The sequence below is a fragment of the Podarcis raffonei genome, chromosome 3 (genome assembly GCF_027172205.1).
Source record: "Podarcis raffonei isolate rPodRaf1 chromosome 3, rPodRaf1.pri, whole genome shotgun sequence".
NCBI lineage: Eukaryota > Metazoa > Chordata > Lepidosauria > Squamata > Lacertidae > Podarcis > Podarcis raffonei.
The window spans coordinates 41982619-42104514 of NC_070604.1; the positions used below are offsets into that span (position 1 = coordinate 41982619).

Here is a 121896-nt window from a genome sequence, read left to right on the forward strand (position 1 = left end):
ATACTTTACCACACGTTTCTGTGCTGTGTTACTGCTTCGTGCCACAACTGACACACCAAGAGATTTGGTGTGGGATTTCAAAAGAGTTGTTGAATTGGTGTACTGTAATTAATCTGTTGCCTCGTTAATAAGAAACAATGCTTTGCCACTAGCCATTAGCCACTGTGATGCACAGTGAACAGGAAAAAGACATGACAGGACAATTAAGTAGAAAAGGAGGAAGAGTACGAAAGTGAGGGTGATAGAGAGCAAGAGGGTTGGACTGAATGCAGAATGAGGGAGAGGCTGCCTTCATCCTGACCACAAATCCTAGACTACTAAGTACAGAATCAGGTTTTTCAAGAGGACTTATGAACAGGGTTGGAAAATAAATGGGTGACCCGGAAACTACAACTAATCCAGAATGCGGCAGCTAGACTGGTGACTGGGAGTGGCCGCCGAGACCATATAGCACCGGTCTTGAAAGACCTACATTGGCTCCCAGTACGTTTCCGAGCACAATTCAAAGTGTTGGTGCTGACCTTTAAAGCCCTAAACGGCCTCAGTCCAGTATACCTGAAGGAGCGTCTCCACCCCCATCGTTCTACCCGGACACTGAAGTCCAGCGCCGAGGGCCTTCTGGCGGTTCCCTCGCTGCGAGAAGCCAAGTTACAGGGAACCAGGCAGAGGGCCTTCTCGGTAGTGGCACCCGCCCTGTGAAACGCCCTCTCACCAGATGTCAAAGAGAAAAATAACTACCTAACTTTTAGAAGACATCTAAAGGCAGCCCTGTTTAGGAAAGCTTTTAATGTTTAATAGGTTACTGTATTTTAGTGTTTTGTTGGAAGCCGCCCAGAGTGGCTGGGGAAACCCAGCCAGATGGGCGGGGTATAAATAATAAATTATTATTATTATTATTATTATTATTATTATTATTATTATTATGTGAAGGAAGGAAGCACTTTGTGGGATACTGGTTAACTAGAATATGAGGAACCTGTGGTCCCTTCTAACCATGGTTCAGAAGTGGTTTGCCTGGTGGGACAGAATTGCAATGTTAGTTGGTCTCTCTGCCCCATCTTCCAAGCCTTTCCTCTCTTCACGGCTTAAGTTGGAGCAACAGGATACGTCTTTCAAACTCCACACCGAATGATTTGGCCCATTCGGCAGCATGATGCTGGACGGCCTGTTCGCTTCCTGCCTTGTTCCCTGCTGTTGCCCACAGCTGCCCAGTTGGCATTGCCTGGAAAACAACTCATTTTGTGGGAAAGCCTCACATTTTGTGGGAAAGCACATATTTCGCTTTTTTATTTTCTATGTGGAAAAACTAATGTGTAAAGCAGCTCTGGGCTGTACTGGCAAGTTATTCTTTGGCAACTGATGACTGCTGCACACATTACACTTTTTAGGTGTGCACCTAAGTATGCAAAGCACAAATTAAGAATAAATGTGCTTGGAAACACAGATGTCATATACACAAGAGGTTCATGAACCAGAACCAGAACTGGCTACTGCACCCTGTCAAATGTGCAGTGGCCAGGAAAGCTGGATTTGCTGCTTTATAATGTGTGGCTGCAGCTCTTGGCAAGAAACAGGGCTTCCTCAGACCCAGGTTAATGTTTGTTTTTGTAAAAGTAGCACTGTATTGTTGTTCTGTCCAATGACTATTGTTCCACACCACTTTTCCTGGGTGAGAAGCTGGCAGGGAGCTCTTTCTCGAGAGATTGGAATAGTTCAATGGCAGAGAATACACACTCCCATAGAGTGTATCTATCCCATTCTGGATAGCTCAGTTGGTTAGAGCATGGTGCTGCTAATGGCAAGGTTGCAGGTTCGATCCCCGTAAGAGACAGGCTGCATATTCCTGCATTGTAGGGGGTTGCTCCAGATGATCACCTATGATTCTAGGAGATATGTGGTGGCCATTTGTTGCTTATATGCTTGGCCAATTACAAGGAAGGCAAGTCCTAATGAAATATGGCTTCATTTGGTATTCAAAGCCCCACATTCAGATGCAGGCCATTTCCATTAAATGTTGCAAGACAGTAGCTACGTACACACCATACTTGTAAAGTGCATGACTAAAGAACCCTAATAACTGTAGTTTGTGAGGTATGTTGGGTACTGTAGCTCTGTAAAGGGTAAACTTCAGCTCCCAGTATTCTCTGGGGAATCCATGTGCTTTGAATGTGCCCTGAATACAGTGGTTTTTTCCAGGGGGCATGGGGGGTGCATTTGTTGTTGTTTAGTCGTTTAGTCGTGTCCCACTCTTCGTGACCCCGTGGACCAGAGCACGCCAGGCACTTCTGTCTTCCGCTGCCTCCCGCAGTTTGGTCAAACTCATGCTGGTAGCTTCGAGAACACTGTCCAACCATCTCGTCCTCTGTCGTCCCCTTCTCCTTGTGCCCTCCATCTTTCCCAACATCAGGGTCTTTTCCAGGGAGTCTTCTCTTCTCATGAGGTGGCCAAAGTATTGGATACTCAGCTTCACAATCTGTCCTTCCAGTGAGCACTCCTAAACATTTTGTGAATCTAAGTTTGGCCTCACTGAGGGGCGATATTTCCATATCAGTAAGAAAATAAGAGTACCCCTAAACATTTATAATTTTTTTAGAAAAAAAGCACTGCCTGAATATATGGTATGTACACAGCCAAGATTTCTGAAGAAATCATCTCCTAGCAGTGTGCTAGATGAACCAGTAGCCTGACTAAAATATACATCATGCTTTCATGTCTAGAACCATAAATTGTGGGTATGTACTATATCAAACCTGGAGAAGGAACTGGCAAACCACTCCAGTATTTTGTCAAGAAAACTCCATGGACATAAAGAAAAGGAGAAGCTTTGAGAAGAAAGTGTTTCCAAGGCATGCTCTGGTTCATGGGGTCACGGAGAGTCGAACACAACTAAGACGACTAAACAACAACAACACTATATCAAATGTTCAAGGTTTTGTCCACAGTGAGGTCTAGCCACATCTGTTAAAACTGAATTTTAATGCAAGTCTTTAAGAGATCCTTTTTGATCAGATGAGATTTTTAGTCTCTTTGAGAGGGATTATTTGTTACAGATATTAAACATGTTTAATATATACACCAGTATTCATAAAGCCTCTTTTCTTCTGTTGCCTCACTGTTTAACCAAAGCCAATAAAAACTCAATATGTTTGCGAGTTCCTACAAATTGTTCTTTTGAAATACATTTTTTCCATAACATGCCATCCAATGAGCTTTATTTATTCAACCTTATTCATTACTTGTTTAGCACCAGCAAATTACATTGCATACAAATGGCTATCAGATGCTATGTTCTTTTTTAAAAGAAAAAATAGTTTCATTTGAAGTTAACATCTTGCCTTAATGAGAAAGGGAAAACAGCTAGTTAATATTACATTGCTGTGATTCATTTATTCTGGTCATTCAAAGCTGCTATTTAAACACAGCTTTTTCTTTTTTTTCTTTTTTGGTCTTGTCTTGCCTTTCTTCCTTTCCACTAATCATAGCTGATATGCTTTTAGATGCCCTGGCTTCTGAGCTGCATGCTGCTGAAACCAAGGGTATTTCAGAAGCTTCCCAGAGGTTCCTCCACAAATAGACCATAAACAATGGACAAGCTTCCCTGACAGGCATATCATTCTCCAATCCGCACCTTCCCAAAGCCACTATATGGCACATGCTCAGATCACTTGAGGCAGTTGCCCAGGACCAGCAAACCTGGCAAGCGCCACATCCCTTGGAGTGTCATGTTTAGGAATGTTCTCTGCAATTTGCACATGAAGCGTTGGACATGCAACATACTCTCAGTAGATAGCACAGGGTCTTTCGAAACCTTCTCAGCCACACTAAAAAAAAGGGGAAAAAGTTTAAAACTGAAGTAAAGAGAAAACTGCCTGTGTTTAGGCTGAACTCTCATATTTTATCTCTGATCTAAAGTCCGGTGCCAGGGTAACTCTTGCTAAATACCAATAGACCCAAAAAGTTCTGTTGGGTGGAAGCTGCAACTGAGGGTCTCCAACCCTACTTGTTTTGCAGTACAGTGGTACCTCGGGTTAAGAACTTAATTCGTTCCGGAGGTCCGTTCTTAACCTGAAACCGTTCTTAACTTGAGGTACCACTTTAGCTAAAGGGGCCTCCTGCTGCCACTGCGCCGCAGGAGCACGATTTCTGTTCTCATCCTGAAGCAAAGTTCTTAACCCGAGGTACTATTTCTGGGTTAGCAGAGTCTGTAACCTGAAGCTTCTGTACCCAGAGGTACCACTGTATCAGCATTCCTCTGTGCTGAGAGGAAAACAAGCTGGAGGAACACAGCGGACAGATTTTTTTAAAAAAATAGCTGACTGTAGTTAGGTTGCCATCTGCTGGAGAATATGCCACCTGTCTTTCCCCCGTAGGGTGATGCACACAAACAGAAAGCAAGAAGCCATTTGTGTCCTCCCAGTACTGTATTCAGTTTCAAGTGACAACTTTCCTAGGTTCTGTTTTTCCTTTCATTTAATCTTGTGTCTGGCTTCAATTTACTTGTTTGTTAATTGTTTCAATCGTGGCGCTTTGTTCAGGTGATGTCTCCTTTGTGGTCGTACAAATTAGATAATTGCAGCAATTGGCAGCATTTTCCCTGGCACAGGATTTCAGCTCATGGGTAAAATATGAAGTTGCAACAGTTTAGGTCTATAATGCTGGCACATTGAGCTTTCAGTAAGACCCACAAGCTAGTTCCGTAGGACTGCTTGGATGGTTAATTGATTCAGTCCCAGAGACTTCAGGGGCTATCCAGACAGGAAATGTGACAGTCCTGGTTTCCATTTTTGCATTTATTCAGCCCAAATGAGAAGAAAATGTTCTTCCTAAGTTTTTTAAAAATGCATGGTGAGTGAGAATAGTATATCAATGTGATTTGCTCTTTGAAAGTAGGGAGTACTTACTGATTTCTCATATACCTATCAAATGCCTTTTTTAAAAAAAAATGTATACTGAAATAATTGCTTGCTGATTGTCTCACAAAATGGTGTTATATTCTTTCCTGACAAAAGAATTTAGGGCGGTGTGCTATGTCCTGGCTCCTTTTCAAAGGGAACTTGATCTTCTGGTTTTGATTGTGCTAATATAAAATACAGGGTAAATCGTTTTTGAAAAGCAAATTATCTCCAGAGCAACCATCGGTACAAACTGCTCCTTTGAAATATCTCAGAAAATTTAAAGTATTACTCAAAGCTCGGGACTCTAACATGCTTCCGGGATTTACTGTCAACTGGAAGAAACCAGTATACCAAAATGCACGAGAGTACTGCCTACTTCAGGTTTACAAGAACTAGTCCCTGGTTATAGCCACATCCACACCATATATTTAAAGCACATTTAAAGCACATGGCTTCCTCCAAAGAATCCTGGGAACCGTAGTTTGCCCCTCACAGAGCTGCAAAGCCTGGTACCCTTTAACTACAGTTCCCAAGATTCTTTAAATGTGGGTTGTGGGTGTTACCTGTGGCCACAACTCATCTCCAGCTCCTTCCTTCTGCTCCCTTTCTCCTCTCCACCTCATCTCCCAAAGTGCCCTGATTCTTCTTCTTCCTGTTGCATTACACCATCTCCAGGCACTCAGGGGGAAGGGGTGAGATGAGAAGCACACAAAAAATGGAAACCCAAACAGGCTGATCACTGCATCCTAATGGGCAACAGAGCCAGGCTGGTGAACAACTGAAGCCCAGCTTGCATTTGAATGACCAAAAGCAGTAAATCTGGGGTCAGCACTGTGTAGGAAAAGAGGTTTCAGAATGTGCACCTCCATACATTATAGTGCAGTGCAACCAGTGACAGAACTCAGCCACCAAAACTTTGCCTCCTGCGCAGGGATTAAAAATTACAAGACACCCCGTTGTATCTAATACAATCTAATCTCTCTTTCTCTCATGTGTGTGGAAAAAGAAAGGTGAAAGGGAGAACGTTATACAAAGCAAGGTGAACGTTTTTCTTTATATCAGCATGCACAAAGCATAGCCAATGACCTGCACATCTAATCTTCTTAGAACCACACAATACTATACACTCACCAAAGAAAAGTGGTTCTTTTAAAAGGGGCAGCACAGATGAGCAATGCTTGGTGTACTGGTGAAACAAATCACCTGTCCAAGGTGGCTTCTAGAAAGACAAGTCTGGTCTTGTGTCTGGATGGTTCAGCAATAAGTTCTAGCATTGCCCCTAATAGGAAAGGCTCTATTTCAGGCAGAAAAATGCCTTGGGCTGCCCCTGGTTGAGTCTGGCTATACTATGGGAATAGAGGGTGCTGCCTTATGAGTAAGTTAGACCCATGGTCCATCCAAAAAAGGTAAAGGGACCCCTGACCATTAGGTCAAGTTGTGGCCGACTCTGGGGTTGTGGCGGTCATCTCGCTTTATTGGCTGAGGGAGCCAGCGTACAGCTTCCGGGTCATGTGGCCAGCATGACTAAGCCACTTCTGGCAAACCAGAGCAGCGCACGGAAACGCTGTTTACCTTCCCGCCGGAGCGGTACCTATTTATCTACTTGCACTTTGAGGTGCTTTCGAACTGCTAGGTTGGCAGGAGCAGGGACCGAGCAACAACCGCCGACCTTCTGATTGGCAAGTCCTAGGCTCTGTGGTTTAACCCACAGCGCCACCCGCGTCCCTATGGTCCATCTAGTTCAGTACTATTGAGTGGCAGTGGCTCTCCAGGGTTTTAGAGAGGGGACAATCCCAGCCCTACCTAGGGATACCAGGGATTGAACCTGAGGCTTTCTGTGTGGAAAGCACCAGTTCTACCATTGAGCTACAGCCCTTCCTAATCCGCATTGAGTGAAGCTGCCCTGATGTGCAAAAGCTTTGAAAAGAGACTGGAAGCAGATGCTGTCCTTGGGAAAGAGCTGGAGACTGGAGTGCAGGTGCTTTTGCGTTTCCAGCCATCAAGCTAAATTGTCCCTCTCTATGTGGCTCAATAAGCAGAGCAAATAATGCATGTCTTAAAAAAAGAAATACACTGAGACCGTAGGAAGGAAAATACTAAATCTTTCATTTTGCTCAGTTGGTTAAAATGTTTGCTTGGCAGCAAGGAGAGAATGCAAGAGAGAACAGGGAGAGGAGTGGGGGGGGGAGGGATAGGATCTTGGCATGTTTCCTTTTGCCTCCAGATGCCATCCGCCTAAGATGATCCACCTGGTCGGATGCAGGGAGGGAGGAGTGAATGAAAGAAAGAGCCGAGTAGTCAGCTTCAAGGCAGAGGCAGGGGCTCTGGCGATGGGATTGCAGCTCAGAGACGGAGAAGATAGATGAAGAAAGGATGATGAATGCTCCTTTATTAGGAGCCTCTTGAAAAATCATTTTCCTATTCTTCATGAGTGATTCATTGTTTTCCTTCTTGATTCCCGGGCCATCTTAATAAGCTTTTGCTGTGTAATAAAAGGAAATAATGCTTGAAAATGCTTTTAATAAATCATAGCTGACACAGAATCCATGGGAAAGTGGCTTGTTTTCCCCCTACTGCTCCAAAAAGAGTGAGCAAGAGAGCGATTATAAGTTTGATGGGATCCTTGCAGCAACTACTTGTATCTTCCTCTGGGAATAAGTTGGCTGCTCTGCCTGAGGCTTCTTGATGAAACACATCTAGAGTTTGGATCTTCTTGAACTTAACAGCCATCCTCCATTTTTGTGATGGCCTTACATTTTTCCTCCAATGCTGGCCTGAAAAGCAGCTTGTAGTTGTGGCAAGCAGAGTAACAAAGCCAATTCCTTTGCCCCATATCATGACCATAGCTGTCAACTTTTCCCTTTTCTTGCAAGGAATCCTATTCAGAATAAGGGAATTTCCCTTTAAAAAAGGGGAAGGTTGACAGCTATGATCATGACCAGTGTGCCAAACATACAACAAGATAAGCTGAAGACCTCTGTTTCATTCCTACTTATTTCATCCGAAGTCATATTGCTTATCATCAGGTAGGGATGGACAAATCACAATATTCTACTTTCTGTCCATTTTGAATGTGCTTATTTAGAAAGGGCTGTAGCTCAGTGGCAAAGCACTTGTTTTGTGTGCAGAAGGTCTTTGGTTCAATCCCTGACATCTCCAGGTACAGAAGGGAAGTCCCCTGTCTGAAACCCTGGAGAGCAGATGCCAGTTTGCATAGATAATACTGAAAAAGACGGACTAATGGTCAGACTCAACACAAGGTGCCCACCATTTGTAATTTCAAGTCGTTTTCACTCCCACAAGTTTTCCCAGCTGGATGAATAGGTCTCTGCGATGTGTTGTATGCATGCGCATCTATAGTGAGGGATGAGAAAGCAGACAGACAGGCACCCACTCAGCAGTGGTTTTGCTCTCTAGGGCAATGCTGGCATAGCAGAGTCTGCCCTAGCCCCTGTTGTTCTAAGAATGGTGCCCTGTTAGAGAGAGAAGCAGCCTCTTTCTCCATCTATCAGATAAATAAAAATCTCTTCACGGTGGTTTGGGTGAAACAGCACAACCTGTTGTTACAAAACAATGTTTTTAAAAATAAAAACTTGTTTAGGAGTGCAAGCCAAATTATTTAGCGGCTTTGCAGGCCATCCAAAATCACTGGGGGGGGGGAGAGAGAGACAGGGGAGCAAACAGGCACAGTCCATGGCTTGTTCCTCCTTATTTTATGTTGTGAAGGTTACAATCCTATGCAGGTTTTCATGGATGCAAGCCGCAACTAAATGTTACTCAGGGTGGACTCATTGAAATTAACAAGCATGACTGAATTAGGTCCATTCCTTTTTAAGACTGAATAAAACTTGGTAGAACCTCACTAATGGAAAGCTGAACTGGGATATTATGCACTTTGACTTCAGGGGTTGGGGGGCATTTGGGTTGACCCTGCCTCCTCATTAACTGAAGGGTAACTTGACACATACACTGTACATATGGGGTGTCTCTCAACAGTGAACAAAAGCCCTTGCTGTGTGTGCACTGGAAAGGGTGTAACTCCATATACGCTAATGCTTGCCTTGACATTCCTGCACCTAAAATGCGATATCAGAATGGCTCCCACCCTGCTTATGTGTTAACAGACACACATAGATGATGGCTAGAGGTTAAAAAAAAAAAAAGATAGTGCCCACTCTCAAGCAATTGCCTATTTTGTTCTTTTTACCGGAATATATATACTTGCATAAGCTGGTGCCATTTAATTTGTCATTTGTGAATGATGGTACATACATAGGGTACCTAAGGTGCTAACTACAATTCTGCTTGCTGTAGCACTAAAATGTAACTGAGCGATGGTATCCTTTCCATCCATTGAGAGATGAATGAATAGGATTGTGTGGTTAGTTATCAGACACTGCCATCTTTTGAATTGCTTCAACCTTGCTAAACTAAAAGGATGAGCAAAATACAGAAGGTAAATTACTCCCCACTCCTGACATTCATTTTACCACTCAGATTCTCAGGGCTATCTGCTTGCCCAAACAAGGCATCATTTAGCTTAGGGAGCAGATGTACTATGCTAGAGGAGTATGAATGGAGCGGAGAAAGAGAAAATAAAATTACAAATTGAAAGTCATTAAAAAGTGCAAAGGGAGATGCATATACAGGATAGGTGACACCAGCTTGACAGAAGTATATGTTCTTCAGAAGATCAAGGTGTTTTAGCAGACCATTAACTAGGCACAATTCAGCAGTGCAATGCAGCAGTGAATGTGATTGGCTGCATCAACAGGAATCCAGTTTTCAGATTGAAAGAAGTAGAGCACCAAATCTGTTGTTTGGGCAGGCATCACCAGTAGTCCAGTTCTGGGGGCCTTAGATATTGACAAACTGGACCTTGACATGTCCAGACAAGGAAAAGAAGAAGAAGAAGAAGAAGAAGAAGAAGAAGAAGAAGAAGAAGAAGAAGAAGAATATCTTTATTGTCATTGCCCCCTCTCGGGGACAACGAAATTACTTGACTGCTCCATAAAAACACTAATTAAACAATACAGTATAGTACAGCAAGGAAGATTAGATGACTTTCAAAGTCCAGGCTTCCCATTCAGGGCCGAGATCGCTCTGGAGAAGAAGCTGTTCTTAAGACAGTTCGTTCTTGTCTTCATCGTCCTGTATCTCCGTCCCGACGGCAGGAGCTCGAAGAGACAGTGACCAGGATGCGATGGATCTTTTACTATGTCCAGTGCCTTCCTATGGCACCTTGTGGCATAAATCTGCTCTAAGGTGGAGAGTGGGCAGCCAACAATGCTCTCTGCTGCCTTGACAACTCTGCCCACCCCCATCCTGTCCTGGGTAGTACAGCTTCCGTACCACACACATAAGCCATAAGTGAACACGCTCTCAATGGCACAGTGATAGAAGGCAAGCAAAGATGGTGAAGAACCTGGAGATCAAGTCTTACAAGAAAGGGTTGAGAAAATAGGTAATTGAGAGGTCTGATTGCTATGCGACAAATATTTGTCACATTGATGATAGACCAAGTTTATTTTCTGTTGCAAGGAGTTAGAAGCTGAATTAATTGGTTCAAATTTCAAGAAAAAAATATTTAGGCCAGTGGTTCCTAAACTCCACCCTCCTCCAGAACACCTGAAAATTGCTGGCAGTCTTCATGAATCACTTAATAATGTTTCTGCCTGTTGTAGCAACTGTGCTGTGCTGTGCTAGATGCAGTATGATTCACGGTGTTTTTATTGCTTCTTTTATTTCTTATATTGAATTTAATTGCATTACACTGTGCTTTCCACAGAATTCAAATTGAAACACAATGAAATACAACCTTTAAAAAAGCAATAAAATTAAAAAATCAATATGCATGTTTAATAGAGATATGCCACAGGTCACCTGAATAAATTTTGCAAGCTACTGGTAGTCCACAAACCACAATTTGGGAACCCTTGATTTAGACTAAACATTAAAAGAACTTTCTGATGGTTTGAGCTCTTTGACAGTGGAACACTCTGCCTTAAAAAATGGTAGACTCTATGCGTCTGCACTGACCACAAGATTTGGGTTTGACCCCAATTTGGTACTTTAGCCTGATTCAATCTGAGCCAGCTTCAGAACTGCCCTATGTGGTCAGAAAAATGGTCCAGTGAGTTTTGTTTTGGGTACCTTTATAATTTTAACTAAAGAGAGAAGAAAAGAAACTGCTTATGGCTTTATTTTTTGGCAGAATTGGATAAAATTTGTTGACATGTAGCTCCTGCAGGGGGATGAGTCCTACCAAATTTCAGAAAGCTAACTACAGCGGTGTTCCTGGAAGGGAAGCTTTTACCATTTGGGGATGGTTAGAAGGGATTCATTTAATCTCCATTATTTTGTGAGCCGGGTGCTTCAGAGAAGTCCTGCTTTGACTCTGAGAAGCCTCAAATCTGTCCCAAATTGCCCTCGTCAGTTCAGGATCTGTCCAAATATGCTGTACACCCTTTCATGACTCCTTTGCTAGAGGTTTTTAAGTACAGCATTTTAATAGAGATCCCGTAATAGTAGATTTCCTGCACTGGCTGTGGCTGATCTCAATGTTCTTTGAGATGCCTTCCAACTAAGTCTGTGATTCTAATGGCCCTCCACTTATAGATCCCAACAATCAACTGCTGAGGCTCACACACCTCACCACGTTTTAAGTTCCAGAAAATCTCCCTGCTTTGTACCTTCAGTCATGCTAGCATTGGCCTTTGTTATACAGTGGTACCTCGGGTTAAGAACTTAATTCGTTCTGGAGGTCCATTCTTAACCTGAAACTGTTCTTAACCTGAAGCACCACTTTAGCTAATGGGGCCTCCTGCTGCCGCTATGCGATTTCTGTTCTCATCCTGAGGTAAAGTTCTTAACCCGAGGTAATATTTCTGGGTTAGCGGAGTCTATAACCTGAAGCGTATGTAACCCAAGGTACCACTGTACTTGAACCCTGCTCATGCCTCCAGGATAGTTGCCTAGTGACACCCACAGAACAGTCTGCTTCTAAGCCCTCAATCCCTGCAAACTTTGGATTTTCTTTGTGGCGTGATTGACATTTTCATCTTCATACATGGGTACCAGCACTTCGATTAATGTCTATGATCTAAAAATGCTTCTCATTCTGACATTATGCACTGTTTACACATGGGATGACTACAGTACTCAGCTTAAAATAGCAGTAATTACACCAGCTAGGTGGAAGGTAATGGAGGAGCCTAAGATAAGCAATGGGAAAGGCACATGTAATGGAAACATCCACTTAAGTGCTGTTTGACAACTTTATTGTATAAATTGCATGTTACACCGAAATGTTTCCTGTTTTAATACTAACATAGATCTAAGATATTGTTCCGCAGGGCCAAAGCCTCCATCAGAACCTAGTTTTCTGTTTTCACTTTTGCCGCAAGCCAAAAGTGATACATGTGATTTTAATTTTGCTGCATCAAAAACCGTGCCAGGATCTAGCACCTGCTTAGCTGAATGCAGTTTTTTACAATACACGCACTAGACACAGACACTAAAGTCAAAATCAGGATGTCATTTTTTTCAGAGGCTGTGCTCTGTCAAAATATAATGGCCGTGTCGGAAAAGAAATAATTCATGGAGGAAAAAACCATGAAAAATCCTGCCAAAATGTTTAATCACATTTTGTGAATTAATCACGTTTGGCAGCACTGCCGCACGGACAGCAGCAAGCTGTAATTCTACCTATAGCTGTGAGCTTAAAAGTTGACTTGGATCTCTCAGACAAACATCCCCCTGGAAGTTAATGAAGCCCAATGATGTCAGTCAGAAATTGTCAGTGTGTCATAAACCACTGCTTTAAATCCCAGCCTGTGTATATGGTACCTTAGCGGCTGCTACAAATCAATCCTTGGAGCTTAGTTAACCATTTAACTAAGAGGTTTGCTGTTGGCAGAGTGGGTATTAGAAGGGCAGTTACATGGGTTTTTGTTTCAGGAGGTTGAGAGGGGAGAGAACCTGTGTTCAGGGCCAAGACATTTTGCTGCCTGAGGTGGCTGGTAAATGACACATACCCCCACAGTACCCAAAGCCAGCCAATATATTTTGTCACCTGAGGCAGAAAAATCTCCCTAGGAATGAACAATGCAGTAATTATGTTAATTAACTAACAATTAGCTGCTCTTTCACAGGCCCAAAATCAGTTGTTTGAGGCAGATGTCTTGCTCTGCTTAGTGGGAGGACCAGGCCTATGCTTTACTGGCTATAACCTGAGTAAGAGTTTCCATTGGGCATGTTGCTGCTTTTTAAAGATGTTTGGTAATGGGAAGTATATAGTTTGTGTGAATTAATGTGACTCTCAGGCAAGCTGATATGAGACTACCAAAGGATCCATTCTCTAATATGTTCCTTTTCAAAAGGGGCTCAACTATCATGCCTCACTGTACTCCCTGCTAGAAGTACCTTCACTTGAAAGAGCCTCATAAAGAGGCTTTATGATTTCAAAGCGGGTGCATTTCAAACCTGGTGCATTTTTGTTTACTAAACAGTTATTATATTATTGCTATTATTGCAACCTAGCCTCCTAAGAATGAATGGACTTTTGTTCCTCCTCATGACCTAGTTGACAAGAAAGTCAGGCACAGAGACCATAAGATACAAGAATGCACATAAGGTCAAGGTGTTTGGAGGCGATCAGTTCCTAGTATCACCCACTTTAGATAAATTCATCTTTGGTTCACTTCTGAACACAAAATGGAGGCCGCCAGCAAAAGCCATATAACATGGACTCCAATAGCTCAGTTGGTAGAGCATGAGACTATTAATCTCAGGGTCGTGGGTTTGAGCCCCATGTGGGGCAAAAGATTCCTGCATTGCAAGGGGTTGGAGTAGAGGACCCTTGTGTACCCTTCCAAGTCTACAATTCCATGGTTCTAAGACTCCCACCAGCCCCAGCCAGCATGGCCAATGGTCAGAAAAATTGGGAGTTGCTGTTCAGCAACATCTGGAGGGCCACAGGTTGCCCCCACCTGCTCTAAACTCTAGAAATCAGGAGTGTTAAAACAAACATAATTCCTTGAGCACAAGCTATCTCTACGGGCAAAACAAGAGGTGAAGAAAGTCCTCTTTCTTTGGCTCCTCCCTCTTCAGTTCCTTCACCTCCTGTGAGTGGCTTCTTATTCTAGGGTGTCTCACACATGAAGAATACTTCTGCACTTCTCTGTCCCCAGGAGTATATATTGTGTGTGGGCATGGCAGCTACAGGCCCCGTGTACTGCATTCTGTACATCTGTCAGATTGTCAGGCAGGTATATTACTAATTCAAGCAAGACAATAGCCTGTCCATGTCATCATGGAAATGGTGCAAAATGGAGTGTGAGGGGGGATAATTAGTATTGCTTTGACAAGAGTCCTTTGGGCAATGTTGTATTTCCACTCACTTGGTGGTGTCAACCTGTCACATTAAACCCCCAAATACATCCAATATAGAAATGTCCCTGTCCTCTGGGAAGCTGAGAGAAATGTTTCTCCACAAGCATGTTGACAGTTGGCAGTAACTACTACATTTTCTTTTACCACATTCTTGTTTCCCCTCTTCCCATCCTTTGTGCTTTCTCATAGGAACAGTGCTTTTTTTCTTAAAAAATGTTTAGGGGGACTCTCATATTCCTACTCATATTGAAATACTGCCCCTCAATGAGGCCAAACTTGATTCACAAAATGTTTAAGGGTATGCGTACCCCTGCATACCCCCAGAAAAAAGCACTGCATAGTAACAATGAGATCCTCTTGGGAAACCTCATATTACTACAAATGTACATCATGGTGTGTGTTTTCCCAATAACACCATAAACAAAAACAGTAATAACTTGGATCTAGTCTTGCTCTACCACTCACAGAAAGGTCTTGGGCCCACTCTAGGCTCCCACTGGGGTAGAGGACATAGTGATTTTCCCTGGTTCCCATTCCCCCCTCCCACTATTTTGGAGGGACCCCTCAACCCTTCCAAGCAAAGCTGCAGGTGGGCATAGAGGAAGGGGGAAAGCAGCCAAAATCACCTTCTTTCCCCTTTGGCCAGCAATGAAATATTGCACAAGCGGAATTCCACTCATGGGATCTCTGAAACCAAGTCATTCATAATACATTCATATTTATAGCCCAAGGCATCCTGAGTTCCTGGACAGATAATAAAAATGATCATTAAGGAATCTGTTCTGAAGAAAGGAAACAGGCTAAAATGTCACTCAAACCAGAATAGTTTTTAAATGCCCATCCTTCTACTATCATAATTCTGACCTCCCAAGATGTCTTCTTTCTGTACTTTCCCACATCTTTTTTAGACAACAGTGTCAGTGTGGGAACTTGTAGTCCTCTAGATTTTGCTGTACTTCACCTCCCATTACCCCTAACCATTAGCTATCCTGGGTAGGACTGATGGGAGTTGGAGTCCAGCAACGCCTGGAGGGCCATCCCTACTCTATTTCATCAGTGCCTAGTCCTGGCTTTGGGGGACAAACAACAGGTAGGGAAAGGGTGAAGCATCATCTCCCTGATGCTTCTCCACTGTGAATTCTCATCTCCCCAAGCAGCTTTGCTTTCTTACATAGAAAGGTATTGGAGCCTCCTTTACTTGTGTTAGTCAGTGATGTGAAGTTTCTCCTAATCATCTACCTCAACAGCTGCTTCCTCCAGGCTTCCCTGCTCTTCAGGCTAGTTTTAAGCCTTCTCATATTTCCTTCGCTTTTGACTGTTCTCCAGGGATTTCCATGCTCCAAGGAAACACTGAGGAACAGAGTATGAACCTCAACTATGACCTGATGCTACATTGCCTGGTTACAAGTACTCATCAGGGGGTGGCTAGGAGACCTGAGCAATACTTAAGTCTTTTACAGTAGGTCCCAAATCTCCTGCCTCTCATCTCCACCCATTAAAAAAAACGTTGCCTATATGGCAGCTAGGCAGACTACAATGCACAGTGTTGGTGGGACGCCAGTCAGCCACCATCTTAATTTCCCAAAGGCATGCATGCATATAAATTAGCATATGCATTTATTTATTTTTTGCAAATCTTTGTCACAGTCCTGTGCCCTGCATGCTTTTAAATACCTAGCAACACCCCTGCCGTCTTTTTAAGATATTCTTTTCTTGTCTATAGTATTTCTTTGTCAGACGTTAAAGGGTTTTTCTAGTATTTATTCTGCCCTTTTAAAACGTTAATTTTGAGTGGGCTGTGTTATGAGATATCTTAAAGGAATTAAAGGTTAATGTCCAAGTTGCTGCCGATTGTCACAGGATGCAACCAAACAGTGGACATTTTAACCATGCGAACCTCTTCACTTGGGTGCCATTCACGCTGTTTTTAATACTCTCACAATCGGGATGGATTTCACAATGCAGTTTGCCGTTTCCTTTCCACCACACTGGAGACCTGCTGTGATGATGACAACAGCAGTAAAATGTAAAGGGCAGAAAGGGTCTCACACAGACAGAAGCTATTTTCCCAAATGATAGTAAGAATCGGCCTGTAAATGTTTTCTGTATGAATATGTTTAATGAGGCATGTAATGTGGAAAATAACCCTTTCTAATTCAAACCACAGTCCAAAGAAATGTGTCTATTTCATTCAAACAACCTGGCAGAAGGTACCTATTACCCTGTTCCTGTAACTAGACACAATCATAAAGGTGTATGTCATTATAAGAGCCTTTATCACTGCCTTTTGTTGTTGTTGTTGTTTAGTCATTTAGTCGTGTCCGACTCTTCGTGACCCCATGGACCAGAGCACACCAGACACTCCTATCTTCCACTGCCTCCCGCAGTTTGGTCAAACTCATGTTGGTAGCTTCGAGAACACTGTCCAACCATCTCGTCCTCTGCTGTACCTTTCTCCTTGTGCCCTTCATCTTTCCCAACATCAGGGTCTTTTCCAGGGAGTCTTCTCTTCTCATGAGGTGGCCAAAGTATTGGAGCCTCAGCTTCAGGATCTGTCCTTCCAGTGAGCACTCAGGGCTGATTTCCTTCAGAATGGATAGGTTTGATCTTCTTGCAGTCCGTGGGACTCTCAAGAGTCTCCTCCAGCACCATAATTCAAAGGCATCAATTCTTCGGCGATCAGCCTTCTTGATGGTCCAGCTCTCACTTCCATACATCACTACTGGGAAAACCATAGCTTTAACTATACGGACCTTTTTTGGCAAGGTGATGTCTCTGCTTTTTAAGATGCTGTCAGGTAGCTGGGAATCTTTCTGCATGCCGTGTGGCTTCTTCCCCCTCTGTGGTGATCTCCACTATCCACATTTTCAGGATAGAGGGGAAAACATTCCTACAACTTTGGGCTGGAATGTTGTGGAGGAGAGTTCCTTAAAAAGAAAACAGCTGTGTTTGTACATTACTGGGCAGGTGGGGGAGGGAAACTATCAAACCAAAAGGTGCATCTTAAAATTTCTCATGTAGAACTGCCCTGAAAATGCAAAAGGTTGAAGATGTGAACATTTGTTTATAATCTACTCTTTTTAGAAAAGGATAAATGCTCACAGTTTTCTCTCTCTTACACATGCACACACTTTTTAACCACAACAACAACACCATAAGGTATGACAAAGTGTGGGACGGTGAGCCCAAGGTCACCCAGGGAACTTCATGGTTGAGTGGGGATTTGAGCCTCAGACTGCGCGAGTCCTAGCCTGACAGTCTAGCCCAGAGCTTTCCAAACATTAAGTTTGTTACATACTTTTTGGACATGCATCATTTCATGACACAGTAATTCAGTTTCACATCATTCCATGATGCAGTAATTCAGTTTTACTAGCAAACCGAAGGTTAAACTAACCGTTTCCAGCCCCAGGAGGAGCACAGGGAGCGTTTGTGCAACACACCTACAGACTGCAGCCGACACACTAGCGTGTCACGACACACAGTTTGGAAAGTTCAGTCTAACCATTATCATGCACTGGCTGCCAGCTAAATTCTGAAAGCAGTTTAAACGAGCCTTGTGGGGGGAAGCCAGATATTGTTCTGTGCTCTGCCTCATCTGCAGTCCTATCTTCCACTCACAAATGATAAAGCTAGGGTTCACATAGGGCTGCATTCGCACCACACATTGAAAGCACATAGCACAAAGAATTCTGGGAAATGTAGTTTTCATACCCCAGAGCTACAACTTCCAGCAACCTTAACAAACAGCAGTTCCCAGGCTTCTTTGGCAGAAGCCATGCGCTTTAACTGGACAGTGTGGCCATAAGCCATATAAATTTGCTGAGTTGGTCTCCTCCACGTCAACTAGGCCAGATTTGAAATGCATAGGCACCCTCCTTTTCCCACTGCTAAAACTGCACGATAAAGCTAATAATCAAATTAAAACTGAATTAAAACCCTATTGGCATCCTTATTACCGTTACCGCTACCAGCTCCCAAACTGCTAAATGAAGTTAATGATGAATTTGTGTAAATAAAGTCCCTGTTCATAACACAGTACATTGTGTTTGATTAGGCTGTGGCTTACTTTATGCTGTTGCCAGATGATAGTGGATTTGATTTTCCACTTCCCAGGATGACAAGTGATGAAACAGTCACTAGAGTGTTGGGATTAGACCAGAGAAGTCAAGGTTCAGATCCCCACTTGGGCATAATACTCACTGCGTGATTCTGGGCCACTGTCTCTCAGCCTAACCTACATCACAGGTTTGTTAAGAGAGTAAAATAGGCAGGTACCATGTATATCAGGTGTGGGGAACCTCCAGTTGTTGCTGAACTGCAACTCCCATCAACCCCGGGAATTAAGCAACATGCGGAGGGTCAAAGTTTCACCACACCTGATGTGCACTATGCCAGGTTCCTTAGAGAAATTCTGAGATAAAAACATAAATTAAAATGAAATAAATCCAGGCTAAATATTGTAATTTATATGTTGATGCATATTTATCCATTGGGGGGGATGGAAAGCAGAGACCTCTTATCCAACAATCCATCAGCTGTCTCCAAGGTGCAGGTGTACCATCCTCTCCTAGGAGGAGCTGACTGGAACTTTCACAGGCAAAAGCCCCCAACTCTGTGGATGACTTTTTAGGGGGCAACATCAAAGGCTTCAGGTTCTACCTTGGCCAGCATTGTAAGAGTCAGCCTTGTGGTTCTATGGACCAAGACAAAATACTTCAGTTAGACCAAATCTGCATAACCCACATCCCTCAGAATTAACTGCACTGCAGATTGGCCTACTCATTCCTTTGAAAAGGAACGTTAAGTATACCAGATATCAAGCACTGATGTTGGGAACAGTTGTCCTTATTCTTTAACTTTACAAGAAGAAATATGCAAATACAAACTTTTTTCCCTACTCTGCAGTTAGCTTTGTATGCAAATATACCAATTATTATTCATAAATAGCATTTTAGCGACTTCATTTAGAGAGGGAAAATGTTAATGTATTTTCTCCCTGTAAGTCTAAGCTTGCCAGAATGAGGAAAGCAATTTGTTGATTTCTCTTTAATTTCATGCCATTTTTACTATCAGAGGATGCTTTTGCATGCAAGATGATATATTTTAGAACCCTTATGCCCAACAACACTGTTTAATTCTTGGTATCGGTTATAGCTTTTTCGTGTGTGTTTTTTTTATGTCTTATAAAACCTGATGGGGAATGGCTCGGTATCTAGTGATTAAAAATATGATAATCACAGCAATCATCATTTGGCATATGGATAGTGCGAAAAGAATGTTTCTGTATAAGTACATTACATGTTCCACATGTTGTATAAGAAGCTAGCAGAGTGAATTAAAATATATAGAAACAGTTTTGGTTTAAAGGTAATCATAACAAAGCGCAATAAACATTGTGAACACATGCATATTTAAAACAGATTTGTAACATAAAGGTTTCAACCATGAAGCTCCCTACATCTCAGACCCCACCGTGTTCATGGAGACAGGGGTCCCTCTGGCTCTGGTGATGGGTCCTGCTGCTCTGGTTCCTGTGCATTGACCCCCATCTTCTTGCCATCTTCCATCACCCTGTGAGTACTTCCTTCCCCAGCCCATTTGCCCCGGGGTGTCCCAGTCTTGGCTACACCCTTCACCTGGATCCTCTTCCTCCTCCCCATCATCCTGCCAGTCCATGACACCCACCTACTCGTTCGCTCATTCAAAGGGTTTCAGTCGTCAACCACACCAGCCCTCCGCACTGGAATATGCTGACTTTATAGGTTTGCGATAACTAAGTTAGAAATGCAAGCTGGAAATGCAAGAGTTAAAAGTGGTAAACATTTTATCAAGTTTCAGGACGCTGCTCTCCTAAGAATATAACTTTAAAACAAACAAAGCTACATGGAGCACTTGACATTTTAAAATACTCTGAGGATTCTATCATCTGACTAGCAAGATTATAAAAAGAAAAGTGGAACATATCCTTTCAGCAGGAGCAGGAGAGGACAAAGAGGAGACACCAGCTAAACTCTAGACAATATTTATCCTATAATTGCTGCCCTGGGCTCCTTTGGGAGGAAAGGCAGGATAGACATTTTAAAATTATGTCTATATTCTACCATAGATTTTAGCCATGTGTGTGGTGGTGGGCAGCAATGAACTAAAATCAGGTGTTAAAATAAGCATTTTTGTTGTTACAGAAGTGATAGAAGGGATGGCGAACCTAGCGCTATGCAAAAACAAGGTAGGGAGCAGGAAACAGAACAAGATGAATCTCCTGTGCCTGACGCTGGGCATGAAGGTTAGATGTGTCTACTCAGGATTCGCCAAGGTATTATTTGGATGATATTCGAACATATGGCCCATCTTCCCATGGGACTGTGGTACCACACAATCCATTGGGTTTGATGCAGGTTGCTGATTGATTAAAAAAACATCAAAGGTTCTCCATGTGTGAAGCTAAACACCAGGGGCAAGTTTTTAAGGGACACAGACATGCTGTTTCAGGTGTCTAGGCCTAGATGTGTATGCTGCCAAGGGCAAGAAAGCAATACCCTTTTGCTACCTGAGGTGCCAAACACACAGACATTGCACATAAAAATGCCACCTGGACTGACAGGTGAATGTTACTTCAACACTGGTGATGGGATAACACCCTATTCCATACCTAAGGGTAGCAGGTTAGCTTAGGGCTGCAGGGTAGACCAGAAGGCCCACACAGCTCTGTCCAACCAACACCTTGCTACTTTTCCCTTCTCCCCACTCTGCAACCTAAGAAACCTGCCCCACTTTGTCAAATAATAGGGCTGGTCCTGATGTTGCCTAATAGGGTCAAGGCGCCTACAACATGAAATGAAAGTGTAACATTTTGGAGGAGGGGGAATAGCCACCAAAGACATCTGTCCCCAAAGGCAATAATTTTCAAAGATGGCTGCTCATGCAGTCAGCTTTTACCCGCAAAGAAGAACAAGCAAGACTCTAGCCCCCCAAACCACAGGCAGGTCCCAAAGTTTACTCACTGTTTTGGAAAATGTAACTAAAATTAAATATCATAAGGACTCTGAAGAGATTTGTTATAAAGGGATAATTAGAGTTTCAAAGATATCAGAAGCCTGGGTGCAAAATCCTCACCTCAGAGTATTTTAGGAAGAGTACATCCATTTACCTTGCCAGCCTGGTGCCCCAGTTAGAAATATGGAACCTGGGGCATCATGGGAACATAGAAAGCTGCCTTATGCTGAGCCAGACCATTGGCCCACCTAGCTTGGCCAACGTGGTGCTCTCCAGATATTGCTGGACTAGGACTCCAATCATCTCTGACCAGCAGCCATCTTGGCTGGGCCTGGTGAGAGTTGGAATCCAACAGCATCTGTAGGAAACCACCTTGGCTATCCCTGGCCTAAGTAACTGGCAGCAGCAGATTTCTCCAGGGTTTCAGACCAAGATCTTCCCAGCCCTACTTGGAGATGCCAGGGATTGAACCAGGGACTTGCCACATGCAAAGCAGATGTTCTACCCCTGTGCTTTGGCCCTTCCCACATAGCTGCTCCACCTGAGAAACGTGGGGAGAGGGTAGCTGCTGAGCTGTTGATGGCATGTCTGTGCATGGCTGAGTTTAATTCAGACTGACTGCAGCATCAAAATGCAAACCATGCTAAGTGCTAATCACAGGCCGCTGTGATTCAATGCTTTTCAGCTGCAATTTATTACATTTGGCAGAGGCAAGAATGAGATAAAGCGTTTTTATTCATGGAAATGCATCTCCATAATCCATAAAGGCCATCAACGTGTTAACTGTGCCGTGCTTGTGATCCATCTGTGGGGCTTTCGCAGATTTAAGTTAATTCTCTAGTTAAGCAGGTGAAAAGTTGGAGGTTTTGTTCCTCAAGGTTTTCTTCATTAGCGGCAACAGTGAGGCGATTTCATCACTAGAAATGGCCTCAAAGCTCTGGGAAATATGTGGCATTTAAAAAGAAAACACAGCACCGAAAGGCTCCTGTTTAGTAGGATGCTAACCCTCCTGTGATGTCATTTCCTGTATGGATTGACGTCTGACAATGTGCTTCAACTTTGGGCATCATCCACCCTCTTCCCTCATTGTTAGAAGTTTCTCTTCCTTTTCTTCCTTCCTTTCTGTAAGATGAAAGTGTGCATGTCTAAAAGTTAACATACTACTTCTTCATTATTGGGGCCCAGTGTTGTTGTTGTTTTTTTCCAGGGGATACTCGAGGGTACGCAGTACCAGCACCTCTTTTTCTGTTATTAAAATGTCTGACACTTACTGTAACAACTTCATTGTGAGTAGCAGCACCTATTTTTCTAGAGCATGGGTAGGCAAACTAAGGCCCGGGGGCTGGATCCAGCCCAATCGCCTTCTAAATCCGGCCCGCAGACGGTCCAGGAATCAGCGTGTTTTTACATGAGTAGAATGTGTCCTTTTATTTAAAATTCATCTCTGGGTTATTTGGTGGGGCATAGAAATTCGTTCATATTTTTTTCCAAAATATAGTCCAGCCCCCCACCAAGGTCTGAGGGACAGTGGACCGGTCCCCTGCTGAAAAAGTTTGCTGACCCCTGTTCTAGGGGGGAAAGCACTGTTGGGGCCCATTCATGAAAGATTTCTTTAGAGCTACATTATCACAGACATGTCCATTTGCAACAGCTGTTCTCCCAGTTTATTTTTTTTATGCAAGCTGCTAAGCATATGTAGTGTCTTGAAGGAGAGAGGGGTATTCCTCAGGTACACACCTCTCACCGCTTCATTATCCTATGGAGATGTCTCCACATGGCATTTTGTATCACATCATAATAATTTGCGGTGTGACTCAAGTGCAGAGATGCATGTTGGAATTGGGCATATTTGGGGTGGGGGTTAATAAGAGCCCACAATCATAACTGGTGAATGCATAAGTAACACATGGGGGGAAATTACATGTGACTCACACACCCTCATGCTTCACCCAAAGCATGAGGGGGTTGAGGGGCCGCAGAGGCTCGTCTCATCCACTGCCCTCCCCCTACATATTGGCCCTGTCCTCTGCTGGCCATGCACATAGGGGCCTGATGAGCATACAACAATGCAGTACGTATGGGGAAATGGCTAGCAAAAATGCGCATAGTAATAAAAACTGCATACAAAAAATGCGTATTTGGGGAAATCTGCCACAAAATGCTGTTGAAATTTCATGCGCAAAAATCAAAACGGCAAAAATTGCTCCAGAAATGTGGAGAACAGAATTTCAGCCTGGAAAAAATGAGAAATCCAAACTGACAGATTGATCGATTCCTGCTTCCATGTACAATGGTACCTCTGGTTACAAACTTAATTTGTTCCAGAGGTCCGTTCTTAACCTGAAACTGTTCTTAACCTGAGGTGTCACTTTAGCTAATGGGGCCTACCGCTGCCACCGCGCGATTTCTGTTCTCATCCTGAGGTAAAGTTCTTAACCTGAGGTATTACTTCCAGATTAGCAAAGTGTAACCCGAGGTGCCACTGTATTTACCGTATTTGCAAATGACTGTCAGACCTTAGCTTGATCAGTTAGCTAGGTGCTCTGAACCAGCTGTTCTGGAGAAAGTGTGAGGATCTGGATTTATTTGCTTCCCACCAAAGGCTGATTAACTGATACTGTTCAGAGTATCTAGCTCAAGTTAGACCTGTGTAGCCCCAAATGCAGCTGTAGATTAGGTTAAAAACATGCACACCGAGTTCAGAAAGAAAGGCTGCTCCTGAGTAGCACCCACAGCTCGTCTCATTTGTGCTTGTGAACTCAGCCTATGAATTAAGAATGAAGCGTAACAGAGACAGAGAGCATGCTCTGTGTGTATTTTGTGTGCGTTCATGATTATGGCAAAGGGTTGGAGTGCTGTGTTATTGCCATGAGAACAGTACTTTTTGTCCTTTGCTATCTCTTTTTGTAAGCATTAATACTATTCAGGGAGGGGGGAGGGGTGTAATGGCAGTAAACCAAGTACAGGGAGGGGACAAATATCATCTTGATACCAGAAGGGTAACCTCTTTGGCGCAGACAGGAAGAGCAGCTGCTTCGTCATCTGTAAGAACAGCAAAGTGTCACTATCCATAAAAATAAAAAAGTTGGTTTGAATTCTTCTAAGAGCATAAAAACATTTTTTTCTTTTATTCTTCTTTAAAGGCTTCTTTAATGCTTCCCACTTTTTATTTAAAGGCTGCCACCTCATCATTTTATCTCCTTCCTCATCTTTAGTTCTCAGCTTTTAGCAAGCCAACATGCTAATTCCCCCCTTTATAATTTGAATTATTTTGTTGTTGTGGCATCAAACCCCTGTTCTTTCAATTGAGCTTAAAAAAAATTGTCTTGAAAAGCAATAAAAATTCTCAGCTTCTGCACTAATTAAGCAGTCTCCTCTTTGTATTTATTTGTTTAAAGCCTTCTGCTTCATTTGCTCATTTATTAGGGGATGACATTATTTATGGCTACATATATCTACTATATATTAAAATAAATCTAACATGCTCCCCACCACCACCCGGCATGTAGCCAAAAGATTAAAAATAAATACACAGTCTGTTCTTACAATCTGGCTGCCTTAGAAGCTGTTCAGGTAAAAGTATACAAGACTCTTAAGGCTGATTACCTTCATGGGCGGGGTACAAATAATAAATAATAAATTATCGTTGTTGTTTGAAAGGAACATGAATTATTTACCCTTATTCTGCCCCCCCCCCCCGCTAAGGGCAACTGGTGCAGTTGAAGTCCCAAACGTTGGCCTTGGGATTTCATTTCATGTATGGGTAGAACTTTTGTTTCTAAAGGAGCCCATCACACCCTGCGAGCAGTGGTTGGGCCCTGTACTACAGGCTGGCGTAAGAAAATTCAGATTACAATGGGAAAGTATAGCTTCATGAGATGTCCATGGGGAAATATGCCATCTAAAGGGGTCATCTGAGATCTACTGAAAGGTGATGTTTGCTTATATTAGAAGAAGACGAAGAGACAGAAATGAGGCATCGCCTTGAACATCAAGTCCTTTGCAAAAGGCCATAAACAAACACCGGCGCCATTGACTTCAGAAATTGCCAGAACAGTTAGGGTGCTCTAACCTAAAGCAGAACAAGAAAATGCAATCAGTGTCATTTCTGCCCACTGCTCTTTAGCTGAGGAACACAGGCTCTGTCTCAAGAGAAACCCTCCCTCACACTCTGCCGCTACTTAGATAAAGCATTTTACACTAGAGGGTGCGAAAAGAAATGTGAGGGATTCCCGTTTCATAACAGGGAAAGTCATTTGTGCCATGTTCTGCAGATGAACAGGCTGTGTGAGTCGACCCCCCTCTAAGAGTCTTGTTCTCTTTCTTAAAGCCCTCTCTTGGGGCCAAGCTAAAAGGGACCTGTGGGCAGTTTCCTCCTCTTTCTCTAAAGGTGTGATGCATCTGACCATCACGGCATGCAAGAAGGTCTCTAGAGAGTTGTTGTACAAGAATTCCAGAGATTTTTTATTTGCTGTGGCCTTTACTGTGCTGTTGGGTGTCCCCTTCTAGTTGTCTCTTAGAAAGAAAGTGGGAAACCCTACAGATACTTAAAGCAATGATCACAGGTCCATCCAGGTCACAGCCACACCATTTATTTAAAGCACCATGCATTTAAAGCGCATTTAAAGCACATTGCTTCCCTCAAAGGATCCCGGGAACAGTTTACCCCTGGCAGAGCTTTTGCTTTGTTTCTTGCTTTGTTTTCTTATCCTGCCTGTAAATAAAATCCTTATCAAGCAACAGACCCAGTATGCCCCTTGCCTTGTCTGAATCCCAAAACATCCTCTGGTTTAAGTGGAGGTTTTCCAGGTTTTTAAACTGCCTCTTGTCTTAATTACCACTGATCTTTCAGACTAGTTTTCTTATTCTATATTGTATTATTTTGATCCTGTGTAAGCTATCTTGTATTAAAAAAATACAAGATAATAGTGTATGATGTGAAACCTGGAATGATTTTACAATTCTTGCTGTAGTTTATGGGATTAAGAAGAGGACTTGAATGATATGAGTCTCATATATTTATCACATGTGTATCCCTCCGTTCTCCTAGGGTTACGGGGGGGGATTTAAATGCTGGTGTCCAGGGCAAAGAAGGGAGTTGGGATGGAGTAAGGGGGCAGAACCTTGAAGTCTGAGACAGGTATGGTATAGAAGGTAAAAGGTAAGGGACCCCTGGACAGTTAAGTCCAGTCAAAGACAACTATGGGGTTGTGGCACTCATCTCGCTTTCAGGCTGAGGGAGACAGCGCTTGTCCGCAGACAGCTTTCTGGGTCATGTGGTCAGCATGACTAAACCGTTTCTGGTGCAACGGGACACCATGATGGAAACCAGAGCGCACGGAAATGCCATTTACCTTCCCGCCACAGCAGTACCTATTTCTCTACTTGCACTGGCATGCTTTCGAACTGCTAGGTTGGCAGGAGCTGGGACAGAGCAACAGGAGCTCACTCCGTTGCAGGGATTTGAACCACCAACCTTCTGATCGGCAAGCCCAAGAGGCTCAATTGTTTAGACTACAGTGCCACCCGCATCCTTATAGAACTACCTATTTGTTTAAGGTGCGCAGTCAAAAATAGAAGAAGGAGCCTTGTGACACCTTGACACATTTCCTATGGCATAATCTCACTTCACCAGACGCATGAAAGGTAATCTTCAGCTGTAAGTAGGCATTTGAGGGAGTGTCAGGCGGCAGGCCTACCAGTTATTCAGTAGGGAGAGGAAAGGGCTTTGATGCTGTGTAACCTGCATTCCTGCATCCATAAGAATATGGAGGAACGAAGATTAAAGCATGAAGTGCGGATCTTCAGCAGGCCTGTGTTCCTTGCAAATACGCAAAAAGCAGCCCACACATTTTGTAACTCTGTGCATGCAGTTTTCAGGATCATCTGCACATTTTGAAGGTTGAGGCTTTAAATAGCTGTAAAGCAGGGCTTGTTGCTTAGCTGTGTATTGACCTTACTTGCATACTTCTGTTGGGATTACGGAGTTCCTTTTGCCTTTTGCACATTCAGGACAAATAAAGGCTGTTTGAGAGGTTTGTTTGTTTGTTTGGCAAGCTTTGTAAAAGAAAAAGTCTATGAAGAAAATAAAAGTTACTGTGAATCTACAGGACCTTTGTATGTCCATGTGATTGTATGTGTGCTAAGGGTTTATGGCTGCGCTTGTGTGTGTATGGCCCCCACCTGCTTTCTACACGTTAATATATCCCTCAGCATGAGAAATGTTCCCCAAAGCTGGTTTGTAGAGTTTACCCAGAGTGTTGAACAGAAATGATAAAAATGTGACCCTGTATCAGCAGTCGAAATATCCATGCCCCAAACCATTTGTCTATAGACATGTTTTCTGATTTGAACAACAAAAGGGTTAAAGGATGCAGCATTTCATTTTAAAGGATCGACCACTCTCTGTAAATGTGTATATGAACAGAAGGAAATTTTGGAGAAGACCATCTGAGAGGATCTGCTTAGAAAAGGGCAGATCTCCAAGGCTTAGGACCCTGGTTGCTAACTTGCTAAGCAGCACCATACATTTCAAACATCTGCTGAGTCAGTTCCCTAACTTTCCAAAATGGTATTTAAACAGAAGAAAGACATCTCTCCTAAAATATTTAAAGTCATATGAGCATAAATAAATTAGTCTGCGGCTTGGAAAGATCCTGACATGGTAGACATTAAACTCTAATTAGTTATACTAAAGTCTGCAATCCTTTTGATTAAAAGGTTAGGCCAGCGAGGAAGAGACAGCTGTTTCAGTGCAATTTTGGCATAGCACAGCAGAACAGATATTATTCTTCCTAAGCACAAGAAGAAAAGTGCATTAAAGAAAGCACATCAATTCATAGCTTAGCTATGACAGAGAGAGATAGGGCAGGCCTTACCTTGCAATACAATCCATTGTTTTCAGGACCATCAAAAGCACCAAGATTTCAGTGTGAAGTATCATGAAAGAGTACATCTCCTGACCTAACTGATATTAAACGTCAATGCTTTCAAAAAATCTCTCTGTTGGCATCTTGCCAGGATATTCCAGGATACAAAAGTGTGAGTTTTAAGTTGCAGTCCTAGACCCACTTATCTGGGAGTAAATCCCATTGAACTCAATGTGGTTTATTCCTGAATAGACACATTTAAGATAGCACCTCACATCTGTCAAATCAGGGATTGGGATGCTGTGGCTTTCCAGATTTTGCTGGACTGTGGCGACCATACCTGGCCATAGGCCATATTGGCTGGGGCAGATGGGCACTGAAGTTCCAGCAACATTTAGATGGCCATAGGTCCCCAGCCCTGTTTTTAAATAGCACTTTAAAATAAACAAAGAGAGGTTGCTTAAAGTATTTGATAGAGGTCGCTTAAAGTCATTGTGCCCTGCTCAGTGCGATAGCATGTTCAGTTTTAACTCTCTCAAAAATCTAGGTTCAACGAGCCTCTTGAGAGGTTCTTGAGTCACAGATGTGGTGCCCCCCAGCTGGTACTCACCATGAAGTTGTTACAGTAACCTGCCACACATTTTAACAACAGCAAAAGAGGTGCCGGTGCTGAATACCCTGAAAAAAAGCACTGAGTGCCCCTTTATCAAACCATGAGAATGTATCTTTTTTATCTAAGTACAGTGGTACCTCGGGTTACAGACGCTTCAGGTTACATACGCTTCAGGTTACAGACTCCGCTAACCCAGAAATAGTACCTCGGGTTAAGAACTTTGCTTCAGGATGAGAACAGAAATTGTGTGGCGGCGGCACGGCGGCAGCAGGAGGCCCCATTAGCTAAAGTGGTGCTTCAGGTTAAGAACAGTTTCAGGTTAAGAACAGACCTCCAGAACAAATTTAGTTCATAATCCGAGGTACCACTGTATAGAAATTACAGCTCCAGTCATGTTCCCCAATTTGAGATTGACCCTTGCAACTAGATCTTTTCATGAATTCTGGCCTAGCTCGGATGCTGAGGTTGCAGAACAGCCTTTTATCCTGTCACTAAAGTTGCTCCTGACCACCTGATCCTGGTAATAATAATAATAATAATAATAATAATAATAATAATAATCTTTTATTTATATCCTGCCCTCCCTGGCTGATGTCGGGCTCTGGGCGGCTAACATCAGATATATAACATTGGTATGAAATCAAACAATAATTAAATTACCTCCTAAAAACAGGTCAAAATCAAGTTGTTTGCTTCTTGAATGTTTGCATGCTTTAAACAGAAATACAAGAAGATCCTTGCTGGATCAGGTTACAGGCCTATCCAGTCCCTTATCCACTATCCTGTTCACAACAAACCTGCAAGCAGGACACTAGACTGGCAGCATGTCAGCACCACCTCTGTCACCAAGGACATGGGGCCAACTGTGATGGCATGAGCAGACCCATCAGACTCAGCCTATTCGGAGAAGGCCTTCTTGCTTGCCCAGTCCCACAGCTTGGGAAGACAACTTGGGAAAGCAAAAGGGAAGCTCAGGGAGCAGGTCAAGTATTGGGACAATGTCTTAGCTTATGCCTCGCCTTGTATCCTACAGCTCTGCTGTGACTTCTGAACTGTGTAACCCATAACCTGATCAACACTGGGGTGCTATAGGGAATTCTGGAATGAAGACTTAATAGTTGAGCTGATTCTACAAGTGAAAGCCAGGACGGGGGGGGGGGGTGTCATTTGATTTGGCAAGCCAAAATGCTTGCCCTAACAGAGCTATCAACATAGCATGACACCAAATTCCATCCAAAGGGTGGTATTCAACTAAGTTTTATATTGTTTCACAACTCCTTTATGGGATTCCCTTGTGGATAACTGACTTTAACAACAAAGTCAAGGGTTTACAGGCATCCTTCTTCCAACAAATTCTAGGAGCTCCAAAATGTGTCTTCTATGTGTGCAGAGTTAGGCCAGCATCTCTTAGAATCTAGGGGCTGGATTATGACTTTCAAATACTGGCCAGAAATTCACTTGAATGCAGACCCGAAAAGTTTACTAACTTATTTATTGAGAGATACACATAATTTTACATAGTTTTCTGATATTATCCTCAGGCAAATAGGGATTGCAATAGATTCCCTTCTTCTATCAGATGAGTCACAAATCTTCTCATCAAGCAGAGACTGTTAGACCATGAAATCCAAAAACTCTACCTTTTGTACGGTCATCTACTTACTTAGGATTGGAGCGCCACCATGGTGCAATGCCTAATTTCTTTTATGATTTAGATACTCCATCGCATTGCAGAGCTTTTATGCTAGCTCATCTAAATGCATCCCCCTCATCTGTTTTGTTCGGAAGGTTTCAAAAAATCCCCTTCCAGAACAGATTCTGCTCCTGTTATAAGAAAACGCCAGATACAATACATCGCATAATTTTGGACTGCCCTCTTCTCAACACCCTTCACAGAGATCTCCTAGTGACTCCCTTACAGCTTAAAATATCAGTTTACGAAGAATCTGTAATCCAATATTTGTTGAGGAATGATACTCCCGAAACTACCAAGATTGTTTTGGAGTATTTAGCCGAGATCTTTAAAGCTAAAGTTGCCTGGTTTATTCAATGGTGGCTATCTAGTCTTTTATATACTGTATGTGTTTGGATTATCAACATATTTGGATGATTTTGTGATTTTATTGTTTAAACTTATGCCAGTAAAGTCTAATAATAATAAAATAACTTCTATGCAAAGCAACCCACTGAAATTAATGGACCTAACTTAGTCATGTTTGTTACGGTAATTTCAGTGAGTCTTCTCCTAGTGAAACGTAATTGAATACCACTCAAAAAATGTTAATGTAGATCCCACACTGATAGATGCCCTTCAAGTATAAATGAATTGCCATGACCTTCTGTTGAGGAATCTTTATATCTCACAGATCAATCTAGATCCAAAATTAATACCCTGCACTAAGTGTTAGGTATTATGGAAAGCTCTGACAGGAATTATTTTTTCTTTTGGTAGCAATTTTATAACGATGAAATGTTTCACTTTGAGTGCTTTCTTTTTTTCAAATAATCCAGGTTGAAATATCACCTCTGGTACTCACTGTTCCTATTTCACACTTCTCAAATTTTCTTGATGAATTTCTTTTAAGTGCTTGTGAATGAATTAATTAGTTAATGCCATGCAGTGCTTTGAAGACATCAGCAGCCATAAAATGCTAAGTATTAACTTCTGGGTATTGAGGAAAGTTGTCTTAAACCTGATTTGCCATGACTAATATGCAGATTATTTTCAACAAAACTTAACTTTGCATAAAAGTACAGGCTGGAAGGCTTCAGTGTCAATCTAATCCACCCACTGAGGCAAGATTCTCTGTACTCCCAAAATTCCTGCATTTAACCTAAATTACAGAATAATGCAGGCGTTGATCATTTTAATTACAGTATGACACAGTTAGAGAACAAGAAAAAAGTATCCATTTCAGCACCAGCCATTTTGCTGGTTTCTTTGTTTCCTTAGGAAACAAATGGACATAAGAACAACCAAATGAAATGGACATAAGAACCTGAGATATATAGATTTGAAAACTTATTTGAAACCCCCTTCTCCATAGCGTCCTCTCCCTTACCATCTGTTCTTTGTTAAAGTTTGCAAATTGGTTATAATGATCACAGATATTGTCTATTTTTATGTTAATGATTCTGTTATTCTGAGAAATTTGCATTTTGCAAAATTACGTGTGAACATTGGGAGAGACGATTAGTATATATTTTCTAGATTCTAGAGAATGGCTATTCCTTGTTTACAAATGCTATTCGTTTTCAAAAGTTTGAGCACCCATAGTCTGCCTGTTCTCCTAAGCCATTGACCATACCCACTGGTGGAGGCGGGACAAAATATCAGAAAGCACTGATGAGTGATGGTTTCCCACACAAGTCACAGCAAGAATCCAAGAATCCATTCTTCCCTTAACAGTTTTTCTCTGTCTCTGTCTGTCTGTCTGTCTGTCTGTCTGTCTGTCTGTCTCTGTCTCTCTCTCTCTCTCTCTCTCTCTCTCACACACACACACACAGAGAGAGAGAGAGAGAGATTCCAGTGACAGGGCACTTTGATCCTGCTCATGGAAAGCCCATGTTCCACAGGAGCATATTTTGGGAGCCACTAGTGTAAGGTTCTGATACCCTTGCACCCAACCCTGAGTGCAGCATCTCTTAGGACTGAGCAGCAAATGGCATTTTCATGCTAGATATCCCATAAGTTCCCTGTGTATTTTTACATTTTTAAATGCCAAGAATACACTTGAAGCGTAACACACACACACCCCTTTCAGGCATGAAATGCATTACCCACCATAAGCTCAACAGAAAAAAAAACGCTTTACAATATTCATCTCAGGTGGCACAGAAAGTTAGCTGGCGAATTTTGAACAGCTGAGTCAAGCCAATGTTGATTTATTTATAAACAGAATTTTTTTAAGTGGGGTTGGGGGGGAAGAGAACAGGTGCAAGGGATTCAAAATATCTTCTAGAGAGAAGGCGATGATAGCTACATAAAGAAAACTTGCACTTAAAGCTCCTGCCATCTGTCCTCTTTCCTGTACATACTAGTCTTGCATAATCGGCCGATCTTCACTTCCAAGGACCACAGTGCCATTCAGTGAAATCTAAGCGTGCACCCAAGTTTATTAGCATTATCTGTTTAAAATCATATCTATTTGCATATCTGTCATATCATTGCGCTTATTGAATGATCACTTCTTTTCCTTTTTTTTTCCAATGTGTCCCCAAACAAGATTGTCTTCACAATTTCCCCCCCTGCAAATCTGAAAACCAGAAAATTAAATGGTTTAAAACACACACAAAAACAATATAACTGTAATTTAGGAATCTTGAAACAACTATGTAGGACCATGTTGTGCTAGATAAGTGGTGCAAGCATACCCCTGAAAACACCCCTTTTATTAGATTAAATCCTGGGTGCACATGATAGTAAGTCCTTGGATTTACCAATGCTCACATCATATTTTGATAACAACTTTCTACCTACAACTGCCTGGAGCTGGGTGTTCCTCACTGCTTGGCTCTGACGGACCATAATAGATGAGTGGAGAAGAGAAAGCTTGGTCTTTAATGCACCTTAAGATGGAATCTGCAGAGTAAAGATCTTGCTGGGAACTTCGGAACTACTCTTGCAAATCACATTAAAATGTCATGCAACATGAGGTACATGGCAGCATATCTGAGGCCACGTATGTCCACTTTGTTTCTGCTTCTCATTTTTCCAATCTTAAATTCAGTTCCCTACATTTCTGCAGCAATTTGCGATTATTTTTAAATCCTCACAAACACGCACCAGCATTTTTGTGTGAATTTCCCATGTCACATTTTTGTATGCAGTGTTCACATTCTTGCAAAAAAATGAAATGCATTTTTCTATGGTTGTTTTTTTTTTGCCCAGTTAATCTGTATGTACACTTTCCTCTAATATATGCATTTTTGCAAACATGGGTTGGAGAACTGCTTTGCATAATTCGGATAAGTGTGAATTTCCGAGGCTAGCTGGGTTTCCATTCTCATATCGTTTTGGGGAAAGCAATTTTTATAGATCTGCCTTTATGTACGAACTGAATTGAATTTCACTCCATCCCTGTTGCACACACACCTCTTTCCACCCCGGCAAGCAAAAGGTATTATCAGAACTCAATGACACATTCCAGTCGGGCAAAAGCTCATGAGAGCTAATGAGGGATGTGGCCCAAGGACTGGACAGAGAGATCTGGAGGGCCTCATGCAATTCCCTACCCCTATTCTAGACCAGGGGTCAGCAAACCTTTTCAGCAGGGGGCCAGCCAATTTTCCCACAGACCTTGTGGGGGGTCAGACTATATTTTGGAAAGAAAAAAAAATGAACCAATTCCTATGCCCCACAAATAACCCAGAGATGCATTTTAAATGAAAGCACACATTCTATTCATGTAAAAACACGCTGATTCCCGGACCATCCGCGGGCCAGATGGAGAAGGCAATTGGGCCGGATCTGGCCCCCGGGCCTTAGGTTTCCTACCCCTGATCTAGACAGTTTACCAACTACTCTTGTGGCCTGTCACAGGGCTGCAGGTAAAACACAGCATATACCCCCCCCAAAAAAAACCCCACATATTTCCCTAGAAAACTAGTGGTGTCAGGGCGAAAGCACATCATTTGATTTTCTCCCTAACATGGCTAATTTTCTGTGTGTAGCGTGATAGTTTCTTCATTCAGGAGGCATCTGCATTCCTTTACATGTAGTTCAAAATGGTGCAGCATGAGAACAATTTTACTATTTGATGAACTTTTTGTCTCCTTGAGGCCTTACCACTCTACCAAGTCTATTTTGCCACTCAACAAAAATTCAACTGCACAAATCTTTTATAAAGAGGACCAGATGGAAACTTCAGCTCAATTATTTTAACTGACGTTTGCATAAGCAAGTATCAGATAGCCGAGACCAATTACATTATTTTAAAAGGCTTATAAAGGCAAAGGCAGGGAAGAAAGGGATTTAATATTATTCAGTGTCACATTACATTTCTGGGAGAGAAATTTGGTTTTTAGGCATTAAGCAGTTTTACTCTGATAGAACTTTATTTGCATAAAAACGTAAGTGTAAAACGGCTTGTCAGCACTTTACAGCAGGGGCGGGAACTTTTGGCCCTCTATGTGTTGTTGAACTGCAACTCCCATCAGCTCCAGCAAGCATGACCCATGACTAGGGATGGTAGGAGTTGTAGTTCAGCGACATCTGGAAGGCCAAAGGCTCTCCATACCTGAACTCAGGAGAAAAGAAAGAAAATCTAAGAAAGTCAAAGTTAAATGAGCACAGCCAAAATAAAATTAAAGTTAAGTGCTTAACTTTGTTTGGATCAGGTTCTAAATATTTACTAATTAATTTGTGACAGTCTGGTATCCCATTATTTCCTTTGCCAATGATGATAGCTCAGTTGGAAGACTGTCCCTGACCGTTCTCTGTTTTTGGTCTGATGCTTTGCCTTGTATTTCTCCGCACCGTGGCAGTCTAAACGTAGCCAAGGCAGCTTAAAACCCTGTTCCTTTTCCTACTGTAAAATAAGCAGATGTGGATGTCTGTTATTCATATAGACATACACAGGTTTTTATATAATAATCAATTGTTTTTATCCATGAGTTACTCTGGAGTTTCACACTGGCAGTGTCCCAATGTCCCACCAAAGGGAGGCAATGGTTTGAGCAAGGGGAGGAGTCAGTACTTTCTGGTTCCTTAGACAGACAGGGCAACACAAAAGTCAGAACCATGGATAGAGATTGTCGGAGCCTGCCGTCATAAGTGGCGCACAGCATAGAAAAATGACACAGAAAGCCAGCAATATTTTCATGATGGATAAGAGCAGCTCCCTTCTCTGCCCTCCTCCGATTTATTCCCCCTTTGTTCTCCCCAGCCGCATGGCCGTTTGCCAATGTCTCACGTTACCTACATCCGGTTCTGGCTTTTTACCCACCCATCGCCATATAGGGTCATTGCCCAGAGGAAGCACAACTCCAGTTAAAGTCAATACATTCCAATACATTGTAAAGCTTGGAGTGCTGGTCACGAGGTCAGGGGGCCCCTGCAATTTTACAAGACTCTGGTATGGCTCTGCATGACTCCCACAAGAGATCAAGGTGTGACTCCAGCACCATGGACAGTGTTCCTGAAGCTGAAGTGAAACATCCCATTGTCTCAGATCCTGGAGCAACTGGCTGAGTTTCATAGCAGGCATAGCCAGTCATTCACTGCCTCCTAACCATTTCTGGTGCCTTCTTCTGCAACTGTTGACTCCTTTGAGGTAATGGGGTTTTCAGGGCTTGGGATCTCTCCTCAGGGAGTCTGTGGACTGGCCTTCAATATAACCTTAGGGCTCAGCGGAGGAGAATAAAGCTCCAATGTCCAGAGATACGTATGGAATAGACCAGGGCATGGAACCATCACCTTCAATTAAAAAGTTTTCATTTCAGTTGCTATTATGGATATGAATGGATAGCCAGGTTCTCTTACCTTCTTGGTAGCTCTGTACATAGCAAAAGACTCCACATCTATGCACAATAGAGAATGGGTTTATCTCTCGCGAACATTTTAAAAAAACATTTCTATTGAGTCTCTGCATACTAAAAATACACCCTTTGGTTTTTGGCTTTTATGCATGAATTGGCCCTCTCAATGGACTTGATTCTCATACAGGGCTCAGAACCTAGATTCAGTTTGCAGTGCCCTCCAATGTGTAAAAAGAATGCCTTGAAACTTGTACATTTCTTCACATTCAAGCTTTAACCCAGAATGTGTTGATTTGGGAGCTCTAGCATTTTCCAGAAATGAATTGTTAGGGTTTTTGGCCTGCAGTGCGGCTCTGACCATTTTACACACTATCATGGTCACACTTTTTCAAATATCACTTTCTTGAGTTTAGTTTTCTCATATTGCGACTTAATTGTTACACAGGCATAAGCCTTTCTCACATGGCCATGATCAATATCCCTGTGTAAAAGTAGTTTGCACAGAACTCAGGGATATTGTGCTGTAATTTTCACCTGTTGGGAAGAATCCATATCCTGGAAAAGCGACATCTATGCCCTGAGATTTAAAGAAATCACTATGAGGCCTCTTACTGCAATCTCTCTTTGACATATTTCATACAGAGTTTTTCCTGTCGTGCTAGGTGGCAGGTTCAGTCTTGTTAAAAAGCGGCATGAGATAAGCTCTTGGAAATCAATTAAATTGTGATTTTCTATGGAGCAATGTAGACCTCTCCTGCTCGATTGCTTGTTCTGCTCTGTCCCTATCAGATCAGCTTGAAGTGGTTTCCAGTGACTTTGCACGAGAGGCTAGAATAAAATGTCTGCATATATAAATAACTGATTTGCCTCCTTGCTGAGCTGTTATCAGGTATGTAAATGTATGTCATATTCAGCTATTTGAGCAAACAGGTCTCATCATTTCTATCTCACTGAATTACAGGTAAATAATGTCTGGACAGCATACTAAACCAAACCATGCCTTAGTGCAAACAAGCAGGTTCTCAAACTGCCAATCATGGCCATAGCACTTTCCCCATAATCTTGCTGCTGCCTTAACCCAGGGCTAAGCCGTGGTTTGGTTCAGCATCGCATCTGAATGGGGGCTTGCAGTTTGTTTGGGGGAGACGAGCCTGGGTTCAGGTGTATTATTATTGCTATTATTCATTTCATTTCTAGACCACTTAATATTTTAGAGGGGAAAATCACGAAGCAGTTTAAGGTAAAGGTAAACGGACCCCTGACCATTAGGTCTGGTCGTGACCGACTCTGGGGTTGCGGCGCTCATCTTGCTTTATTGGCCAAGGGAGCCGGCGTACATGTGGCTAGCATGACTAAGCCGCTTCTGGCGAACCAGAGCAGCACACGGAAACGCCGTTTACCTTCCCGCCGGAGCAGTACCTATTTGTCTACTTGCACTTTGACGTGCTTTCGAACTGCTAGGTTGGCAGGAGCAGGGACCAAGCAACGGGAGCTCACTCCGTCGTGGGGATTCAAACGGCCGACCTTCTGATCAGCAAGTCCTAGGCTCTGTGGTTTAACCCAACACATTAAAACATTGAATACAGCAATCCAGAATAAAACATTACTGAAGAAAATCAGATATAAAGTATACCCTCAAAGCGACATAATTTACAGGAAACTAAAATATTATCTTAAAGATTTCAAAATGAAACTTTACAAAGGAGGTAAACTACTGAATGCACACTTAAGTTAAGAAAAGTTAAGAAAAAATATCTTTAAAACATTTAAAAGGATCCTGGGAACGTTAGTTTGAGGGGGCTGGGAATTGTAGCTCTGAGGGGGAAAGTACACTTCCCATTACTCTTTGGGAGAAGTCATGTCCTTTAAATGTGTGTTGTATATGCTTTCAGTGTTTGGTATGGCTCTGCCCTTAGTTGCTTTCGGTGAATAATGAATTACTGAAATATGTCACTCTGAAAGACTGAATATTTCGTAGTCTCTTACTGCCACCTTATGTGATTTCTTGCCATTGCATATAATGAACTTTATTTCCCCATCCTAGTCAGTTGTTTTTAGGGTGACCAGATAAGTGACAGGACAGGTCTTCTGTACTGTGGCACAAATGGTCAGTGTCTGGTTGTTAGCCAGAAGGTTGGTGGTTTGAGCCCACCCAGGGAAGGACGTGGGCTGGACTCCTGCACTGCAGGCAATTGGAGTAGATGACCCTTGGGGTCCCTTTCCATTCTACAATTTAAGAGGGAATTACAGCAGCTGCATCTTTTCTCAAAACGTATGGCAGTATGACACAATAGCCTGTTTCTTCTCCATAGCTATTAAAGATACAAGAGCTTTCCTGTTGCATGCAGTGACACTAGCTACCTTCTCAAACAAGGTGAGTTGAAGGTATATATGATACTGGAAGATTCTTGTCTTCCAAATTTACAGTGCCCAACTTCTGTCCTCTCTATTCTTCTGGGTACAAGCGCCAGAAGTATACTTTGTCCTTTGTGGACAGTCAGACTCAAAAGTAAATTCAAAGCACATAGGCACAATAAAATCACAGTTGTGGAGCACATTATGCACAAGATTCAAAATAAAATGCATCAATATCTGACTATCATGCCACTTCTGAAATCATTTTCACTGTATAAGGGAAACTGTAAGTGATATTTTTACAGAAATTTAAAAGTTTAGTAGACCATAGAAGACTAAGTTTCTATTTGCTCCTAATTCACAAGTTAGCAGGTATGGCATTTGATAAAATCAGTGTTCTTGAGGGGAATACCTTTGAAAATAATAAAATTCATTTCAGACTTCAATAATTGACTTAATGCTTTTGTTAAGAAATTGCTAGCATAGCTAACTGGCCTGGCTAAATAAGTAAACTTGCATATGCAATATTAACTGTTGCTTCAGCATATGCAATCGGTATGTAGGGTTCATCCAGACTGTGATTCCCCCCCCCCCCCCGGTATATTCTACAAGTTGTTATTGATACAATAATAGTGCATTAGTGGTGGATTTAGTTGGGACTGCCAGCACTTAATTCCACTTCATTAGTTCCGATATGCTCTTCCAATGCACAATAGCACAAAAAGTGGGACAAAACAAACACCCTGGAATGTTTTTTTTTGGGGGGGGGGAGGGACGAGTTTTAGCAGGAAGATAAAGGACACACTAATTAGAATGAAGCAGTATGTTTATCTCAAAACTTTTGCATGTGCAAACAGTACTGAAAGCCGGATTGTGTGTAACCACCCCAATAACATCGTGAACACAATGCACAATAAAATGATTTATTTGAAAATTATTTATTGAACAATGCACAATAACATAATTTATTTTAATGCACTAACATAAATAAAAAAAATTAAATTACTGAAACCTTTGGGTACAACCACTTTTTAAATTATATATTTTAAAAAGATTTTTATACTTTGAATTTGTATTTACTAAACTATATAACAATCTGATACATGCCCTTAGCCTGGGATCTAATGTGTGCAGTGGTAAAAATCACAAATTATTCCCTCTATCTGCAACAACCCTTTCTGGTAAGTATGCCAAGAAGCAAATTTTCAGCCAAAGGTCTTTTGATAAGAATAAAGTGAAAATAAAATCAATTTTGCTGTTGGCTGTGGTGATTCATAGTAATTAAAGCTGAAAGCACAACAAAGCTTAGGTCATCAGTATAACAAAGTCAACAAAGCTTCACATTCAGGGCATCTCTGCAATTGCAATCTTGTTATTATTTCCAAACAATCACAAACTAGCTCATTTTTTCTTTAATATGCTGGTCGCAAACATTCTCAGGCATTTTCTTATCCCCAAAGCAAAATGCAGGTCAGATTTGTATTGATTTTACTGAAATGAACTGAAATCTCTTCTTCTTAAACACACTTCAGTGATCACTCTAAATGACAGTGCAATCAAATGAGCACTGCGTATTGGATAAGCATTCTTCTTGTCTGCCTGTAGCATGTGAGTGACTGTTGAATCTGCTACTGGAAGCACCAGAGTCAGGTGTTTCAAATTTGCCCTCAACAGCAAAATCTGGTCATTAATTGAGATGTATATATGTATTTCTAAATCACCAGACAGCCCAGCTGAATGGAGGTGTTGAAGAAATGGGAGAGATTACTTTCCTTTAGTAAAAGCTTCCCAATGCACATGCCCAACAAAATCATCCTACAGGTCCTACATTCAACTGATGCATAATGCAAGACTGACGTGAGGCCCTCTCTTCCACCACAAGCTGATTTGAGGAGAAACTGCGCAAACCAGGTTTCTGTGGGTTTAACTAGCAAGGAGAGCTTTATTAGACTGCACTTGTGCTCATTTGTTATTATTATTAATAATAATTGCATCTTATATCCATTCTTCCTCCTGCTGGAGCCGATGCTTACGTTTAGGATCTGCTTGTAAAACCAACTTGAAAATATGCTTTTTCAAATTGTGTAAAAAAAAGATTCTAACAGAAGAGTCCTAAACACATCTTTGTAGAAGTCCTCTTGAAGTCAGTGGGATTCACTCTCAGATAAGTGGGGTTAGGACTAGAGCCTAATTCAGTTCTTTAAGATAGGGGTTATGGAATCAAAGAAATGTACACCCAGTGATGGTGATGATGATGATGATGATTTATTTATACCCCGCCCATCTGGCTGGATTTCCCCAGGCACTCTGGGCGGCTACCAGCAGAATATTTAAAATACGATAAAAAAATCAAACATTAAAAACTTCCCTAAACAGGGCTGCCTTCAGATGTCTTTTAAAAGTCAGATAGCTGTTTATTTCCTTGACATCTGATGGGAGGGCATTCCACAGGGCAGGCACCACTACCGAGAAGGACCTCTGCCTGGATCCCTGTAACCTCACTTCTCGTAGGGAGGGAATCACCAGAAGGTCCTCGGAGCTGCACCTAAATGAAGTGACTGAGTTTTTACAGTGGTACCTCGGGTTAAGTACTTAATTCGTTCTGGAGGTCTGTTCTTAACCTGAAACTGTTCTTAACCTGAAGCACTTTAGCTAATGGGGCCTCCTGCTGCTGCAGTGCCGCTGGAGCCCAATTTCTGTTCTCATCCTGAAGCAAAGTTCTTAACCCGAGGTACTATTTCTGGGTTAGCGGAGTGTGTAACCTGAAGCATATGTAACCCGAGGTACCACTGTATTTCAGTTCACTCCATGTGAAAATACAGAGATGGTTTAATCTTATGCGTAACAAGCCTCATACAGTTAGACGGGCTTTTCCAGCACGTAAGTATGCAAACATGCCTTGCTTTTGCTTGGTATTTTCATTTCTAAAACGTCGCCAAAGAAGTTCAAGATGTGAAAGGGTGCATGTGCAGGTGAGTTTTCTCCCGTGTTGTTTTCTTGGAATCGAGCTAACGCTGCTTGGAGAGAAAACTACCAACTTATTCTCTAAGGACACTTCACGTAGAGAGAGAGAGAGAGAATTAAAAAACTCGATTTAGCTGCTTAAGGGAACTCGCAGCTTCGAAGCGCCCAAGCTCCGAGCGCTCAAACTGAACAGGGTAGCGGGTTCCCTCGGCAAAACAAAGCAGCGCACCTCGGCGGGCGTCACGTGAACGGGAAGACGGCGCTACGAACCCTGGGACGCCGCGCTCCCAAGCGCCGAGGTGCGCCTCTCCCGGCAGGGGGACGCCGGATAGGCCACGTGACGCGGCCGCTTCCAGAACTACATCCCCCGTGATGCTTTGGGCGCTCAGGGCTCCGTTGCCATGGCGCCTTAGCGGTCTCCTTTCTCCAACTCCCTCGGGATGCCGTTACCGCCGCTTTCTCCAGCTCGGGTGTTTGCCGAGCTGGTCCCTCCGCCCGCCGGGGGGGACAACAGCCGGGAGAATGAAGTCCCGAGGCCGCCGGGGAGGGAAGTTCACGTCAGCGGCACCTCGGAGCTCAGCGCTAGGCCGGACCGGGCGAAAGTCACCGTTTACCTGAAGAGCAAGAAAGGAGAGGCCGGAGCGGCGCGGAGCAGCGTCACTCGGAGGCTGGATTATGTCGTCCAGAGCGCCCGGCAGCGCGGAGGAATCTTGGTGGGTTGGAGGGCGAGAAGTAGAGCCGACCCACCTCGCGCATGCGCGCAGCTCAACGGCTTTCTCTGTGGCTACACCACATCACCACCAGCTTCTGCACCGGAAAAGCTTTCGCTCTTTCTTATAGTTTGGTGGGAGGGGTGGGCCGCTTGGACCCCTAGAGATATCCTCAACACCACTGACCTGATGGGAGCCGAGCTGCAACACATGGAGGGGCAGTGGTTCCACACCATAGAAGCATTCAAACGGATCAAAACCAGTGCAGTTGGATGATTAGGCTAGAGAGGAAACCCTTGTCTACAAGCCCAAGTTTATTGTGTATTTCCTGATTGTGTATTTGCTGCATTTCCATCCTGCCCTACTGTCAGTGAACTCAAGGCTGCACACAGGTTGCTTAGATGACAAACAGGTTTAAAAATTGCTCTATGTATTTAATACAATGAGATATATTTACGGAGTAACAGGCTGGATGATAAATAATTTCATGCTCTACTTAGGATGGGTTAACAGTTGTGGGTGAAGACAAGATTTACTCATCTATGCTAAGCTGGATTTATTTTTTATTTTTACCTTGAAATAGTGTACCTTGAACTCTGCTGCATTGCTTAGTACTAGTTAAGCAACCATAATGTCACCGAAAAGCATTCTCTTCCATAGTTTTGTACTTAAAGCTATTGTGTTTTTTTTCTAGGAGAACGACATGACTGTGACAAAGAACTTTAGTAGAATAGACAATTTGTATAAGATGGAAGCAGAGGCAAGTGTCTTAAGTATGAGTATTGGTCATGTGTCTCAAATACCATTTATATATATATATCTTGAGCATTAAACAAGAAATGTGAAACTATGTCCTAATATGCTTTTCTGCTCAAGGGTGAAAATGGTTCCACACTCATACATTACAGTATTACTGCTTGTGGTTATTTATATATTATCTTTTTTGCCATCCTACTCCTGAAGTATTTTCCTGCAATACCATCTTAATAGCCTTACAAAACTATGTCAGCATCACAACATGCTTGATAACTACTGGTGTAGTTATTTATGGAAGCAGAAATTGAAACATCTACCAAATTTACAATCCAATCCTCAAAACATTCATATTGAAACTAAGAAAAGCTTTATTTATGTGAATTGTGTTTAGAATTGCAGCCTTGGATCTAGGCATCAATCCCATACATGCTTATCTGGAAGTCTTATTGAACACAGTGTAGGGTAGTAAAAACCTGGACACCCCAAAAGTTGTTGAGCTTTTTTTTTAGGAAGGTCCAAAAGTTTGCTTTTTTAAAGGAAGATACTGAAATTGTTGAGCTTTTTACATAAACGCCAAGATGTCAATTCCAGACGTTTGACATCCCTAAGACAACGGGACTTCTCATCCAGGATTGAATTGTCTTAAAATATTAGGAGCATGTTGATGTGCGGTTATAAACCAGGGGTTAATATTAATTTCCTGAATGTCTTTCCAATTCTGCAAATTCATTGCTTCTCCGTAGTTGGTTCTACAAAATGATTGTCATTCTAAAAACTTGAATATGACAAAAATTGCCTGCTTTAATTCCATATAATAATGAGCATACAGATATGAGTATTTTTCATGTATTGCTGAAAGCTATGTAAGCCACATTGAGCAAAACTTCCTCTGTACAGAGGTAGCATATAAATGAAAGTATAATCTAATTTAGCTTTGTACAAAATGCATATTATAATTGATTTTGTATTATTCATCTTTAGCCAATTTTTAGCTAAGGCACTAAAAAGGCTTGCAAATTTTTACATTCCCATATAGGTCTGCATTATATTCAGTGATTTCGGCAAAATGCAAGACGTTTGTAACTTCCTTGTTGAAAAGCTAGGTAGCTCTGTTATCATCAGCCCACCTCACTTTTACCATACAGTGGAGGCAGTAGATGCCCTTCGGTAAGTTATGTCTTCCTCCTTTTACCAGAAAGTTAGGTCTCGCTAGCTTGATTTACCAGTTCCATGCCTCTGGAAATCTGTTCTCTAATAAGTAGCCAAAGCTTCTATTTTGTTGACCAGTCCAAGAAAACAGCTGGTGGAATACACATGTTCATATAGATATGGCTTGTGCATAATAGTAAACCATTTATAAAATAAATGATGGTTTAAAGTGAATGTGCTAGTGCACACAGTTGGAAACTGCAGGTGTTTTACTTTTGTCCCGTTGCTGGAAAACAAGCTGTATTATGTAAGAATCCAAGCTCATCTTTTGTTTCCCCCAAATAAACCATGAACAGTAAACCAAGAACAAACATTGATTGCTATTCATGACTTGGAGAGAAGCAGACCAGAAGCACTAAGCCAAGCCATGGCAGGAGCAAATCCCCCATGAAAGAGGTTGATATAATATTAAAGTAGACAAAAAAACGAAACAAGGCTCCATATTCTTCTGAAGGTTCTAAATTGGAATGTATCATTAAGATGACAAATCATTCAGTCAAGCACCCCAATGCTGGTACATGAATAATCGTGAAATCCTGTACAGTGATCCCTCGGGTTGCGAACACTGTGGGTTGCATGTTTTCGAGTTACGGACCACGGTGAACCCGGAAGTACCGGAACGGGTTACTTCCGGGTTTCAGCGCATGCAGATGCGCAGAAGCGCCAAATCACGTCATGCGCGACACTGCGGGTTGCGAACGTGCCTCCCGCACAGATCACGTTCACAACCCAAGGTTCCACTGTACTCTCAGTAAAGTGGGAACAGGATTGCAGCCTATGAGGAGGAGAAAGCCAGCCTAAGAAGAGATGAATTAAAATAAATGCAATCACATATATTTTGGCTTAGTTTCAGAGTTTTGCCTGTCTGGTATGGAAAGGTTGAAATGACAGTGCATGTATATAATAACCACTGGAAGACAGGAGTGCCTGGCGTGCTCTGGTCCATGGGGTCACGAAGAGTCGGACACGACTGAATGACTAAACAACAATAAGTATATAATAACACCACTGAAGTGTATAAAGGCCTTGATTCAGATCTGAAGCATAAAGAACTATTAAACTGTTGAACGGCAGCAGCACGGTCTGTGAAAGCATGCAGTTGGTAAAACTTTCAAAGAGTGAATATAGATCAATGGTATCAAAGGGTAGGGCAGCTAACACTTCATGCAAAACTACACAAAAGTTAAACGTTGCCTGTGGGAGAAAATTAAATACTTTTCCATTAGTTTGTTACATGTTTATTAACTGTTAACATATCAGAGCAGGGGAGATTCCACCACCAGCATACACCTCACTCTGGGCACAATGAGCTGGTTTTTGCTTTTTGCTCTGGAAAGAAAAGACAAATTAACTCTGTTCTGTGTGAGATCGGAACTTTATTTGCCTTTCTCAGCCTTTGACAAACTTACATTGGATTTCCAATCTGACATGGAACATGTGTGTTGTTATTTTTCACAACAATGTAAACTGGTGGAGTGGGGGAAGGGGGTTAATTTAGTTGTTTAAGTTGCATAAATTTTAAATGTCGTAAAATGGGGGAGGGGATAACATCACTGAATATATAGAGGCTGAAATCCTACACTTATACCTGGAATTAATCTCAATGAACTCAAAGTAACATACTTTTGGATAGATCTGTATAGGATTGTACTGTTAGTTGCTTTGTGAAGGTCTTTCTCATTGAAAAGCAGAGTATACAGTGCTCAAAAGTAGGTACTACGTTGGTTAACGGTTTTAATTGACACACTCCCTTTTTGTTGCTTTAATTAGCTAAATCTTCTCATTTGTCTTTGGTTTTTTTTGCAGACGTCAGGTTTGTCTTGCTGCTGTTGGGAGTGCCCGGCAAAAAGCTCAAGAAGTTTGCCAGTTGCTTGGCCAGCCCCTTGGGAAGCCTTTGCTAATAAGGGAAGAGGAAGTGAAAGAGTGGGAGGGCCACCTCGAAAATCACTTGGCCAATGCCCCAGACTCACTGGGTTTGCAGCAGAGACTCCAGAGTGCCACCATCTATGTTTCCTCAAGGGTATATGCTGTTTTTGAAATAAAGGGGGAAAGGAAGAGAAAACAAGCAGCTCACATAAATGTAAACTGATTTATTACTGAAGTCCTGAATCATTGTGTTTTCCTTTGGGAAGAACATTATTCTTGGGAAGCTTAACTAGCTTTTCCTTAATCAAAATGTTAAAGTGACTCTGATGTTTGTTCACTTTTTAAACGATTCCATGAAATTGTAGCACGGGTTGTAATTCTCCGCACTTGGACGCAAGCTGTGGCTTGGATCCCAATTTACGTTTCATTTCTTGGAAGAAAACTTCTTGCCATGAAGAAGCCCTCGTGTTCATAGAAGACACTTTCCATTATCAGCAGCTCCTTCCATGAATAAAACAAACTTTGGAATCAACCTAGTGAATGCTTGTGGTAGCCATAGATACAAGTACATTTTTAATATACTGTTTAGAATAATTCTTAATGGCTGGTGACAGAAACCAGTTTTTTTCCCAGAGTTTTACACTGGACAAATTGCATTTGGTGAAATGCCACATTGTCAGTGTAGTTCAAGAAATCTCTGCTGAGAGTAGTTTTATCAGGGGAGAAATTCCCTGGATGCCAGAAGCTCCTAGCCTTCAAAAATAAGGATGTGCATTTACTGTCTGACATGAGAAATTTCTCAAATATAACCAGTCTGAGTTAAGAAATTATGAATAAGAGACGGAAATACTGTAAAACTGCAGTGTTGCTGAAAAACTTGCTAATTTTTGGGTGTTGGTGGTGAGACTAGGCAAGGTGTCGAGTGATTTCTGCTTGAATAGTTTCACAGATTAAGGAATGCAGTTTAAACAAAAAGGATGGAACTTACAACTCTGCCTAGTTTCTTAATCTCCAATTTAATAAAATTCTAACTTTCCAACCTGTATGAACTATTCACTCTTTGTATTTCATCTGCAGTTTGCTATTTTTGTGGAATTTATTCTGGCTTTGCTAATGTAAGGAAGCAAGGTTATGGGGGCGGGGCAGCTTTTCCTAACAAGGAAATAATGCAGATGTTTTTCATTCTCCTAGCCCAACACAATGTCCATTTTATATTATAGTATATTATCATACCTGCCTATGCACCTGTTAAGAATAAGTGCCTTCAGAAAGAAAGTTGATCACACATCTCTGGATAATAGAATTTGTAAGGCTGTCTCACACATGTAGTGATGGTAGTAAAATTTACCAGTTCCATTAGAGCATTTGTGTTAAGAAACTAAGTTACTCTTGTTGCCAATCAATATCCTTTATATTTAAGTCATTAAGGTTGCAGTCCTGTAGAAACTTACCTGGGACTAAGACTCATTGAACTTGATGGGGCTTATTTTTGGGTCAACGTAGGATTGCAGTATGGTGAGGTGAAAGTTTTTAGACACAACTTGTGTACTTCACACATTTATATTAGTTTAATAACAAAAGCAAAGCAGCTTAGAAAAACGAGTTTTCTATTTATTTAAAAATAGGTTTGTAGTTACTACATTGCAGTGACAGTAATTCATACACATACATTCTAGTTTGTATAAAAGGATTCCAAGTATTATTCATCAAAACCAACGTAAGTGTTTCACATAACAATAAAAGTTTCGATCAATATGTACAAAAAGAAAGGGCACTGTTCATCCAGGTGTGAGACTGCACTTTATAACTTGATAAAGCAGAAGAGAAAGAAAATAACCTTGATAAAACCTAAACTTGTAAAACTGTAGGTTGGTTACATGAATATTTTTGGGATTTACACCATACTGTACAAAGTAAGCAAAGCTTTAAAATGTGTCAGTTTCAAAATTAGATGTTCCAGACAATTTCCTTAAGTTACACTACATTATATGTTTCAACATTAAGTGGCAAGATTTAAGGTATTCACTCAATAACTTTCTTTTCAATTTTTGCAGTGTAATGGTCCAAAAATGTAACTTCAAAATGTGTGTCAATAGCGTATCCTTTTAAAAACATGCATCTGAGATAAATATACCATGTTAAATGTCTTATGTGAAAGTGTAGAAATTTGGTGCTGTATCTTTAAAGGTGTAGTAATTTCCAGCACTAATTATATCATGAACAAAAATTTATACCATATCCTGAAGCAATTATCTGCATTTATTTAAAATTCAAATATTCAACATTTGGCTCCCTTTTTGGTATCAAAAGAAAAATGATTTTTCATATAAATAGCTCCTTAAATTATTTACCCTTTAAAAAAGGGAGATTTGGGGTTTGGTCTTTAACAGCAAATATTATGCTATTTCCATCTTCAAAATGCCATCTCACATCTACGGTACTTTTAACAAAAAATATCCTGAAATAAATGTAACCTTCCTGAAACAGAGGGTACCTTTTATTCCAAAATGTTGTGAACTAAATGGGAAAATGAGAGCAACAAAATAATTCTTTGCTTCACCATTATTCCAAGAGTAATTATGTAAAGTTAGCACATTTAAAAAAAAACCACAATACCAGATTTTGTTATATTAGAAATAATTTTCAGACTTGGCCACTATATATGAAATGTACACCTTTTTTGAATTATAAACATATGTACATTATTTACAGCAGAAACTGAACAGCCCTTTTATCAGATGAATGCTTAGGTCCAAGAACATGAAATGCAAGATTGATACATCAAAATTTACAACAAGGCTCAATCCAGTCGGTCCCTTACACACACTAGGACACAGCTGTCCCACAAGTGCACCTCTCCAGTTGTGGGAAGTCTGATGGCCGGTGTGGGTGAGATGGATGGCAGGAAACTCCTGCATGCCCTGAGGATGCAAGGCACGACTGGATTGTGGCCTTAAGCTTTCATTAAATAGACCACCAGGAGCTCTTGCTTCAAAGCAAAGGATCCACATTCTTCAGCACAGTAGGATCAGCTCTTTGCAGAAATCAACACACTTAAGAGCTGTGTGTATGGAGTTCTGGTTGGGGTCTTAATATCACTTTAGATGTACTAAAGCTCATGAAACTGAAAGCTCAAATTGGTATTTCACAAAGAGTCGTAACACAGCACATGACTTATGTACTGAAACTATGTCCCCATTCATTTTTAAACGTTGAGAAGTACTACATGCTTTTGAATCGGTATTTTACAAAGATCAATCCAAACTAAGATAAAGTATTAAACAACACATGGAAAAATTGACAGTATGGTACGAATAATTTTGTGCAAGTTTACATCACAGCAGTACTATAGGAAGACGGGTTTTGTAAAGCTGCATCGCTACTCATACCACAATGATAAAGATCATTTCTTCAGTACCCAGTATTATACCAAGCTTAATCCCTGGGAAACAATTAAATTTCAAACCCGTTTAGCCAAACACGGGATTGATTACTGGAGTGAAAATGAACTTATTTCCCAATCAAAGAAAATGGAATGTGCTGCTATCAGACATCGCTGTATAGTAACCACTGGTTAATATTGAAGTAATTTAATGTTCAGCATTATGGAACTAATGGACCGCTCTGTATCAGAAGCTGTATCAGTAGACTGCATTTTACATTTGTTTTCATTACTGCCAAGTTTGTAAGATAATTGCTTGTGTGAATATCTGTAATATCTGTAATTACCAACAGAAAGAGTGTCTACATAGTATTTTCCATGTAAATGTGCCATAAAATAAATATTACTTTGCTCTCAATAGTTTTATCCATAACACATTTCATTACGGTTTCCCCCTCCAAAAGTTAGTGAACCAGTATTTATTGCTTATATTAAAATGTGCTAAATCAAAAGCTCTTCTGTGTTGGTACAATAAATTTTTTTGCAAATCAGTCAAATCTAACCAATGACAGTAATTTAAGTCAAACCAATGCAATTTAAAGCACTTATATAGTATATCTAGCACAATTACAGTTTTAAGTGTTTCTACACAAATGTATTACCAAAATAATGTTAGAAAAAAATAAGCTTGTGAATTCTTAGTACAAAATTATTCATGAATGGGGAACAATACATTTGTGTACTGCAAACAAGACTTCGATTCTTTTGTTCTGAAATGTGTAATTTTCAGACACTATGATGGTGATGTGTACTATTCCATTCTCCAACGTTACATACACATACTTGATGTATACAAGTATATACATAAATATATGCCAAGTGGGACATAGTTATAAATGGAGTAACTTACAGTAATGGGGTTTCATGTTTGCTTTGCCAATTTCTTTTATATAACAATGCAGATAACAAAAGGAAATCACACATTTGAAATTCATCAACAGTGAAATTCTTAAATGGACAAGATAAATCTACTGTAATGCTTCCATTGTGAAATGAACTATCACTGTACATAGGCTGCTGAAATATTTTCATGTTTAATGTCTGCAATATTAGTAAGAATGCATGTTTAAAAACATAAGTCAGTGTCCCAAATCCCATAATTATAATATGCTAATGAAAATAGGTATCCAAGAAGGACTAGTGCCAGTAGAATTTATTATTCTACTGTAAATCATGATTTGGCAAATACTCTTAGTTGAAGATATTTTCTTAAAAGCCAAACCAATATGGGTTATTTAGAGGAGATGGTGATGGCAACCAACCAAAACAGAATCTTCCCTGCCTCCAAACATTCTAAACTGGCCTGATCATAACGTCAATTAGTCTACTTCAAATAAAAGTGAATTATCTTGATGTTTATGAGTATTTGTGATAAAATCAGAAATGCATTTTAAGAACCAATTGCCATGGACACAAATGGATGAAAGATGCATATTAATCTTGAACCTCAGATGCCATCCACTGCGAGCAACATATGTGCACTAATGAATTGAGTATCAAGTTGCATACAAAGCTTGTGTTGCATACATAGTTCCTGAAGTTGCTTCCACCTGCAGTCCTCAAACCCGGACTGGAAACTACATATTAACACAGACTGTCAATGCTGCCAAAATGGTAGACACACACAAAACATAAGATAACTGGTGCCGTTAACCTAGCTGTTTGGAGGGTAAGGATCTGAATATAACCTCCCAGGCTTCCCCTGATGGGGGAAAAATGTTAAAGGGGCTGCTTTATCACCTCTCCAAACAGATTATTGGCTCTACCATGTTGGCAAAACACAGCTAAACTTTAGGTTACGTGAATATAATAAGTTCTTTTTCAAAAACAATTCAACATGTAATATACAATATCACAAGGTGTAATTCCATAAATCAACAGAACATATTCTGATAAATTAAAGTCCAATGGATGGTCAGGAGAGACAGTCCATTCAGTTATTAATTTGGCAAACAGGCAATAACCACAATATGGTAAGCTCATCCTGTGGTGTTCCACATCTCGCTGCTTTGAGGATTCTAGCGTTCTAGTGTTCCTTACATGTAGGTATCAGATGGAAAGCTAGAAAGTATGGCATGACAAGGATTCCGGGATAATACCTTGTTTCGCCCAATCTGGCTTCGTCAGCCGTGCATACTCATATTCTTGTGTGCCGAAAACATAGAACATAATAGGTAGAGTTATGAGTATGTATGGCTGACAAAGCCTGATGGGGCGAAACAAGGTATTATCCCAGAATCCTTGTTGTGCCATGCTTTCAAGTTTTCCATCTGCTATCTGCATGTAAGGAACACTAGAACGCTAGAATCCTGAAAGCGGTGAGATGTGGAACACCAAAGGATAAGCATACCATATCGTGGTTATTGCCTGTTTGCCAAATTTAGACTGAATGGACTGTCTCTCCTGACCATCCATTGGACTTTAATTTATCAGAATATGTTCTGTTGATTTATGGAATTACACCTTGTGATATTGTCTATTACATGTTGAGTTGTTTTTGAAAAAGAAGTTACATAGTCACAAACAGCCTGATGTTTTGTGTGTGTTGTTACCAGTATTATATTCACGTAAGCGAAGGTTTAGCTGTGTTTTCTCAACATGGTAGAGCCAATAATCTATTTGGAGAGGTGGAAAAGCAGTCCCTTTAACATTCCCCCCCCCACCAGTGGAAGCATGGGAGGTTATATTCAGATCCTTACCCTCCAAACAGCTAGGCTGTCGGCACCAATTATCTTTTGAACAGGTATGTATACATCTGCATCTCTAGATTGAGGCTTACTTCTCCCAAAGGGTGTTAAATGAAAAGTGTGGTTACATTTTTGTACCATGCAACTGTTTAAAGATGTTTTCTTTTAAATTGGACTATACTTTCAAACAATAGAAATTGTATTAAAGTTTGTTTTAATACAAACTTTGTTTTAAAGGTATAAAATAAGTAAATGTACCATAAACAAATAAATAACTGTTTCTTTTTCCATAGCAGTACATACAGCAATACATTCCCCTAAGTCATATAGTCATTTACAATAGACAACTTAAGTTTACTAAAGATGCACAAAATAATAGACTACAAGGCACAATCATTAAGTGGGATTTTCCTTTAGGGTGTATATATTGACTTATGTCAGCTTGATAAGTACACTGTAAAAAGTGCAGAAAAACAATGTGCAATGAGAACACTGTATAAAACATGATTGCATAAAAAGTGATTTGGCCTTTTTATCTTTAATAATTGAAAATAACCAATCTTCCCCTTAAAATAAAAGTATGACATTTTAAAATTTTATCTAGTATTATCTAAAAAGTCCTGAAAAAAATTATTCCTGGGTAATATTGTATATATTTATGTGCTTGTGTACATAATATATACATACACAGACACTTTTAAAAATTTTAGTCAGTTTTAACACAATTTGTATAAACAATCAATCTGATCGCATCGTAAACATAAGAATCTCACACTTTTCCTGCAGTTTCCTTGAATCCTTTAACCCAATTATACATTTTGCCTAAGGATCCCACCAGTGCATTAATTGTTTTTACTACAAAGTACCAGTAGAGATAATTTTTCAGAACAGTGTATATTTAGAACATAGATTCATAAGCATAATTGAAAAATGTATGCTGCACTGACACTAAAAACTTTTCTACTGCACCGGTTTTCAGTCTTTGGCACAATAAACAGAGATTTGATTGATACGAGAATGAAGGTCTGAAAAATTAGACATATTAGTCAAACTTTTTCCAATGTGGATATATATATCTACATAGTGTGATTTTTCTCTCTGGCTGAACCTAGATAAACCAACAAGCTGCACTAGGTTTGTTTGTACAAAGCTGTGTGCCCAATTACTACTGAAATTAAACATCTTATTAGCAATGTTTGGAATTTTGCATTTGTTCTCAATGGCATTTACTGCCACACTCTGCTAATATCCTGCAAAACACAGATACTACACTCTATACAAATGTACTGTACCTTGCTCATTCAAAAATAGGAGTTCTGTTCTCAGTCTGTTACATTAAAAATTCTATCAATTTTAATCAAATAGAGGTTACTGACTGTCCAAAATTACAGTAACATTTCTGCAAATCAAGAATTTCCATTTATACAATCTTCAATACCAACTGAACAAAGTGAATTGAAATGTATAACCTACTTGGAGGGCAATAAATAGCAAAAGTTTAAAATACATACTTCTTTCAAAGAAATGTTCAGTTTGTTTTTGCTATACTTTTTCCAAATCAGAACGTATTCTCATTTGTAAATAGCAGCAGAAAGCAATATCCTTAGTTCTACCACTTCCTCAGCTGTACCTGTTTATTAGCATTTTTAAATGCTGGTTACCAACCAATGAGATTAGCCTTTGCTTTTTCAGTCAACTTGCGGACTCTGCCTCTGCTAGATGTCCCAAAAGTCAAAGAGGTGTCTTCAAACAATAGTTGTCTTTGCTCCTCCTCCGAGTCATCTTCATTGTAAAAAGCTGTCCTCCTACCCTGATTTCTAGTTCTCATGTGGGGTTCAGAATCTTTAAGTTCTTCATGCTCTTCTTCAATAGGTTCATCTGTCTTTTTTCTCTTGCTTCTCGTCTGAATCTTAGGATCTGCAGAAAACGTAAGTTCTAATCCTGGCTCTTGTGCCTCTGGCTTTCTTTTAGGCTTTCTGCCTCCACGCCCTTTTCTTTGCAACAAGTCTTCCTTCACATTATTTTCAGAGAGAGAATTGCATGCAGTGGAAACAGATGCTTCCTCTGTTGTTGTTGTTGTTGTTGTTAAGTCTTTAGTAGTCTGGATTGTGTTCTGCCCTAAATTCTTTTGCTGAGCAAGTAATAGGTTTTTTGGTTTCCTCCCTCTTTTCTTGTGCACCACTTCACAACTATTGTTGTTTGTTTCAATCTTGGGTTTCCGTCCAGGACCCCTCTTAAACATAGGCTTTGAAGACTGTCCCCCATGTCCATTTACCTGGATGCTTCCTGATGCCAAAGCCATGACATTATTCTTGCAATCTGCTATAAAGACAGAGTAACATGTCAGTGACTTGCATTACCCATCTCCTTTGCAAACAAATAAAAAATTAAGTGCAGAGCAATCCTAAGTATAGGACCAATCAGGCCTCAATTTAGTTGCATACAAATTAGACTCATCTGAATGATTAAACACACCAAAAACACCACAAAATTTTCTAGTATTAATCAGGGCTGTAAACTGATAAACTAAAAACTTGCCTTATAAATTACTTAGTGATTATTTGGTGGGAATTACTTTTAATCAGTCTAAAACTGCAGCCCCAGTTATTATATATTCCATAATAACTAACATTTAAAAATACAAGAAGCTTACCTTGTGGGCTGAGAGTGGAAGATTTTGGTTTACGTTTAATTTGTTTATCCTTCTCCACATTTTCTCTTGCAGTATTATTCCTAGTGTTATGAGTAGAATTGGTTTGATTATGGACTGATAAAATATTCTGGTTCTTGGAATGTTTGGTGGAATCCTCTAGTACTGGGAGACAACAGAGAGAGCAAAAGGTAAGTTTTAAACAAGATTTTCAATTACTATATATTTGTTGGTCAAATAAATACATACCTTATTTCTTCTGAAATATATTTTCAACAAAACATTGTTGAGGGGTTCTATTTAAGATTATTTCACTCATTTATCCTCACTCTATGGTTTTCTATACTTCCATGATTTACACAACCCCCAAATCTGCTGACTGTATGGGGTCTGGAAGGAGACGTGGCTCTCTGCTACTGAAGAACATTGGGACATGTCCGCAATGGTCCTTTGACCAGAAGTAGCTGGCATCAGGCCCCAAAATAGTGTATTTGGGGGGAAGGTAGTATCCAAAGCCCCTACATTCATTAGAGAAGTGCTGGAATCAGGCCCTCTCTCTACAACAAGCCTGCAGCTGACTTAACTAAATTTGCCTCCATTGGAATGTGCAATGGGAAAGGGGACAGAAATGAAAATTTTACATTGTGAAGGAAAAAAGGCAAGTCTGCCCATCCCCCGCTGGCAGGCCTTTGGAAGTGGCAGTAAAATTGCCCCTTTGCATCCCCAACCTCACTCCATTTAGGATTGCGTTCCTAGTCTTCCTAATCTGAATATGAATATATAAATGTGATGTTGCATCTGCAGTGGAAGCCATTATATTTTAGGTTCCAGATCTGTACCACTTATTAATAAGTTTACCCACCTGATTTACCTGATGTAACAGTAGCACTAGGTTTCACAGTTGTAGGCTTTCCTCCTGAAGAAGTAGATGGTTGTTCATTAACTGCCATTTCTGCTACTGCCCTTGTACTCCTTGTTCGGACCAAAGTCACATCTGCTTTTCCATTCATCTGAGCAGCAGTGTTTCTCAGGGATGTTGAACGTGATGGTGCAGAGGGCAAAGGTATAGCAGGGGGTTCAGCTTTCAGCTGTGGTTTTATTATTTTTCGTTTCCTGTCCGGACTACAAACAGATGACAAGTCTGTCAACTCATGCTATTTTATAGCGTAAAGCAATAGCAATAGGCCCTGGTTATCAACTAATTTCATCCATGAGCCATTTTGTCTTTATGTGGTCCAATTCACCCACACACATCTCCCTCAATGCCTCTTCAGCAATTCAAATGCTGATTGTAACCTTTAAAGGCCTAAATGGCTTGGGCCACAGATATCCAAGGAACTGCCTAATCTCACATGAACCTGCCCAGGTCTTAGAATTCTCAGTAGAAATTGATTGCTTCTGCTGCTGAATATTAGGTGGGTGACAAACTGGGAAAAGGCGTTGTATGTTGTGGTTCTATGACTCTAGAATGTTCTCCATTAGCCAATGAGTCTGATGTCTAAAGCTTATCAAGCTAAGACCTTCTTAATGTCTAGGTTTTTAAGTATCTTTTTAGTTGGCTTTAAGTTTTAACCACAGATTAAGTACTGGTCTGCAAGTACCCCTTTATGGTTAGTAAGTTTACTGAATTAACTGTACAGTGGTACCTCGGGTTACATACGCTTCAGGTTACAGACTCTGCTAACCCAGAAATAGTACCTCGGGTTAAGAACTTTGCTTCAGGATGAGAACAGAAATCGTGCTCTGGCAGCATGGCAGCAGCAGGAGGCCCCATTAGCTAAAGTGATGCTTCAGGCTAAGAACAGTTTCAGGTTAAGAACGGACCTCCAGAACGAATTAAGTACGTAACCAGAGGTACCACTGTATTCTCTCAGATGCTGGGGTGTGGGTGGGACGCAGGGAGAAAACTCCTACACCAAGGGGTCAGGTGGCCTCATGTATGATAGTGGCAGCTTGGACAACTGGACTGGAAGAATCAAAGCTAGCCCTGGGCCTGTTCATGGGAGTAAGCTAGGAACTATCTTTTTATGCAGTGTAAAATATTAATAAAAGGAAGCCACAAGTGCTGCCACACCAATGTAAAACATTCAAATATTGCACTTGGAAGAACGAAGAACTCTATCATACCTTGATGCAACACTACTAGAAAGGGAACTGCTTCTACTTCTTTTCTTCCTTATCTTTTTAATTGTGCTTCTTTTATGAAAACGCAAGGCTGATTTGTAATCTGATAAGATGGAACTAATGTGTTCTTCAAAGAAGGCAGACAGGCGCAGGCTCATGCTGTAAATCTATTAAAAATATTAAAGTGTATTAATATGACAAAAAATTGAACAGTTTGTCTCACATTTTAATTTCTGCCCGCAATAGTTTACACAAATCAGTAGACACATGAAGCAAGATCAACTGCACAGAAGATCCCCATAAGGCTCCACAGCATCACATTCTCTGTTTCCCATGCACCTCAATGGGAACATTAGAAGGAATGTTCACAGTTCTTCACCCAGCCTTGTACTCTCCACAGGTGCTTTTGGTCAGAATGTAAGCAGCCAACACGGATAGAGGGAACACTGGATGAGGACAGGAGAGGGGCCACAGACATCACATCTACACTATTGTTCCTTCCTATCATGTTGCTTGTCTGCATGCCCAAGTGCAGGAAAAATAGGTAGACGGGGGCAATAAGGATCTGTTGAATTGTATCAGGATTCTCCAGGAACACAAGACCCAAAAAAGGTATTATTTCAAGTAACACCAACTATATCTTTAAATATGCTTTAAATTTAACATCTGATATGTGTTTTGTTGTCCATATTAAAATCAATTACACATTCCACTTCTCTAGCAACAAACACAACATTTAAAGAACATCAGTACATATCAAGAAATAAATTGCGAAGCCATACTCTTGATCTTTTGCACGGTGTATACACTTTGGAGTTGCTGAAGATTAGCCTCACATCTTTACACAATTCCATTGGCGATTCATAGTTCCCTGCTTCTAGTGTTTCCCGAACTGTGGCAAAATCCATTGGCGTATCAATGATGTCTCTGTAATCCTTTAGAAATGTTTAGAAACATTAATGAACTGATTTCAACAATCTAATATTACTAATTACTGAAAAAGCAGAAAATAACTGCACAAGCCTGTATGAAAAAACATAAATCTTATACTCTTTTAAGCAAAATCCCCCAATGGAAAAAGGCCTAAAATTTCTGAATGTACTACAAATCAGATGTATGGCAGATGAACAGCCTCAAAAACAGAATGCATGAAATACCAAATACAACCACACCTGTAAGAGAGACAGAGAATAATATTTTGCTGAGAACTCAACAAAATTGTCTTTTACTTAATAAAATGTTTATCATTATTCTTCCACTTCACTTTTCTAAGGTGAATGTTTCAGAAGAACATCATAATATTTTCAAAATACTCACTGGATATTCAAGAAGATCCACTGGTTGGCGAAAAGGTTCAGAATCCTCACACTGAAAAATTAGATTCAGCAGTTCCTGGCACTGCCTCTTCCATGCCTGAATATCGTATGATTGAGCTCTATTACGTAACCTCCGCTTGGGCTGATGATCCTGGAACAGCAATATTGAATACGGCTTATCAAATAAGTAGCTGTTCTTGCAAATTAAAGAGAAAACTGATTATCCCCTTGTGGAAAAATGCTGAAGGAAAAAATATTCTGTGACCTCTCTCAAACTTTGAGGCCTTGCACTGTTGTTTGAATTGAACCCAGTCAATTTTTAATATCTATCTGGTAAAAATCAGGAGAATGAAGCCATGGGCTGCTGGTGGTACCCACCATTTGGAAAATCAATAGTTTTAACATTTATTGAAATAATCAATAATATTAAACATGAAGATACACATAATCAAAGAGGCCTTATTTAAATTTGTTTGTTCCCACTTCACACATAACCAAAGCAGAAATCACTGATGTAAAACAAATATTACCTTCCTCTTTCTAGTAGAAGTGCCTGGCATGTTAATGTCTTTCTCTTCTTCCTTTGGGCAATAAAATATTCATCACATGATGCAGAAATACTAAGCATTTGAAATATACTTAACTTTGGTACTACTTCATATTTATTTATTTACTTCTACTTCCTTTCTATTATGAACCTGTAAGTCTGAAAATATTTTTACACTTTAAGAAGCCAGCATTTGTAAACAGCAGCCACAGGCACTGCCTACGCTTGTTACTGCTGCTACTAGTTCCAGTCGTTTCCTTGCCTGCATGAAGTTCAGTGGGTGATACAAGGCCCACAAATACCTGTAAAGTTATTACTAGAGCCGCTTTGGGGGGAGGGGGTAATAAGCACAAACTTCATTATATACAAGGAGTACCCTATGACGCTCGTATTGAGATAGGGATGCATTTTCCAGAATCTCAAATTTTAAAATGGTGACTGTTTAACACACACACACACACACACACACACACACGGACAGTTTTAAATTACATTATATCAGACTTCATGGATCTGATTAACATTTTCTTATACTAACATATAAGAACATTAACCAGGCAATAATTTATCTTCCTAGCTTGAGCTACACATGTATTCTTTGTAAACTAGAATCCAAATTCTGCACTTTTATCCAAAGATGCACTCTATGGACCCAGTCGACTGGGTTTTATGTTGCACACTATGCTCTGGATGTGAGAGAGCTGGCAAAAGTATATAGCTTTGTACCAGCATATCATCAAAACAACAGCAGTGGCTCTAAGGACAGGGATTCTGAGGAAGCTACACACCTGCAATGAAATTTTCTGCATACAGAATGCTTAAGGCTTAAATACTTGATTTTACTAGAATTGCATTATATTTGGGGACAGAGGTGTGTGTGATTTCATGGAGCTTGTATGTAGAAATAATGTTCACTCATAATTCACATAACAAGTAAATTGTTGTTGCAATGAATAAAGCACACAAATATTACTTCAAATAAATTAGGAACTAAAAACCATCCTTCCTGTAAAGAACATGAGGAGCTTGAACTAGAAGGAATTTGATTCTCATTGCAGAACCCCTCTCTGAAAGCTAAATTTGGGCAGAAAAATACTTTAAATAATATATATAACTACTTTCTAAAGAAATGCATGACATATTGAGTTAGCTTACCTCCTCCGAATCAGACAGGACTTTTTTCTTCATGGCATTATACAGTGGGATTATGTCATAGCAAGCCTGATCTCTGTTCAATAAAACACTTTGCATTAATGAGCTTATTTGCAGCCACAGATGCACAGAGTAACTTGGATCCTGAGCAGAAATCCAGTAACAGGATACTCGCTGGTGGGAGGAAGCAATTTTGGCTGATTCTTTTTTCCACTACAGCTCCTTGCTCACTGGGTGACCCACTAGAGTAGCCTGGGAGACGGCACTGGGGGAACTGAAGATAGTCTTCCCTCTCCCTTCCACCAGTGGGAGCCTCCAGTGGATTAGAGTCCCTTCTATTAATGGAAGGCACCCTTACGCTCATGGAAAACCAAAGCAGGATCTAAATGTTTATACAATACAGAATTGTATTGTTTCATGTTATTGGATTATAGCCAAAGTAATGCCAGAAGAGTTCCCTGGTGCAATGCTTCCATTCCCTCTCCTCTCCAATCTTCTGAAGAAGTTTCCTCAACTTTCCAGAGCTGATTTTGAGGGTGTGCATGGAGCTGCAGGGCAGAGGAGAGAAAGTTCCTTTCTGCTATCACAAGGCTTTTGCGCTAGCAGAATGGATGCATGGAATACTGCCCAACATTAGGAAGATTTTAAATATCAACCTTCCTACTGTTTAAATGGTAATGTTAACTAACAATGTTCTCTCCTCTAAACATGTAAAAGAATATGCCTAGTATAAAACATTGTCTTTCTTTGTATCTTTCTCAGATTATATTTTTCCTACCTCTCTATCCAAAGCCACTTCTACTCAAAAACAAAACAAAACAGGAAAACCCCACGCACAAGCAGCTTCTAAGCTTTCAGCAATTAATTTGCAGGATTTCAACTACCCGGCTTTCAACCACACAAAGTTGATATCACACAAATTAATCACACATAAGATGCAATCGTACTGTATTCCCAATTCCTTGCCTTCCAGTAATGAGAACAAGATTAAATGAGTCCACAATGGAATTTACAACACACTACTTCCATGGATAAAGTTGTTTCTGGAAGAGTGGTAATTGCTGAAAAAATGAATTCTCTTATTCACAATAACAATTAATAGTTCACTCTTACCCACTGTAAACATAAATAATATTCACTATAGATTAAAAGCATGTAAATAATTCCTCTGGTTTATGCTATTTCCACAATATGCACTGTGGGTCTGTTCATTAGCTTACTTTATGAAGTGCAGCAGCAGATCTGTGACAAATTTGGCGGATTTAACTATGGGACTTCCTGGTTCATTGAACGTCTGTGTATTATATTCGATATACCGAACTTCCCACATAAGTGAAGAAAGTCGCCTTTGAAATAAAGAACACATGCATATCACACAAAAAATAACTTTTGAAATTTTGTTCAAAATATGTAAAGACCTGGAAACGAAGAGTGATGTTCAGTGTTGTACAAGCAAACTTCTGATAACCCTTCCTCTCTGTCCCTCCCACATCCCCAAAATCTCCTAAAGACGGTCGCTTCTGGAACAATTATCGGGATACACATTTCTCAAAGTAGGGCTAAATTAATAACATGGACAAATTGTCAGAAATATAAAACCATCCTGACGAGAAGGAAAAAATGAGAGCTTAATACATGACTGCTTCAGTCAAGGCAGGCGCAAACTGAATTATAGGACCTACCTACTTCCTGCTTTTGACCACTAGGTGGAGCCATTACATATTTAGATTTTAATGGATCAGATTGGGGACAGGTCTTCCATAACTGGGGCACCACTACGGAGGGAGCCTTCGCTCTGGTAGCTGCCCACCTTATCTCAGATGGTGGCAGCACTCACAGCAGGCCCTCCACTGCAAATGTATAGGTACGTATATCTGGCATACAGCAGCCCTACAATTACCCTGGGTCCAAGCCATAAAGAGTTTTAAAGATCAATGCCAACACTCTGAATTAGCCCCAGAAATGGACCAGAAAACAGTGCAGTTGGCCTAGAGAAAAGAGATCACAGAATACTGTGTTGGTTGGTTCTGGTTCCTTGGGTTATGACAGCAGGCTCAAAGAGATAAAATTATGAGCTTATAATCAAAAATACCTCCTGTAGGCTTCCTTTTAAGCAGTTCCAAGAGGAACAGCAGCTTTAACGTAAGTACTTGCTCAGTTAGAAAAACAGTTAAGAAAAGAAGGGACCCATAAGCCATTTAGGATTTCCTTTAGACAAGAGGCAATCCACATCAAGGTACAGTGGGCTGGAGCATTGCAAGATTTAACCATGACAAGGAAGTCTTATACAACAGTTTGACATTTCATTGTACATCACAGTAATTGATCTGTGCTGTACACAGCTCAGCTAGAAGCAAAAGCTGCCCAGGAAATTACCCTAACATATATAAAATCACAAACATTTTTGGAAACACTAACAATAAAATAAACTTAAAACAAACCTGTAAAACCTATTTTCCAGCCTCTGTTTAATTGTACTAAGATCAGTAGGATATGCAACGACAGTGCAATACATTGGATAAGCTTGGAAATCCACAGGAGCCACAAAAGCAGAAGCAATATCTAAACACAAAACAAAGATGTCATTACTACATTAGTGATAGGGAAGCAATTTTCTTAATGTGCAGCAGTAATTTGAGTGAGAGAGTGCCTAGCTAAAGAGGGAATTCTACAAGTCTTTCAATAAGAATGTGAAGTAGAAGTGACTTTTTTTTTTACTTGTAAGGTACTGAATATTTGTATTCTATGACCAACACACACAAAAATATTTTCTCCAAAGTCCATCTCATGCATGCCATTTTCCGGCATAGAAACGATTACCACAGATGAAGTGGACTGAAAAACTTGAATTTCAGTATGTCTTTTGAGAAGAATTTTAATACAGAAGGCCAAATTAAAAATATGCAGGAATGTGAGACTATCTTAATGGATAGAAATGATAAAAAAACACTTTCCCCCCCTTCTTTCACATTAAACATTACCTAAAGTCATCAGCTGGTTTATCCCTGAAATTATTCTTTCACATTCATCATCACGAGTCCTGGAACCCCACTCTCCTTCCAAAGGCTTGTAGATTAATGATCTGCTTTCAATATTAGTTAAAGGAACACTAGTTCCAAGCTCCTCTGGAAACACAGCTGAAAGAGACACAAAATGAACATAATAGCTGATATAATTATCCTTGCAACTTAAGAAATTGCATACCTATTTTTAAAAAAAACACACAATGGTATAAACAATTCACAGCCCATTATTGTTTTTAAGAGCAACTAACTGATTGTGGAATATTATAAATGCATTTGGAAGAAAAACAAATACTTATTTCTGCATTACAGAGCATCTTCCATTATTAACATGCTTATACAGAGTCATAGCTAGCTAGGATTTTTTTTGTTTAAAGAATGAAATGAAACAATCTATCCTTAAGGGGTTGGACTGAGTTAGATGGATGAAAGGCTATATACATTTGAGCTACACATCTACATTTTTAATATATCTAATTACTTTTACAGTATTGCAAATCTTCTTGATTGAGGTCAGCATGTAAATGAATTCATCTCCACGTCACACAAATATAATGATAAACATTCTTGTTAACCAGTCTGGAGTCTGGCATTAAGCATTTAGGATTTCTAAGGAAGAGCTAAAATGAGACCCAACTAAAATTAGACTCTTAAGTAGCTAAGTTTGAAGAATAATGTTAGAAGGCGCAAAAGAAACTTACGGTTAGGGGAAATTACATCTCTCCTAGCACTAGGGTACACTAAAGCATTTTGTAAACCACTAAACCACTTTGTAACCTTGACAATTCCAACATTTAATAGTCAAAGCTTTTCTTTATAAAAGTAGAGGCTGTTCCATATAGCAAGCGGTTTATGAAGTTTCTACTTTTCTTCTCACTGCAGTCAACATGGCAAGTGATCAGCATTCCTTCCACCTTTGGAGCTATGGAGATGGGTGGGGTACATTCTTGCAGTTGCATAGTGATTCCTGCCCCTTTTCCAAGCTCCAAGGTTGGAAGCAAGGCAGAAAGTTATTTAGTTGCTCTGTTGATGAGCTGACTAGCATTTCTTGCCTCTTGCCTTTTCTCTCTTCCTGTTCGTAATGAATTGTGAATTGTTTACATTGATGGAGATTATTTAAATTAAGTATTTTAATGTTATTTGTATTTTATAGGAAATGACATGTATAACAATGTATTGCTGGTGTTTATTTAGAATAGAATAGAATTTTATTATTACGGTCACAGACCAGTTCCGGGTCACTTACAATTTCCCCTTGTTTTTCATACTTTTCTGTGAATTGCTTTTGGGTGTACTTATATAGAAGAACAGAATACAAATATAGTGACTGACTGAAAGTTGTATCCAAAAGCGTTGCTGAGCAGTCAGATTTCCATCAGTGGAACAGGAAGGAATCCCCGTCTCCCTTGCAGCTCTTATCCAATCAGCTCTGGAGGGCTGGGGCCCCAAATAGTTTGCCAAGTGCCGCTGTCTCCATACAGCTGTATTTCAAGTGATCACCAACACCAAAGTGGGGGATTTTTGGCCCTCCAAGCATTTAACTACAGCTCACATCAGCCAAAGCAACCATAGGCAGTGGCTAACGTTAATGTGAGTTGTAGTTCAGCAACATTTGAAGGGCCAGAGGTTCCCCACACTTGACCTACATAAACAAATTAATTGGGACAGAGTCTTCATTCTTCCACTTTACCACTCATGAGTAGAAGCAATCATCATAATACTTCTAAAGTGTTAAATTTAATCAATTTATATATCAATATCTGTTGAACCCCTAAGTGCAAGTAGATAAATAGGTGCCGCTTTATAGCGGGAAGGTAAACGGCGTTTCCATGTGCTGCGCTGGTGCTGGCTCGCCAGAGCAGCTTTGTCACGCTGGCCACGTGACCCGGAAGTGTCTCCGGACAGCGCTGGCCCCCGGCCTCTTAAGCGAGATGGGCGCGCAACCCTAGAGTCGGACACGACTGGCCCATACGGGCAGGGGTACCTTTACCTTTTTATCTGTTGAACTTAAGAGAGTAAGGTGAATCCAGTGAATTGCAGTGAATCCAGCACAGTGTTATGAACTCTGGCCTTGGGAATTCACCCCAGCAATGCAATGGAAGGACAAGTTTTGGAGTCTTTGCAAAATGTTTGCTTCCAAGTAGTTTAACAACAAAATTTTGTATCAATTTCTGAAAACCAGGCAACCAAAATGCAGTGTTCAATTTTCTTAAAACAGGTAACTAGTTATTTCACAGACATTTTATTAATGTAATAAAGAAATTGATTTGTTTTCCCTTCTTTTATAGCATAATCAGCTTAACTTCTTTATAGTTCATCACATACGTACATAGTAAGTTCTGTCTCCTTTCTGTACATCTAGGGGAAAGTAGACACATACCATTGTTTGGTATAGGCTCCATATCCCAAGGACTCATTTTCTCAGCATCTCCATTGTCCCAACTTCAAGAGAGAGAGAGAAAATTACAACCAAGTTAAAGTTACTATTACTTATCTGAATATGTAGTTGATCAACACTTTACCCAAAAAATATTTTCAACAAAATGCAGGTAGAAAACGTACCAGCTAATGATTAAACACACATGAGGTTAAAAACAAAGAGAGAAAATAAAGCAAAAGCTACTAACCAGACATTGTAGCACTGAAACAAGCTGTCAGGATAATCAGGCTGAAGAGGTTCTTGACTTTCTATTGTTCCGAACCACCAAGCATCATCAATTACTGATCTAAATCGATCACCTGGACAAGAATACAAAGTCACGTCTTTACTCCAGAAGGGATAGAACTGTATCTTAACAGTTTCTTATAATCATGACCAATATTATTAGAGGTAGCTTTTGCCAACTATTGAACAAACAAGAAGATGCAACACCCTGACAACTTTCCATTAGCAGGACTGCATAAAGCTTCAGCTCTCTAATAACACCATTACAACCAGATAAGCTTGACAAAAGAAGATTCATTTCAGCGGGCTGCAAAATACTCCCAAAGGTAAGATGCCACAGAGGCTCTTTTGTTATTAAAGAGGTCTGTGTCACATCCTCTAATCTCATGTTGAGACTGTATGACAGAAGCAGTCTGTTTCCAGATATAAAGAAGGCAGCCATAAATTTGGCCCATATTCCTTCCTCCTACTACAGCATTCATTTTCTCAACATATGAGATATGAACAGTTCAAATACAGATCTCCATCCTGCATGTGGGCTTTAGCCAGCTCTGTTCACCAGGCTTAGAGGGTGAGGGCTGATTCCTCTCCATTCAGTCCTCTCCCCCCTCCCCTGTATGTGATCAGTACTGACAGCACTAAGTATCTGTTCAGCAGACACTGTTGGTCCAGAGATAAAAGATGGGCCCTGAAATCCTGTTTTTTGACTTACAATTACAGGAGAAGACAAGGCAGACAATAGTTTATTCATTCAGAACATACTCCTAAAAATATACTAAAACAAAAAAGTTTAAATTCTCTTCAGGTTTGTTTTGTTTTTAGTTTTTCATATCCAACTGTATTGCAAAAGTAATATTGATTTCGAATGTTATCTATGTAAGTATTACTAATCAATACTAATATTGATTAGTATTGTCAAGAAATAAAAGATTTATCATAATCAATTGTCAATTGTATAGTATAGAAACGAATTTTTAAAATTTTCTGCTTTAATAATTGCTTTCAATTATTGTTGCTTCTAAAATTCAGGTGAGGCAACTTGTTTTAACGTGAATCTATATGGCTTCCTGTTTCACTCATCCACCCAAAAATCTGAGATCTTGGTTCAAAGGACTTCTGTTCTTAATCCAGGAGCTTAGGTTTCGCAGGCCTTTAATTAGCTGGATAAAAGCCATGTTGCCACAGTTTTCTGTGTTGACCTAGTCAGCTCAGCTTTTACCTTCCTTAAAAAAGTAAACGCAAAATTGGGAAAATACAGTAAGTCTGGTATCTCTAGTTCAAAGCAGAAAACTTAGCAGGTTTGAGTAAATAATCCGTATTTATATTTAATGCTCAGAATTATAATTAACACCTGCCAAAACTACTGATACCATGATTGTATTAAAGGTACTTACCTATGTTCCAGCGTCTGTGTTTTGCATCATCAAACTGCTGCCTTAAGACTAGGAAATCGATAACATCTGGCATGTCATGATACCTGGATATAGCCAAAATAAGACAAAAATATTAAGAAAGGTGTTTGCTATTTCATAGCCAAAAGTATTTGAGAACATATCAATGCCAAGTAAAGATTTAGTAGACTTTGTAGAAGAACTTCAGTGTCCCCCCCCCCCAATACACTAAGGGATAAAGTAGAAGGTTGGTAGAAGACCAAATTAACACTGAATTGCTGGGAAGTGGGGGGGGGGCTGATTAAAATGAAGGCGTGCACACAGAAGTATAGCCCATTACTGCTCACTTATCTTCTCTTGACTTCTATTTTCAACAGGTAAAAGAAAGGGAAACAGGAATTTCTTTCAGAATCTCAAAGCAATGAATATTTGAAAGTTACTTACAAACCCTTTTAAGCTTCATTTTATAAGGACCTTTTAATTTAGATCCACTGCGAGCATATTACAAACACTTATTTAGCCGCAAATATTACAACAGCCGTATGTGAACAGTGGTCCTTACTTCATTGTAAAAGATCCTCCAGTCAATTTACCAGTATCTGGGTCAAGAAAAGCAAGTTTAAGGCAGCAAAGTGTAGGTAGCCCAACTTCATATTTTATTCCAACTATTTTCATGAGTTCTTGTTCCTGATGGAGACCAAAAAAAAAGCCTTGCATTAAGTAAACTAAGAAAATACAACAGAAAGAGTTAACATAAGACAGCAAAAGTAGTCTGGGAGTTCTAAGCTTTACCATATATTTCCTTGTATTTTGAAGTGAAATGGAGTCTACTTTTTAGTAATTTTTTAATGTATTTAATGTTGTACATTACTTCAGTGTCTAAAGACAATAGAGAATGTGATTCAAATACTACAGCACATGAGAGGGGGCTGAGGAGAAGGCAATGTGGTGTATAAATTATACAGAAACTTAATATGCAAACATTATACAAAAACGTAAGAAAGAGGACTATGCTAACAGCTACTCTTCATTTGACAATATATTTATCCTTTGCTGTCATGACCACAAAACACTGAAATTGCACTCAACTTACAAGAAGTTAGGAACAGTCAATGGCAGCAAGGGATGGAGGGAAATGCACACAAGATAGAAGAGGGTCAAGGATAAAGAATGCCACCTTGCCATGGTTTGTTTTAGAGGACAATCCTATGTATGCCTACAAAGGAATAAATCCTTCTGAGTTTAGGGGAGTTACTCCAAGATAAATACGTACAGAACTTAAAGGGGGAAACAGAAGAGACATACCCGTAGTTCCATCTTATGCCATGGCTGTTTCTTGGGATTAATGCTATATATTTTGTTCTTCTTTGCCATTAAAACATACGCTTCATGGCCTTGTCGGAAATAATATACCTTAAGAATAGAACAGAGACTTTTTTTAAAAAAAAATGCCACCCGACTTGATGTGTGAAAAAGTTGGTGATTCAAAAACATTAAATGTCTAGAGATATTTTTCTTGAAATTCTCTTCTTTTTAAAACTTGGAAGTCCATTTACCCAGCCGCATAACACATACTTAAATATCAGAGGACATGCTATTTGTCATTTCTACTTCCTGACCAGCGGCCACCTCTTCCCTTACCTCATTTTCACTGTTCCAGTCATGTCCTCTGCTACAATTCTGTTTTTACTCCCGCTAGCCTTTTCCACACAACATGAAGTGGTTGCTTTATACATGTTTCTGTATCATCTTTGAGAAGTGCCTGCTCTCAGCAAGCACCCATAAGATTTTTATACATTTATGAAATGTGTACATTTTGGGTTCTACCTAGCTTACAATAGCAAAATAGTCATGCTATGCTTTTCTCATTATTGCGCATAATATGAAACCAGTAAAGTGGCTAATAAGGCTCGCAGCTATATTTAAAAGCAGAATTCAACACTAATAATCAGTTTAAACATTTTGAGGCTTTTAATACACCACAGTGCAAGTTTATAACATTCAGTAAAAAAAAAGAGGTAAGAACCCCAGGACGGTTAAAGGTGACTATGGGGTGCAGCGCTCAACTCACTTCAGGGCAAGGGAGCCAGCGTTTGTCCAGACAGCTTTCCAGGTCATGTGGCCAGCATGACTACACTGCTTCTGGCGCAAGAGGACACCGTGACAAGTGCCAGAGCACACAGAAACACCATTTACCTTCCTGCCACAGCACTACCTATTTATCTACTCACACTGGTATGCTTTCAATCTGCTAGGTTGGCAGAAGATGGGATAGAGCAACGGGAGCTCACTCCATCATGTGAATTCAAATCGCCGACCTTCCAACAGGCAAGCCCAAGAGGCTCAGTGGCTTAGACCACAGCACTACCTGCTCCTATTTTATAACATTAGAATAAGAACACCTGGAATTTTATTCATTACATCCATCTTTAAGGAACTCAAGGTGGCATACAGGGCTCTTGGTCTCCTCATATTATCCCAACAACACCCTGTTGGGGAAGTATGCAGCAGGCCTAAGTTCACCCAGCAACCTTCACAGCCGAGTAGAAATTTTGAACCTTTCTCTCCCAAATCCTACTCTGACACTCTAACCATTGTAGCACCTGAGCTCTCCTAAACAAAACAGTTTTCCAGTTTCTGAGCAAAAGGGCTGATTCAGTTTATGGTGTGATGCTGAAACACCATGCCCTCTTGCCATGGCTACAGGCCCACTGGAATCCACACACCACAAAACTTTGGGAGGAAAACCTAAGCTCAGATATGCCTGCCAGAATTGCGATCTTCCATAAATATGGTCCGTACAATCAACAAGCAAGCCACACCTATAATTTCTTCTGGCTGACCCAGTTTTCTAGGCTGAAAATTTTTGGAGAATCAAGGAGTAGACAATCCTGTAAGGTAGAATGTTTTCTCCCACACCATGTTTTCCCTTCTCTGCCAAGAATCCATTGTACACAGTAACAAGGCTTACTAACTTTATAGAGAGCAGATCAGTCTAATTTCTTATCCTGAAGACCCTATTATACTGGGTGTAAATCTAAGGGTTGTTGGATGTCCCTCCCTTACGCCACCAGAGACAAATGATTCTGTAATAGAAGCTATAATGAACTGAGTAAATTTGCTTTAGGTATCTAACATTTGGCACTATATATAGATGGTGTGAGCTAGTTGAATTTATCAATAACTCTACCCAACCAAAATTTCTGCACTATAACAAAAGAGGGATTATTGGCAACTCTAATGATGGCTCCCATAAAAACAGCTCTCAAAAAGCTCTGCCCCAGCAGCCTGCCAAGGGAGAAGAAATAAGGGAGGAGGAAAATGTTCTCTTAACTCTGCACACCTCACCACTGCAATGATTTGCAAGGTTCACACATCTTGTGGACTGAAGAGTATACAGGCCTAAGAGACAAGCATCTCCTATATAGTTTTTCCTTCTCTATGAATTGCAATGCATTCCTCTTATACTGTTTGTACCCCAGTGTCTGAATCACTCAACAGTGACAAGTAGAGATAATTGGTATTTTAAAAACAAGCACCACTGTTCTGGGTTATTCCAGTGTTCTGCTTTGTTTTTGTTTTAATTACTCTGAAAATAGACTAATACAATAAAACAAGAATACACAGACAGAGCACAGCATAAAGGGAGAAAAAGAATTTTTTTAACATACCTCATCTCCCATTTGTGGTACAAATGGGCATCGGCGAGGAACAAGGTCTGTGATCCACACAGAAGGCAGCCATTCTTCCAATGTCAAGCCATTTTCTGCCAACACTCCCACAGCCAACCTCTAAAAGAAACCCCCCAATAAATCTGAATTAATCTCTAGCATTTTTTTATTTTTAAAAAAACTGCATTTGAGGCATCGTTAGAAGTCTAAAGAATTACTGAAAAATATATCTAATTTGAAATATTTTGGTTAGCCATCGGGGGGGGGGGGGACGAAATAGGAGAATGTTTGTAACAGGAGCAAACCTGACACACCCCTTGTCTACATAGGACTCCCACCACGGGTCCTGCTTCTTATGCTAGACTGTGATAGAACTCTGGAAATGAAAGATTGTGTATGTACTAACTAGCACATCTGTTCCTGTGTGTGCATGGAGGGTATATATTGCCTGGACCATGGGAAGGCACAAGTGGGTGGGTGCTTTGTGGGAAGCCTACTGTAAGGCAACTCAACCACTTCTGCTATACCTCAATTTGCAGCTCATTTGCTTCATCCCATTGATCCACTGGTTGCCACTAAGAATCGACCCAGACAATCTGCATAATTTAGCTCTGTTGCAAGATTCAGTTCTCATTATGATTCTAAGCATAGTGGAACCCTGCGAGCTAACTTTTTTTAAGGGTGGATATATAGAAAGGTGAAGATGAAGAAACAGCTCTCTGTAATGCAGAGAGAATCTTCTTATTGCATATAAAATTGTTATTTACAGAATCTGTATTTTCTAACTATCCGGTTTGAAATAAATTCAATTATGTGGTTTGGGAAACCACCCAAAATGTTTTTCATTAATTTAAAAAATGTCCAAATGCAATGCTGCTCTAGCTACACTGTTCTCTCTCACGCTACGCAGCCATTAACAGGAACTACGGTCTGGAAAGGATTCCAGGAGAGAGAGGGGAAAAGGGAAAGCCTATGTTAAGTGGCTGATCCTTTTCCAGCTCAGCTGCTTGTTTGTTTGTTTTAAGTACATGGTTTTCAATGTGTCCATTCTTCTTCCTTAACGTTTGGAGTTGCTTTGAGGAATACAGTTGGAAAGTAGAAAGCAAGTCTATTAGAATATAAACACACAGTATCAAAATCTTCTATAAGCTTGAATTTATCTTGGTTGTGCTCATATCCACATTATCACATATCAGCTGCACTGGCTCCCGGTGGAGTACAGGATCAGGTTTAAGGTGCTGGTTTTAACCTTTAAAGCCCTACACGGCCTAGGACCCTCGTACCTACGGGACCGCCTCTCCTGGTATGCCCCACAAAGAAACCTACGGTCTGCAAATAAAAACATCCTGAAGGTCCCAGGCCTCAGAGAGGTTAGGCTGGCCTCAACTAGAGCCAGGGCCTTCTCGGCTGCGGCTCCAATCTGGTGGAATGCTCTGTCAGAAGAGACTAGGGCCCTGCAGGACTTGACATCTTTCCGCAGGGCCTGCAAGACAGAGTTGTTCCACCAGGCCTTTGGTCAGGGCGCAGCCTGACTCCCTCCTCTGGCAACCTGCACAGAGTTTTGCTTAATGGTTGCCATTAACTTGATTTTAATTAATTTTTATAATGAAATATTTTTAGAATGTTGGTTTATTTGATTGTTTGATTATTTGATTGTTGTTAGCCGCCCTGAGCCCGGCTTCGGCTGGGGAGGGCGGGATATAAATAAAATTTATTATTATTATTATTATTATTAATAAAATAAAGCCTAATTGAGGTCTTCAAAGTAAATTTTCAAAAGATAGTCACCATCTTCACATCCTTACTGCAGAGTATGATTTTTACCAACTGCTATTTTTTAATGGTGGGTCCCCACAATTTTAATGAAAAGAATTAATGAAGCCATGAAGATTGAAGCAGTGGGACCAGTAAATGGAGCTTAGATACTTTGCAAGTTGTCTCCAATCTGATATATAGACCAACCCTGCAATTCAGTCTCTGGTTTGGAAATCGGAAGCTTCTGCTTTAAATTAACCACAATTTAGTCTTCATCCAAACTCAGTTGTGGTTAATCTTAAATATACTGTAGTTAGTGAAAACAAGCCAGATTCATAAATCCAAGTTTAAAATTTGGTTCATTGCCACTAATCATACCTAAGACTAACTGCCATTTGTCCTGGTTTGGATGCCATGAGAAGCTACAGTTAGCCTGGATAGCTCAGTTGGTTAGAGCATGGTGCTGATAATGTCAAGGTTGCAAGTTCGATCCCCATACGGGACAGCTGCGTATTCCTGCATTGCAGGGGACTGTACTCGAATGATCCTCAAGGTCCCTTCCAGCTCTGCAATTCTATGATTCTAAAACAAAAGTGGGAACTTGTGAAGTCCTCACAGCAACACTAGAGAATGAGGAGAGAAGCAATAATGCTAAAATATGGTTTGGCATGACATGTTAATGCAGCCAGCAGTTGGGTTCAGATGCAACACTACACCATATCTTGTTTAGAACTACAGGAATCAAGCTGGGTTGGCCTCAGCATCACATGCTCCCACACACCTTCTATTTTCAATTAATTACACTACTTACTTGGTTGAAATTGAAACCTATTATTCATGGTAACTATGGTTTATGGAAATAAGCTGGGTTATAAATCAGAATTTGAAGTTGGCTTGTTTCCCTAAACCACAGTTCACACTAACCATAGTTTGTACAGGATTCAGCATATTGAGTAAATTCTGTTAGCTGAAGATTAAAAGCAAGGAATAGCACAAACCCTGAGGCCTGGGCAAATAACATTAAATCATATTGAGTAATTTTCTGCTAGAAAATGGATATAAATATTCTACACACAAAAACACACAAACACACCATAGTTTAGCATTGTATGTGAAACAGGTTACGATTTTGCCATTCAAGGGATGACAGTTCCCCCCCCACACACACACAGGTACTCAGGATCCTGAACAATTAATCAACAAGTAGGCAACTGATGCAGAAAAACATTGGCTTGGATCCAAACATACATCTATGAACAGAACAGAATTTACTTTCACAGAACAGAGCTTTCCTGCCTCCCCATTCCCTTTGTGCCTTCTGCTACTTCCGAAATCTGCTCTGGGATTGGGAGGCCCTAATGAACAGTGTGGGATATGGTACAGAGGGCTACAAATAGAGAAGGGGTTTTACAGAAATGTCCTTCTTTCTTACAGGAACAGAGGAGCAACTTAAGATCCAAACCATTATCTGGAAAAGCCCTACAAAGTAGTAGAAAACACAGAAGCAATACAGAAATACAACCAGGGTTGTTCTTCCAAGTCCCCAAACAGCTTTTATGTGGCTGTCCTCTATGACAATGCATTAACATAAAAGCATTCCACAGGTGAATGATTAAAAAAAAAGTGCATTCAAAATGCACAAGGAGGACAGGTGCCATCACTACATTTAATCTGAATGAAAGTCACACTGCATTAGAACAAAACTACTCTACTAATGGGTTGGATCAAAGAGATTCTCTTCTGTTGATAAAAGAATTCATTTCCTGTGTATTTAACACATGCAAGACTTCAAAACTCTTGCAAAGTAAAAAAGAAAGTAGCACTTTCAAGTTCAGAAACATGTAAGTACATTAATGTAGTGTGGTGGGTGCCTTAAAATTATAACTGCCATTCATAGGGATCAATATTGACAACAATTAAAGAAACATTACTGATAATCAGAATAATGTTTATATTAGCTAATTTTCTACTACTATAATACAACCTTTTGCTTTCTCTCTTTGGGTTTCCTTTTCTTTGGTGATGTTGGACCATCTTTGTATTCCGTATCTTTTTTTTTTTCCTTTCTGATTTGCTTTTGCCTCTGTTTTTCAGGACCTTCCTCATCTTCTGAGCTGCTTTCTGCTTTCTTAGTCTTAATTTTAGGAACTTTCTTTGGTGGTTGCAGATTAATTCCTGCATCTGCTGTCCAGTCTGAATAATCACTAGAATAGTCACTAGATGAAAGAACAAACCAATAATAAATTTACACAAGCTTAACACACGCAAAAATAACTTTCCAGCTAGGACTTAAAATCTAGAGAGCTACACTGGCTTCCAGTACGTTTCTGAGCACAATTCAAAGTGTTGGTGCTGACCTTTAAAGCCCTAAATGGCTTCGGCCCAGTAAACCTGAAGGAGCGTCTCCAGCCCATCGTTCTTCCCGGACACTGAGGTCCAGCACCGAGGGCCTTCTGGTGGTTGCCTCGCTGCGAGAAGCCAAGTTACAGGGAACCAGGCAGAGGGCCTTCTCGGTAGTGGCACCCACCCTGTGGAACGCCCTTCCACCAAATGTCAAAGAGAACAACACCAACCAGACTTTTAGAAGACATCTGAAGGCAGCCCTGTTTAGGGAAGCTTTTAATGTTTATCAGACCACTGTATTTTAATATTTTGTTGGAAGCCGCTCAGAGTGGCTGGGGAAACCCTGGCAGATGGGCGGGGTATAAATAATGATGATGATGATGCTAAGAAGATTTAAGTGTTTCCTACCCCACCTTTACTAGAACTAGAATTGATTGACTCTACATGCATTTCCTGAATGGATCGCTAAAGGATGAACATAATCCTATGCATAAAAACAGGTATACAAGAGTAGAATGTATTTTTAAAATAAAAACTACCAAATTATGAAACTTTCCTTAAATATTCCAATTAACACATATTTAATCTTATTTCCAATATAGTGGTTAGCTTTGGATCCCAAATACAACTATAAGCTTGAAAAAACAGATTATTGCTACTTATAGTTAACATTTACTGTACTTAAAGTAACATTTCTAATGTTTTAAAATTTCCTGTTTTCTAGTTTATACTAACCAGGTTCAGGTTACCATTCTGTGTAATACATGAAATCAGTCACTTGCAAAACTGCAGAACTACTTTTCCAATCTCCTTAAATATACTTCTGCTATTAAACATTTAAGAATAATTGTCCTACTGAACGCCTCAAAAAATAGGCCCATGAAGTACTGTTTTTAATCACTGTTACACTGCCTTTTCTGTTATTTAAATGATTTCTTACATTTTGTGCATTAGCTCAACAATGCTTTGCCTTTATCTAGTGACCCATCATAAAGACTTTGCAAAAATATCAATACAGAATATTTTTTTGACAAACTTCCAGTTCCTTCATTTACTTAAACTAAAGTTACCCTCTAGACCTAAATATATTTATGCATGTTTTTTCAATGTCTATGTTAAACTATTCAAACTAGGGGAAATCCATTCTCAATGTTCAACTTTTGCTTTAGCTTAGACAAGAAAATCTTATAGACTATAGCTGGGACCTACAAATACTTGATCTATATATGCAAGGGATATAGGACTGCTACCCTAGAGCATCTCACTACCTTGAGAGTGGGTTTCAAAGTATGGAAGAGTCTGGTGCTTAAAAGGGGAGGATGAAAATCCCCTGTGCATGTACAGCAGCTTGGATCCCAGCCTAAGTATTTTCTTTTCTTCTTACTCTCTTTCTTTTCTTTTCTTTTTTCTTTTTTTGCATTCCATAACTGTTTGTTAAACCATTTTTTCTTAATCTCATTGTTTTTATTTTTTCCCTTTTTAAAGTTCTTTCTTTCCTTTATGCTATTATATATAGAGTGCGCGCAAACATGCATTTAACAGACTTTACGGACCTTTATATTTAGTCTCTTACCTAGAACTGCCATCACTGTGCCATGCTTTCCTCTCGTCTTCAGATGTTCCGCCACTTGCAACAACTACTTCTCCCTCCTAAGAGCAAGGGAATATAATGTTTGTTTATGTTAGGATATTTCCGTTCCACCTTAAAAGGGAGCAGGATGTTTGTGTCACAGCCTGCGTAATTTCCTGTCTCACAGGATGTTTATGTTGTCTGTTCCTTTCGTTTTCTGCTGTTTGCCTGAGCCGTCGGAGCAGACGGTCATGTCTCCTTTTGTTCTGACCTACGCAAAATAAACTGTAAATATGCTGTCCTGCTGTGCAACTTTTGCTGTGTGAATTCTGCTGATAGAGTGTGCACAAGCCTGAGGCTTCGTGCCGCTAAATTGCTGATATTGCCTGACTACGGGAGGTCGATGGATCGTCCGGCAAGGAGCTTGGGGGCTCAGATGGACTTTATCTCCCTGGCAGTATCCCAACAGTTTATAGCTAGTAATACATACTAGAATATAATGTCTATCCACATAATACAAACATCATTCATATGGGTCTAGACTTGTCCCCTGTTCACAAAGGCAGAATCAGCTTCCAGCAGAGGTCCCTTTGCTGTAGATCCCTCTCCAATTTTCATCTACTGCTCCCTGCACTCCCCCACCCACATGCTGTTTCCTGGAAGAAGGGCCTGGCTACCTGGTATGATGAGCAGGAGCCCTCCACACTGCAGCACTGCCTTGCTAAAGCAAGCATGTCAGTTTTGATGCATGCAACTTAAATGTCACACAAAAATGTTGACCCACCACCAACATAAACCTGAATGAATGCTACTGTCACCGTCCCATAAAATATAATTCAGTGTCTTACTTCTGAGGAACTGCTTCCTTTTTCCGCATCTTCATTTGGCCTGGCAGTTTCTTCTAGCGCATATCTAGTACGGTAGTTATGTTGGTTGGCCTGTTGCTTTTTTGAATCACCAACATCTAACAGATTATCATGAGAATGATTCTAGGAAGACACAAAATGGCCATTACAAGAAGATACACAAGAAGTCACTGTTCCCAAATTCTTTTTGATGAACGATCTTAACATGTAGATTGAATTTTTGAACAGATTTAACTTTATATGGTTTTTATAATATAGAAGATCGGGATGAAGCAACTGCAACATTTTATCTAGGTATACAAAAGTAGGGTTCTGCTTGGAGCAACTGATCTAGCTCACATACTGCTACAACGTCCTAGGGCATGTTGAATTTTTCAACTTTCAAATTCAAAAAATGAGAGGTACTAAAAAGTGGTAACAGGACTTGGGAATTCAAAAATATTTTTGTTAAATTAATATAATTTAGTTTTGCTTGGTAAGTAAAATGTGTGTAGAATTGCACAGAAATCAGTAAAATAATTTCCAAGTACTTGCAGTTATATAATATATTAATATTACTTAGCATTCACATGCAGTTTACATTTTTAGAAAGTAAAATTAAAATTATTTGGTTTTCCAAAAGCAAATTATGTGCTTCTTCATCAAAAAAATAACAGCAGATTTGAATTCCTCACACTAAAAGCATATTTTAAAGATCCCCCTCATAGAAGAAGAAGAAGAAGAAGAAGAAGAAGAAGAGGAGGAGGAGGAGGAGGAGGAGGAGGAGGAGGAGGAGGAGGAGGAGTTTGGATTTAATATCCCGCCTTTCACTCCCTTTAAGGAGTCTCAAAGCGGCTAACATTCTCCTTTCCCTTCCTCCCCCACAACAAACACTCTGTGAGGTGAGTGGGGCTGAGAGACTTCAGAGAAGTGTGACTAGCCCAAGGTCACCCAGCAGCTACATGTGGAGGAGCAGAGACGCAAACCCGGTTCCCCAGATTACAAGACTACCGCTCTTAACCACACCACCACACTGGCTCTTGCCAGTGCAAAAAAAAAAATCACCCCTAAAAAGCCATGCCCTCCTATCCCATATACCCTCAGCTTTCCCGAAGATCTGCCTTGCTATGGTTGAAATCCTGTTCTACCTTATATCAGACTTCTATCCCAATTATATTTGAGTCTACCCAGCAATAATTCCTACTGATTGCAATGAGGCTTAGTTGCAAGTAATTCTGTTTAGGGCTGCACCTTTCATGAGGGACTGCATTACAGACAATGGTTCACTGCTTACCTTAGGTAAAGATGGTATTTTATTCTCTCTAGGAACATGAGGGATAATGTGTTTTCTTTTCTCTTCTGACCTGTACAACTTGATTTCTTCTTCTCCCTTTGCTGTTCTCCATTCCTCCTGCCTACTACAAAAGAGAAATTTAGATACTAATGTGCACATATTTTCCAGTATAATTCTACATGCAGTAGAATTACAAAGTCCATGCCAATTCCTGGAGAAGAGGCCATGTGCCCACACACTTCAATATGTTCCATGTTTGACAATGTAGGACTCCAAAGTAGTTACGCCAATATAATTCAACAACTCCTTCTGCAGTTTTAAAATAGCATACCAAAAATTTTAATCCCCTCAAAAGGTGAAAAAGATGATAGATCTGTACACACATTTATTCATATTCACAAAACTGAAGAATTTTGTAATGAACATTTTAGAGTTCTAAAATGTTAAGTCCAAGGAATGCACACCCACTTCTGGCTCATAGAATTAACCCATATTCTAAAATTAACCCATATTTTAAAAACAGGTGATTTTTTTTCCCGTGTGTCATAAAGATGAACTTTTAACAGTACCATAGAATATCTCTTTCTGCAACATTGAGAAGATACTGTAAAAGATAAAGAATGATTAATTCAAGGCTAGATGTTCAGGACCCTAATGGTGCAGATTCTCCAGAACCAACATGGGTGATAGTTTTTTTTTGTTTTAAAGGTGACCACTAAGGGCATAATAGATATACTCCAGGCACAGCAAGTGAAAGAAGAGATTCTGTATCTGCAGCCATTCCTCCAATAATAAATTTGGGAACACTGCTTGTTATATGGATTTAAAGAAAAGCAAAAGCATCCTGTGAAGACTGATACCAGTTTGGGGCTTTTAAATGAAATATGTACAAATAACTTCCAAGGTTAATTGTAAGCCTAGCTGTTCAAACTTAGGAACTTGATACCAAGATACTTGAATTTACCTAGCTACTCCTGTTGACAGCTCTGGTACCACAACCCTTCGACTCCATGCCACTAGGTCTCTCTCAGTAGCTATCTCACTTCTTGGTGCATTGCTATGCATCTGCCGCACTCCTTCAATTTGTCCACTGCGTCTTAACCCCACATTTGGTGGTGAATGTACCTCAGAGGTTGAGTTTACAGAGCCTTTGAAATGAAAAACAATATTTTCAGAGACAGTTCTGAGGGAATCTGATGCATAAAATTAATGGCTTAGAACCTAATTCCTGTGAACAAACTCACTCAAAGCATGTTACTGCTGACAGAAAGGGGGATTTTCACAATTTCCCCATCTCCCCACAGCCCAGCTCAAAAGTTGGCTACAGAGATTTGGGGAACCCCCCAGAACAGTGTGAAAGTGGCACTGAAAGCCATAGAGAGAATCAGGAAAAATCACCTTCCCAGCTCCAAGAGCCTTTGCTGAAACTGAACCCCTTCCACAGACAGAATATTTGTTCTGTTCACAGAAATACAACTCAGGATCCCAAGCAAGATAATTACATGTAGATTAAAAATACAACTTCTAAATATAGTTAGGTAGCTTGGGAATCTGAATTAACCACCCTTATAAAGCACAACAGTAAGTTCACTACATTCAACTGCTCAAGGCTGTAAACTGTAAAATGGGTGCCACTATTGCCTTCTTCGGGTGTTACAATGATTGAAGTGAACACATGGAGGGAGCCAGCAGAAATTAGTGCCCTACTTCTACTGCCCCCTCTAGAGGATGAAAATCTGAAGCAGGGAACCTCCTTTACTATTCTGTATTACTCTTGTAGAAGGAGGCTCCCCACACAACGCAAATTCTTATTTTCCAGGGATCTAAAATGCATGGGGAACCTTCGTGAGCAGAAGGCTCCCTGCTTCAAACAGTCACCCTTCGCAAGATGGAGTATAACCAAAACGGCAACACGGCATGAGGCTTGAGTGCTCATCCCTACTACTGTCCTCATGAGTTCACTCCACTCCTTATTTTAATGTCTGAAGACAGTTTATGCAACTCCCTTAAGCTTTCCTGCTAGTTGGAATTTGATGAAGTTCCTTGGTTTAAAAACAAATACATTTTATTACTGGAAAGTGATGAAAGACATTATTATTGTGCTCAAGTGCCCCCTTTCCATAAATGTGATATACTGAATGGAGGCAAGTCAGATCCTGCTTATTTGGCTATTTAAATAAGGAGTTATTTTACCCCGGCCAACTCTGTTAGTGTTGCTAGTTCCAGCCTCTCCTGATCGCCTTTGATCTTGCTCTTGTTGAAGTCTCTGTATCATGCTGTCCAAGGGGCTAACTTGCTGACTCAAAACCTGGTTCAGTCCTATGAAAAGCAGAATTTGAATTTAGTTCTTCAGCTGATCCATAATTTCTCAATAAGTATTAGAAGTATTGGAATATTACCAATGATTCCCCTTTGCATTAAAGGTAGTTGGAGATTATGAATGTGAAATTGCCTCTTTATTAGTGATCATTAAGACAGCATAAATAATGCTGGAAAACAATTAACATTATCTCATTGCTTTTCCCATATGCACACCACTGTGAATTTAGTCTGGTAACAGTGCTAAGACATCTTCCTTGGAAATCCTGTTGAATACTGCATACTCAAATAAAACTTCAAAGGCCCATGTCAAGTTGAAGTTGTTGATACCTGAAGAAGTTACCCCCATCTGGGGAATAAGCTGCTCCTCTCTACAGTTTTCACGTCCTGGAACTAATCTCTGGTATCTTGATGGATGAGGGTTACCGTCAACATCAACTAAAAATGGTGGAGGCATGAGGTGTGGTGCTTGTTGTGTCTGTTCATCCAATACAAAGTTGTTGGCATCACGGATGAGAGGCCGATAATCACTGTGAAAGAACATCTGATCTGCTATCTGTAAATAAATCAAATTTTAAATTATAGACATAACTAGTATTTCATTGTTATTTGCAGCTCTTTCCTATTATTATTTTAAGAGTCAACTTCAGAAAAGCCATAAAGCACTAGCAAGCTACAGAAACACTTGTGTTCCAGATACTCCTGAATTTATGTAGCTTTTCCGATTTCCTATTTAAATAGCTTTTCCTATTTGTACCTAAATAGGAAAAGCTACATAAATGCAGGAGTATCTGGATATAAACCAGAGTCAGTTTGGATGGCCATGGTAAGTTACAGATCCTGTACAAAAGCTACAACTGAAACAAATTTAAGCTTTTTTCTGCATGATACCTTGTCATATTTGCTACTGGAGCCAAATCCAAAGATCAGAAGATGACCGTGAGAGTCTGTACAGGCAAAATGCTGGCCATCAGGAGAACACTTGCAGTCAAACACTGCCCCATGTCCTTGTCCTTCGATCTAAAATACAACAACACACAATATCAACAAACTTCTAACCAAAATTGTCATATTATTTTCAAACACATGACAAACCTATTTTTAAAAGGAAATATGCTGTTAGATGAAAATTACATTCAGCGTGGTTTATTTTTTTATATCACTTGTAAGCAAAGTCAGATATACCATTCATTAAACAATACTACATTTCCTGCCTTCTGACATTTTAAGAAAAAATAGAAGGTTACTCAATTAAGTTTACACTGTCTTTCATATAGTTATTCTTAAGGAGGATATACATTTTCCTCCACTATATTTTCAATAAAGACAAAGCTGTAATCCTAATATTCTATTGCTAGGAAGCAAGTCTCATTTGAAGATACTTCTAAGTAAACATGTTTAGGATCAGGCTATTAATGTAACTATCATTAAAAGCTGCAATAAAAATTAGTTTACAACATGGGAACAAAAGTATTTGACAGTTGCCCTTTGGTCTCATTTCATGACTAAGTGCTAAATTAGTTCTTGGCCCTTCTTGCAAACCACAATGAATTCTGTTTATTTAAAGCACTTGCCCAATTGTTGCCACTGCAACAAGGATATTTGAACTAGTTGCTTTTTACTTTCAACCTGAACACTGTATTTGATTGATTGCAACTCATATGAAGAACTGCAAATATTTTTAAAAAGAATTTACCTGATACTCATTTTCAGGTTTTCCACTTCCATTAATCCAGAACAAATGGGTTTTTGTTTTTCCCTGAAACCTGTCAACCAAGCACAGGTGACCAATCACCACTCTGAACTTTCATGCCCTATGTACTCTACCAATATTCCCAGTTGCAAAATAATTTCAGTGGCACTTAAGCGCAAAACACTTTCACCTAACCATGGCAAGGCAAGCGAGGAAATGGAGTTCCCTTCCACAAATAAGAGCTAGCTGAACCTTGCATTCTCTGAAGAAAGAGAATAATAAATAGTCCTATTTCTCATTGAGAAAATAAGGTACAGAGGTTGTCTTGATTAGTGTATACAGCATAGCAGGCCCAGAGATTATGGTGTGACTCCATGCTCTTCAAAATTCTAGATGTGCTTCAGAATCAGTAAACAAGAAGTCATAGTAATAAACATATTACCTGACAGTAAATTCCATTTAGTTCAAATAGAATTTACTTCCAAACTACAGGACCAAGGAGTTGGAGAAAAGCATTTACTATTCTATCCTAAAAGGAGTCAAAGAAGGGGTTGTTGAATAGGATAAGCAACTAAAGATAGCTAAATAAATTTTGTACCAACTCAAGCTTTCTAATGGCACAATTTTTAGTCTTTGGTATCAAAGGGAAAGGAGGTTGGACCCTTTGTATCATGGGAAGGGAAGAAGTTCCACAGCACAAGCTCAAAAATGCATTTGTGCTAACAATGCCTGCAATGGATACAGCCTTGTATCTCACATCAGTTGCTATTCAAACGTTCAGTGCTATAAGACTTACAAGTTTGTCTACAAATTTGTTAAACAGAATTAGTTTACTTAGAAGTCATCTGACTGCCAGTATAGTAGTTTTTCTTAACACAACATTCAGAGCCTGATCCTATACATGTTTACTTGAAAGAAACTCCTGATTTCAACAGGATCTAATCCCCAATAAGGGAAATCTAATTAATAGCGCAGGCTTAAGGTTGGAAAAGTGGCAGATGCTGAAAAGGTGTGCTGGAAGTACTGAACAGCAGTAGAGATGTGAAATACTTAATTTTAAAATTAAGACTAGATTTTCAACAACCTGGATAGTCGTCTGCTACACTTAACAGCAAAATGGTGTGTGATAACCACAACTACTAGCAGAAGCACCCTAAAAGATCACGAGGCAACTCATTGGTTTGCACTGGCTCAGTTTTATCTATTCCTTTTATACAACACTATCTTCAGCAAGAGACAACAACTGAAAAATGCAAGGGATTTACTGAATGAGCATGAGATGTGGAATAATCACGAGTATCACAAACCTTAATCTCTGCTTGATTTACAGTTTACAAGAACCCATTTGCTCTGAATTAGTAGATAGTATCATACTATCCAAAGAGAGTCTAGGCAAAAAGAATTCAATTATAACATTTCAATAAATCTCAAGTGCTCTTTTAAAGTTGGATTTCACCATAGAGTTTAGAAATGAGCAATATTAGCATGAGAAGAATTCCCCTTAATTGTCATGTTCAAAGCAGCAACTGTATACAAATAATGTTCCTGTTACAAGGGATAAAAGAAGTGGTCCCAATTCCTTCATACAGCAAGTTTATAAATAGCTATTGGCAAAGAATAACTGTTCCAGGCAACTGGACCACAGCCACATTCAGATGATCATACTTCTGCTAAATAAACGAAGATATCAACAACCCCTTTGTCAGTGTACACAGCCCCTTCATGCGAGCCATAATTAAACCAGAAAATACCGAAAAAATAATTGCTTCTTGCTTTGTCTGAACTGGGAAACTATGACTACCAGTTTCAGAACAACCCAGGATTTTAAACCATGTTCTGAATTAGGTTTATGATCCTGGTTTGTTCCAAAGCTGGTAACCACCATTTCCCAGTTTGCACAGAACAGAAAACTATGTTTAGCATCTGTTTTGCATTTAGGCACAGCAAGAAGGGAGGAGCACGTGAGGATAGCCAAAAGGCTCATTTGTATCTTGGTCCATTGAGCAGGTAAGCATCTTGGTGAGCTTCTTTGTTCATCTGGTACAGTTGTACCTTGGTTTTCGAACAGCTTAGTTCTCAAACGGTTTGGCTCCTGAACGCCGCAAACCTAGAAATGACTGTTCTGGTTTGCGAACTATTTTTGGAAGCCCAACATCCAACGGGACTTCTGATTGGCTGCAAGAGCTTCCTGCAGCCAATTAAAAGCCGTGCTTTAGAAGTCGAACCGACTTCCAGAACAGATTCCGTTCGACTTCCAAGGTACGACTATATATACCTTCTTGGTATGCCTGAATGCAATGAATGACATGAGACCAACTCATTTCAACATGCTATCTTGTACACTACATTTCCATTTGCAAGATTGGGCAGAGGCCTAGTTTACTTAATGATATCAGGAAAATAAGCTGTGGCTCCCTCCTCTTTGCTCTCCTCACTTCCAATATCATAGCAAATGTTTCCTGTTACACCTCAACTCAGAAACGCTGGTTTAATTTCTGCTTAATGATCTAGTTATAGCACCATGTCACCCACATCAATCTGCACATTTGTGCTGTTACATGCAATCATCACCAGCCCCTAAACCTCTATGAACTCCACCAGGGGATACTGCTCTTCATTCTCTTTCTATAAAATAAATTTAATCTAATCTTTCAAGTCATGTTCAAGGTGTTCCTAAATTACTTACGTTTGCCCAAACCTGATCCAACTATGGACCAGATTTGGACAGACTAGTGATGGGCTGACACAACATCATCAAACAATCCTGACTGAAAAAATTCCTCAAGTGATGAATAGGTGTTCCAGTTGAGATGTTAACTGTGATAATGAATAAAATGGATCTACACCATATACTTGGTTTCAGATTTAACTGTCTAAGCAGCAATTAGTTTTTAAATCACCTATCCAATGTACATACATTAATAAGTCTAGAAATATGTAAAGTATCAGCACACTAGTGTTTACATTACTAATCTGTCTGTATTATGTATGCATCTATAATAAGTATATACCACATACTTGATTTCAATTGTTAAAGGAAAAATGAGCTTCTATAACATCATTTTTTATATAAGTAACCAAATTATTTACCATGTTGAAGTAAGATCGGATCTTTACTCCCTTTGTCAAATCCCATACTATGACATTTCCATCATGGCCAGCAGAGAAGAGAACTCTAGGATCAAAAGGGTGGCTCTCAAGTACAAATACCTCATCCTCGTGACCCTGATATTTAAAAAAGAATAGAAAACAAATTAACTAAACTGAACATGTTAAATCCAATTATTTAACATGGAGTAAGTTCCAAGCATTCCCTTAGCCAAATCCCATACAATGACATTTTCATCATGGCCATGATGAGATTCCTTACCATTTCAAAGAATCCTGATTTAGCATTACGTAAAAACCAGGAATCCTGTTATAAAGTTGGCTTGTTTAGCAACTAATAATAGATTATTATCCATTATTATTAAATCCAATTTTTTTTAAACTGAGAGTGATCTCAGAAGCAGGTTTTTTCCTGGCCATACAAAAAGTGGATGAAATAGAGAGGCACTCACTGAAGCTCATCTACATAACACTAAACCATAGTTTAGTATTACATGCAAACCAGCCCATTAGGATCTATAATATTTCCAACACTCCCACCCTCCAAAAATTTGTTCTCCTATCTTGGATGATCAATATTTTAAACTATCTGAAACAATATATATATACAACAGAAGAATTTCAGTAGGAAGACACAGCAATGCTATAGAAAGAGGAATGTTACTTTATTTTCCTTACCATAAGGACATGAATAAGTTGCCCAGTAAAAGAGTTCCAGACTTTCAAAGTCATGTTATTAACTGCAGTAATAACAGAGTTGTCATGACGGTCCCAAGCCACCATTGTAACTTTCAGCTTTGTGATTTTGTCTTCTACTCCTTGTAAAGTTTGTCTACAATTAATGAACAAAATAGCATATGAAAATGTTAATCAGAAACTGTCAGTTTTTCAGGAGTGCAAAGATTATTTTTAGAGATTTGGTCAACTTGAAAGTTGTCATGATCCTTTCACACAGTCACTAGGTACTAGATGCAAAGAGACTGCACAATAAAGTTGAACATTAAAAAAACACAGGTGGCTGAAAATTATTATCTCTGTTGCTTGAACTGTGAGACGGTAAATCAATGACCACCAGCATTCTCAGAAGTGCCATTATTCCTTGGCCTGGGAAAAACAAGAAACCTAGAGAGAGATGGATTTCACTGCCAGACCATAACTCCACTTAATTGATTCCAATACCCACCAGTTTCAGGTAGACTGTTCCCATCCGTAGCAGTTCTAAAAACTAAAGATTGCCTACATTGGTGCTCTCGGTGTATTTTGAGGTCTCACTACAGAAGTGCTGGATCTGCATTGAAATTTACAAAAAGCCCAAAAGGTCCCTAGCAGGACTGAAAGGAACTACGTGATGAAAATAGCTCGTGCCTTCTAAATGGGGATGAGAGCATTGAGCCTGGGAATTTCTGCACAGAAAACATCTGCATAATGCTGGGTACCCCTGAACCCCTTACTACAGTAGATGATACCTAAACATAAATAAGATCAAAATGGCTTACCCTGCAGGCCGAGTAGCCATATCTAACAAAATACTCTTCCACTCCCTTCTCTTGAACATCCAGATGCGTGCTGTGCCATCACGACTTCCACTGACAAATCTAACAAAGAGAAAAATGCCTTTTATTGCCTTTCACAAGCAAAACGGTTTTTTGCAATGCTTTCTCTACAGATCGTATTGCAATCTAGTAATACTTTTAAGTGCACTAGTCTATTTATGGTTTCTTGAATTCTTAACAATGTTAGATGGAATCTGCAGCACATACACAAAGTGCTGTGTAACGAGAACAATACTGCAATCCTATACACGCCTACTCAGAAGTAGACCAATGCTCAGCAAAGTCCAATGGATTTACTGGAACTTACTCCCTGGGAAATGTGCTTAGGATTGCAGCCCAACTTATATTAACCAACAACCTGAGCCCAATGCCAAAGCTTCCAACCTATATATAATCTGAAGCAGGTGAAGCCAATGCTGGTGCCCTCTAGGCGCTGTTGGACTACAGCTACCATTGGATTCAGGCAGCACAGGTAATGGTCAGGCACCAAGCAAAAAAGGCACTAAGGAGAAAGAATTGCTGATAACGCAGCTGGAAGAGAGGAATCAAGTAGAGGCAGAACAGAAGCCTGCAGAACACAAGGTCAGGATTATGCAAGAGAGTTTTTTTTAAAAACCATCACATGGTGATGGAGCAAATATTTTTTAAAGCATTTTTCCCTCCCCAGTATATATTTTATCTTCTAAGGGCTGCTCACTTTGTTTGCCAAACCCACCTATCCACCCCCAATCACCTTGCCAAAACCATCCCCTCCTGTTACTCCTTATCAAAACCATTCTCCCCCTGCTCACCAGCACACACACCCTTTCAGCTTGCCAAATCCTTAGGCCATGGGTGGGAAATGATTTTGGTTCCATAGGGGTCAAATTTGACAGGCATTCCTTATGATATACACAAATGGTTAAGTTGCTTACCGATTACTAGTGTTAGAAAACTGAATGCTGTCCACTTTGTCCTGTGTGAACAAGAAAAAAATTAACATCATGACTACAAGATGCCAAAGCACTTCAAACAAATAGCTAAGCAATTTTGAGGAGGTATTTACAGTATGAAACTCCAACTCTGATATCTTCTCTGGCTGACCTGATCCAAAGTAATAAACCCTAATGATGTGATCTGTACTTCCAGTGGCCAGAAACATTCCACCTAAAGAAAACAAAAAGTATCATCATCATCATAATATTCCATTTCTCAATCTGACAATCTTCCATCTCACTTCCCAATGTCTGCTCCAGTGTATTGATCATTATGGACATGGACAAAAAAATCTTAAGACCAAAACAATAATACTTTTACTCAACCACTATCCAAATCTATATTGAGATTCAATGTTTCTAGACACAATTATTAGATACTTCACCTGAGCACATATTTTAGCAATTAAGCTTTCATAGGCAGAAGAGGATAAAGGTACAGTATATCATTTATGTATCATTTAAGAACATTGCCACTTAATGGAAAATCACAAGTCTTTCTCAGACACCGCTCTCCTTACAAGATGGCCTTCAACAAATCCTTTGCTTACTGTTTACAATTCAGACATCTAGAACTCAGCATCAGGATGCTACTTAGCAAATTCTACTGCTACATTTTTAAAAGTTATGAATATGTCAATAATACGGGGTTTGAGAGGAGGAGCACTTTACCAGCACTAAAAGATGAGCAGATCATTTGGACTCCAGGTCTTGGACGCTCTGTAAACTTTGTTGGTCTTGGACTGCAAGGTTAAAACACACAGTTAAAAGCATGAACAGAATCTAAGACAGCAACTGAATTAGTCAGTAGCTCATAAATAAAGGCATTAATCTAAATGAGAAGGAAGACTTAACTAAAATAGAGTTCATCCTACTCTCTTAGGCTAAGATATATTCTGTCACTGGAAGCTCAGGTTGCCTCAGTGGCTAGAACTACCTGCAATTGGTTCAACAGCTACAGCTATTCCTAGACAGGGAAAGTCGAGCCCCAAAAGTTAAAGGATTGGTAATTTCAAGACTCATTGTGGGGTTTCCCATGTTCTTGATCCAGAAGCTGCAGCTAAAGCAGAACACTGCAGCAGGAATGAGACCTGTCAGCATAAAGCACCTGTTTTCAAGAGACTTGCACCAGTTTGCTACCAGGCCAAGTTCAAGGTGTTACTGCTAGTATATAAAGCCCTTAACAACTTGGGGCCACTTTACCTGTGAGACCTCCTTACCCCATATACACCTACTCAGCAGCTTCAATTTGCAGAACTGGCATATTTACTTTGGAACTCCTTGGCTATTGATATCAGGCATGCACCTTCACTGTACTCTTTGTACAAAACATTTTTGTTTAGATAAGTCTACCCAGATATTGAGAATGCTGGTGCATATTTTAATCTGTTTTTAGTTTATTAGTGATCTCTGAGAAAGAGGTTGCAATCAGCAACCAACTCCATGCAATGTTATTATAGGGGGCAGGGGTAGGGGAGAGTTTTTTAAAAAATAATGGCATGGTTTTTTCCTTGCAGTACTTCACCAACTGCTTGTTATAAATCAGAGTCTGATTCATTTCATAATTGCAAAAATCACCATGCTGTGCATCAGAATCCAAGATTTCATAAATTATTATTATTATGCTTTATAATGATGGAAGTAGCTGGGGTTTTTTCTGATACTACATCCAGACACAAGCCCTAGGCCTGGACAACATGTAGGAAATCTTCTTTAATTATATTCCCTGGGCAATATTGTAGGATTCAAATTAGGATAATGAAGCAAACTCCATTGTAACAGAAAAGCAAAATAAAATCTTACTGAAGACAGGTTTTATAACAGTATACTTTTTAGTTCCTTTTACAGGGATCTGAACAGTACATCTTAGTAATAAAATAAAGGCTGTGATGCATTAGAAACCATATCTGTGTGCTGGGTATTGTCAGTATTTTCCAGAGCCATGCCTTTTTATTTCTTTTTGAAAGGGCTACAAAGTCATTTCATAAACTGTCTACTCTTTGCCTAGAGCGATTTCAAACTTTCTCCTGCACTACAGGTACATTGGTGTTTGTTGCAATAAATATGAAAGATGTGACAGGGAGACAAGTCTCCAAACACACAGTGGGTACATGCCCTAGAGCTACAGCCACATTGTGAATCCTGGGTATATATCCCAGGCACATTCTCCGAGTATTTCAATAAACAAATCAAGAATCCCATCCTTTCTTATGCTCTAATATAGGAGAAAGCCAATCAAGGGTTGCTAACATAAATCAGTGGCCTATTGAAGTCAGTTTCATTAAGAGTATTTCCTGTATAAGAACACATACTATAGTGGTTAAAAAACGTATTGATTTGTAATTAAATAGATCTGTCATACAGCATAGAAGCACTATCTAAAACCTATGCCCATGCTACCTATCTACATTTTGCTCTATGAAAATGTAGACACTTACAATGAGGGTGGAGAACTGAATACGGCCAAAAGGCTAGATTCTTATCTTTCTCCCTCATGGCCCAATTTCACAGGTGTCTAAGGCTGCCCATCTGTTAATCACCCAATGTCACAAAGACGTCCAGCAGAGTCATTGATTTACCAAAGAGGTTACATTAGTAGCCTTAACATGGATGTTTACATTCATCTCAGACATTTTGAAACGTTTTTATAATAAAAAAGATGCTGTAACTGAAATTAGTAAAATAGTAAACAGACTGTGTTTAAATGCTGCACCATCACCTCAAAAGTAGTAATGGGAGGAGACTTTTGAACGCTAACACTGAAGATTTGTGGCTTAGGCAGCAATCCTACACATACTTAACTAGAAGTTTAATTAAACTCAATGGGACTTGAATAAGAATAAACTGTAAGTCTATAATCCTAAGAACATCAACCAAGAAGCATGCCTCACTGAAGACAATGTAGCTTACTTATGAATGAAGAGGCATAGGATTTTTCTGTTATGCTAGTATGAATCCTCTGCTACGTTTTATGATATATAGAAAGCAATATAAATTATAATATTAGCACCAACCCACACAGAAACAACCTAGGGCAGAATTCTATGGAGCTTCCTCTACTTCTCCTGTCCCCTCCAGACCCCAATGCACACACAAAACCACCTCTGGAGAGTTTGGGGGGAGGGGAGAGAATAAGAAATGCTCACCAGCGCAGGATAGTTTGAGGATACTGCACCAATCCTGATCCGACTTCAATGGCTGCCAATTAGTTTCTGGGCACAATTCAAAGTGCTGGCTTTGACCTACACAGCCTTAAATGGCTCAGGACCACAATACCTTAAGGATCACCTCTTCCAACATGAACCGACCCAGACGCTGCAATCATCATCTGAAGCCCTTCTTTGTGTGTCTCCTCCACAAGAGGTCTGAAGGCTGACAACACAAGAATGGGCTCTTTCTCCAGTGGCTTCCTGTTTGTGGAATGCTCTCCCTAGGGAAGCTTCCCTGGTGCCTTCTTTAGACACCAGGCAAAAACCTCCTTCTCCAAGGTCTTTGGCTATTTAAACAATCTATGGCCTTTTAAACTGAGAGGGGGTATGGTTTTGTTTGTTATTATATAATGCATGTTTGTGCTTTCATTCTGAAACCACCCTATGACCCTCAGGTGAAGGGCAGTATATAAATTTAAACAACAGCAACAATAATAGCCCATAACTTCCAAAAGCCACCCATTATCAACTGCAATGTTTAATTCCATAGTATGCTTAATACCATACAAGAGAGAAACTAACTTTATTTTAAGTGTACCAGCATCCCATAACCAAAAGCAAATAGTGCCATCCGCCCCAGTTGAAGACAGGTATCGCTTTGAGCCGCTGCATAGTGGTGAAAACTGCAAAACAAATAAAGCTATTTATAATTCTTGATTTTTGGCAAACAGTGAAAACAAGTGATCCAAATGATTCAGTATAAAGTGAAATTTCTATCATAATTACCACTTCTATAAAAAGTTACTTAATCAGCCACATGCATAGGTCTGTAAGAAAGCTCTTCACTGCAGGCAGAAGAACGCACGCACGCGCACACGCACACACACACACACACAAAATCACAAATAATATTCCTTCTCCCCTGCCACTGTCTTTGTTCAGAACAGTTAAAACCTAACTGTTTCAAACAGGAATGCAAAATAACCCACTTATCAATTCACACATAAACATTTGTCTAGGCATTTGATATCTGACTGAGCAGCCCTGCCTTGTTTAAGTCAAGTGTCATAGATATCCACAAGTGAGAAGATAACATTAATAATGCTCAAATCATGCCATAGAAGGAAGCAAACTGTTACCTGTAGTGATGTTATGGATGCACTGTGGCCTTGCAAAACTGCCAAAGGGGCGCATGTTCGGAGACACCACACTCTGATCATTTTGTCACAGCTCCCTGCAGCAATCATGGTATTCTCATAATTAACAGCCATGTCCGATATTTCTGCTGCATGTCCTCTTAAAGTAGCAAGCAACCTTCCATCATCTGTTGCCCAGATTTTCACAAGACAATCATCAGAACCCTTAAAACAGATTAACCACAATTACTGCCCAATTGAAGTTCATGGCACTTAGCTAGTTTATGAGCTTAGCTAGTTTATGAGAATCCAATACAGACTTCATATGGATCCTAATATGGACCCTAATATACACTCATTTGGATCCAAGCAACCCCTTCTGCAAGGAAGTTTGCTTCTGATTCCTATTCAGTCATTGTACCGAATGTGAACCTCTCCTCCCTGCCCTGCCCAATAGCATCGCACACCTTCCTTCTACAGCAAAACAGACATATATATTTCAACAACTGCAAAAGTTACACATGCTAAAAATTAAGAAAGAGCAAAACATTAATGATATGATGGCAAAGCTACAGAATTAACGCAATTAAATTGAATTCCAAACACTGCATTAAATGCCAGCATTTCTGTTAAAATAAGCCTTTAGGAACTATTTACTGCATTGTGTTAAGAAAGACTTCTTATCCCTAGTATCACTTACAAGTTCTCAGTGTACAAGCGCTGGCATAGGTAATTCATGGAGAAAAAGAAAAACCAAAATCCTTTTAGTCTGATTGGCTACTTTTAATTATCACTTTCACTGAGATCTAAGCATTACAACATTAAGTCTGACAGCAAATTCTCTTAATAAGGGAATGTATGAAAGGAAGTTCAGTGACACCTATACGGGCCTATCAAGAGGGGAGAGTAGACTACCTCTTTCCCAGTGACCCCATACATAAACAACTTCCAGCACGGCACTCTGTTCACTAGAGCAGAATAAGCAAACAGGAAGCAACTGCAATTGCCACCACAACCATCACCAATTATCATGATCACCAGAACAAAAGGGCTCAAGCCCATCTAAGCCTTCCCCCAAAACTCCAAACATTGGGGGGAGGAACAGAGAGAGAAATACAAAGTGCATATAGCCATGACTGTGTCTGGGGGTGGGGGAAGTTGAACCCATAGTTTAAAGTTACTAATACAAATATTGCCACCACTACTTTTAACCTTTTCCAGCAATCTTGCATTTTATCTTGCCATGCAGGTGGGAAACGCTGCAATCTTCCACTAGGATTGTTGCTATATTAGACCTAGAAGTGGCATCAATGTTCCAATGTTTTATCCAAACACTCTGCATGGCACCTACAACAAGAGCAGCATTAAGAGTAAGCCCCCCGCCATCCAATTGTGTTTTTCAATCAAGTTGTTGGGATCCTGCACCCTCTGCTGGTTCATATAAGGCACTGCACAGTTACAAGCAATTCAGTTAAGGCCTGCGGGGCAAAGAGTGGAAGACAAAGGGGCAGGAGACAGTATTAGCTGCTTTTGTGGGGAGCAGGGAAGACACCAGAGTTGTCAATTGGGGAGTGAAAGGAGAAATGGCAGAAATCAATGCTCTAGTTGCATCTACAGCCAGGATAGCTGAAGCCCTTCCAGGAGACAATCTGACTGCTCCTGATGAACAAGTACAATGGGTGAGGAAGTCAGCGGAAATTTCACTGCAGCCATTGCTCAGATAGCCCACTTGGTTTTGACCACTAAGGTATGCTTTACTTGGTGCTTCCCTTGCCAAGAGTTGAGCAGCACTTGCAAGGGGTAAGTCTGAGAGGAGAAAGGCATAGGAACAGAACGATTTCTCTCTTCTTTTTTACATAAAAAATGATAGACAACAGCAGCAGTGGAGAAGAGGCAAAGACAAAAATGGCAGGAAAAATAGAGTAATACAAGGAAAAAACCCATTTCTCTGAGCTTGAGAAATAAACACAATGGAGGAGAAGAAACTGGATTGTTCTGAGTCAAGAAATGAAATGAAGACTCAGCTGATGGGGAAATCTGCAGCAAACTTATGATCTGTGGTTTCCTGCCTTCCAAGCAGCAGGAGGGTACATAACTCATTTGGATACCTACTACTACATCCAACTGAAATGGGAATTATTCCATGTTATCCTCCAGTCACTTCCAATCAACCTTTAATCTTTCCTATCCAGCACAACGGAAGGTACACAGGTGGAGAAAAACACAGAAAGTCCATCATTATCACCTTCACTAACCCCAGGTTGATCCTAGGTGATAAAGAAGAAAGTGAAATAACAAAGCTACGATACTTTGGAGTGGCAAGATGACTTGCCAAATGTTCCTCTCCTAGAGTCAGAAGTCTGAACTGGACTACAGTGAGATCTTCCACACAAACAGAAAAATGATACAATTTTTCACCTAAATTTACTGCTAAAGCCAGACCTCAGCCACCCTAGGCAGCTTCAAAAAAAAGATTAAAAATACATTAAAACGTCAGACATTAAAAACTTCCCTAAACAAGGCTGCCTTCAGATGTCTTCTAAATGTCAGATAGTTGCTTATTTGTTTGACATCTGATGAGACAGCGTTCCACAGGGTGGGCGCCACTACCGAGAACGCCCTCTGCCTGGTTCCCTGTAGCTTTGCTTCTTGCAGTGAGGGAACCGCCAGAAGGCCCTCAGCGCCCTACCTTTCATCCACTCAGAAAAGGAAGAGGAAGAAAACGCAACCAAGGGCACACGTGACAGAAGAAATAAACACCATAGCAAAACAAGCAGAAGCAGACCATGGAGCCCCCTCTCTCAGTTAAGTTCATTATGAATTTCCTGCCTCCAGCGGGAAGTTCTTGCTTCCAAAATGTCCCTCTGCATATATCCAGGTAAAATACTTTCGCAACTATTTCCAAAGAAAGCAGGTCTTCTTGACAAAAGAAGACTATGAGGCTGGCCTGTACCACCACAGAAAGTATTACATTCATCCTGAAATAGGACTGCTCAGACCAGCACCTCAGAAGAGGCTCCATAGAACCACCCCCCTTCAAGAGCACCATAAGAGAGAGAAATGTAGAAATTTTGTGTTTAATGAGATGAATTAACCTTTTGCCATAACCTACCTGCTTTGCATCATAGTAATGTGTACAGAACATAATCCTTAAAGATATATTTAAACATTTTCATGACTATGCACGTTTTCATGAATTTGCACTTACAGTGAATATCCGTCTGCCTGTTCGGTCAAACGTTACACAATATACTGAAGACAAATGTCCTAGGATTCGCTTGTGCATTTTCATATGTTGATATACAGCAGTTGGAACAAGTTGTTCAAGCCTGTATTTTCCATTTAGTTTTCTTGAAAAGAGAGTTTCAGCTATTTAAAAAAAAACATTTTGTATGTCAGTCAGGTGGCTATCCAGAAAGAGGCAAATATCATTCCTAAAGCAATACAAAAATGGTTCCTAAATAGTTCCTTTTTGGACAGTAAAAAGTTGACCACCAGTGATCCCCCAATTCTTTCACTGTTACTATTCAATAGGAAGTCAATAAATGTGGGAAGAAACAGATTATGACTTCCTCTTGGCCATTTTATATACTAACTTGCAAACATGTCATCTTCTCCAAACTCCCAAGTACCTTCTTGCACAGAAACTACTAACTAAAAGAAAGGGAAGCAATTTGGACTTGCTACCTAGACTGATGGGCAAAAAATGAAGAGTGTAAAGAGACAGCATGCATGCAGAAATAATCCTGTAATAATCCTGTAATAAACAGGATTAGATGTTCATTAGATGTACACTATAATCAAATGTCTGGCAGGTTTCAGTCAGTGCTGAAGTCTCCCAGACACTGGGATGTGATGGTTACAAACACATGCAAAGGCATCTAATCAGCTATTTTGAATACGTAGGTGCCTTCCTAAAGCCTGAAATCAGATGTCATACCAGGATTTATGAGCAGTAGGACTAACATACAGAAGAATTCTAAGTGGTAGAAGTAAAACACACCACAGCAACAAATATCCACCAAACCTTACTGACATAAATCCAACTGCTGCACTAGCAATGTTACACACTTATTTAGTAAGACTCTTACCTATACTAGGTGGACTGCCATAGTTTACTGGTGACTCTGGAGGTCTTCCACAGTGCAATGCAGCAAGAGCTGATCCCTTCCACACCACATGTTTGCAGCCTATTTGATTATATAAAATAAAACATAAACATAGAAACATAACAAAATAAGTGTTCAAGTCATTTGGGGGGTGGGGGAACCATACTTTTACTTGTGCGAAGCAAAGACTGTCTTCCAGCTCCTAATAATGTTTGGACTCCTGGAACGCTCTGAGGAATTTCTTGCTCTAGAAGTGGTCCTAGTCGATGGCATATCTGAAGCAGGTGATCAGGTGCCAAGTGTCTGTAGTATTTTACCTGTTAAGAAGAAACCAGGAGTTAAATATCCAATACTCTTCTGTTAATTTAGAAAACTATCGGAGGGTGATGTTTTGAAAGGGGGACAGTATTTGACACCTGAAATGCGTCTATGATTTCTAGTATACACAGCAATGAAAGCAGCATTTAAAGGAGGACTCACGTGCACAAACAAATAAAATCTAGACTGATTTTTTCTTAACCTAATGCTTAAAATATTTATGATTTTGCAAACAAAATTATTTGAATCACTACAGAAATAGTATTGAATACACAGTATCATAATGAGTCAATTTGAAAACAAGGTGACATATTTTAGTAATAGTATTTAGCATTAACATTAAAGTGTTTTGATAGTTAAAACACTGCACATACATAGGCCTGATTCATTTAATATGAATGTGCTAGAGCACACTGAAGTTCCCTTGACCACCTCCCTTACTCTGGCTGCCTCACAGTCTGGTTTGTAATGCTGTCTGAACCCAGGCTTGTGGTCTGTTTCTCTACAATCTAGGAGCAGTTACCAAAGTCAGTTCTACCAAACCAGGGATTGAGGTTTGTTTCTCGTCAAATTTTAAGCCATAGGTTTGTTGCTAACTTATAGATCATGACTTATTAGGGAGAAACAAACCAAGATCCTTGGGTTTGGACATAATGGAAAGCCAAGGCTTCCTGGATTGTTTACTGCACCAGAGAAGCAAAGCAGGAGTGATCGCACAGTGTGAACTAGCACGCTGTTTATAGTATACCACAATAAGCCAGAAACCCTGGCTTACCATTACATGCAAATGCAGCCAAATTTGGATCTGCAAAGACAGAACTGTATACTCTTTATATCTCAGCAGGGAAACTTTTCCGCACTGTATTTTCCCTCTCAGTATGAACCCCATCATGCAATTCATGCACTTCTTGTTCAAATACTCAAACAGTATCAATTGTGATGATACTCTTTTTAACAACGGGTTTTCCCAGATTACTAGTTTATTATATATTAAAAGAATATTTTTTCTAATTTGTGTGCACATCTGCATGTCTTTTCTCTCAATAGCACTTAAGTTACAAGGTTATTATATTCAGAATGCAGGAAAATGCAGTACTCCTCCCCAGATAAAAATGTTCATTATTATTTTAATTGCCACATGAAAATGTCATTATCCAAGTTCATCAATCTACAGGAGACAATTTATGACGTAATCAGTGACAAGCAACCCAGATTTCTCCCTTCTCACTGAAGCAGTTGCACAAAAGATAATTTTTTTAAAAAAGCTATTTTTTTGTTTTTAAAGGGTCCTCCCGCCCCCTACCTTGCCTTTGTAGATGGGTGTGGTGGTGTTTTTCTCACTGCACTTTTGTCAACTGCTGCAGAACGACACATCTAACAGACTATTTTTTATAAAAGAAGAAGAAAAAGGTGGCACACCTCCCCCTTTCATACTTATATAGTGCACAGGAGAATATTTTGCTGTACTCACCGAAGTGAATAGATAAAAACCAATTGGGGCATGATTTGAATTAACACAAACTGCTGGATTTAAATGACATCACTAACTTTTTAGTAAGAAATTAAATTAAATTTACAACATGCTCTGGCCACACTTTGCATAACAATCAATCAAAACTAAAGTTCTAGAAGTGAAAAATTACTTCTATTTGCTTTTCTCACTACCAGTTATAGCTTCTAGAGAAAATTTTAAAGGTTTCTCCCTTTTCTTTTAATTCAATTTTTCTATCATATATATATATAAATGCCTTTGTGATTGTGAATGAGGCTTGTCAGTCAATATGCAAGCAAAATTTTAGAAGCAAGAAAGTAAGGCCCCGAATAAGGAGGGGGGGAAATGTATTTTTAATGTATTCATCTAGAGCCTTACTTTAGCATTAACAAGCAAGAAAAAGGACACTAGTAACTAATAATATTATAATTATTATATTTATATTCCGCTTTTCACCCAGAGACATAAGCGACCCACACAAATTAAAATACTGATAAAATATGAAACATTAAAAACATATTTAAGATAATCCTCAAAAAGTAAGTAAATGCAAATTGAACTAAAACAATACATAAAAAGTAGTTACTGTTCTTAAAATAGCATGTCAGATGTTAGATTTTTCCAGTACCATATCTTTTACAATGAAATGTGGAAAACAGTGACCAAAATAAGAGGTTAAAGCATTACCCCTGTAAGGAAGAGCTACAGTGTTTTAGTTTGGGAGGATTAAGAAGTGAGGTGTGACAGTTGCATAAACTTATGCAGTGTAGAAAAAGCTGATAGAGAAATGATTTTGTCCTCTCTCCTAATACTTGATCTCGGGGCCACCCAACAGAACATACTGGGAGTACATTCAGAACAGGCAAAAATAAAAAAAACTTTTACATAAAACACATGATGGAACTATGAAATTCACCGCTCCAAGATAATTAGCATGGCTTCAAAAAGGTTTATTATCCCTCCAATAGGAAAACCATGCCTACAGCAATGGAGGCTAATTGGAGACACTGAGGGGGGGAAAGGGTGAAGATGTAGCATGATTGCAAAAGGTACAAGAGAGAAACCTCACAAGAACAGAATGAGGACTGAGCACACTCAGTATACACCAGAAACTATGGAAAGAGTGTCAAATGGAGGGAGACGCAAAATGTTGGGGTAACAAAATTGGCCTCTATGAGCCCTTTACAGCTTAGCACTCTGGAGAAAGTCATAGAGAGTCATGGGCAACTCAACAGCAGCACTCTTGTTAGAGGCTGAGGAAACACAAAAACTAGTTTTGTTTTTTTAAAAAAACTTGGTCAAGGATCTGATGAACAAGAACTTGAGTAGCCTTCATTACAGTTCTTTGTCAATAGGTGATAGTTTGCTTCAGCTTTCAGAAATGCAATCTCTGAAACCGAGAAGGTGAAAGATGAGTGAAACATTAGGGTTAGGAGCAGCCTTCTCCTGCCTCCCCCCAACCTTGATACTGAGTGCCATAATGCTTCTGAACTTATAGGATCCACTGAGAAATCCTAGCTAAAAGCTGCTGACCTGCTCTGAAAACCCTCCAGCATATGCAGCAAATACTCCAGGCCCAAACAGGTCAAGTTAGAGACGTCAAGACCCATGTTGAGGGGGGCAGAAATACAGAGTAGGGAAGAATTATTTCCCCTCCAAAATAAATTTTAAATGTTTCCAGGGGAAATGTGGGGAGAACACTGTGGGTGAGTGTCCTATGAAATATGTTTTTCTTTTAGAATGAAATGCTTTCAAAGATGGTCCCTTCCACCTTTTCCCTCAAAATGACTGTGACAGACACAGTCTGTAACTTACTGCCCTGGCCTGCTGGATGATTTTTAAAAAGGTCAGGAAAAAGGTGGAACAGGAACTATGGGTTCCAGAGCCTGAAAGGAAAATTCTGGAAGTTTGAGTAAGAACTGAGCACCAACCACAGAAGCAGACTAAAACTTGGGATATTCGCAGTTCACCATTTTAAATTTCATAAAAAATATATTAAATGGTGCAATTTTATATTCTAAGTTATGATACATTTTATTTTGTTAAAGCAGAGAAGTTTTGTTTTATAAGAAAATACTGCATAAACTTCCACTTCTCCTAAGGTTTCCCCTGCCCCTTTGCAAAACTACAAAAAACAAACTTCTGCTTAAGCAGCAATGAAACAGAGTTCTTCCAGGTCCCAGGTGTAAAGGAGTTCTCTGTAGGATTGTTGTTCTTCCAGAGCATCCCTGGGGTCCTTGTCAGGCGAGATCCTTAGAGAAGACCACATGAGCTGTTTGTGTGCCCCTCAGTCTCATCCGAAAGACCCGATAGACTACCCTCTTGAGATCTGACATTGTTGGGAAGGAAAGTCTGCTCTTAATCTGAAGGAGAAAGGTCTGAAAAGTCCAGCAAACAGTAGTAACCATGGCAGTCTTGGAAAGAATGCAGTCTATCTTGTCCATCTTATCTTTGTGATGGTCCTTGTTATCAGCAAGATAGTATGAAAGGAAATAGTCATCCCACCTGAAAAGAAATGCATTCTCCAACAACCCATGGTTGCTCAGCAACAAATTTAGAGGTACTCGTTGTTAGCAGAGGTAGAGATCCCCAGAAGTGGAACAAGTATTGGACCACAGTGCAATCAGCATTCCATCTGACCAAGAAGCCTGCGAGATCATCATCCTCTCCCAGAGATCAACTGCTGTAGGAATGATGCCACTGTGTACGCCCCACTGCTATGCTAAAGTTCAGAGGCAAGAGTACCTGATTCCATACTTCTCTAATTACTTATTCTGGGAATGGTTGCTATGCTATGAGGAGATATTTCCGAGGGGAATCTTGCAGGCCAAAATGCATGGAAGACTATGGACATTTCAAGGGCCTCATACCACAAAGAAGAAATGATGAGTTTCCCACAACCTACTCCCCAACCTTGATGAGAATAATGTGATGACTGCCACCCCAGAAATCTGTGGAGTAAACAGGACTCGCAGAGTACCTTGCCAAGAGCACTCACCAGATGGAAAACTGAGCCCACAGTCGAATAGCTTTTTCAAAGACATAAAAGGGGCCTCATGATGGCCAAATCATGTCCACAAAGAAGCACCACAACAGGTGAACAGGAAGGAAGTCCAAGCTGTTGTGTCAGCAAGCCATCAGCCTCTGGATCCAGTTAGCCAGCCAGCTGGATCCTCCACAGACCCATAGACATGGCTGGTAATTTGAGCTGTGCAGAAGGACAATGTGCATGACTGAGCATCATCTGATTAATCTATTCATCATGAATTCTGTCCATGCTCTCAATCTGAAAGGGCAACAGAGTCAAAGCTTGTTGCTGTGACTGAGGCCATTGTCATGAGAATCAGGCATGATCAATTACCTGAGGGGAACCATGTTCCAACTAGTATGAGAGAAAGGATGTATCCAATGACACCATCCTTAACTTCTGAGGTTAGGCATCCCAAAATACTTTAAAAAAAACAGCTGTAGAGTTAAAAAGTACTTGCTACCAATTCAACTGCTTCCCTGTAGGGAAGAACTCCATGAAAATTATAATCAGTACCCATTTGCCAGTGATCAGGGGAACTGAAGGAATCAGGGTAAAAATACCGGACCATTAGAGTGAACTAAATTATAGCAAGTCTGGAGCTGCAACATCAGATGATTACTAATCTAGCTGGTAGTAGCTGATCATGGGTTATAAGGTAGCATACTCTTTTGTGGAGAGGTGTTATTCACCCATAGTGTTAACATGGAACTTTTAAAAGCAGCAGTTGAAAGAATCACAGCATCAGTAGCAAAGCTCAGGGACAGGACATTTTCCATCATCGTCCCCCCAAAACCTTCCATCAGGCCCCCATCATCAGAAAACGCTAGGAGTTGCTGATTGTCCAGCTGCCCACGTGAGAAGATGCTCTATTCTCTTGGGGACTGAAACATCTGGTACTCCCTGGCCCTGATTTATAGGTAACAAATAAGGGAGGGGTCTACTATCCTCTATGGTTTCCATGGAACCTTCAGAGAACAGCAGTTGAAACAAACACAGAAAGGCCTAAGGAAGAGAACATGTGCCATCACTGTTCCCCCTCTTCCTTTTAAAATAAAAGTCAGTCCTTCCTCTTTAAACAATCTTATTAATTTGTTAATATATATCAGTTTTCATCTACTTTCAGATACCTTAGAAGTCTGTTGTCAGTCAGGAAGACAGGATACAAATATATAACACTGATCAGGTTCCCAAAGAATGTGACAATTCAGGCATCAAAACATCTAGACCAGGCAAAGGCAACCTTCGGCCATCCAGATGTTTTGACCTACAACTCCCATGATCCCTAGCTAACAGGACCAGTGGTCAGGGATGATGTGAATTGTAGTCCATCTGGATGGCTGAAGGTTGCCTATGCCTGATCTAGACAAAGCAAGGGCCACAAATGCACAGGTCCTTCATGGGTAGAGGTTTGAAAGTATTATTTCCTTGTCAATAAAAGTAAAAATATTTTTTACTATGGGGGAGATGTACACATAATCATAAAAATAAATGTAACTGATATCAATTAGTTTGCATGAGAAAAGTATAACCACAACTGGAACTAACATTTGGAGGGATGAAATTCATTCTCCTTCTAAGCACTCAATTCATTCTTGAAAATGTGGTACTGTACTACAAGTGTGCAAATAACAACAGCATCTAAATATCCCCATACATCCCCTCAAGCACTTTTGTGCATGCACCAGGATTTATGCAACTGATGCTTCTGATTAGCTCCTGGTTCTCCAACAATTGCAAGTAGCTTCTCAGCAAGCATGAACTGGTGGTGGCAGAGGAGCTTCCTGCACAGTTATTAGCTCTCGCCCAAACTGCTTTTAACAACAAAAATTCATAGACACTTTTGTTGTAAGTATTGAATTTGCAACAATGAATCAAAACCAGTTTAAACTTATTTTAAGTTGTTTTTTTAAATGTAGTTTTACTCCCTAGAATTTGTAAATTAAAGTAATAGCAACAGACAATTTAAAAAAGCAAACAAGAAAACCATGAGTAAATGAAAACATGGCTCTGGTGTATGCATAGTTTGAAGCAACAAACCATAGTTAAGATTAATAAAAGTTTAGGATTTAGACATAATGACAAGTTGTAAGTAATCAAAAATGGAAGCAAAAGCTTCCTTAGAGCCATGCCAGAGGAGAGGGAGAACAGGAGTTCAAGGCTCAGTGTGGCTCATTCCTATAATGATAACCAAGCACAGCCACTAAAAGCATGAAAACCAAAAAGTGAGATGCTTCCAAACAGATGAAATCAGAAAAAGGTTTAGGGGAAAACAAAAAACAAACAAACTCAGTATGATTTTAAGGTAAACAGAGACACAAAGCTAGAAGTAAAAGTTAAGAAAAGAGTGAGTATAACACACATAAAATATGGTGGTTGTCACTAGCTTTAGATGATAGTATAAGGGATCACACAAATTTGTGGTTAATACCTCTAAAGGGATTATAATTGTGATAAACTGAATCCCCATTTTATAGGCAGCAACTAATAGGAGAGGAGGCTGCAAACCATGCAGCTGGTCACTACACTTTAAACAGAATGCAGGACAATAGACTCTGGTCTGGACTGATCCAGAAATATAACTAGGGTTATAATACTTACTGAAAAGTAGGGACAAAGTGAGGCATCCCAACATGGGCTTAGGAACTTTCACAGCTATAATAATCAACATGAGAGGAGCTGTAAACAAGACCTGGAAGAACAGGACAACTCAAGAGCTTCTGTATGAGGTATGATGTAGTGTGGATAAATGTGCCCAGTAAATGTGCCCTACAGTGTAATATGCAGAGCTTCACAACAGAAAAGTTGAAAGGGCAGCTGTGGTAAGTGTAAATAAAAGCATTTATTACATTATTTCATATTCTATTTTCTGGTCTACTCAGATATTCAAGACAGGCCACAGAAAAAAATCTTTCTAAAAAAGATCTAAACAATGAACAATTCAATCCATTTAAAAACACAATAGATAGTAGGAAAATAAACCATGCAATAGCACATGCAATTTTCAAAAACTTTCTGCAGCTTGTTATTACCAATATCATCCTCAGTTGCTACCACTGAGAAAGTCCTTAACCTCGAAGCTACCAGCCTCACTCTAAAATAAGAAAATGTTACCAACTTCCTTATTCCCTCACGCTCTCTCTTTTTTCTCAACAAGGAAATGCAACTGCTTTAGTACTTCATTGCAGAGGAAGTGCTCCAGTCCTTAAATCAGTTTAGGTGTCTTTTTCCATATCTTTTCCTGTTCTGTATATGCTTTCTGAGAAATACTTGACACTCTCACTCAAAATCAAAGTGCAAATAAATTAATCTGGCTCCAATCCAGTATGCAGAATATATACAGCTGGAAAATACTATGCCAGCTACGTCATAGCAAGAATGCCAAATGCTATAACTTTTTCTTCCCCAAAGCAATCTTATAGCACAGACAGAAAAGCAACTATCATGAACTTCTAAACAAATATTTCTTTCCCAACACAACTCTACACCTATCATAGTAAGGGTCATATATGAATCATCCTCAATGTTGTGCTACCACAATTAGCGAGTGCATTTATCACTGCCAAGAGTCTAATTTAATTCTTACTATACTTACAGATGTGTGCCAGAAAATTGTCCACTGATATATTTTTCTGACAGAAAAAAATCCATTTCTAAAAAGGCATTGTTTCATGAAATTAATTAATAACATAATGAATGGATATAATACATGTAAACTGAATGGTTTCTGATGTGTGATTACATTTTTCAGACAGCTTCTTTACATGTTCCAGCCACACATTCTATCAAAACATGGGTGGGGGGAGCAGTATTGAACCTGCCAGAGTGCACCTAACTTTCACATTTTTAGCAGAAAGTCAAAAAAGGCTTTACAAACAAGAATCTGTACTCACAATAAAGGTCCCCAGTCTACACAAATAGATCCCATCCTTGCCTTCCATTGAATGAATGACCATTTGGCGACCAAGTTAGGGAAGCAATGTTTAGAAGCATTTGGCAGTGTCTAGATTTGCATTCTACACTTGGGACATATAGCTTTATCAGATAGTTATTTAAATCATTGGAATTCCCAAGATTGAATTTTTTTCTCTAGTATCAGGTGGCAGGCCTCTGAATGCCAGTTGACGGGGAACACAAGTGGCAGGAGTGTTGCTGCAGGCTTCCCATAGGAATCTCGTTGGCTACTATGTGAACAGGGTCCTGGACTATATGGGCCTTTGAGCCAGCAAGGCTTCTTATGTTCTTACACTTACCTATTTTTTCAGACAACTAAACATATCCTTCCAGTTTATGGAAGAACAGGAAAACTGCCGAAGTACTCAGAAACCTCAGTGAGCAATAGGAATCCAATACATTAAGTGGCACATTAAAAGCATGCTAGCAAGTAATTCCCAAGTCTAGTAACATCTCACAGGCACAGGAGCTTCAATGAACAAGCAGGGTTCTCATACCAGTAGGGTTTTCTAAAGCTCAATTCAAAAGAAGCAAACATTACTGATACTCATAAACTGCTGTGCCTTCCACTGAAATGACTGGAAAGCTTATTCCTACAGGAGGTATTTGTGAACATCAAAACACACATGCAGCTCCAGAAAAAAAGTATATTACAGTTCAATTCTGCACATCCCTTTTTGAGCATCTAACAGGTCTGGATTTCTATTGCATAAACTTTACATAGATCCCTTCTCAACTTCAGTTCTTGCAGATTCAATGTATCTTACAATGCTTCTGCTATGAAAATAGAAGCAATGTTTTATCAACAGGTAACACATATTTATGAAGAACCACAACTAAAAACAAATACCAGCACACATTGCCACGATAAGTCAACGCTACACAGTCGCATCTGAATTGCAGGCAGAGGATGGGGAACACAGATATCACTACTCTGCTCCACACTCTGCAACATTATGGAAAAATTGATCGTGAATACTGAATGCAAGCAACAAGAAATACACAACAGGATCACTGAGTGGAAGACAAACTGGTGATGAGAAATGGACACAGCATTACCTTCTCCACTTTGCAGACATGAACAGCTACTAAAAACTCCAATTCTGCAACTGCAACAATGCAATTCTGCACCACAAACCATGCACACAACTTAAGGCATATGAAGATCTCACAGCAGTTCATAAAAAACAAACTACCACCATAAAAATAATAGTGAGTAAAAAAAAGTTCCATAGACAAACCACCACAAGCCCCTGGGAGGCTTCAGAAAAAGAAGGAAGGACAGCATAAATTACCATGAGAGGACCAAGTACTCCACCCATAGATACAACCAACCCAAAAGGCATCTCTACTATCCCTTGTACAAGTAGCATCAAAGAACCTAAGTTTGGACTTTCAAAAAGGACTGCGGAAAGCGCAGGTGGAGAAGTGAAACTACTAATAGCAATCACCTTGAGAATGTAAACATACATTAACACTTGAGAAGGAGGGGATACTTGGTTAAAGGCGCCCAAAACACATGTTTTATACTTAAAACACACATCTAATATGTTCACAATGCAACACAGAAGTGCAGCGATCAGTAACCCAGTGAACCCACTGAATTAAGCAGAGGGAAGATTCTAAAGAAATGGCTAAGCAGTCCCCGAAAGCCACTTCTGGTATTACTGACCATATGCCCAATAAAACATGCAGTGTTGTTCATTCAGCAACCAAGAATTAACAGCAGGGGTCCACTACGCCATGAAGGCAGCAACTTTAGAAAACTAATGAAGAGACCTGGTCTGAATAGAGACATTGGATTCTTATCTCATTATACATGATAAAGCTATTTTTGGCCATCTCATCCCTTGCTTTTTCCTGTAAGACCAACAGGTTTACCACACCTATCAGCCAATCACCCATTCCCACCACCCTTCTGAGTAATGCCCCTCTCCACCCTCTCACTATATATAAAGGTCTGGTGACTTCTGTTTCATTGTATCTGAAGACGTGTGCATGCACACGAAAGCTCATACCAAGAACAAACTTAGTTGGTCTCTAAGGTGCTACTGAGATGCGGGTGGCGCTGTGGGTAAAAGCCTCAGTGCCTAGGACTTGCCGATCGAAAGGTCGGCGGTTCGAATCCCCGCGACGGGGTGCACTCCCACTGCTCGGTCCCAGCGCCTGCCAACCTAGCAGTTCGAAAGCACCCCCGGGTGCAAGTAGATAAATAGGGACCGCTTACTGGCGGGAAGGTAAACAGCGTTTCCGTGTGCTGTGCTGGCTCGCCAGATGCAGCTTTGTCATGCTGGCCACGTGACCCGGAAGTGTCTCCAGACAGCGCTGGCCCCCGGCCTCTTAAGTGAGATGGGCGCACAACCCCAGAGTCGGACACGACTGGCCCGTACGGGCAGGGGTACCTTTACCTTAAGGTGCTACTGGACCTTACACGGCTACCTACCTGAATCTAGAACCTTTAGAAAACGATAGCCATGTACAAGAAATTAACCAAAAACTATACAAGTGGACAGCAGTGGAAAGATGAGGAAGAAAGGGACTAATGGTGTAAGGAGTCAATAATACTGTGTTGGATCACTTGTTAAATCCAAACATATTGACCAGCATAGCTCCCTCCAGTGTCTTCAAGATTTGTCTCCAGACACACACGAACCTGAGGCCTTAAGCTACATGCTTTACCCACAGAGCTATGGTTTGAACGTGAACAACATCACCCAAAACCTCAGGGATCCAGGAATAAGCTGAGGGTGTTTAGGAAGTCTCCAAATGAGAAACAGGATTCTAATCCCAATGACTACTGAATTTATTCATTTGAGTTGACAACACTTACTTGTCAGGCTGCCTGCTACAGTTAAGAATAACCCTTGTCAGAGAAGGAAGGGGTTTTATTTTTTTAATTTTAAGGTCTGATTATTTATCTTTCTTCAAGCAGTTAATATGACACAAATTAGTATGTAGAATGTGCAAACAGACAGGCTAGCAAGAATTCATGTGATTAGTAATGTGTGTATCAGATTTATAAGGAAAGGCTAACTTCATCCTTGCTTCTGTATTACTCAATTTAAAATAAATATAAGATTATTCTATTTTTTTAAAAAATCAATACAGTCTATCAGGAGCCAGATTAGATCCCAATACTGCATCAGCCACTGACTAACCCTTCACTTTAGTCTATTTTTTCTTGAAAGACTGTGCCTCCTCCTTCTCATTCATTCTCTAACACGCACACACATACTTTTACAATGTAGAAATAATGTATTTTAATGTAGGTATCCACAAATTTCACTGTAACAAAAATTAAACTGGGCTCAACTTCAAATCCAGAGTGAGCATGGGACAAACTTTACTTCAGCAAGCCTACCCAGACATATAATTTAGTTATCTATGTGTGTTTAACAACTTCTTGTTTATTTTATCTGTTTTGCTGATAATTTTATTATGTACATCACAGAGTTTTCTTCTTATTAAGCAATGCAAAAATCGTCCTTAGTAAGAAGAATAACTGGCATCAATTGCGAAGAATAGAATTTGGACTTTCGTCCTTCATTTAATATTGTAAAACTCTAACCTATGGTTTCAGTCCTGGTCACTGGCTACGATTGGGAATTATCTAACTGGCTGTCTGCAATGGCACCAAGCCATCCCAACCAGTGTCTTCTCTATGGTGTTGCTAGAACTGTTTCATTGCAACATGAATGATTGAGAACTGATGCAATTGGAAAAAAACCAGTTAGGTGTGTTACAGGTCAATTTTGCTTAACACTATTTTAATTCTGCTATTTCATACTGGTAGAGCTGGGCACTGCTGGCTGAATATGTGGTAACTGTTTTGCTTGTAATAAGAGTCCATGTACCAGTAATCTGCTTAGACTACAGATTTTGGCTGTTGACTTAGAAAGTGAAACATACAAGCAATTTCATTCAGCGTTTTTATGTTCAACATGGATATAACTTTGGGAATGCAGAACATTTAATTCATCAACACTACAGTATTTAAAATTAAGTTACATTGATCTAAAGCAGGGATGGAGAACCTGAGCCCTCCATATACTGCTGGAGAAGAAGAAGAGTTTGGATTTGATATCCCGCTTTATCACTACCCAAAGGAGTCTCAAAGCGGCAACTCTCATTATCCCCATGAGCTCCTCAGCTGCGACTGAGAAGAGCTGGAGTCCAAATTCTTAAAAGCACTTCAATTCTGTACTGAAAGAAGAGTTAAATAACTGTAGGCGTATTGATTCCTCTTTAAGGAGTCCACTCCTATGATTCCTCACCTCATCTCTTCTTTCAGCGTCAAGTCAAAGCACTTTAGGAATTTGTGAAAAGTGAACTTTACAAACATGACCTCAAATCATGTTGTGCCGTTATAAAAGTCTGCTATTGTACTGGTAACTAGGAGCCTAGAGACATTTCTGGCTTCATAACTTTTTTTGGGGGGGGAGCCAAGAAATAAAAAAAAATCCAGGACTTCACACTTGTTTATTTTTTTAAAAAAATAAGGTGATTATACATAAACTTTACTTTCCAAAGACACTGCTGCCTTCCATGTGCCTTTGTGCCTCATTCAACTATTAACAACACTGGAAAACATAAGCACTCGAGAGCTATCTCTCCAGGGATATCACTCACATGCTGCAATGGATGTATAAAGAAGAACATTCTGACTGTAGTAGTTTTAACATGCAAGTAAAGCCAAAGATTGACTTGAAAACAAGTCATTTATCGTTCACTAAACATTTCCAGCTTACTGATCTAAACTACTAGCATATTAAAAATATCCAGGACCATGCCAAAACTCACATTGCATGAGAAACTGTTAGAATGTCAAAAATACTTTAAAAGCTTCTGTGAGCCAATAGTGCCCACTCAGAAAAGAGGCAGACCACTGCAACTCTGCATAATCTACTGCTTTGGCCTTATGCCCTTATAATAAAGACTTCACTGGGCACTGGAAATTTTGGGTGTGATTATCATTCAGTCACTCCTGCTGAGAAACAAAGCAGAACTACCTGCCCTTGGATGTTGCAGCTAGCTGTGCCTGTCCTGTATGAGTCACTGTTCTGGCCCTGCTTGCTTTCAGTCAGGGAGGCATACCAGATCACTCACTCAAATAAACACACACAAGATGAACAGTTCTTTAAGTGGATAATTCTTATTCCAATATACTATGAAAGTATGGTTTGGGGAGTGTACAAATGATGGCACAATTCGAATTTTAGCTCATAAAAAGTGTGTCCTAATTATTAGAAGTTTGAGAAATGTTGATTTAGACACAACTAGTAAAACCACTGAAGGCTAAATGATCAGATTTCTCACAGATTTCTCTCTCACACATTTTACAAGCAGCTATGTGAAGGAGTGAAATTGCTAGAAAAGATGTTCAGCTCTCACCTCTGTACTGTTTTCCTGATCTACAACTCTTCACCCACCTGCTACTTGGCCTGAAAAGGGTGGGCAGTAAAATATATCCTGCAGGCATCTTAAATGCTACTTTGAACTTCCTCCCAAAAAAACCCAGATCTGAGTGCCTCTTCTAGCTTAGCCTGACTTGTTTTAAAGCAAGCACTCCTTTAATCAAGAGTAGAAAACAAAGCCCACCTAAAACTGACAAGCAGAATGACATGAAGGACAGAAAAAAACAAATTCTGCAACCAAAGTGATATATGAACGCACAATAATTGTTCCATAAAACAGCACGCTAGTCCACAAAGTTGCCACTGCCTAACAGAACGCTATTTAAAACTAACGTTCTGCTCTGAAATTCCACATTACCAGAACTCGGACACAAAGAGCAGATTACTGTATGCATATACTGACTGAGACTACAACCACAAAGCAGCTTTTATTAGTTATGTTCCAAGCAAAAGATAAAAGCTTAAGGAAGTTGTGGGGCTTCCCTGAATAAAGCCTGCTTACAGTTGCTCAATATCTGCTCAGCCCCATTGTGTATGTGAAACGAGACTGCATGGAATAGAGCGCCCCCATCTCCTACAGGCCTGCCTGTCTCTCGCAAGCAATTCCTGCTCGCTCCTCCCCTCCCTGTTCTCTCGCTTTCCCCGCACAACATCCATGACGTACCTTTATTTCTAGCATAGTGACTCTAGGGCTCTCGCATTAGTAGGATTATTATTATTTACCCTAACTCGGGGACCCCAGATTTCTGACTTCGGAGGCACCATCTGCTTTCTTATAAACAACACACACCGCCACGTCCAGGAAGCAAAAACCGGGAGCTTAAAAACTGGCCCCTATTTTTTTTTTAAGTTGCTTTAAAAAAAAATTGCGGGAAATTCAATTTTTAAAGGGCTGCTCACAAACTTTCCCTAGTACATCACATCGCAACCACGCCGACCGGCCGCTTCTCTTACTAGGCTCTCGTAGCTCCTGGGATGCTCCTTCCCCGTCCAGTCCGTGCGCTTAGGAAGCAACTGGGGGGAGAAAAAAAGACACACACCCCCGGTCACCGAGGGCTCCTAGCCGCCCCCCCCACCCCACCCCCCTCCCGACGCCCCAGCAGCGCCCGCCCGCCCGGGATGGCGGAGGAAAGGGGAGGGGAGGAGGCGAGGCCGTTGCAGCCGCCGGCGCTGAGGCGGATGGAGAGCGCCGGGCTGGAAGGCGCTCGCAGCGCTTACCTCCTTCTCGGCGACTTCTCGGATCAGGACCTGCGGGAGCAACAAAAGAGGAGCGGAAGGAGGGCCGTCAGAAGCCGGAGGAGGCGGCGGCGGCGGCAGCCCACCCCGCAGGCCCAGACCCCGGCGCCAGCGCGCTTACCTGAGCCGCTTCCTCGCAGGGTCCGTTCTCCAGAAAGCGGGCGATGAGGAAATAGAGCTCTGCAGGGGGGGTGGGAAGAAGGGCGAAAACGGGGGGGTTGAGAAAGGCGAACACGCGCCGTGAGAGGAAGGGGGGGGAGAGAAACACGGCCTTGGAGGAGGAGGCGGCAGCCCGGCCCCTCACTTACCCGCTCGCAGCTCCGCCGTGTGCCTGCCGCTGTTGTTGCTCCCGCCGCCTCCGCCGCCGCCGTCCCCGGACATGGCGAGCGAGAGGAGCCCGGCTGGCTGAGGCCGAGCTCCCCCGGCGGCGGGGCCCTGAGAGCCGAAGACGACGACGGCGCTCGCCCGGGAGCTGTCACTGTTTGTTCGGCGGCAACAGCCGCAGCAGCGAGGCGCTCGGCTCCACCATTCAAGCCTCGGGCGGCAGTAGCGGCGGCGGCGGCGGCGGCAGCAGGAGGAGGAGGAGGAAACAACAACTCGCAGCAAAACCCGCCGCCAACCCAAGCGCTGCTGCTGCTGCTGCTGCTGCCGCTCTCGTCAGCCAGCCAGCCAGCCAGCCAGCTTCGGGCGCGAGCGAGCGAGCGAGCGGGAGGGAGGCGAAGAGAACGCGATCCCTCCGCCGAGACAAAGAGTCCCAGCCCCCTCCCCTCAGGGCGCGCGCGCACACACACACAAACACGCACACGCCCCCCCCAACCCCCTTCACTCCCTTTCCCTCAGGTCGCCTTCCCCGGGGTTGGGTGGTGGTGGTATTGCGCTCCCCGCCCTAGAGAGCCCTGCCTCTCTCTTTTTCCCCTCCTCCTCCTCCTCCCCACACAAAACAACGCGCTCGAGCTGGAGCTCGCTCCGGACTAGTGGGGGAAAGCCGAGCGAAGATGTCGGAGCGAGCGGGCAGAGGCGGGGTGTGGATGGGTGGGCGGGCAGCTTCGGCTGAAAGGCGCTTTCTCTGTAAGAGAAGGGCTGGGAGGCCTCGGCGGCGGAGGGATACGGCGCGCGCGGAGGCGGGAGGAGCGATGGAAGGGGGGGTTGTGCGCGAGAGCGCGAGAGGCCCTTTGGCGGCGGTGGCGCTGGAAGTTGCTCAGTTTCAATGTAGCCGAACTAGGAACCGAATGAGGCAAAAAAAAAATGCCCCCAGGGACCGCAGGCCCCACTGGGCGAGGCGGGCGTGAGAGGCTCCTCTCGGCCCTCGCCGTGCCAGGGCCTACTGGGGGAGGGGGGTGAGCAGGTCGGGCCCGTCCTCTCCAGGCTTTCTCTCTTCTTCCACATGCCTCCTTGTCGCCTTTAAATGCTACAGATTCCCATCTGCTTGTAAGTTGCAATGTCATGCGTGGTTTTGGTTTGTTTTCTTTCTCTTTCCTAAGTGTTACTCATTAGGGGTGGGCGAGCGTGTGTATATATGTATGTGTGTGTAAGGAAGAAATAAAAATGTATATATATTTTTCCTACGCCTTGTCTCTTACAGCTTTTCCTTTGTTATTGACTCTCTCCCTCTGGCTTAAAGAGGAGCATGAAATGACTTCCTGGTGTTATTAAAAGGTGCAATGTCAACATTTGCGTTTGCCCTGGTTTATTACTTAGATAGTGGGAGACTGCGGGTTAAGACAGCAATATTATTATGAAAGCAGACAAGTGAAAAGGGTGAAAATGGATGCAACCTATGGCTGGACTTGAGGTAATTTACAGCTGGATCGATAACATACAGAAGGGTTATCGCATGATTAATTGTTACATTTACATTTTGTGTTTCATGCTGTATTTAGGTAATGAACAGGGCTCACCTGCCTAAAGTGTTTATTTCCATCTTAGGGAAGTGTCTTTAGAGGCATGATGTGTTACAGTTTGAATTTTATCAGAATAAACAGTGGTCAGCATTTGTTATGTAATGTATCAATGTTTTGGGATTGAAAGTTGGGCATAGGGCAATTTTTGTATTCCAAAAAAGAATAAAAAAGCGGACATTTAAGCAATTAGTGCAAATCAGTTAAAAACTGCTCATCAAATACAGTAAAGCTACAGTGATATGTTCTAGAGATGCTCAAACTATGCTAACCTAAAATGATTTCCTCTCTCCGAAGTTGCAGCTTTGAACTAAAATAAGGTATGTAGTTTTCAAGTAAATAATCAAGTAAATAATATGTTGTATTAATTATTTTATGAGTCAAGTTATTAAGGCCCCAGCTCACAAAAGAGGCTGCATATATGCTTATTTCAGCACAAAACTGGAACTGTAGTAAGACTGCAATCCTACACCAACTTACCCCGAAATAAGCCCTACTATCGGTGGGTCTTCCTTCTGAGTAAACTTGAATATGATTGCATTGCAAGAGCAATTGCTACAGTAGTCTTTTGCATCATATCACAAAAAAAGAAACCGTATATCTGGAAAATGTATGAAGGTATGATTTGCAGCAAGTCCCACACTGCTTTTAGTTATTTATGGAATTAGAAAAATTGATATCTAGAAGGTACACATGTCATCCTGAGATGAGTAACAGATTAATACAGGATTAATATTAAGTTAGAACTGAAGTGATTTTGTACTACAAGCTTTTCTGTTTTAGCATCTTCACCATTTCATTTTCCTACTATTTTTGTGGCCCCCATTTGAACCTGATACTTTTATTTTACATTATAGAATTGCATGAAGGTTTTAATTTAATCAATCTTTTAATAAAGTACTATATTTTTCAGTTACTCTGGAGCCTTATATTTAAGATGTAGAATGTGAATAAAGGCCTTAATAGGCACTGCTAATAAGATTTGCAAGTTTATCCTGCTCTTTTTATGGTTGCTTATATGTGTATGAATTACGATCTATTGATATTGGATCTGTATTTCAATGTTACTTACTCTGAAAGAAATTAGTTTTTAATTAGAAGAAAGATTATTGTGACTATAAAGGCTTTCCTTTTTTGTATTACATATCCCACAGTAATGCTGTTGATTGAATTCACATGCAGAAACACTGACATTTCTATTATCACCAGTATAACACACTAAAAATACAAGCAGAGGGTGCAGTTCTATCATTTTAAAATTATTTCTCTGCAATAAGATCATTGGCTTTTGTTTTGCATGCAAGTTGTTCTTTCTTCTACAGAAGTCTTAGAATTATTTTGGTATTGTACATTTAGAATAGAGGATGTTGAGGTTTGTTCGTTCTTTTAATTGGAACAGCTTATTATCAGTGATATCTCAGCAGTGCATTGTGCTAAGTCCCAGTAATGTTATTGTTTTCTTTGCTAGAAAAATGTATTTCTGAAATCTCTCACACAGTCTCCAGTAGTATATTTTGAAATTCCTGCATTTGTGTCGAGTTGCATTATCCTTAAAGAGAAATATTTTAGTTCCACTGTCATTGAGATGTAATAGGTTCTTTGTGAACTGCTTCTGTTATAATGAGGTTTGTCCTACACAAGTAAGATTCCCCTTTTCAGAATAAAATAGCTATTTAAAATATGTAACGATGTAGTCTAACTAGTGACGTTATGGTTTTAATTTTACAAAATCATGTTATAATTACAGGTGGTAGTAACATGGTTTTAATTTAACTTTCTGAAAATGAATGTTTGGCATTCCTTTCATAACTGTAGGGTTGCTGAGTTTCAGGAAACTTACAAAGATTTGTTTTCCCCATGGTAGATGCAACACCATATTTTACAGAGAAATTGAAAGACCTTTAGTAGCAGTTTATGAAACTCTTTCCTTCTTTAGAAAAATATTTGACAATAAAAATATTTGCTGTATTTAAAACAAATGTCGATAAAACTGACTGTAGTATTTCTGGAATATTAGAAATAGATATAATTAACTGCATATCATTGTATGTACATTTTTTCCAGTAAGACAGGAAATTGTGAGAAATATCAACGGCATTGCCCCAAAGGAAAATGTTTTTATTAAGGCCGAGAAACACTTTGGGGGATGGATCCAAAGAAACATGAGTGGAACAACTATGCTTATTATTGTTTCATGAACTGTTTGAAAACTTCATGGAACAAAGTACCTGGAGGTACACCACAGTATGCAAACAAAGTATGGTCCATACTGTAGTGTATAAGTGCTGCATCTAGGCATATGATCAATTATAGGGAGATTGGGGGGCCCATGTTGTTTAAGAGGTGTTCCCCAATGCAAAGCAAGCTCTAAGTGCTAGGGTGCAAATATTTCTGCATTGCAATATTCACTCTGCAATGCAGAACTCTTTGCACCCCAGCCATTAAGGTTTGCTTTCCAATGGGGAGCTTCTCACACCTTATCCATTAGGGCTTGATTTCCAAATGTGTGATTTAAACTTATAAGCATTTCTGGAAGATTTGGAGCTAGATGCAAAGGTGCCCTTCCACATCTGCAAGGGCCTTTATTCTACTAGAGGCTCTTGCAAATGTAAAGGGGAAAAAATGTGATTTTCACCTACTTCTCCCTCCTTCTGCAGTCAACCTGAGCCACCTTCCATGCTTTTTGAAAGGTTTCACAATCCTCTGGAGCAGAGGTTTAAGGAATCCTTAAGAATCAAATTCCCCCTTCCATTCATAGAAGTTGAGAGTGACGCTCATGCTATCTCTAATGCCAACCAATGGAAACCAGAGAGATATAGCAAACTCTCTTTCACAAGTGGTTGTGCAATGATTTGCACTAACTATGTTGCACTTTCTTTCACACAATGCTATGTCAGAAATAGCCCTTCCATGAGCAGAAAATGCTTTCTGCTTGTGGAACAACACATTTGGATCTAAACAAACTGTTACAATAAAATAGCAGGAAATACTTTATTTTCGAAAGGAAATAGCAATGTTTCTACATATTTATCATAACTAACATACTAGTAGTATGAGTAAAGTATGAGTAAAGGACCTCTAATGAATATGGATTGATAACTCAAGTTATGCAGTACCATTTTCAGACCCACCTATAGTGCATTATCAATATATTTGCATAAATGTTTTTGCTGGCACACACCCTGTTGAGGAAAGTGGTGAAATGAGGAATGTTATGAAAAGTTGTTTAAAATGACTACACAAATACATTTCTGCAAAAACCCAGAGCAATACATCTCTTGCCTTGCCTGTTTTGTACTTTTCAACTTGCAGTTTCAGTAATGAGGAACAAGTACAATGGGCAAGTTGCCAGGGCTAATACACTGAGAATATGTGAGGGTAGATTCTTGAATTTATTTGTTGCACAATCAAAGGCCTGAAACATAGTCAGGGAATTAAAGTTATCCTAAATTGTCACATTCTGTAGTGGGAAGTAGTGCTGAAAATATATGTGAGGGGTGATGCCTGTAGTTGAGATGTCTTGCAAACATTTTTTTTAATGACCTTCGTAGCCTTTTTAATATTTCTTACTCTGGCTCTCTTCCTATATAGTTATTTTTTACTATTTTGTCTCTCGTGTTAAATTTTACATACAAGTGTGCATCAAGGTCTTCTAAATGCTAATTATGTAAACATTGTCCAGGATTAACATTTGCACATTTTCCCTTAGACATTTCATGTAATTTCAGTCCTAGAAGTTCAGTCATGACATGTGAGTATTGTGGATGGGGACTAGCAGAATAATCCTAACTACAGGAAGTTATGGCATTTAGGAGCCTCTGGGAGGGATTGTTGCCAACTAAACTGGCAGGTGAGTGTGGACATGAGTTTTGAAGAGTGGGCCCTAGGTGACATGACGGGGCTGAACAGGTTTTGGAATAGGTTTCTGTTTGCCCTGTCTCCCAATCATCCCTTTTGGGGGACTTATGTTGTTCTAAGTTCCACCACCTTATCTCCAGCCCAACCAGGGTGAGGAGCTTACACCACCAAAGCCCAAGCTTAGAAAGAAAGTCTGGGATCTGCTGAATCTAAACACTCTCATCCCAGAGGATCTTGAGTTTGGCTCAGATTATTAATAAGCAAACCTGCATACTAGCAGTTCTAAATAGATACATATTATTTTTATTTATTTTATCTTATTTACATGCTGCCTTTTGCCCAGTGCGGGACCCAAGGCTGCTCACAGCATATATTAATACAGTTACAACTAAAAGACACAATAAATATAAATATTAAAAACAAATAAATAACCGTTTTAAAAACAGCACTGAAAACAAAACTATTTAAAAACACACATGTACAAAGTATAACACTCATCGTCTGAAAACCCTGCAACAACAAGTCAGTTAATAGCTAAAGGCCTGTACCTTTGGAAAGTTGTAATTTTTAGTTCACAGTACTGCTTTCAATTGGCTTTTGCCCCTAAATGCAGTTGCCTACCTCACTTCACTACAGTTACTTAATAGCAATTACTGTCATGAAGCTAAGCCAATCTGCTAAGAAGCTACAACACAGCTGGCTAGCGAGCTGCCTAGCACTAATGTAGTTTCTGATGCTGTGTATCTATTTCAAAAATTAGGATTATTTCATAGAAGGCAAGGGCTTTGTTCACTATGAGTGATTGAAAGAAAGCTTGAGTCAACTTACAACTTTCTACAACATCTACAGAAACATTCCTCAAAGCTACAAATAAGATCCTTCTCAAAGATTGATCCTGATCTTAGCTTTCTGGTATCATCACCAAGCAAGCCTCAAGATAATAGAAGGGAAAACAACATTTGAGGTGTCAACAGCTCAGAACCAGTGCCCTGACACAAAGGTGGTGTGGGGAGGGGGAGTCCCCCAAATTGGCTGTTTGGTGGACAGGAGAACTGGATTAAGCACCCTCTGTCTCTTTCTAAATAGCTGATCAGCTAAATGTTACATTTTTTAAGCGTTACCTTACCCATGTGCAGTCCCTAAGCTGTAGGATGTGAGAGGATAACTGAGTAGTGTTAATTTTTATACACACAAATGAATCTGCTACGAATCTGTAGAGAGTGAGGAAACAATTCTTGGAAGATGGGTTCCACATGTATTGAGGGGTTACTCAGTCAGGCACTGATCTTAATGCACAGCCTTGTGTTTAATATGTTGCATCTTTCAAGACATTGGTCAGATGAGTGACTTGCCCTGTAGAACACTTTAACAATAATATGTGGTGGTATGGAGTGGAATTGCATGATATTTCATTCTCCTTTTACAAATGTCATCAGTTGCTACTATCTAAAATCAATAATAAGCCCATGGGGAGAAGTTACATAGAAGTGTATGCCTACTGTATACTACACAGCTATTCAAGTCTAAGTCTCCTTACGTTAGATATTTCATTTTAAGATACATCACTAGCATCATCTTAAACTACCATTTGCTGGCAGCGTTCAAGCTATTTCTTAAGTTGATGAACCATGGTTTATGAAGCCAGGAATGAGAATTTGGATCAAATGTTCTTCCATTCACACAGCAGCTTCATTCTTGGCTTGCTGTAAGCCCAAGTTCCCATTATATCTGAACAGGATGATTCTGGTTTACTGTCAGTTAACAAGCCAAGATAATGAGCCAGGATTTGAGGGGTGAGGCAGAGAAGGAGCACTTGTTCCCAGAATCATAAACCTTGGTCATCCAAAACCTTGCCGTTGTGTATCTTTCCAACATATGCCATTCCTTTTTAAATTCTGTAAATAACCATTTATCTAGTCTCCTATGGTTATTAAGAATCCTCTGGGTATCGGATGGGGAGCTTTCTGGAGAAAGGATTAAACAGTGTTAAGGTGTATATGGTGTGCATGGAATGTTGCAAGTTCAATCCCTACCCTTTCCAGTTAAAGTCTCTCGGGTAACAGCATTCAAAAAGACCCATCCACTGTCACATTAGGCTGTCTAGAGCTAGCGGGACCTATAACCGGGCTTCAGAATATAACAAGAGTCCTTTGGTATCAGACCAAAACCACCTTGTCCAGCACCCTGTTCTCACTGTAACCAAACAGATAACTAGGAAAAGCCCATAAGCAGGAGGACATGAGTGCAACAGCACTCTTCCCTCTTGTGTTCCCAGCAACTTGGATTCAGAGACATACTGCCTCTGACACTGGGGGTAGTAGATAACCATCATGACTAGTAGCCTTTGATAGTCTTATGCATGAATTTTAAAGTCCTCCAAGTTAGTGGCCACCACTACATGTTGTGAAAGAAATTTCTGTAGTTTTAATTACATGCTGTGTGAGGAAATGCCTCCTTTTGCACATCCATCTTCATTTGCTGAATCCTAGTTCTAGTAGGGACGTGCGTGGCTCTGTGGTCTAAACCACAGAGCCGAGGGCTTGCCGATCGGAAGGTAGGCGGTTCGAATCTCCCCGATGGGGTGAGCTCCCGTTGCTCAGTCCCAGTTCCTGCCAACCTAGCAGTTCAAATGCACGTCAAGTGCAAGTAGATAAATAGGTACCGCTCTGGCGGGAAGGTAAACGGTGTTTCTGTGTGCTGCTCTGGTTCACCAGAAGTGGCTTAGTCATGCTGGCCACATGACCTGGAAGCTGTATGCCGGCTCCCTCAGCCAATAAAGCGAGATGAGCGCCGCAACCCCAGAGTCGTCCATGACTGGACCTAATGGTCAGGGGTCCCTTTACTTAGTTCTAGTATTAGGAGAAGAAGAAAACATTCACATTCTACTTTCTGCCAGTGTGTATAATTTTGTATGCCTCTATTATACTTGCCTTTTTCAGAATTAAAAAGCCCCAAAGACTTTGTATAAGGCAGCATCATATATATTCATAAAAGCTTGATAAGGCCGCAAACTACTACCAACAGGGTTTAGGCACACAAGATTAGTTAAGTTTTCTGTGGACATAATGCAAGCCTTTCCTGATGTGAAAGGACTTTTTTCTGAAGCATCACATTGCTAGGAAGCAACTTAATTAAGGAAGAATGGAATAATGTTTTACTGCAGATTTCCTTTATCAAAGTTATAACAATATCTTTCAAGAATGATTAATTTGGTGAATCAGAAGGTCTACCAATTGTTCCTTTAGTTGTAGGTATTTTAATGTAGGTCAATGTTTATATTTCTATTTACAATTGATACTAAATCAAGTATTTATAAAACTAATATGAACTGGTTATATCTAAGAGAAGTTCTTTGAAAGCCATTAAGAATTCAATATCTTTCTAAAGCTTTTATTGCATATTTATTGTTTTTGCATTCTCTAAATGAGCTACTTCCAAATCAGTTACAGTGGTACCTCGCAAGACGAATGCCTCACAAGACGGAAAACTCGCAAGAAGAAAGAGTTTTCCGTTTTTCGAGGTGCTTCGCCAGACGAATTTCCCTATCGGCTTCCTTCACAAGACGAAAGCCCATAGGGAAATCTCCGGGAACAGCGGGGAAGCGCAGCGCGTCTTCCCCACTGTCCTCGGACCTCCTCCGAAGGCTGGCGGTGGGGCGGAGAGACCTCCTCCCCCCGCCAGGCTTCGGAAGGCTCCTCCGAAGGCTGGCGGTGGGGCGGAGAGACCTCCTCCCCCCGCCAGGCTTCGGAAGGCTCCTCCGAAGGCTGGCGGTGGGGCGGAGAGCCCTTCTCCCCGCGCCAGCCTTCGGATGGCTGTTCTGAAGGCTGGCGGTGGACCGCCAGCCTTCAGAACAGGTCCGGGGACAGAGGAGAAGCGCAACGCGCCTTCCCCTCTGTTCCCGGACCTGTCCTGAAGACTTGCGGTGGGAGGAGGGTTTTCCTTCCCACCGCCAACATTCAGAATGCTGTTCTTAATGTTGGCGGTGGGGAGGAAAAACCCTCCTCCCACCGCAAGCCCTGGGAACAGAGGAGAAGCGCTGCACGCCTTCCCCTCTGTTCCCGGACCTGTCCTGAAGAC

General features: G+C 40.4%; 2 protein-coding genes, 1 long non-coding RNA gene and 1 other non-coding gene across 12 annotated transcripts; 3 read left to right on the forward strand and 1 right to left on the reverse strand.

Annotated features, from left to right (window-relative positions):
- Window positions 1-13643: 13643 nt before the first annotated feature.
- TRNAN-AUU (transfer RNA asparagine (anticodon AUU)) lies at window positions 13644-13716 on the forward strand. Its single transcript has one exon. It is a non-coding gene; the product is annotated as a tRNA-Asn (tRNA).
- Window positions 13717-41878: 28162 nt separating this feature from the next.
- Window positions 41879-47150, forward strand: IRAK1BP1 (interleukin 1 receptor associated kinase 1 binding protein 1). Of its 2 annotated transcripts, XM_053381322.1 has the most exons (4): window positions 41879-42277; window positions 42969-43034; window positions 44067-44197; window positions 46046-47150. In XM_053381322.1, exons 1-4 carry the CDS (start codon window positions 42005-42007, stop codon window positions 46326-46328), a joined length of 753 nt encoding a protein of 250 aa, XP_053237297.1. In that variant the 5' UTR covers window positions 41879-42004; the 3' UTR covers window positions 46329-47150. The 2 variants fall into 2 exon arrangements, with proteins under 2 accessions (XP_053237297.1, XP_053237296.1); XM_053381321.1 differs by lacking the exon at window positions 42969-43034 and having other exon boundaries at window positions 41882-42277.
- Window positions 47151-52431: 5281 nt separating this feature from the next.
- PHIP (pleckstrin homology domain interacting protein) lies at window positions 52432-112602 on the reverse strand. Of its 8 annotated transcripts, none has more exons than XM_053381326.1 (40): window positions 112372-112567; window positions 112185-112243; window positions 112046-112075; window positions 111782-111841; window positions 96788-96938; window positions 96604-96702; window positions 95721-95881; window positions 92516-92737; window positions 91959-92059; window positions 88900-88970; window positions 88299-88399; window positions 88168-88208; window positions 87197-87295; window positions 86379-86532; window positions 85683-85817; window positions 81791-81919; window positions 81230-81455; window positions 80774-80899; window positions 79545-79728; window positions 78581-78701; window positions 77290-77430; window positions 76445-76521; window positions 74513-74744; window positions 70774-70893; window positions 68408-68515; window positions 67665-67789; window positions 67106-67188; window positions 65674-65785; window positions 65376-65488; window positions 63005-63160; window positions 62465-62585; window positions 61244-61369; window positions 60027-60099; window positions 58855-58905; window positions 58326-58475; window positions 57791-57943; window positions 57012-57175; window positions 55747-56006; window positions 54888-55049; window positions 52432-54556 (listed from the first exon to the last, which is right to left on the reverse strand). In XM_053381326.1, exons 1-40 carry the CDS (start codon window positions 112442-112444, stop codon window positions 53892-53894), a joined length of 5535 nt encoding a protein of 1844 aa, XP_053237301.1. In that variant the 5' UTR covers window positions 112445-112567; the 3' UTR covers window positions 52432-53891. The 8 variants fall into 8 exon arrangements, with proteins under 8 accessions (XP_053237301.1, XP_053237302.1, XP_053237303.1 ...); XM_053381327.1 differs by having other exon boundaries at window positions 52432-54553; window positions 78581-78704; XM_053381328.1 differs by having other exon boundaries at window positions 55756-56006; window positions 78581-78704; window positions 112372-112566.
- Window positions 112603-112862: 260 nt separating this feature from the next.
- Window positions 112863-114985, forward strand: LOC128410277 (uncharacterized). The gene is made up of 3 exons (XR_008329443.1): window positions 112863-113491; window positions 113646-113855; window positions 114259-114985. It is a non-coding gene; the product is annotated as an uncharacterized LOC128410277 (long non-coding RNA).
- The last annotated feature ends 6911 nt before the right edge of the window (window positions 114986-121896 follow it).

Bases quoted from the DNA above. Each gene is read 5' to 3' on its own strand.
- IRAK1BP1 (XM_053381322.1), top strand. From the start codon at position 42,005: ATGCCGTTACCGCCGCTTTCTCCAGCTCGGGTGTTTGCCGAGCTGGTC. The intron at 43,035-44,066 runs GCAAGTGTCTTA...ATTCCCATATAG, and splicing joins TGTATAAGATGGAAGCAGAG to GTCTGCATTATATTCAGTGA. The intron at 44,198-46,045 runs GTAAGTTATGTC...TTTTTTTTGCAG, and splicing joins GAGGCAGTAGATGCCCTTCG to ACGTCAGGTTTGTCTTGCTG.
- PHIP (XM_053381323.1), bottom strand. From the start codon at position 112,444: ATGTCCGGGGACGGCGGCGGCGGAGGCGGCGGGAGCAACAACAGCGGC. The intron at 81,456-81,790 runs GTATCATGCAGA...ATTTATTTACAG, and splicing joins CCAGTAGCAAATATGACAAG to ATAGCAGATCAGATGTTCTT. The intron at 56,007-57,011 runs GTATGATAGAGT...ATCTGTTTGTAG, and splicing joins TCTAGTAGTGTTGCATCAAG to TCCGGACAGGAAACGAAAAA.